This window comes from Danio rerio, chromosome 9, assembly GCF_049306965.1.
Source record: "Danio rerio strain Tuebingen ecotype United States chromosome 9, GRCz12tu, whole genome shotgun sequence".
Taxonomy (NCBI): domain Eukaryota; kingdom Metazoa; phylum Chordata; class Actinopteri; order Cypriniformes; family Danionidae; genus Danio; species Danio rerio.
This window is the reverse complement of record NC_133184.1, coordinates 45,281,020-45,425,198: the sequence shown is the minus strand read 5'-3', so window position 1 is coordinate 45,425,198 and position 144,179 is coordinate 45,281,020. Positions and strand designations below refer to the sequence as shown.

General features: G+C 36.1%; 2 protein-coding genes and 2 long non-coding RNA genes across 7 annotated transcripts; 1 reads left to right on the top strand and 3 right to left on the bottom strand.

Moving 5' to 3' along the window:
- The first annotated feature begins 43,845 nt into the window (after nucleotides 1-43,845).
- cwc22 (CWC22 spliceosome associated protein homolog) lies at nucleotides 43,846-135,886 on the top strand. 3 transcript variants are annotated; one of them, NM_001077569.2, is made up of 21 exons: nucleotides 43,846-43,939; nucleotides 48,904-49,003; nucleotides 56,882-57,045; nucleotides 57,872-57,924; nucleotides 58,009-58,107; nucleotides 60,481-60,735; nucleotides 65,080-65,208; nucleotides 67,515-67,683; nucleotides 67,763-67,816; nucleotides 69,462-69,597; nucleotides 70,027-70,233; nucleotides 72,847-72,909; nucleotides 75,876-75,977; nucleotides 79,841-79,925; nucleotides 93,629-93,689; nucleotides 126,250-126,327; nucleotides 128,115-128,267; nucleotides 128,434-128,561; nucleotides 128,655-128,756; nucleotides 128,845-129,053; nucleotides 135,033-135,886. In NM_001077569.2, exons 1-21 carry the CDS (start codon nucleotides 43,877-43,879, stop codon nucleotides 135,572-135,574), a joined length of 2,952 nt encoding a protein of 983 aa, NP_001071037.2. In that variant the 5' UTR covers nucleotides 43,846-43,876; the 3' UTR covers nucleotides 135,575-135,886. The 3 variants fall into 3 exon arrangements, with proteins under 3 accessions (NP_001071037.2, XP_073768182.1, XP_073768181.1); XM_073912081.1 differs by having other exon boundaries at nucleotides 43,848-43,939; nucleotides 56,882-57,136; nucleotides 57,665-57,924; XM_073912080.1 differs by having other exon boundaries at nucleotides 43,848-44,085.
- On the bottom strand, nucleotides 109,687-111,186 carry LOC141376190 (uncharacterized). Of its 2 annotated transcripts, XR_012385600.1 has the most exons (3): nucleotides 111,152-111,186; nucleotides 110,916-111,020; nucleotides 109,687-110,560 (listed from the first exon to the last, which is right to left on the bottom strand). It is a non-coding gene; the product is annotated as an uncharacterized lncRNA (long non-coding RNA). The 2 variants fall into 2 exon arrangements; XR_012385599.1 differs by having other exon boundaries at nucleotides 110,307-110,560; nucleotides 110,916-111,176.
- Nucleotides 116,175-119,840, bottom strand: LOC141376188 (uncharacterized). Its single transcript, XM_073913143.1, has 3 exons — nucleotides 119,806-119,840; nucleotides 119,570-119,674; nucleotides 116,175-119,214 (listed from the first exon to the last, which is right to left on the bottom strand). Exon 3 carries the CDS (start codon nucleotides 118,110-118,112, stop codon nucleotides 116,175-116,177), a length of 1,938 nt encoding a protein of 645 aa, XP_073769244.1. The 5' UTR covers nucleotides 118,113-119,214; nucleotides 119,570-119,674; nucleotides 119,806-119,840.
- LOC141376195 (uncharacterized) lies at nucleotides 122,895-135,685 on the bottom strand. The gene is made up of 3 exons (XR_012385606.1): nucleotides 134,964-135,685; nucleotides 130,994-131,075; nucleotides 122,895-123,752 (listed from the first exon to the last, which is right to left on the bottom strand). It is a non-coding gene; the product is annotated as an uncharacterized lncRNA (long non-coding RNA).
- Nucleotides 135,887-144,179: the final 8,293 nt, after the last annotated feature.

The window sequence follows — 144,179 nt, the reverse complement described above, 5'->3', positions numbered from 1 at the left end:
AGGCATGCATTTCCAACGATTCTGAGCTGGATAAAAGTCACAGAAACCAGAAAAATATCAGCAAAAGAAGTTATGTGTCAAGGCATTTAGGCCGTACTCACACTAGGTACAGTTGCCTCGAACCGGGCCAAAGCACGCTTGTCCCCCCTCCCGTCTCCCCCGACGGCCCGAGCTCACACCATATCGGGCCTCGGCACGCTTACGTCATCGCTGCTGCGCTGTTCAGAAGCGCTCTCTATGGCAAGCCTTTTTAGCATTTAAATCTTTGTTCTGACTCCATAAATATATTTAGAGATATCTCTAATTATATTTTGACTAGTCATAATTATAATTCGACTAGTCAGAATAACAATTAGAGATATCTGCAATTGCAATTGTACTAGTACAAAATCAGATTGGAGATATCTGCAAATATATTATGACTAGTCGTATTCCTCCATTGACTTCCATTGAAAAATATTTGCAGATATCTCTAACTGAGTTTTGACTAGTCACAATTGTAATTAGAGATATCTCTAACTGAGTTTTTACTAGACATAATACATTTGGAGATGTCTTTAATTCGTCATATTTAGAGATATTTACAAATATATTTGAAGATATCTCTAATTAATTTACTAATAGTCGAATTACAGTTGTAGATATCTTGAATTGGATTTTTGACGAGTCAAAACTCAGTTAGAGATATCTGCAAATATTTTTCAATGGAAGTCAATGGAGGAATACGACTAGTCATAATATATTTGCAGATATCTCCAATCTGATTTCGTACTTGTACAATTGTAATTGCAGATATCTCTAATTGTCATTCTGACTAGTCGAATTATAATTATGACTAGTCAAAATATAATTATATCTCTAAATATATTTATGGATAGTCAGAACAAGGTTTAAATGCTAAAACGGCTTGCCATACGCTCTCACTCAGTAGCACAGTGGAGATTTCTCTAGTTATATCGTTTCAGTCGTTTGTTACGCAGTGACATGCAGTCAAATATTTCGCCAAACAGTCCTTAGGGATGTGGTGACACGCAGTCAGATATTTCACTGAACATATCCGCCACTTTTGGCGCTCATAAACAATCATAAAGCTCTCGTGCTGCAGGAATAAGGAGGTCTGCTGAAGGCGCGCAGCTGTCATGCTGTGAGGAGTTTGCGTCTTTAATAAACTACGGCAGTTTGCGATCACTGAACAGTAAGAATGATTAATAAATCCATATGAAACAGCCCCTTAAAGTCACGTCTCGCTTTCGGTTTCGGGCTTTGGCGCGTTTTGCGCTCACACACAAGCGTACCGCGCCAAAGCCCAAGTGTACCGCGCTCAGGCACACCTCTTCCAACCGGGCCAGGGCCGGCCAAGTGAACCGTGCTTGAGCCCGATTCAGCGCACTCACACTTCTCAAACGATCCGGGAAACGGTCCTGGGCACGGTACGGATGGCATAGTGTGAGTAGGCCCTTAATAAAGGGTTTTATTACAATCATTAGTTACATATAAAGTTGTAAGACGAGTGACTTTATAAAATATCCTGCATGTTTCTTCCAAAGGATTATTGAACTTGTGTAAAGGCTGTTCTTTTGTAGAAAGTGGGCATAGAACAGCAGCTCATTTGCATTTACAGAAGCACACATGAAAACAGTGTGTTTTTACTTCTGTTCACAAAAATTCTGCATATTAATTATGGAGACAGATAAGACTCAAAAGTAATTCATGCAAAAGACAGGATTTACACATGCGTAGCCAAATTCATGTGCATAAAACCAAATTCACGTGCGTAAAATATTTATTTATATTCACAAAAAAATTTTACATGCTCAAAATAAAAATACATTTTCATAAAATACGTTTCACAAATGCAAAACACCATTTGCAAATGTATAGGAGTGTACAAAAAGTTTACCTTGCAGCCAATCAGAGGAGAGCTGTAGTCAAGGACACCCACTCTGCGCTCTATTTGCGCAGACTGTTCCTCTCCAGCATGGCGAACGGAGAAAGCAGCAGTCGCAGTCATACTTTTTTTCATTGATTTATTTATTTGACCATAGCCTCACTCTTTTTATATATTATTTTGTCGCAGCTCTGCTCTTCTTATTTATTGTCTCGCAGCCCCATGAGTAAACTTTAGCCTGCAGGGTAATGATGAGGCAACCCAACGTGCTGACCGCTGGACCACAACGGCACTGTTAAAACTTATATGGCCGTAATAATACTTAATCCTCATCATTACCCTGCAGGCTAAAGTTTACTCATGGGGCTGCGAGACAATAAATAAGAAGAGCGGAGCTGTGACAAAATAATGTATAAAAAGAGTGAGGCTATGGTCAAATAAATAAATCAATGAAAAAAAGTGCGACTGCGACTGCTGCTTTCTCCGTTCGCCATGCTGGAGAGGAACAGTCTGCGCAAATAGAGCGCAGAGTGGGTGTCCTTGACTACAGCTCTCCTCTGATTGGCTGCAAGGTACGAGTTACCCTGTCTCTGGCAGGAAAGTCTCAAAAATACACACACACGTATCCAGGGGGAGTCGTACGTGAAAGAGGATTTGCACATTCTCATTCAGGATGAACTCGCAAGTTTTAAACATTCAAAACTTTTTGTACACTCCTATACATTTGCAAATGGTGTTTTGCATTTGTGAAACGTATTTTATGAAAATGTATTTTTATTTTGAGCATGTGAAATTTTTTTGTGAATATAAATAAATATTTTACGCACGTGAATTTGGTTTTATGCACGTGAATTTGGCTACGCATGTGTAAATCGTGTCTTTTGCGTGAATTACTTTTGAGTCTTATCTGTCTCCATATTAATGCTCTGTGAGGTATTTTGAGCTCAAACTTCACAGACACATTCTGGAGATACCTGAGAGTTAAATTACATCTCGGTTTAAAGCATAATAGGACCTCTCAAAAAAGAAATAAAAGTCTGAATTTATCACTGAAGTGCTTTTACCAGTAGAGCAATGCATTATCAACACAAAGGTCATGGGTTTGATGCCCGGGGACATGCATACTGACATCCTGTATATCTCAATGTATGCAATGCATCAGCCATGAGAATTAATGTAATTGAATCAGTTTGTTTTCCATTTCCTGGTGCTTGGCTCTCCTGCTCGGTCTGCTCCAGAATGAATATTTCATAACTTGAGGAAATATCCTTCTACATGCCAAATCCCTTTGAAAGCCTCAATGGCACAAAAGTGATGTACTTTTTACACCCAGTAATGTATTTGGCTTGAGAAACAATAGCCGCATTATACGCTGTGCCCCTGGAAAGGGAAAGTGCGCTGGCTGTTGCATGCTTTTAGAGTTCGGTGTGGTACACAAACGCAATGTTTGCCTACAGCAGCATACAATATAGAGGAAAAAAACTGCCTTCACACTTGATCCACAGTGTTGGATAATAATCTAAAATACTGTGGGGTCAAACGGTCTGATTTTTAATGAGATCTCTAAGAAACATTACCCTTAAAAATGTTTACTGATTAACAATAGTGCATAATTCATCTCACTGGCCGTTGTTGCTAAAGGTCTGAATGCAGCAGTGTAATTGATAAACTGTTCAGCTGAATGGCGTGCTAAATTCCCCTTTGTGTTTTTGGCATGAACAGACATGCCGTGCAAAATATGAGCCAAGAGCTTTTCATTTGCACCCTTCTCACTGTCTCTGTCTCTCTCTTCCACACACACATGCAATAGTGACTCTGGGACTCACTGGTTCCTCTGGCATTCAGAAGTTGTCCTGCCCTCCTGTGGTGCTCGGTGCAGAGAACTTAATTTCCAGTCTCTCTGTTTACAGTTTGGACTTAGTATACAAATCTCTTTTTTTCTCTCCAACTTTGTAACTGTCTAACTGTATCTATCTATCTATCTATCTATCTATCTATCTATCTATCTATCTATCTATCTATCTATCTATCTATCTATCTATCTATCTATCTATCTATCTATCTATCTATCTATCTGTCTGTCTGTCTGTCTGTCTGTCTGTCTGTCTGTCTGTCTGTCTGTCTGTCTGTCTGTCTGTCTGTCTGTCTGTCTGTCTGTCTGTCTGTCTGTCTGTGCGTCCATCTATCCCTCCATCCTTCATATTTCTATCTTTATCCATCCATCTTTTTCTATTTATTTTTCCCATACATCTCTCTATCTTTGTCTGTCTGTCTGTCTATCTGTCTGTCTGTCTGTCTGTCTGTCTATCTATCTATCTATCTATCTATCTATCTATCTATCTATCTATCTATCTATCTATCTATCTATCTATCTATCTATCTATCTATCTATCTATCTATGTCTGTCTGTCTTTCTGTCCGTCCGTCCGCTTGTCCGTCCGCTTGTCCATCCTTCATATTTCTGTCTCTATCCATACATCCATTCATCTATTTTTTCCATCTATTTTTTCATCCATCTGTCTATCTATCTTACTGTCTGTCTGTCCGTCCGTCCATCTGTCCATCCTTCTATCCCTCCTTCCTTCATATTTCTGTCTCTATCCATCCATCTTTTTCTATCTATCTATCTATCTATCTATCTATCTATCTATCTATCTATCTATCTATCTATCTATCTATCTATCTATCTATCTATCTATCTATCTATCTATCTATCTATCTATCTATCTATCTCTTTGTCTGCCTTTCTGTCTGTCTGTCTGTCTCTGTCCGTCCGTCCACAGTTTATCTATCAATCAAGTCTATCCATCCATTCATCCATCCATTCATCCATCTATTTACAGTCTATCAATCAAGTCTGTCTATCCACCCGTCCGTCCGTCTGTCTTAAATGACATATATCATCATATTTTTCTATCATTCTATTTCTATTTATGCATCCATACACTTATCCCTCAATCCATCCATCAACCCATCCATCCATGGATCCATCTTTCTAATCTCATTCAACATTTTAAAATATTTCTTGACATTTTAATAAAATCCTTTGCTGAATAAAAGTTCTCATTTATTTCAAATCTTTAAGAGGCAAGTTATTTATTTTTCATAAAAAGACACATTCTTGTCTCATTCTTTTTTATTGAATCAAATATAGTGGTCTAATTCTTCTAAGTGCTGGTTGGTTTGGCTTTACTGAAGACTTCCTAGAGTTCCCGCGGGAGAAAATTAATGTGAAAAAAATTACTTCCAGAACTGAAGCTGCTAAAAACGTTCTTGCTATGAAACAATAAAATGCCAAACCGACTGCAATTATGTTGTCTACTTGTTTTAATGTTTTTCCTATTCAGTTTTTAAGAGGCACAATTGGTGGGCAGAGAGCAGTTTCTGCAGGCTGTTTAAAGCTGGTCTCATTTATTTCAAGCCAGGTGGTTGTCATTGTGCACATTCTGCTTTGAATGCATTATGACAGCCTACAGCGAGGTCTTTAATACTCTACACCTATTTTAAAGCTTACCTTAGGTCAAACAGATCAGACTGTCCTGCGGCGATGCACTGCACTGAAAGATAAATTGCAAAGCGCCGTCACTTAACTGTAAGGATTTACTTTGAACTGTGTTTATAGTGGGATTCTGTTGACTGGCTTGATTTATTCATGCATAAAACACCTGAGTAACAGTGCTAAAGCCATAAATCACTAATATACACATTATCATAGATTTACACTTTAATCTCTGTCTGTCGAAAGCTATCTATCTATCTATCTATCTATCTATCTATCTATCTATCTATCTATCTATCTATCTATCTATCTATCTATCTATCTATCTATCTATCTATCTATCTATCTATCTATCTATCTATCTATCTATCTATCTATCTATCTATCTATCCATCCATCCATTCAATTTATCCATCCATCCATCTGTCTGTCTGTCCATTCCCCCATCAATTCATGTATTCATCGGTCCAGCCATTCATCCAGTTCCTTTTTATCCATCCATCCATCCATGCAAATTCTATTTATCCATCCGTACGCCCATCCATCCATCAATCCATCCAAATTATCTGTCTAGTCTTCAAATTTCTATTTATACATCCATCCATCTATCTGTTGTTCATCCATCCATCCATCCAAATGATATTTATCCATCTGTCTATCCTTCCATGCATAAATCCAATTTTAATTGATCCATCTATCCGTCCGTTCGTTCAGCCTTCCATCCAATTTTTTATTTATTCATTCGTTCATCCATCCAATTTCTATTTATCCATCCATCTGTTCATTCATCCATCCAAACATCCATACATTTGTCCATTCATACAATTTCTATTTATCCATCCATCCATCTATCCATCAAATTTCTATTTGTCTGTCCTTCGGCCTGGCCTATTTATTAATCGGTCTATCCATCCATCTATCTATCCATCCATCCATTCATTCATCCGTCCAAACATCCATCCATTTTCTATTTATTCATCCATACGTTCTTCCATCCATACAATTTCTATTTATCAATCCATCCATCCAAAGACACATGCTATAGGTGAAGTGAGTATACTAAGATTGACTGTAGTGTATGTGTGTGTATGGATGTTTCCCAGGGATGGGTTGCAGCTGGAAGGGCATCCGCTGCGTAAAACATATGCAGGATAAGTTGGCGGTACATTATGCTGTGGCGACCCCAGATTAATAAAGGGACTAAGCCGAAAAGAAAATGAACATTTGTCCATTCATCCAATTTCTATTTGTCTGACCTATTTAATCATCATCCATCCATCCATCCGTACATCCATCCGTTCATCCATCCATCCATCCATCCATCCATCGTTTTATCTATCTATCTATCTATCTATCTATCTATCTATCTATCTATCTATCTATCTATCTATCTATCTATCTATCTGTCTGTCTGTCTGTCTGTCTGTCTGTCTGTCTGTCTGTCTGTCTGTCTGTCTGTCTGTCTGTCTGTCTGTCTGTCTGTCTGTCGTTTTATCTGCCTATGTATTGTTCTGTCTTTCATTCTATCATTTTTACTATCTATTTATTCTTCTATCTAATTAAGTCTATTGTTCTATCTATTGATATATCATTCTATCTGTCAGTCTGTCTGTCCGTCCGTCCGTCTATCTATCCATTCTATTATTTATTTCCATCCATCCATCCATAAAGACAGATAACACTGCCCTAGCAACCATTAAGATCACCTTAGAAACATAAAATTTTAACTATTCAAATACCACAAGGCTAATTCCCTACAAATGTTGAACTAATATTTGAACTTCCAGGCAACATTTCATCAATTTTATCTATCTACAATTCTATGCAAATAACATTCTGTCAGTGTTATTCTACTGTGACAGACCACTTGAATGATTCATTTCACAGTAAATGTGAAGCATCTCTTAACACATCCAAATTTGTTCCAGTGTAAAATATTCCATGGATATAAAATATAATACTATATAAATAGCTTTTTTTTGGCATCCATATCTCTCTTTCTCAGCACAATTATCAGATAAAAATATGAAAGTGAAACCTGATTAGCATAATTGGGAATGTATGGAGTGCTGAGCAAGCTCTATAGAGAATCTGCACTGTTCACTCAAGCTGAGCACGTTGTGTGATTATTCCAGGCTTTTTACTTGTGTTGGGACTATTAGTTTCTGCCCTGGACACTGACTGATGACATAATGTTTGCATTTAGCAGCTGTTCTGAGATCTGATGTTTGAAAGAAGTGTCGACTCTCATTAGGCCTCAGGCTTGTTTTCTTCATAAGGCTTGAATGATCGAGATTCATGCAATGTTAATGGCGTAGTGGTTCCAGGTAGTACCAATAATGTGCAGCGCTTGCATTTAACTGTAGCATGTGTCTTATAATAATTTGTTATATAGAAAGTTACAATATTGTCATTACTTACACATACATTTACCGGCCACTTTATTAGGGACACCTGTTTAATTTCTTGTTAACCTTTATTTCTAAACAGCCAATCACATGGCAGCAATTCAATGCATTTAGGCATGTAAACATGGGCAAGACAATCTGCTGCAGTTCAAACCGAGCATTGGATTGGGGAAGAAAGGTGATTTAAGAAGTGACTTTGAACTTGGCATGGCTGTTGGTGCCAGACAGGCTGGTCTAAGTATTTCAGAAACTGCTGATCTACTGGGACTCTCAATTTCTGCTTTGACATTCGGATGGTAGGGCCAGAAATTGGCATCAACCACATGAAATCAAGAATCCATCCTGCCTTGTATCAGTGGTTTAGACTGATGGTGGTGTAATGTTGTGGGGAATATTTTCATGGCACACTTTGGGCCTATTAGTACCAACTGAGCATTGTCTCAACGCCACAGCCTACCTGAGAATTGTTGCTGACCATGTCCATCCCTTTATGACCACAGTTTACCCATCTTCTGATTGCTACTTCCAGCAGGATAATGCACCATGTCATAAAGCGTGAATCATCTCAGACTAGTTTCTTGAACATGACAATGAGTTCACTGTACTCAAATGGCCTCTAAAGTCACCAGACCTCACATCCCTTATTCTAGCAAAATCCCCCTATGCAGTTTCTGTGCTGTTATTTGAACACAGCTACAGCCTCTCACTTGACAGCAGGGAAAAGCACAGCCAATCACAATGTTCATATGAGTTTTGGAGGCGGTACAACTCAAGTTGAGAATGATTTAACCCTTTCTGCATGGCCATTGTTGACAGCACAAATTTTTAAGTGAATTTAATTATTGGTCTGTTGTGGTAAAGAAGGAGCTGAGCCAAAAGGCAAAGCTCTTGATTTACCTGCCAATCTACGTTATTACTCTCACCTATGGTCATGAGCTTTGTGTCTTGATTGAAAGGACAAGATCTCGGATACAAGCGGATAAAATGAGTTTCCTTTGCAGGGTGGCAGGGCGGACCCTTATAGATAGGGTGAGGAACTCTGACACCCGGGCGGAGCTCGAAGTAGAGCCGCTGCTCCTCCACATGTAATGTAATGTAATGTGTATTTATATAGCACATTTATTGTGTATGGCCATACACCCAAAGCGCTTCACAATCATGAGGGGGGGTCTCTCCACACCACCACCAGTATGCAGCATCCACTTGGATGATGCGACGGCTGCCACAGGACAACGGCGCCAGTGCGCTCACCACACACCGGAATTGGTGGAGAGGAGAGACAGTGATAGAGCCAATTCAGTGGAAGGGGATGATTGGGAGGCCAAGATCGTAAGGGCCGATTGAGGGCCTTTGGCCAGGACACCGGGGTTACACCCCTGCTCTTTCACGAGAAGTGCCATGGGATTTTTAATGACCACAGAGAGTCAGGACCTCGGTTTAACGTCTCATCCGATAGACGGCGCCCACTGACAGTGTAGTGTCCCCTTCAATTTTACTGGGGCATTAGGACTCACACAGACCACAGGTTGAGCGCCCCCTGCTGGCCTCACTAACACCACTTCCAACAGCAACCTAGTGATCCCTAGTGGTCTCCCATTCAGGTACTGACCAGGCTCAGCCCTGCTTAGCTTCAGTGAGTAACCGGTCTTGGGCTGCAGGGTGACATGGCACATGAAGAGAAGTCAGCTGAGGTGGCTCGTGCATCTGTTTCTGATGCCTCCTAAACGCCTACCTAGGGAGGTGATTCAGGCATGTCCCACCGGGAGGAGACCTCGGGGAAGACCCGGGACACGCTGGAGGGAATCTGTCTCTCCGGCTGGCCTGGAACCCCTCTGGATCCCCCCGGAGGAGCTGAAGGAAGTGTCTGGGAAGAAGGAAGTCTGGGGTTCTCTCTTAAGACTGCTGCCCTTGTGACCTGGTCCTGGAAAAGCAGTTGAAAAATGAATGAATGAATAAATAAATTATTGGTAGGGACAATTTAGTAGTCGGTGGATATTATTTCAGTAGTTGTCCATCCTAAATCTACACGTCAGTCTTATGAATGCCCCTTAAATTAAAGTCTTACCCTAAAAAATATGCAAAAATGTTTCTGCTTACACCAATCTTCTATATTGTTGTACTCATATTCACAATTTCATCCAACTTACATCCTTGCTTAATTAAAACTGTATTGACAAAAGCATCCAATGCTCTCCAGGTCTCAACTGACACAAATCCTGTTGTTTCCGACTGTGGTTTTGCTAATAAATGAATGAAGCGTGAGTGAATGAGCAGTTTCAGTGTGAAAATAAGTGTCTTTTTCAAAGCTCCTCAGCCTTGCTCAGCGATTTTCCTTCAAGTCAGCTCATCGGCCACAATCATCTATCAGCCCGAGTCGTCATAAGTGGATTAAACATTCTGTTCCAAGTCATTAACGCTATTATTCAAAACTAATGAAATCTATAGGCAGATTACTGTAATGCTTCTGAATTTACTGACATGAAATAAACCCCTGTCACATCCGCTCAGAGCGGGAAAGCTAAAGCGGCAGCCCTGTCTGTCATCTTAATTATGCTGATGGATAGTAATGCACTTTGAGTGTGGATGGTGTGTCGGTTAAGACTAACAGCACCCCCTCCAATTACTCCATGCTTATTTATGAAGATGATATTGATGAGGATGCTTACTGTATGTAACGAGTAGACGACAAAGTTAAAATTACCTCTGTCACGGATAATTGCTCGCCGGACACTTTTAACAGATTGCAAATTGCCACTTGGGTTGCTACAAGCTGAAAATGGGGGCTTGAAAATGTCATTTTTAACCTTTAAACTTATAATCCATAACAGGAGATTTGTGACTGAGAGCATTTATACTTGTATCTACAATATTATATTATATTAACGAATAAGAACTTATGCTCAAAAGAACGCAACAATTGAGTCCTGATTGTTAACAATATCTAATTGTGTAGCCAGAGGTACGTATGGCTGCATTTCATCTTTAAAATGAAAGCAATGGGGTGGTGTGACGCCGTTCATTCACGCTTACCAGCTGATCGCTTACCTCTATATGGACGGCTTTCCTGCTGTTACCAGTTTGTAAGCTCACCATGTAGGTCGGCAGACTTGAAATGCAGTGAGGAGTTGACCACAATGACGGTGTTCGAGTCTGGTAAAGAATGGTTCCAGAAACCAATTAAGACAAAAACAGAAGCCAAAAAATAAAATAAACAAGTAAATAACAGGGTGACAATGTGGTAAAATCTGAAATTGTGGTAAAATCAGGTGAGGCCTTTTCTTTCTCTGGATTGCTTTTTAAAACTGTTGGTTGGGTTGAGATAGAGACTAAATTTTGAATCCTGCTCCCGCCAGGTTTTAGCCCGAACCCGACCACTCCCGCTTATATTCAGTTTTCTATCTGCCACGCCCGATCCCGCTAAAGAGCGGGGGGGGAGAAGAAGACCGAAAACCACCCAGCTATACTAAGTCCAGACAGCCTATAACAAGCTGTCTGTATAAACACACACACACACACACACAAACACATAGACAAAGCTCTATCGCTCATTCGCGCACACACACACACACACACACACACACACACACACACACACACACACACACACACAGCAACAAACAAGCTAAACACAGCATCACGCTGTCTCATTCACTCACATACAAAAGCGTGCTCGCTCACTCGGGAGTCGGGAGCTATATTGCTAGACGGCTCGCTCGCATCCAAAATTAAACCAGTTACCGACCGGACATTTAATCCTGCGCCACAGAAATCTGGTCAGGTCCCGCAGTTCCCGCGGGAATGCAGACCTCTTCCTTGAAGGAAGTGGGTGAGCAGGTAAATATGTGCTTTTAAAAACACTATTGGTTGAGTTTAGGGAAGGACGAGGGTGGGTCAGTCGATCAATCAGTCAGTCGACAGCGCCCTCTTTTAGATTTACACAAGAACAGCATGGTGCAAATGGCACTTTGAAAGAGAAATTTAAGATCTGAAAAAGCATACACTCTGGTGGATTCACGAAAACACGTAGCTCACCATGCTGGGACATACTTGGCGCTCTCTAAATGTATATAGGGGTACGTTTTTAGAATGAGCTTGGGTTGGTTTTCCCCCACAGTCCAAAGACATGCGCTATAGGTCAATTGAATAAACTAAATTGTCTGTAGTGTTTGAGTGTGTGTGAATGAGTTTGTATGGGTGTTTCCCAGTGCTGGGTTGCGGCTAGAAGGGAATGCGCTGCGTAAAACACATGCAGGATTAGTTGGCAATTCATTCTGCTGTGGCGACCCCTGAAATAGAGACTAAGCTGAAGGAAAATGAATGAGTGAACCATAAACTTTAAATGAATAGTTTTATATTTTTCTAGTTTTTAATTTGATTGTCATTTGCAATGTGTTGTTGTGTTGTCTTTTTTTTCCCACGATTGTACCTTTTTATTGTATTATTACTTTAAAAAGACATGATCAGGGAAATGCGAAACGGTGGCACTGTAGTTAGCACTGTCAACTCACAGCAAGAAGGTTGCTGGTTTGAGTCCCAGCTGGGTCAGTTGACATTACTGTGTAGAGTTTGTATGTTTTCCCCATGTTCATATGGGTTTCCTCTGGGTGCTCCGGTTTCCCCCACAGTCCAAAGACATGTGGTTAAGTTGATTTAATAAACTAAATAAGCTGTAGAGTAGGGTGATGTGGTGGCGCAGTAGGTAGTGCTGTCATCTGACAGCAAGAAGGTCGCTGGTTCGAGCCTCGGCTGAGTCAGTTGATGTTTCTGTGTGGAGTTTGCATGTTCTCCCCTCGTTCGCGTTCCTCCGGTTTTCCCCACAGTCCAAAGACATGCAGTACAGGTGAATTGGAAAAGCTAAATTGTCCGTAGTGTATGAGTGTGAATAGATGTTTTCCTGAGATGGGTTGCAGCTGGAAAGGCATCCGCTGTATAAAACATGTGCTGGATAAGTTGGTGGTTTGTTCTGCTGTGGCGATCCCAGATTAATAAAGAAGCTAAACCGAAGAGAAAAATGAATGAATGAATGAATGAATGAATGAATGAATGAATGAAATTAGCTGTAGTGTGTGTGTGTGTGTGTGTGTGTGTGTGTGTGTGTGTGTGTGTGTGTGTGTGTGTGTGTGTGTGTGTGTGTGTGTGTGTGTGAATGTAAGAATGTATGGGTGTTTCCCAGAACTGAGTTGCGGATGACGAATGAAGGATTTAGGAAAACAAACAAATACATAAAAAATAAAAGACATACAAATATATTTGTAAAATTCAACGTTTTTTTTTTTTTTTTAAGAAAAGAACGAAATATTCAAATATTTGTATTTTCTTATTACATTTTTTTCATAGTCATTTCTATTTTATTTTTTTTTTGTTCTATATTTTATTTAATGATGAAACCATTATGATTGTGATTTTAGTTTATGCTCTTTCTTTGTCGTCACATGTTATTTAACTTTTATAGATGATTTTTTTTTTACTGTATGCTTATTACTGTGGTGTTTACATATAGTAAACATTCAATTTAATCTATTAGTCTATTAATAGGATTCTTGCGCTAAATATGCCTTAGACAATAATTTTGGTATAAAATATTTTGTTATAATTTTTAGTGGATTTGTGTTTTTTATTTTAAAACATTCATTTTCTTCAGCTTAGTCCCTTTAATTATCAGGGGTCACCTCAGCAGAATGAACCGCCAACTTATCCAGCATATGTTTTACATAGCAGATGCCCTTCCAGCTGCAACCCAGTACTGGGAAACATCCAAACACATTCATTCACACAAATATACTAAGGCCAATTTAATTTATTCAATTCACCTATAGCGCATGTCTTTGGACTGTGGGGGAACTGGAGCACCTGGAAAAACCCACGCCAACATGGCGAGAATATGCAAACTCCATACAGAAATGCCAACTGACCCAACTGGGACTCGAACCAGTAACCTTCCTGCTGTGAGGTGACAGTACTAATCACTGAGCCTTCATTTTTATAAAATTTAGCAACATTGTAATATGCAGATTTTTGACAATCACTTAAATTAAGATGTGAATAATAATATTTTGTAGCTCAACAGTTGCTAAGACTGATTAGTATTTATGTTAAAGCAGGTATGAATGCAGGCTGTTCTGTACTGTAAGTTACTGTTGGTGGTAAGCAGAAATTCATCTCCTCAGTTTCTCTGAATATCAAAAGCATGTTTTACTAGCTTCTCAAACTATTTGTTGATTCATTTTGACTCACGCCAGCATATGTTTTGGTGGTGGAGGACCCTCGAGTGACCCTTCAGAAACAGATCTGTGTCTGCTTTTTCTCATAAGTCAGGGTTTGAAATGACGGGACCCCCATCAACCTGCTCTCTTAACCTCAGTTCTTCAGCCTGATGGTTCACTATGACCTCTGGGTCAGGAATACAGAGCATATTTATTCCTTTCAAACCCAGCTTTACACGATCATATACAAAATCCAAGTTCTTCAGGCATTCAGAAGGACACTCAAAGGGGTTTGTTGAATGAAGAGCAGAAAAGCAAAGTTCAGGGCCAAACCATTATAACATGTGATTTGGTTCCGTTTGATAAGATTAAACTCATTTACTTGTACGAGCCAGAATGGAGTGCTCTAATCGGGCCAATATCTTTTAATGTAAAATATCCACACACAAAAAAATGAGGGAGACAACAGCAGTTTTTAATTTGAACTAATTCACTAAAGGGAAAAAAAAGAGAAAAATATATTCTTATTTGTTCAGCCTTAAGTCATTCTAATAGTATACTGTATGCCTTTCTCAATTAGGACAATCAACAGCTTGCCGTGTGATAATACTAGAACTACACTGTAAAAATATCAGTAAATTAGAAGTTTTTCGTATTTTGTGATTCCTGTTTTAATTTTTTCCCCATTTATTTATGCTTTTGAATTGCATTATGAGACCTTGATCTTTCTTTCAACAACTTTTAACCTTGAAAATCTGAAGAAAAGTGACTTTTATTAACATTTTTAATAGTTTAAATGAGCAGTATCACAGGAGTAACAGTGCAATATGGCTGTATAATGGCACTGGTGGGAGGTGTGCCTTAGTGTCCCACTGCTACGAGTGTGATATTGCGTCTATACAACAGTTTGACGGCATAATCGTGTGTATGTTAAAAAAAAAAAAGAGATCACAGAGAGTCTCAAAACCCTTTTGCATTAGGAACTACTTTCTTCCACCTTTCATTCACATCTGCAGCTGATGTCAGAACAGCAGAGACCGTAGCTCATTCACCAATGTTACACTTAGAGCTAGTATTTGAATGATTCTCTAGCGTAATGTCTAAGGTGAAGACAAAAAAAGGTGATTTTGCGCTCATTTTAAGGTTACAAGACTGAACGCCATGAAATGACAAAGATTTCCCAGTGTTTCTCTGTTGCAATCAGGAGATCACAATAATTAACCCTAAAAAAACGCCAAACCAACACGATCACTACCAGATTACTGTTGTATTTAAGATGAAGAAAAAAGCTAAACGCATGCGGGCATTTCTTCTTTCTTTCTTAGTTTGCAGTAATGAAAACAGGAGATTCATTAGAAACAAACAGATGGCCACCAAAAAGTAACAAGTAACGTGGGGTTATACAAAGAGTGGCCAACACAAAATACCTACATTCCTGAAATGAGTCCTGTCTCACAATCAAAACAATTACTATGGTATAAATACAGCACTACTACATACAATAGAAAGAGATTGACTTAGAAAGTCACTTACTTGTTTAATAATAATTTAATCAGCTGTAGTTTGAAATTAGGTAGAGTTTTTCCTCCTCTAAGGCCTGTCAACAATCTTTGCTCTGCTCTATGACAGGCAGATGGATGCAGACATGCTGTATCTCTGAAATCATAAATATTTGAAATGGGCTCTATCCTTATAAATAAACTGCATAGTTGCAATCTAAACAACTACATTCTCACCTCAAGAGTCGTTTGGGTTTCCTCCGGGTTCCTCAATAACTCCAAAAACATGTGGTACAGGTGAATTGGGTAGGCTAAATTGTTTGCAGTGTATGTTTGTAAATGAGTGTGACCCAGTGATGGGATCCGCTGCGTAAAACATATGCTGTATAACTTGGTGGTTCATTCCACTGTGGCGACCCCTGATTAATAAAGAGACTAAGCCGAAAAGAAAATGAATGAATGAAGTTAACAATGAATGAACTCAGATAAACTTTACTATATACTCAAGAACAAAATACACTGGCTGCTAAATATTTGTACACCATTAGAATCGGCTAATCAACTAATTTGCCTTATTTAAATAATCTACGCTTTTTATTGTAGTAATTACTATTATTTTAACAATAATGTATATTTTAATTTCGTTTTTATGATATTTATTTCTCATTTGCTGTATATTTTAATAATTTAATGATGTTATTGTAACCTCCCCGGTCTTACGCCACTCAACCCACTCCGAGCTGGTATCGAACCTGCGACCTTCTGCATGGGAGTCGGTTGCTCTACCATGGCCTCTAGTGTCTGTCACTAGAGCACCTTTAGAGGTCAGAGGAGTGAGGTTTACCTGCACAGCACTTACTAGCTGGCCTCTGTTACACTCACCCCCCTAAACTTTACTCCCATCCGGGTCACGGCACCAATGTAACCCCGCCAGTCCTACACCACCCAACCCGATCCGAGCTGGTATCGAACTGGCGACCTTCCGCATGGGAGTCGGTTGCTCTACCAAGGAGGCTAAAGATCATGTCCTCTAGTGTCTGTCACTAGAGCACCTTTAGAGGTCAGAGGAGTGAGGTTTACCTGCACAGCACTTACTAGTCGGCCTCTGTTACACTCACCCCCCTAAACCTTACTTCCATCCGGGTCACGGCACCAATGTAACCCCGCCAGTCCTACGCCACCCAACCCGATCCGAGCTGGTATCGAACCGGCGATCTTCCGCATGGGAGTCGGTTGCTCTACCAAGGAGGCTAAAGATCATGGCCTCTAGTGTCTGTCACTAGAGCACCTTTAGAGGTCAGAGAAGTAAGGTTTACCTGCACAGCACTTACTAGCTGGCCTCCGTAACATTACTTTATACATATCTAAAATGCTTTGGCAATACTGTCATGCCAATAAAGTAATTTTAGAGAGAAAGAGAAAGAGAGCAACCTTTACCTTCCAGTGGGTGCACATGGCTTCTAAATAGCATAAAAACTAAAATGGCCATAGGAGAGTGTATGGGTGTTTCCCAGTACTCGGTTGCAGCTGGATGTACATCCGCTGTGTAAAACATGTGATGAATTGAAGTTGGCAGTTCCTTCCGCTGTGGCGACCCCTTATAAATAAAGAGACTAAGCAGAAGAAAAATGAATGAATGAACGTCAGTTTTGATTTCATGGTGACTTTAACCATGGTAATAAGTGGCTCATTACATTAGTTTGTCACATTTCCCTCTCTCTGAATCTCCCCGAGCACAGACTCTGAATTAAACATTAACATAATGGGCCGTTTTAATTATTTATGCTGAATTTCAAATTGTGTTTGGTGTCATAAGCAATATAGGTGTCAGGCGAGTGTCTGTTGTCGGATTAAAGCAGCGCTATCATCTAACCTGCTTTTGACAGGCAAGGCTGTGCTGCCGGAGCAGACATGAATAGACATTTATATCTGTGCAGAAAAGCTAAATGCATCTGAACACACAATGCGGATAAGAGAAGTCTCATGGGCTTAACCGCAAAGATGATACTCCCTCCAGAAAAAAAGCGTTGCAGGATGACACCACAAATTGTGTTAAATCATGTTTAATGAAAAGGTACCTCCGCAAGGCAGTCAAGTTAGATTACATAATTATAGGAAACTGGGACATCGGCACAGCAGCGCCAACACACACGGCATTACACCAGGAGACAAACACCTCAGGGGATGAAAGGCCTAGAAAACAAACAATGATTTATCATCCTCGCTCAATATTGCTTTTCTTCTCTTGCCTTCGCAGATTTTCATTAATAATCAACATGAAGTCAAAACTGACCCTATTTGCTGTCTTAATAAATGTCTCTGGTCTCTTTGTGGCTTCCAAAAAAAGTCTCACTATTCTTTCATCTACTGAAATTGCTTCAGTCTTTTCTTTTGTGGGGAACATCAAGAAAATCCGTCATTTGGCCTCCAATCGCTCCTCTATTCTTTAATGTAGACTCCACTTCTAAAATCACAATCATTTTTTGATGGGTATGCTCAAGTCCAACCCTACAATTTTTCTGATTACTTTTCTTTCAATCAAACTTGTCTATCTGGTTGCTGTATGAGAAAGATGTCTTAACTGTTAAGCATTTGGGTATAAGATTAATGGTTTTATTCAGCAAGGGTGCATTAAACTGATCAAAATTTATAATAAAGACTGCTGTGTTGTTTTTCCAAATACACTCACCGGCCACTTTATAAGGTACACCTGTCCAACTGTTCTTTAACGCAAATTTCTTTAATTTCTTTAATCTTTAACGCAAGTAATCTGTTTATCTGTGAAGTCTATTTTAGGTGAAAGCCAGTTATTCCAATAGAAATAAATATTATTAGGAAATTCAAAACAGGATGGAAAAGTTCATCACACAGATTTGTCTTGTGTTTAAGTTGGTCATGCTTGATTCTCAGTTTTGAATGTCTTCTATTGAACTTTTTTGTTTACACATGCTTTTAACTATGGACACCAAATGCCACTGAAACTATTCATTTGACAATAACTTTCACAGGTGTCAAATCCAGTTTATAAAGGGCCGCAGCTCTGCACAGTTAAGTTCTAACCTGAATTAAACACACCTGATCAAACTAATTAAGTCCTTCAGTTTTGTTTGAAACCTACAAAACAAAACCGTGCAGAGCTGTGGCCCTCCAGGAACTGGATTTGACACCTGTGACTTAATGGCTGATGGGCATTCAACTGTGCATGGAATAATGGTTGTATCATATTAAAAACAGAAAAGAGTTATGGTAATATTTCACAATATTACCAAGTTTTATTTCAAATACTGTACATACAGTGATGAGCATATGCGCCTTAAAATCATAAAATGTTATAAACATCCAAACTTTTGGACTTCTCACACAGTAAAACCTTTAACCTTTTAATAAAACTTTTTAAACATCACATTTTGGGTTTGATTCCTATAGGGAATACAGGTGTAAATAAAATAATTACCTAGAAATGCACTTGCCTTGCATAAAAAAGTAAGGAAAAAATTGTTAATCTTTGTTTTGACGTTAATAAGGCTTTAATGAGACCATTTCAACTGCAATCTGCCAGTTTTATGACATCCTGCTGCTAGACCTGCCATTTCTTAAACATACCAGAGTCCATTAGAGCCACTTTATGAACCGTTGAGATCTGTAAGTATTTTCCCATAAATAGAAATTCAAATAAATTAATGAACAACAACAGCAAAATCATCAAATCATTATTATACATGAACCAAACCAACAGCTATGGTGAATCACAACATTGCAAACTTCAGATAAAAACAACCCAGGCCCATTATTGATACGCACCCCTATATACATTTCTGGAGATTGCGAAAAACTTTCCAGGAGCTACGTTATTTTGCAGTTTTTGTTTTCGCGAGGCCACTGTGTATGCTTTTTGAAATCTCAAAATTCTTTCACAAGTGCTCTTCTCATGGAAATCCACCAGAGGCTGCTGTCGACTGACTGATTGACCTATTGATCCTGCCACCCACTCCCTTCCCTAAACCCAACCAATAGTGTTTTCAAAAGCACAGATTGACCCAATCACCACCTTCCCTAAACCCAACTTGTCTGATTTTTACGATGTTTTCAGATCTTACTATGTTCTCACCGTTATTTACTAACTTCATTTTTAGCCTTTTGTTTTACCTGCTTTCTGGAACTGTTCTTCACCGGACTCGAACCCCGTTGTCACGGTCAACTCTTCTCTGCGTCTCAAGTCCACAGATGTACATGGCGAGGTAACTGGACAAATCTATCTATCTATCTATCTATCTTGATAACGTCATGGTACTTCATGGAACATGGTGGGGCAATTTCCCACTAATATGAATAGAGTTTGAGTAGACTGCCCTTTAGCTAAAGATGCATGTTTTTTTTTTACTATAAATGCAGAATGAAGATTTTAATAATAAAAAAGTGCTCCTTTTAGACTGGCCTTTCCAATCTTCTTTGAAATGATCAACATAAAAGTGGCCAGATTCTCAAAAATCAGCCTCCCTGTGCTTACCTATCAGCTTAGACCCCATAATGAGCTGTAGACATGTCCGTCTACTCAAAACGGTATAATCCCCTTCGAAATGGGATAAATTAAGCTGTCATGGGTTTCTCATCCATTGCTTTCCACGTCAGGTTTTTCTAAGCTTGGCATAATCTACAATTGCCTGTTATAATGACTTTTTGTTCTTTGATAGTTGTGTGTTTCTGCTGCCTATTTGCTCCTTGCATGAAGACATTTCACATAAATAAAAATTGTTTACTGACCAGTCACCGTATCTTTATTATTTGCTTCAACAAGAGTAAATATTAATGAATTGTATTACCTTATTATAAGCAGATAAAAAACAAGTTCAGTTCAATTCATCTATATTTCTATAGCACTTTTACAATGTAGATTGTGTCAAAGTAGCTTAAGATTGAAGTTCTAGTAAATTAAAACTGTGCCAGTCCAGTTTTCATCAGACAATATATCCAATGCAATAAATAAATAAACAAACAAAATAATATAAGGATGCTATAGTCTTCTGTAACTCAGGAGACCACGATAGTTTTGATATTAGAAGCATGGATTTTAAAGATATCTTATCAATAGGGATTTAAATTTCTAAAGAACCTTTTAAAGGTAAACCCCTATTTAAAGCAATACTATAAATGTTTGTTTTTTGCTGATTTTCGCAGCCTGTTTGAACTTTAAAGTTCATATTATGCCATTAATTAATTTGTATAACCTACTTGCAGGCCTATTTTAATAAAATAGAAAAATATATAATAATATTAATCTTAATATTAATTAGTAAATTAATAATAATAACAAAATTAATAACAAAAACAATAAATATATATATATATATATATATATATATATATATATATATATATATATATATATATATATATATATATATATATAAAATTTTTAATTTAATTAATAATTTATTTATTTATTTATTTTTTTGCGAGGTAAAAAAAATAAAAGGGGGCCCTTGGATTTGCTATAGCCCCAGGGGCCAGTGTGTTCTTAATCCAGCCCTGCCCGCGGGATCAATGTGGAGATTCATCTGTCACTGGAGTCTCATGCTCGCCACCACAGCATCTGCTCAAGATTATGGAGACCTCGGCATCATCTCTTCACAGGTTTAATATTCAATGTTTCACATTTTTGTTTTTAACATGTTCCTCCTTTAAATGGTTTAATTTGTTGTACAGTCATTAGAATCAAGTATTGTGCAAAATGCCCCCTCTGAACTTTATTTTTGCCACTAACATACATTTTCTTTTTACTTTTTAGGGACGTCATAAGTATTTCACCGTTTGTATAAATATAAATCTGAAATCTATACCTGTCACCGAAAGACAGAGACAGATGGTAAGCAGAAGCAAATAGTTTATTTACAAGATAGCAGTTAAACTGAATAATGTTTTAAGATGGATGTAGTAATGACCAGATGCAGATACCAGAGGACTGGGAATACACGGGACCAGACACAGAGACCACCAGACAGGAGACTAGCAGAAAGGACACAGACACTGAAGGTCACAAGGATAGAGGTACAGTAAGTAACTTTTCGAGATTTTTGAGACATTCTGGGGGTGTAGTCCTTCGGGTGTAACGAGGTCGTACACTGAGTGCAGACTGGGGTAAGACTTTATGAAGCTGGGGTAATGGACATGATGACGTGCAAGAATGGGACTTATTATTAAGCAGGTGACGGTGATCAGGTTTTAAAATATTGTTGTATTCAATAATTTTTTTAAGTGCTGATATTTTCAACAGTAGTAATGGACTAAATGAGACAAATCCATGTATAGTTTATTAGATTAGATTTTTTCTCCTAAAAAATATTGGCTATTTACCTTAAATATTTACAAATGATTGTGAACTGGGACTGAATTGTAAAATCCCTGCCTCGACTCATTATTAGGCTTACTATAATTATAGTGATTACCAGCAATGTTACCATCAAGGGTCACTGAATAACACTCCCTGTCATTCACCCGCACTACAAATCCCATTGTGCTTTGCAGTCACACACTGGTGTCAAGTCCACTCTGATTATACACAGCTGAAGTTCATCATCACTCATAACATGGACTATATATATTGTCATGGTTTGTGTTCTTCTGTATGTTATGTGTCATGCCATTTGTGTTGTGGTGTGCGAGGGAGGATGTGTCTGTTTACCATTTGCTTTAGCAGTGTGCGTACAGATTAGCTGACTTAAGGCTGATTTATACTTATCAAGCGTATGCTACGGCGCAGCCAGTGTGTGGTCACATAGCCCTCGCTGTGGCCGTCGCGCACCTCTCAAAAAAATGTAACAACACATCGCAACGACACGTAGCGCAAGCTCTATGATTGGTCGGCTCGGTAGCACTGACGAGTGTGGGCGGGACCAAGAGCCACGCAAACCCATTGGAACGAGTGTTTACAAGTGTTGAGTCCGATGCAAGAAGTCCAGATGGAAACTTTCGTTTCTGAGTTTACCTAATAGTTAAAGTTGTTGCACATCCATTAGTACTCGTCTCAAACTGAGCAAGTTTCATAAATAACAAAGCGCCAGGAAAGAAACTCAACACAAAGGAACATAAAAACCTCACTGCCAGCTAGCGTTTCAGAAGTGTTATTGCAGAGCAACACAAACAGCATGCAGAAGCATAAATGCAAGACAACACACAAGGCATGCACCATGGGTCAAGCCGATCACTCGACACAGAAGTATAAGCCAGGCTTTAATCAGCATGCTCCAGGTAATTCCTATTTTGCTGGCTATATATTCAGTTGGTGGTTTACTTCTTGTTATCAGTCTGTTGTTGTTTCTCGTTTCTGTCTGTGTGTATTCCAAATTTTCTCTGAAGTCTGTTTGCCGATTACCTGCTTCTTGGCTGAGGAGTTCTTTGTCTTCTGCTTTCTGCCTTGTTTGAGCACTTAAAGACTTGTTTTACTATTGCAGTTCAAATAAATGTCACTTCACTCCCAATAAGATTCTCTCTGTTTTTGTTAGTGATGTATATACAATTCACACACACACATCCAGGGCTGAGTCTTGTATCCACTGTGAACTTATCAAAGCATTTCCCTTGTCTTGCTGTGTTTTTGACCCTTTTTTGTTTATACTTTATACATTTCTGGAGATGACAAATCATGTAGTCAGAGGTACGTATGGCTGCATTTCGTCTTTAAAACAAACGATATGGGGCGATATGATACCGTTCCTTTTTGCCTTTACCATCTGATAGCTTGCCTTCGTATGGACCCGCTGTTACTGGTTTGTCCAGTAGCTCACTATGTAAATTGGCAGACTTGAGACAGAAAGGAGTTGACCACAATGATTGGGTTCGAGTCTAGCAAAAAACGGTTCCAGAAATGTGGTTAAGTCTGAAAATGTGATAAAAAGTAGCCGAGGGATTTTCTTTTTTGGATTGCTTTTTAAAAATGTGGGTTGGGTTTAGGGAAGTGGGTGGGCGCTTTTGAAAACACTATTGGTTGGGTGAAAGGAGAAGGGTGCATCAGACAATTGGCCAGTCATTTATTCAGTCAGTCAGTCGACAGCGGCCACTGGTGGATTTATGAACAGAAAAGTCGCGAATGGCACTCGTAAGAGAAATTTGAGATCTCAAAAAAAGCATACACAGCAGCCTCTGGTGGATTTGCAAAAACAAAAACTGCAAAAAAGTACCTCCTAGGACATTTGGCACTCTCTTGAAATGTATATTAGGTTACGTTTTTAGAATGGGATGGGTAGTTTTATTGATTATTTGCTACCTGTCTCAACCCTTTCGCCTGGTTCATAATTTACTCTTGATTGTCCTTGTATATGTGACTGCTCCTGTAGTGAACCTTGCATGCTGGATACTCAATTAAATCTGCATTTGGATCCTACCCCTGTCTTCTTACAATAATCAGCTTACATTCACTATTTCACTTTATTGACCTGATTTAATTCTTTTGAACTTGGACTTTGTCTTCTCATGGACTTGAATCTGGTGTAAGATTTTGATCTGGACTCAGACTTGAATGACCCAGTTTTCAAAATACAGTGAAAAAAAGGGGGCTTCCTGATTGGAATTAAAATGTTCCACCCACAGTTTAACTTCCTACTGCTTAACTTCATCACATACTCCGTTCGTTTTGAAAAGAAGAGAATGACTGCAGTTGCCCACAGTGTAGAGGCAGATTCCTAAATAAGCATTGGTATTCAGATCAGACAGCAGCTGCATCCCCTCTGGTCCAATCGCCCACTATTCAATTTATACAAATACAAGGTTGCAGGGGTTATGAAAATTGTCAGATCTCCCGCTTTTCAAACACAGCTTTGTCAGATGTAAATGACAGACCAGCATTAGATGTCTGCCTCGCAGCATTACGCATCCATTGGCAGCTCCCTCTCTCTTTCTCTGTGATGTTTAATGGACTGGAGAACATCTCAACAGGTAGGTCAAAACAAAGCATTGGGAACAGGGTAGGGGGACCGGATTTCTCATAGTGGACTGTTAAACTACTAAGGTACTGTTGAACTACTTTTACTAAGATGCAATTTTTATATGTACAGTTGAAGTCAGAATTATTAGCGCCCCTGTTTATTTTTTTCCCTAATTTCTGTTTAATGGAGGGAAGATTGTTTTAGCACATTTCTAAGCATAAAAGTTTGAAAAACTTATTTCTAATAACTGATTTATTTATCTTTGCCATAATGACAGTACATAATATTTGACTAGATATTTTTCAAGACACTTCTATACAGCTTAAAGTCACATTTAAAGGCTTAACTAGGTTAATTAGGTTAAGCAGGTCAGGTTAGGTTAGGCAGGTTAGGGTAATTAAGCAAGTTATTCTATAACAATGATTTGTTCTGTAGACTAGTGGAAAAAAAATTGCTTAAAGGGGCTAATAATTTTGTTCCAAAAATGTTTTTTTTTAATTAAAAACTGCTTTGATTCTAGCCAAAATTAAACAAATAAAACTTTCCCCAGAAGAAAAAATATTATCAGACATACTGTGAAAATTTCCTTGCTCTGTTAAAAATTATTTGGGAAATATTTAAAAAAAGAAAAAAAGTCAAAAAGAGGCTAATTATTCTGACTTAAACTGTCTATTTTTATGTGTACATAAAATGGATCAAAGGAAACATATTACAGTTTTTTAGTCACTTTGGTGCATTTCTCACAACACTATTTACATTTGCACAACAGTTAATGCATTTCTTTAAAAAGTTAGTCATTTGTGCACATCAAAGTAGCAGTTTCTCATTCCTTCTAACAAATTGCAAATGCTTTTGAACATGCATCAATTGCTTTCATACAACTCTCTGCTGTTTATAACATTATCATCTGCTTATGTCATGTCAGTCAAAATTAACTAAACTTGTGAATGCTGAATAGTCATTCCGTATAAAACTAATAGTCCTCATTTCATTAGTCGGGTCATTACACACTAAAATGTTGAACTAATTGTCAAAATCTGTCAAGCAAATTTTATAGAAAAAAAAAATCCTGAAAATGTCTTGTAAATTGACCTGTGTATATTGTAGGTTCAGTTCCAGTATGTACTGCAATATTGTTTACAGTTGTGCACAGCTCTATGAAAAGGAGGTTTATGTTTGTTGTGAATAAGGGTGTGTTTATTCTTTTACACAATGCTGTGAATAAATTAGAATTACAAAGAGCAAATGCAGTAAAAATGTGAAATATTCAGTGTCTTGTACTCAGATACCTCACTAAATGCCATGATGTCTCACTTTACTGTAGTTTCCAAATGGGTGTGCAAATAGTGTATAGTGCTGTCTTGAGCATTTTCAGGAAGTGTCACCAAAATCTGACTTTTTTTGCATTGGAAAAATCTTACAGAGTAAACTGTCATAATGAAAACATGACTAAGCCATTTGACTATCTTGTTCATTAACAATGGTGTCAGGACTTTTCATCTTGATGACACTGACACTTTCATTGAAATCAATACTTGCTTTTGAGGAATGAACTATCCATTTTGATCAAGTGATGCGCTTTTGCAGGTTATCAACTAGGTTTTGCAATTTGTACTAATTGTTTCGATGCATTAACTGTTGTACAAATGTTAGTAGTGTGTTAGTAGGCCACTGAGAAAAACTGTTAGACAAATTGTTAAACAGTATAAATATGTATAATTTAGCAACCAAGCAATACACAATACACAAATTTTTCTTAATTTTTTTGTTGATTGTATCATTTATCTGTAAATGTATTGCATAATAAATACATGTAACAATTGCTGACTATTGTGACATTTACTGTATATTTTACAGTAAATATATATAATATGGAGCTAGAGTGGCGCAGTATTTAGTGCTGTCGCCTCACAGCAAGGAGGTCGCTGGGTCGCTGGTTCGAACCTCGGCTCAGTTGGCGTTTCTGTGTGGAGTTTGCATGTTCTCCCTGCGTTCGCGTGGGTTTCCTCCGGGTGCTCCGGTTTCCCCCACAGTCCAAAGACATGCGATACAGGTGAATTGGGTAGGCTAAATTGTCTGTAGTGTATAAGTGTGTGTGTGGATGTTTCCCAGAGATGGGTTGCTGGAAGGGTATCTGCTGCGTATAAACTTGCTGTATAAGTTGGCGGTTCATTCCGGTGTGGTGACCCCGGATTAATAAAGGGACTAAACCGACAAGAAAATTAATGAATGAATATTCAATATGGTAAATATATACACATCAAGATGTGCTGTAAATGTAAACAGTGTTTTTGCTGTACATTTGCTGTATTGTTTTTGCTGCTATTGATTTACGGTGAGTTACTGGCAAACTGAATTGTAATATGAACTGTATTTTACTGTAGGACAGTTTTGCAGTATGTTACTGTATTTTAAAGTTTCATTGTGACAATTACTGTATATTTTACATTAAAGGTATACAATATTTTAAATACATATACAGCAAAATAAATGGTGCTGTAAATGTAAATACAGTATTTTTACTGTAATTAATTTACAGAAAGTTACTGGTGAATTGCTGCCAGCAATTAATGTAGATTCTACAGGAAATTGTTAAAAGTGCAGTTTAAAATACATCATCATACTGAAATAAAATCTGCTGCAACTTCTGCACAGACTTTCATGTTAATTTGAGAAAAACTATTGGGGGAAATTTTAATTTACACACAAATTGACACCTAAGCAGCACTTAAGTGCGCTGTCTTTATTTATTTATTTTTGTAGCTTTCAAAAATGTTCTGCATGGAATTGTGGGATATCGAAGGCAGCAAAGGGCACATTGATGTCTTCGAAATTCAAAGAAGATACCTTCCAAGGCAGAAAATGAAGCACAATGTGGATTCAGATGTGCCTTGATGCCTTTCTGCCTTTGAATGCTGCCTCTGAAGGTAACATTTTAGAGCTTTTGGACGCAGCCATTACTGCCATTCATTAACGGCTGCTGACACAGTTGCTAGACAACACGATCAATTCTCTGTAGGCTAGACTGTCTCATTTCACAATACTCTGTTCAGTCTTTATGGACTTCAAAATCTGCATTCTGGAGGGATGTTGCCTTTGAGTTAGGATAGCCTTCATCTTCCTTGTGCTCTGAATCACTTGCACTGGAACCAGCCTGATACCAGGTGCCAAAGTCTTGCCTTCACTAACTCCAACAAAATATTTTTTACATTTGTCTATTCTTTTTCACAATAAGACAACATGTTAAAAATGGAACTGAAACACAGGGCTGTCACAGGAAAAACAAGGCCTCTGGTCACCTTAATGTGCCTAAATAAATAAAGTTCTGGTCCATACTGACAAATATTCTGGGGCCTCGTGTATGCACAAAAACTTTGCGTACGCCAGGTTTCACGCTCATGTTTGGATTTTCTGACGATGAAATGAACGTAAGAATATGCATTGGTCTGTGCCAACTTCATGTCTGGCGTACGTGTATTTCTTGTGTGTTTTTGTTTTATTTCTATTGGTGATTCCTAGAGGCAACTATGTTAAATTGCACACTACAAAGTATTGCAGGAGACTGTGGTTATCCATTAAAGACGTGGCTGTTAAACCCTCTCAACAACCCACAAACTGACTAAGAGCGCAGTGTAATAGAGCGGACAATTGGGCAGCTGAAATGCCGGTGGCACTGCCTTGATAAGAGCAGAGGGGTGCTGCTATACCGACCTAACAAAGTGTTCCTCTAATACATCTGTGTCTCCCACAGACACGGATACTACTCCAGACAGTATAGTGTCTCCCACAATTGAGGCAGCTCAATCCTCAAAGAGTGTTAGTTCAGTATCCCATGTTACCCCGCCTGTTCGGTCCACACTTTGACGGTGCGCCGCTGTTTTCATTTTAACCTGCACCTTTACATCAGACCATTTCTTTTTTAATTCACTAACAGAGTGATAATTAGACCCCACTGCGTTAACCGCCTCAGCTAAACTCTCCCTCTCTATTTTTTTCTTTTGTTATTAATTCAGAAGGATAAACTTGCAAATAACACCAGTTTTCTCCGGTCTACCTCCGAAAGGAGAACCTCCAATTTATATTCTATGAAGTTTCTCTTCTTACTTGCTTTTGCCATTGCTTTTTCGTTTGGTTTTGCCAAAATGGAGTCATTACCATATTTATTAGGGGGAGGAGGCAGGGCGGGGTTTTGCGCTTGTGCATGTTGCGCTTAATTTCACGTTAATTCAGTTGTACAAAGAGAATATGTGTGGGATTCTGTGCGTTTCATACATCTGATTTTTTTACTGAGTACACACATTTACAGCTTTGTTCATACGCAATGTTTAGTATTAATTCAGCGCAAGTCTTTAAACATGAGGCCCTTGGTTTTAAAAATGCCTAAGGACAGGAAGAGACATGCAAAGCAGCTATGCACTGTTCATTTTGCTTATTTAAAAAAGAATTTCCATGTTTATTTACTATAACATAGTTACAATGTAAATCATAGACTTTAATACAATTAATAATTCTGTATATAATTAAAAAGAAGTGGATGTCTAAACTAATAGGCAGACATAAAACAACATGCAAATGTGCATATTTTACTCATCAAAAAGAAGTAGCACAGAAGTACTTTAGTGAGCAGACAGCGAGTGTAAGTAAAGAGACAACGCAATCTCACAGCAATTCGTAATTTTTTGATTTAGTCGCTAATTCGTATGAATTCGTATGATCTAATTCATACAATTTGCTCATTAATCATTGACGGTTGGGGTTAGGGGTGAGGTCGGGTGCCACGCCTCCTTTTTAAAATCGTACATTTTCGTACGACTGAACTCGTATGAATTCGTATAAATTAGCCACTAAACTGACAAAAGGTAAAATACTTACGTTTCCTCGTAAGATCAGGCTGACTGAGACTGTGCTGTATCTGGCTCCCTCAATTCAGAACCAAAATGTACTTTTCATGAAAACACCAGGAGCATGTCGATCAGTTTCTCTGTTGACTCTGAGAACCCAAGAGATCTGTTCACCGAGATGAAAACCAACAATCAGATTGGATATCACACAATTTATTTACTCTGTGAGCTCATCTCCCCCACCCCCCCCCCCTCCCCCCCCCCCCCAAAAAAAAACACTTGGTGGCTTTGTTCCAAAACCTAGGCTACTGAGCTGCCTTTATATATTCTGGCTATAAAGACAGCTGGTGTTTAAGGAAACATCCTGACTTAAACAGATCTTTATAAATTACTGATTTTGAGTGTCCTACATAGGAAACAACAAATTTTATTAACATAGCAGAAGATCAGAACACATTTGATGTCAATGCATGTAAACAAAGACCAGGCACGTGCACACATAGGGCTCAGCCTGTGCAGTGCACATGCCCTTTTTAGTCTTGGATAGAAAGTGCCCTGTCAAAATGATCAAGTGTGCCCCCGCGACGCGGCACACCTTCGGTCACGCCCTTCAGTAGGCACGCGACAACACCGCTCTTGAGTATGCGCGCGACAACACAGCTGATCAGTACGCGCGCGACAACACTGCTCTTCAGTACGCGCGCATCCACTCTGCACCCCCCCCCCCCCCCCTACACCCCCCCTCTTCAAAAAATGTATCCTGCCAAAGACTATAGAATACATAAGTGTGTCACTCGTATAGATTTGAATGGGGAAAAGTGTAACGGTCAATATGTCGAATGAAGCTTCGTCTACTAGTAAAGGAGCCAATCATCAATCATTATTGACTGACAATTTTCTGGGGGAAGGGCTCAGACTAGATGTGTGTTTCTGCAGATTTTGTGTGATTCGAATGTTTAGCAATGAAACTAAAGAGATAGTTGTTTAATTTTATTGGTGATTTCTAATATGAACTTTAATTGTAGTTTGATATTTCCTTGTTCAAACAGAATGCCTGACTATACTGCCCAAGAGGCAGTTCAAAGATGGCTGTTGATTGAAATTACTTGCTATAAAGGGACTTTGATGTAACTTATCATGCTAGCAGAACAGTGTTTTGTAAAGTAACAAAGCCACTTCAACAAAATTCAACTAAATTTATTTTGTGGAAAACATAGTGATTAAATGTAGCACAGAGTAAAATTAAAACAAATGTTTCTGAAGGTTACAGCAGTCAGAAATAAGTAGGTCCTTGCTTTCTTCTTTAGTCTCCCTGCTCTGATGTAATCTTGTTCAATCTTCTTTGGTCTGTTGTAGGTTTCTTAGCCATAACTTTGTCACTTTGATTTTCTAATGATTTTCATTAAGGTTTAGGTCAGGACTCTGGGTTTCCATTTCATGATTAAAATTTTTAGGACTTCAAGAACTTCTTTACCTATGACAGGATTTACTATCCTGCATGAAAATCACTGTCTGATGGGATGAGGAACACAGAGAAGGACCTTCTGATAATCGTTTGTGTTCAACTATGCCATGTACAGTGTCTGTATAAGAACCTTGCTGTCTATAGAGGACGAGGTAGTGATAAATAAATTAATTTTCATTTTTGGGTAAACTAACCATTTAAAAGGGTTTCGTCAGACAGACAGATCACAAGCAGGTAACAGATTAACACAACATAACAGATAAATCTGAAAGTGTTCTTTAATTTTGATGAGTGTCCTTTTTTAAATATCTCCTTTAGGTTTTTCATACTGTGTGTTCTGTAATTCTAAAAATGATTAAAAGAATAGGTCAGCCAAAATTAAAATATATGTCATAAATGATTTTCCTACATGTTGTTCTAATCCCCTGAGACCTTTGTTTATCATCAAAACCCAAATTAAAATATATTTTTGAAATCCAAGAGCTCTCATCCTAACAAAGTTTTGGTTAAAACATTTCTGAAAACCTACCGCTATATACATTTCTGGAGAGCCAAATATGTCCCAGGAGGTACTTTTTTTGCAGTTTTTGTTTTTTCAAATCCACCAGAGGCTGATGTGTATGCTTTTTCAGATCTCAAATTTCTCTCGCGAGTGCCATTCGCGCAGTGCTTAATTTGTAATTTGCGAGGTCCCTGGACAGTTCAGGGTAACGGATCCGGTATGTTACCAGAGGAGGGAGCGGTGTCGCGGACAAAAGTGAAGTGAGCTGGAGGAGTTGCGGCAGAAAGTGAAGAGCGGGATGGAGCGGGGATGCGTGTGGGGAGCGGGATCGGTAAAATGAGGTGTCGGATCAGATGATTTTTGGCTTCTGTTTTTGTCTCACCCACTTTCTGGAACCTTTCTTCACCGGACTCTAACCCCATCGTGGTCAACTCCTCTCTGCGTCTCAAGTTCCCCGATGTACATGACGAGTCACTGGGCAAATGTAAGAGTGAGAAAGTCATCCATACGGAGGTAAGGAGTCAGCTGAGAAGAACGAAAAGGCATTCAAAGACAAAATGCAGCCATACATACTTGTGGCTAAATACGTAATTCATTATCTCCAGAATTGTGTTTATAGGGCTATGTTTTCAGAATGAGCATATGTTAAACGTTAAGTAGTAGTGAAGCCACTCTATTGATATTTTGGCTGTGTGCTTTGGGTCATTTCCTGCTGGAAGATGAAGCATCGCCCAAGTCTGAGGTCAAGAGAACTCTGAAGCAGGTTTTCATTCAGGATGTCTCTGTACATTGCTGCATTCATCTTTCTCTCTTTCTTGACTAGTCTTCCAGTTCCTGCTGCTGATTAACATTCTCACAGCATGATGCTGCCACCACCATGCTTCACTGTAATGATGGTATTAGCCTGGTAATAAGCGGTGCCTGGTTTTCTCCAAACATAACGCCTGGCATTCACTCCAAACAGTTCAATTTTAGTCTAATCAGACCAGAGAGTTTTGTTTCTAATGGTCTGGGAGTCCTTTAGATGCTTTTTGGTAAATTCCAGGGGGGCAGTGGCTTCCGTCTGGCCACTCTGCCATACGGGCCTGATTGGTAGATTGCTGCACAATTGGTTGTCCTTCTGTAAGGTTCTCCTCTCTCCACAGAAGAATGCTGAAGCTCAGACAGAGTGATCATCGGGTTTTTAATCACCTCCCTGACTAAGGCCCTTCTCCCTCGATCACTCAGCATAGATAGCCGGCCAGCTCTAGGAAAAGTCCTGGTGGTTCCAAACATCTTCCTCTTACTGATGATGGAGGTCACTGTGCTCAGTTGAACTTTCAAAGCAGCTAAATTTTTTCTGTAACCTAGTCCAGCCTTATGCTTTGGAACAATCCTCTTTCGGAGGTCTACAGACAATTCCTTTGTCTTCATGCTTGATTTGTGCTTTGTCATGCACTGTCAACCCTGCTACCTTATACAGACGGGTGTATGCCTTTTCAAATCATGTCCAATCCACTGAATTTACTACAGGTGAACTCCAATTAAGCTGCTGAAACATGTCAAGAATGATCAGTGGAAACAAAATGTACCTGAGCGTAATTTAGAGCTTCACGGCAAAGGCTGTGAATGCTTATGTACATGTGATTTTTCAGGTTTTTTATTTTTTAATAAATTTACAACAATTTTTTAAAATCTTTTTATCACATTGTCATTATGGTAAATTATTTATTTTGAGGAAATAAATTAATTCAATCCATTTAAAAAAAAAAAAGGCTGTAACAAAAAAATTGCATACAAACATACAAAGGAGAAAACTTCAGAAAAAAAGTAAAATATTTAACATGTACAAACATGCAACATCATGGAATTTTTTATTACTTGTTCCTTGCTGAATTCATCAACATGAACACATCTACCGTCTCTGTGTCTGATATTTATAGTTGCTTTCTGACAGTTCAGCTCTTCAGTTTTCTCTTTAATGCGAAATTCTCTTGTTATTCTTCCTGTCTCCTGTGGTGAAACCACGCGAGTCGCCTTTGATTTCACATTCAAACATATAAAACTCCAAGCTGTGATAACCTGCCCTCTAAACAATATTGTGTCTCATAACATCATGGCAGGACGGCAGTAATGGCTTGAACTCATGTCAGCTAAAACCTATTAGTCACACTTAATGGAACAGAAAGGAGATAAAACGGGAATCATTTATTCATATCCTCCGCGGACAACATGGAAAAAAAAGAATCCGACCTCTCTCTTTTTTTTTATTTGATTTGAATATATGATATTGTATTTAGAAAGCAGCCGACCGTTTCTATTTTTAATATCCATCTCATATCTGTGTTTGCAGTGCTGTGAAAGCATTCCTGCTCACGTCCTGTGGATATTTGTTCTGGGTCACATTCAGCTTTTGAGTCTACATGACTGTAAACTGAAGTCGCTGGTGGATTGGCATGAATATAGAATCTAAGATCTGTTAAGGCTGTGCTGTATCATTTCTGCCTTTATCTGTATAAGTTTGCCTATAATAGTTTGTGTATTTCTGTTTTATATTAACACACGGCATTGTCATCACACTACCAGTTTCGGGCTTATTGGAGTCTCTTCATATTAAGCTGCATTTATTTGATTAAAAACAGTGAAATTGTAGCGTTGTGAAATAATCATACAATTTAAAATAACTTTTGAAAGCTTTTTTTTCCCTGTGAGATAATCATTCTAGTCAATTATTCTCATTTGTGTAATATTTCTTATTGTTATTAACGGTGAAATCAGTTTTATCACTTCATATTCTTAAAATCTCTGTTCTTTTGAGCTTGATCTATACCGTGAATTTTGCAAATAAAATACAGTTATCAAGTGTAATTTCCATTCATTCATTTATTGTTTCATTTCATTGCAATTACATTTTAGCTCAATATATAATTACAAAGAAATAAATTTCCATTAATTTATTTCATTATTATTTAATTTTAGCCCAATATATAATTACACAAATTTAATTTCCATTCGTTAGTTTCATTATTTTATTTTAGCTCAATATATAATTATAAAAATGTAATTTCCATTAATTTCATTATAATTTTATTTCATTATTATTTCATTTTATTGTCATTTCATTTTAGCTCAATATTTAATGACAAAATTATTTTTCATTCATTCATTCATTAATCATTTATTCATTATTACTTCATTTTCTTATCATTTAACTTTTTCTCAATATATAATTACAAAGATAAAGTTTTCATGCATTAATTTCATTATTATTTAATTTCATAATCATTTAATTTCATTGTCATTTCATTTCAGCTCAATATTTTAATGTATCTGCATACATTAAATTCAATATTCACCCATTGACTTGCTCGCATAGTCGTTTTTTTTGCCTACTATGGAAGTCATTAAATGGGTGCCAGCAACCAAGATTCTTCAAATTATCTTCTTTTGTGTTTAATAAATTTCATAAATGTTTAAAAGTACATGAGGCAGAATAAATTATGAGTTGATTTTCATTTTCGCGTGAACTATTTATTTAAGTAGACACATTTAAATAAGCATTCCCTGCTTTGCCATTGTCTAAACGTGGACATCAAAAATGGGGCGGCTCGTCTTTGACCCAGTGGGAAAATTTAGTAAGATTCAATATCATTTTTTTTTTGTCAGGCACAGAGATCTGATCTCCATGCAGATACATTAAAGACACTCATTGTGCTGTTTGTTTATCTGAAGTTCAAATTTAGCAGCACTTAAGACACATTACATGCATTGCTACTTAAAACAGAAGCATTAATCTTGTTGTGTACAGCATATATGCCTGTGCTTCAGCTGCTCTCAAAACTCAAAAAGTCTTTTTAGTAGCACTCAAAAGTAAAGCTGCCTGTTTAGGGTCAATGACAGGACACTCGTTTAATTTATACAGAATCATTCAAAGCACTCATTTCAGTAATGAATAGGTTTAGGTTGAGTTTTTGATGTTTATGAAAAGGGGATGAGATTTTTTATGTTATTTTGAGTGTATAACCTTATATGTACATTGAATGGGGGATTTAATTTAATACTAATAGTCCATCAAATTTTAGCTGAACATGATGAGATCAGACCAATATGAAAACATTTTTTACTACATATATAAAAAATGGGGGGGGGGGGTGGTCAAGTTTTTTAGTAATGTTACCGTAAGGTGAAGTGACAATGGACAAAGGGAGTGAGGATCCAAATTAGGTTTTATTATGCAGAAAATGGTCAGGCAAACTGTCAACAGGAGCAAACTGATGTATAAGGGAAATCCAGAATCATAGGTGGATGGTCAAAGGCAGGCAGCAGACATGAATAAACAAACTAAACAAGGCTAAGTACATGACTAGGCAAGGGAAAAGGGAAACGCATCATAATGTTCACTGTAACATAACAAGACTTAGCATCTTCTCTGTTTGTGTGCTGACTTTATAGTCCATGTAATCAGTTCATGAGTAGCTTCAGTTTCTAACTGCAATCATGGGGATCTAGGCCAGGTGTGTGAGTGGTGCAAGACTGGACCTTGTAGTCCATGTAATTGCGGATTTGTAGTTCTATGCAATGTAAATGCTCTCCAGCAATCTATGATGGTTAGATCGATCGCTGGTGATCGTGACAGTTACATGTGTAATACATGCTTCATTCATTCATTCATTTTCTTTTCGGCTTAGTCATTTTATTAATCTGGGGTCGCCACAGCGGAACGAACCGCCAGCTTATGCAGCATATGTTTTACACAGCGGATGCCCTTCCAGCTGCAACCCATCTCTGGGAAACATACATACACACTCATTCACACTCGTACACCACGTACAATTTAGCCTACCCAATTCACCTGTATCTCATGTATTTGGACTGTGTGGGAAATCAAAGCACTCGGAGGAAACCCACGCCTATTCGGGGAGAACATGAAAACTCCGCACAGAAATGCCAACTGACCCAGCCGAGGCTCGAACCAGTGACCTTCTTGCTGTGAGGCAACAGCACTACCTACTGCGCCACTCCGTCGTCTAATACATGCTTCAGTTAATCAAATTTCTGTATTTATTTAAATTACAGTTGAAGTCAGAATTTTTTAGCCCCCCTTTGAATTCTTTTCCTTTTTTAAATATTTCCCAAATGTTTAACAGAGCAAGGAAATTTTCACAGAATGTCTGATAAATTTTTTTTCTTCTGTAGAAACTTTTTTTTGTTTTTATTTCTACTAGAAAAAGTAGTTTTTAATTTTTTAAAAACATTTTAAGGTCAAAATTATTTCCCCTTTTAAGCTATATATTTTTTCGATAGTCTACAGAACAAACCATCATTATACAATAACAATAACCTGCCTAGTTAACCTGATTATCCTAGTTAAGCCTTTAAATGTCACTTTAAGCTGCATAGAAGTGTCTTGAAAAATATCTAGTCAAACATTATTTACTGTCATCATGGAGGAGATAAAATAAATCAGTTATGAGAAATGAGTTATTAAAACTATTATGTTTAAAAATGTTTAGAAAAAATCTCTCCGTTAAACAGAAATGGGGGGGGGGGGTAAACAGGGGGGCTAATAATTCAGGAGGGCTAATAAATACAAACTAGTATGCATCTAATTTGACTAATTTTAGGCTGTATGTTGAAACAAACTATTTTATGAGAAATTGTACCTATAGTTTATGAGAAAACAATATTTTAAACATTTATTATGTCTATGCAGTTTCAATTCAATTCAGCTTTATTTGTATAGCGCTTTTACAATGTAGATTGTGTCAAAGCAGCTTCACATAAATGGTCATAGTAACTGGAACAGTGTGGTTCAGTAACTGGAACAGTGTGGTTCAGGTTTTAGTGTTTAAGTTCAGTTCAGTTCAGTTTAGCTCAGTTCAGTGTGATTTAATCATTACTGAGAGTTCAAACACTGAAGAGCAAATTCATCGATGCTTAGCTCTACCAATCCTGAACCATGCGAGGCAGTGGCGACAGCGGAGAGGGAAAAAAAACTTCACCTGATGGGAGTGAAGAAAAAAAACCTTGAGAGAACCAGACTCAGTTGGGCACGACCATTTTAATTTCTCCGCTGGCCAAAAGTCTTGTGCAGAACTTCATTCGCCGTGGTTTATGCTGGAAGATGGCCTCAATGAAGACTCGTCTGTCCCTGGAGCGTCGCTGGAATCAGACACATGTTCTCCACTCCCCACGACCATCAGCGCAGCAGCAGCTCAGGATATGGCCTGGTCCCGGATATGGAATCCTTGGGATCATCACGTCGCTGGTCTTGGATCCAATCAGTGACTCCGCCTAATCTGAGGACCTTGGGATGAGTATCCCCAGGTGAAAATAGAGAATAAAGAGAATAATTAGCGTAGCTGCTGTTCATAGTGTATATAAGCAAGATGCAGAAGCCTGTGTGGAACCCGCTAGGTGATGCATTGAGTGTATGCTTTACTAAACAGATAGGTCTTTAATCTAGTTTTGAACTGGGAGAGTGTGTCTGAGCCTCGGACATTACCAGGAAGGCTATTCCAGAGTGTAGGAGCCATGAAAGAGAAGGCTCGACCTCCTTTACTTGATTTTGCTATTCTAGGTACTACCAGAAGCCCTGAATTTTGAGATCTTAAGGAGCGAGTTGGTTCGTAGCGAGACAGAAGGTTGGTTAGATAAACAGGAGCTAGATTATTTAGAGCTTTATAGGTGAGAAGTAATATTTTAAATTCAATACGAAATTTAACAGGCAGCCAGTGTAAGGAGGATAAAATTGGGGTTATATGATCATATTTTCTAGACCTGGTCAGAACTCAGAGTTTCAGGCTGTTGAATGAATATTTTAACTGATTGCCGTGATTATGCATTCACAGTGGTATGAATTATGTGTACAGTTGAAGTCAGATTTAATGAACCCCTGAATTATTCGCCCCCTGTTTATTTATCCCCAATTTCTGTTTAACAGAGAGCAGATTTTTTTCAACGTTTATAATCATAATAGTTTTAATAACTCATTTCTAATAACCGATTTATTTTATCTTCGCCATGATGACAGGACATAATATTTTGCTAGATATTTATAAGACACTTCTATAAAGCTTAAAGTGACATTTAAAGGCTTAACTAGGTTAATCAGGTTAACTAGGCAGGTTAGGGTAATTAGACAAGTTATTGTATAACGATGGTTTGTTCTGTAGACTATCGGACAATATATAGCTTAAAGGGGCTAATAATTGCTTTTACTCTATAGCTGAAATAAAACAAATAAGACTCACAAGACGAAAAAAATATTATCAGACATACTGTGAAAAGTTCCTTGTTCTGTTAAACAATTTGGGAAATATATCTTTTTTAAAAATTCAAAAGGGGCTCATAATTCTGATTTCAATATGTTCTCTAATATTATACTTATTAATATTATTATTTAAAATACAGATCGGAGCAGACTATCTCTGTATCAAAGGGCTGACCTCCCACACCTCTTGTTTTGATGTCCTTAAGTGGGGATCAAGCCTTAATTAGGTGGTTCAATTATCCCTTTATATAATTAAATCTTTATCTTTGAGCGATATCAGGTAGGCTATAGGGTGTTTATTATTTCTTACAGCCGCCATTTTAATTTTAAAACAGGTCAATTAGTAGCTATTTTTCTAAGCAGCTTCATAGAAAATGAATTGTTTTTAATGTTACAATTATTCTGCATTCAGTTATTCATTGTGCCTTGAATACGATCGTTTTAGTGTTTTAATAATGTTGTGCCTGCCTTGAACGTGACTGAAATATGTGGCCAATGAACTGTTTTGAGTGCCAGTAGATGGCAGTGTTGTCTTTCAAATTGGAGATTCAAGCCATCTGAATGAAGATATAGGCCTAGAAGAGAACAATATTTATTACATTACGTAAGTACCAACATCTTTAATAAAAAAATATATACAAGATGTTTAAATAAAAAATATTGTTTCTTCAGACAGATTCATTATTAATTAAAAGCAATTCATAGTTGTCATTTAAAAAAAATGAAGAATAATTATTCTCAGTATAATCATTTAAATAATATGAATTTAAAGCAAATATTTCATCTTAAATGTTTAATAACAAATTACTATCAGTTACTGTGTCGTTTTAAATTACATTCTGAAGATATTGTTTGAGCTTGTTCTGTAAATTTTAAGCTCAAACGGATAGAAATTCTTTTGATTGATCATTGTCTGTGTGTATTGTCCAGAAATAATGATATTTCTGCTGTTTCATCTGTTATTATCTCATATTATATATAAACCCAAACTGAAGTTATTTTTAAATTCAAAGCAAAAGCTAGTTACTACTACTCATGGTGCGGATATTAAATTAGTGTCCCGGTACAAATTTCTTGGAATTTTATTTGATAATACACTGTATTTTAGGTCTCACATTCAGTAATTGGTGAAAAAAATTAAAAGGAAAAGGTTTTAGATTTTAGGCTTCAATTTTAGAATTGAATTATTATTGTTATTATTATTATATGCTAAAAAGAAGCTTGATGCAACATTTATGTCGATATTGGTCTATGGAGATGTTATCTATGCATGCTTCATCTCAGAGTCTACATGCCTTGGATACTGTTTACCATGGTGCAATAAGATTTATAACTAATTTCAAATCTCTTACTCATTGTGTGCTGTGTATGGGTTAGTCTGCTTTGTCCATTGTTTTACTTTATTTACTGTCTGTTCCTAAAGTGAGGTGGAGAAAAAGGACTTTTAAATACGCAGCACCTTTTGCATAATCTACAAAGCTGCAGTTTAAAGAATTGATTTCACTAAATGCTTTTAGAAAAAGAGTATAAATGATTTAGAAATTGAAACACAGGCTTGTAGATGTTTTGAGTAGTTTGTTTGTGTGATTCATGTTAACTGTCAATTGTTTTTGTTTGTTGTTTGTTAGACCCATACTGTCTCTTGGCCAGGACACTCATGTACACTGCAAAAAATGCTTTACTTACTTAGATTTTTTTATCTTGTTTCTAGTCCAAATATCTAAAAAATCTTAAATCAAGAAGAATTTCTAGACAAGTAAATCATATTGTCTTGTGTTTAGAAATAATATGCCAAAATGAAGAGAGTTTTTCCTTAAACAAGCTAAATAATCTGCCAATGAGGTAAGCAATATAATCTTATGTCAAAAGGAAAAACGAGATTATTTTGATTACCATTGGCAGATTAAAAAAAGCTTTTTTTTTTTTTTTTTTTTTTTACAGTGTAAAAGAGATTTTTAACCTCAATGTGTCTTTCCTGGTGAAATAAAGGTGACAATAAAATTATTGTTTATTACTTGATATTAGCTAAATTCACAGGTAACTTTGTATATGATGATAGCTTATAATTTATTGTAACTTTAACTTAATTTGACTGTAATGCAATAATGTGCATCTTTTCTAAAGCTGCTTTGAAACAATCATTATTGTAAAAAGCGTTATACAACAAATCAACTTGAATTGAATTGAACTATTAATTTTGTCTTAATTATTTAGTTCTCCATAACTGTTTACTAAATAACAAACTCTTTCATATGAAAGTGCTGTATAGTCAAATGCTCGGTTCCTGGAAGAGGACGAGATGTCTCGAGTAGCCTGAAGCCTGACACAGATATTTTATGTCTCTTGACATTCACGCTTTCGCAGACTAACTGCTCTGAGAGAGTCAGAGGTGGAAATAACAACAGCAACGGGGAGACACTTCAGGTCACTTCACAGCAACAGTGTCGCTTCACTTAAAGAAAATGTCATCTAAGCCCTAAAACAAACTGAAGGGAAATAAACGTCCTCCAGGAAAGAATTATAATTAAAAACTAAATCATGGCTAGACACTGCAAGAAGGAAAACAGCACTGTTTTGAGATTTAAGGCTTTGGCTTTTTAAGTTTAGTCTTATGTAAAGAAAACATAAAAATACACACACACACACACACACACACACACACACACACACACACACACACACATATATATATATATATATATATATATATATATATATATATATATATATATATATATATATATATATATATATATATATATATATATACAGTTGAAGTCAGAATTATTAGCCCCCCTTAATTATTACCCCCTGTTTATTTTTTTCCCCAATTTCTGTTTAACGAAGAGAAGATTTTTTTCAGCAAATTTTTAAGCATAATAGTTTAATAACTCAAATAATAATTTGAGTTAATTTGGGGGGGCTAATAATTCTGACTTCAACTGTGTGTGTGTGTGTGTGTGTGTGTGTGTGTGTGTGTGTGTGTGTGTGTGTGTGTGTGTGTGTGTGTGTGTGTGTGTGTATTCTTCTTCTGAGAAAGTCACATTTATTTCATTTTATTTCGGCTAGAATAAAAGCAGTTTTAAATAAAAAAAAAAAAATTATTTGGTCAAAATTATTAGCCCCTTAAACAGCAATATATATATATATATATATATATATATATAAATTAACTGTCTAACAAACCACTGTTAAACAATGACTTGCCCTAATTTAGTCACTAACTTGCTAAATTATTACCCCAATTTAGTTACTCTAATTAACCAAGTTTAGCCTTTAAATGTCACTTAAAGCTGAATCCTCTTGAAAAATATCTAGTCAAATATTATTTTATGTCATCATGGCAAAGATAAAGCAAATCAATTATTAAAAATTAGTTATTAAAACTATGTAGAAATAAGTTGAAAAAATCTCTCTTCTAAAGTGTTTTATATGACTTTCAGTTCTAAGTTTAAGTCTCAGTTTGTTTTGTTCTTTGTTTAGTTTTTTGTTAGTTTTGTACATTTTTTGTCAAAAAATCCAGATGAAATTAAACATGAAATTACACATTTTTAAAAACATTTGAACTCTCCTTCATCTTTTTTCCAAAGCATCCAAATTCAGTTATACAAATAAAAATATATAATTGCACAACTTAATGTTAATCTAAGTAATACAAATAAAGTTGAAATCAGAATAAATAGCCCCCATTTATTTTTTCCCCAAATCTCTGTTTATACGTATCTTAATATATATCTTCATACTCAGTTTGTTCATGTAGATCTGATTATAGGCAATACACTATACATTTTATTCAACATTAAAATAGTGAAAATCTGTTCTTGATGGTATCTGAATTATAATGTACTAAAAAGAGATTCACTAAATCCTCTCTGTAGAAACATTTTACTCTACACTCTCAGAAATAAAGGTACGTGAGCTGTCACTGGGGTGGTCCCTTTTCAAAAGGTACAAATATGTACCTAAAAGGTCCATACTAATACCTCAAGGGTACGTATTATTACCTTAAAAGTACAAAAGTGTTCCTCTTAATATTTTTAGGTACTAATATATACTCTTCAGGTACCAATATGGACCCTTTAAGTACAAATGTGTACCTTTTGAAAAGTTACCACCCCAATGACAGCTCGCGTACCTTTATTTCTGAGAGTGTGTTATGTCAAAAAAAAAAAAAAAAAAGAATTTTGCACTTAAATTCATCCAAAAAAAAAATGTTTTTGTTCTAGAAGTGTGTGCAAATTTGTGCATAATAAAAATGAGTTTTTTTTTTTAACCTTGGTTTTAAATTATAAAAGCAAACAAACCAATTATTAAATCATTTATCTTGTGAAAATTAAAATATTTTTATTTACATTTCATTAACAATAGTTTTATTTTATATTATTTCATTTTATTGCTGTATCCAATGCCCAAAATAATGGTTTGATATTTTCTGTTTTTGTTTCTATTTGTTAAGTATTAATATTTACTACTTATACTATTACTACAACTAATAATAATAATAATGATAATAATGGGGCGGCGCAGTGGCGCAGTAGGTAGTGCTGTCACGACACAGCAAGAAGGTCGCTAGGTTGTTGGTTCGATCCTCTGCTCAGTTGGCATTTCTGTGTGGAGTTTGCATGTTCTCCCTGCTTTTGGGTGCTCCGGTTTCCCCCACAGTCCAAAAACATGAGCTACAAACGTGTGTGTGTGTGTGTGTGTGTGTGTGTGTTTTTGTTTGCGTGTGTGTTTGCGTGTGTGTTTGCGTGTGTGTTTGCGTGTGTGTGTGTGTGTGTGTGTGTGTGTGTGTGTGTGTGTGTGTGTGTGTGTGTGTGTGTGAGAGTGTGGATGTTTCCCAGTGATGGGTTGCGGCTGGAAGGGCATCCACGACGTAAAAACTGAATAAGGATAAGTTGGCGGTTCATTCCTCTGTGGTGACCCCGAATTAATAAAGAGACTAAGCCGACAAGAAATGAATGAATAATAATAATGTTGAAAATTATTTAATTAATTTTATTGTACGGTTGTGAAAGTGCAAATCCTATATCAATGGTTAATTAAAACAATTCTGACATACAGTATAGCTGTGATTCCTGAAAATAATATTTGCATAAATATACAGTACACCTCTGATTCCTGGAAAAATATAGTAGTCTTTGTTTTTCCCATTAATCATTATATTTACATTTCTTACCTATGTTCTAAACAGAATCTTAAATTAGCTTCAAGCCATTAATGTAATGTAAAAATAATATCAAGGCATCTGTTTCCTGACGCATAGTTGTTTTTCCATCAGTGATGATAATCATCCAACATATGTTCAGTATTGCAGTTTGACTGCTAAAGAAAAACGCGTTTTTCCACACTTTTGGAACCTCGCGAGGCCCCGTAGCATCACTTCCGGAATACGGCGGGAAAGATGGCGGCTGAGTCAAACGAATCTCAGACGGCAATGAATATGGGGCCTACATCGAGAGATGAGGTAAGAACTTCGCTGTTAGTTCCAGATTATGAAGTCGATATGTTTGTTTGACCGCGCTGAGCAGTTTTAAAGCGGCTCGTGGATGTGTTCCGGTGGGATTTTACGGGTTGTGGGCCTGCACGCGTGGAGCAGATGGCGCTGCTTTGGTTTGTGTGAGATCATTTGTGTACATTATGAACATAAACACTCTGATTTAAACCCATGATAAACTATTATGTTTGTCATTTAGTCCACTGAGTGTCTGTAAAATTCAAGTTACATTTGAAAGACAAGTTACGATAGGGATTAGGCCGAAAACGATAACAATATAAACCAATTACCGTTCAACAAGTAACTTAATGTTAATCAAAATCTAGTTTAACGTTACATATTTATTGCGTAGGCCGACATTTCCATATTTTTATATCACGTTAGTGAAATCTATTTTAAAAGCAATGAGATAAAGAGAAATCTATAGACAACATCGTATCGTTTATGATAGGAAACATTTGTGCATATTGATTTAATACATACGTTAGTGAATTAAATATATTGAAAGTCCGTGTTAATAATATATGACCTTGGCTGAATTTTTCGTTTAAGATTAGCAAACGTAATGCCTAAACTCCAAATATTGGTACAAGTTTGTTATTAAACTGTTTCACTGCTTAGATTGTATTGTACGTTCATTAAATTGTTATAATTTTGCTGTGCCCTTTAAAACCTTATGCTAAGTTAGGAGAGTATGTTATGGTCTTTTTCCCCAAACATGGTTTTTATGTACCTGTGCTATTTTTGGGGCTTTAACTATTTTGAAAACAGTAACATTATGAAATACTATTGCAATTACAAAAACAGTTTTTGTACATAAATATATTTTTAACATGTACTGTTAATCTCTTTGAACATTTATTTATTTATTTGCGGCTGAACTATCATAGTATGACACATCGTTTGGGAAAAGAACGATGTAGTGATGAATGTTTACCAAAATCCGTAGTTTCTCTGTTGCAGATCCTTCATTTGAACCTTGTTAGGTATAATGTAAAACACCCATAAAGCCTGGTTTATACTTCTGCGTGAAGTGATCGTCGTGACCCACGGTGCATGCAACGCATGTAGCTGTGCATTTATACTTTTGCGCACTGTTTCTGTTGTTCTGCAATAACACTTCCGAAACGCTAGTTGGCACTCAGGTGTTAATGTTCCTTTGTGTCGAGGTTCTTCACTAGTGTTTTGTTTTTTCTGAACGCTTCCTAAATGTACAAGTGGCTCAAACTCACTCATTTTGAGGCAGGAACCGACGGACGTGCAACAACTTTAACCATGAGGTAAATACAAAACAAAACTTTCCATCCGGAGCTCCTTCACGAGTCTCTACACTTGTAAACAATAGCTCCGCTTGGTCCCATCCTGAATCTCCAGCGCTACCAAGCCGAGCAATCAGATCTTGTGCTACGCGTCACTGCGACATGTAATTACATTTTTTTGAGAGGTGCATGTCAGCGACGGCCATTGCGTAGGGCTATGCGTCAACGCGTAGGCTGCACCGTAGCATACGTGCGCTTGACACAGAAGTATAAATCAGCCTTTAATGATTCTCTAAACGGGGTTAACAACTTTCTTAGACACGAACAAGTAATTGTGGCCCTGTTCAGGCAGGTATTCAGGTTCATTTTTCATCAATCTGATGCAACTTTTATTATTTACAAGACCTAAAAATGCAATTAAAAGTTTCAAATCAGTTAAACTCAATTTATAAAAAGACTAGCCTATTTTATGCATTAAATAATGAAATGTATAACTAATTTGCTTTATTTCCGATTAGACCATGCACTTAAGTCTGTTTTACAGTTTTAATATGTGCATGCGCTTGTTTAAAATAGCATTCGTTTAACAAAAATTTTAGCACATCGAAAGTAATTAAATTACCTGTCTTTTGATTAAAACCTTTATGCAAAAGGATCAGAAATGCACCCAAAAAAGGCAATCATCCGACACTTGACATGCATAGCTCTCATGCCACATTTTCAGGATAAATTCGCATCTAAGTGCTGCTTTGAATATAATAAAATGATTTAAAAGCACATTAAAGACTTCACTCATAAAATAAAACATTCTGTGACATAATTTTGATGATTGTTTGACCCATTAGTTGCACAAAGTAATTGCTTTCACCAGCGTCAAACATTCACCAGCGTGTAGTTCCCTTAAACTGTGAAAAATACATATAAATACATTTAGATCATTTACTACAGTCATTACTATTGGAATGTAAAGAGACTTTCAATCAGCACAGCAAAAAATGTTTCTAAAGACAATCACCTACTGCACCTTTAAGAACAACGACAGCAGGAATAAGATGTTTTTCTTTAAGATGCAGCACATTGAAAAGCGTTTAGATGACACAATTTTAAAGACGTAACCATTCCTATTGTGGGTAGCTTTCTCTTTATTCCCAGTATCCCCGACACGGCTAGTGAAAGTCTTCAGGATCCTTAGAAACATTAAGGCTTGTGTATTATCTGTAGCTAAACTCTGCAGGACGGTGTGACCCTCCAGGAGCAGAATTGGACATCGCTGGTTTAAATCATGATCTGGCTGTTAGTTATTTGCTGTAATTTGCAATGATGCCACTCTTTTCATTGGCACTGAAAGAAACTCCAGTCCAGCTTTTTTAGGTTTATGTAGAAGTGCTGATATTGCTCTCGCTCCCCTTACTCATATATTATCCTTTTTTTGTTGTCGGCCATGCAGTGTGTTTCTGAATGATTTATTCCTTTAGTGCTCAGCATTCTTAGTGTGTGTGTGTCTAAGTCTGAAATACCAGCCTACCTGCTGAATGGCAGATCCATGTTTGAAAGAGTAGTTTGCCATAAGTTTGCAGAAATCACTCGAGTCTCCCACTGCGTACAGCCTGGGATTAGGCTCAGTAGGGACATATAGGATGGCGAGTGTGTGTATGTGTCTTATACAGAGGAAAGCAAGCTCATGGCTATTCTTTGAGAGTCCCGTATCCGTCTGTGGCAGATGCAGAAACGGCACAGAGAGATTCGCATTACTGACACCATAGAAAGCACGCATCTGTTTTCCACCCGTCCTGCTGAAATGGCAAATTGAATTTTGATTGAAACGGTGACGGTGGCAGCTGTGAGTGGCATATTCAGTGAAATCGAATTGTGGGAGTGATGCCGTACTGCTGCTCGGGGAGAATCCGACTGTAACTGCAGATGTTAATTCACTGATCGCTTGTCTGCTGTCTGATCACTTCCCCGTGCTGCTTGTATTTGACCTTTGAATTTTTGCACTGCAGAAAGCTGCATTACATTCTGAAGTATTTGGTAATATTGGGAATAGGGCTGCACGATATATCGTTTCAGCAATAATATTCAGGAGCCTCAGAAGACATTTAGAGTCACTTTTTTAAAGAGTTTAACCATAATAGAGTGAATGTTTATCATTTGCTTGTGTTTTTAAGGTCTGTGACTGAGCATTTTAAGAAAGTTACATTTATTTGGACACAAAAAATGATAATGTTTGGAGGTGTAACAAACATTCATTGTATTTAAATATTTATATGATTTATGTTGGAGAAAAAAATAATTTTTGTCTTGTTTGTATTACAAATATGTACATTTAGTGAAAATAAGATTAATTTACTCGCCCCATTGGTAGGTAATTTAGCTTGTTCTAAGGAAAAACTCTTCATTTTGACTTATTTCTTCTGAAGGTGAAAGCAAAACAGTATTTTTTTTTATATATTTGTACTAGAAGTGAGACAAAGTAAGAAATACGTTTTTAACATTGTGATGCTATTGAATTTCTGTACCTGAATACTGTTAGACTCCACAGAAAAAAATATAGCTATTCAAATCATCTTGTGCAACTGTATTCATGTCACAATATTATATTTTATCACGGAAATAAAATATCACAATATTAGATTTTTTCAATATCGTGCAGCTCTAATCGGAAATTTGTAACATAAAGCTACAAATTTAGCTTTATTAAATTTAATCATAGACTAGATCTAATGATATTAACATCTCAACAGATCTGGACATATTTTTTTTTATCTTTTTGTGTTCAAATACTTTGCTGAGAATGTAGTTTTATATTTAAAGTACTATTATGTTAATTAAATTGTATTATCAGTTGTTGTTGTAAATATTTCATTTAACTGTATAATGTTTGTTTATAAGTTACTTATTATGTATTTATATTTTTGTATTTATAAAATGTATTTTTTAAAATCTAATTAAACATTTCATTTTGATTTAGTTTTTGACTTCAGTTCTTCAAGCAGTATTTATTTCTATTTTATTTAGCATTTATTGCTGTTAATGAAAACAACTTTTAACCATTGTTTGAATTATGAGCAAAACAATATTTTACAAAAATTCTTATTTTTTTTTATTACAGTTAGAACTTCAGAAATGTCCCATTTAACAGTCAGTGGAATTTATTTTATGTAATAAAACTGTTTTAATTTAACTTAATGATGACATTGCTAGTTTTATAATTTGTTTCATTCTTCTTTACAATATTAGTACAATTTTCAAAATACAATTTTTAGTAATCTGTCATTTGAGCCATAATTATCTAGACATCTTTCATCAATAGAAGTGTAAATTGAGTTCAAAAAGGTTTTCCCAAAAGCTCAAACCACATTTACAGGTAATCACCAGAGACTTTTAGCTCAATATTCACTTCTGGAGTCACATTCATATGCATGTTAATACATGTAAAAATTGTATACTGCAATCATTTTTTCACTTATTTAAACACCTGAGTCAAATGTATGAGGTATAAACAGAGCTTTAGTTACACGCAGCTTTAGAGTTGTATTTAGAAATCCAGTCCCCCGCTCTTAGACTTCTTTTCTAGACATTGCTCTCAATGTACACACTCGTACACTTGGACACACTACATTTCATTACGGCACTAGTGTTTTTCTTACTCTGTGTCGTCTTGCTGTCTTCTAGCCTCCCAGCACAGAAGAAATGGAGCAGCGACAGAGAAAGGCCAGCACAAGTTCATCTGAGGATGGAGAGCATGAAGATAATGACCGCAGGAGGGTTGTTGGTAAGCTTGCCCTTTAACTTTGTTTGGTACCAACTAAATAGTCATTAATCAGTGTTTTTCTACCCTCTTGCTCTTTTTTTATGCACTGTAGTCATTTATATGCATTTTATTATTTTTGCAGACGTTATTTACAGTACAGTGGTCAACTACTGTTTTTTTTATTATGTTTTAAAAATACTTTTGCTTTGATACCATTGATAAAATTGTCCATTGCATAGCATTGCAAAAACACTTGTGAATCATGAATCAATTTCTCTCATGTATTGTTAAATAGATAGTTCATACATAAAAAAACAACAAATTTTTTATTCTGATTCATTTGTCTGTGGAAAACAAAAAAGAAGAGATTTTGAAGAATGTTTTAACTCTTTTGGTCTATACATTGAAAGCCTGTGATGTAATGTGCATTTTTTGGGTTTACTGTCCCTTTAACTCAAAATGCCACCTTCCCAATATTCTCTGAATGTTATGTTTAAAAATAATCCAAGGTAGAACAAACCGCACATCTGATGACCGGAAAACTGTTACCTCAGCACTATACCGGCACATAAGCCTGCTTGTTTCCTTACAGCTGAGACCTACTTCCAACATTTCCTAAGTCAGCACAAGGACAAACACAGTCAGTGGCAGAGCAATGCTTCACTGTACACGCACCTGTTGTGGATGAGCACGCAGTTTGTGTAGCTAGCACGTTTCGGTTGACGTGAAAAATGACCTCAAACAAAAGGCCTGTTTTTACCAACTAAGTGAACTTATTATTATTATTTTTTTTTTTTTGTGACACTCTGTAAAAATTAAAATGTATTGTGATGCTTTTTAAAGTTCTAGGCCTTTTAACTTTTGAAATTAGACTGACTTAAATTATTTTTAATATATATAATTATGTTTTAGGGGTTTTTAAGCATTTATAGGACAGTAGAGTTGAGACAGGAATGCAATGTGGAATAGAGAGAGGATGTAGCTGCCCGCCGGTTATTAAACAGTCTATGCTTTCCAAATACTGATGTCGATGCGTTTTATTTATTGAACACTATGAAAGCTAAAAAGATAAACAAACAAACCAAATGTTTCACACAAGCACAACATAATCAAAAGGACATCAAAATAAACAAAAAAATATACAAACAATGTTACCTTTACAGTGTTGGCCTGAAAACCAGCATTAAAATAATCAGGAGCATTTAACATGTGTTTGCATTGAGATCTCAACATGCTGTCTATACCAACTCTCGCAGGTAAAATAATCAATGAGGATCTTGTGACCTCTGACTCAATCCAATTGGAAACAAGGAAATTTATAAAATAAACACCAATATACAATCAAATAATAAAATATGAAAAACAATAAACATAAGCAAACTACTTATCGATTAGCGTCAGCTACAGAGGGGAAGGATCGTCAAATTACCTTGAGCTGGGAGTCAAACTCAGGTCACCGTTAGCACCTTTATATGCTCTATGTCAAAACACAAACCACTAGGCTATTGGTGCAGACTTAAATTCATTATTAAAAACTATCAAAAGCATTAATGTCAGTCCACACATGGTGCACTATAAACAGCCCTCTACAATGAGAAGTCAATCAGTTGTTTAAACCAGTGGTCCTCAACCACCAGGCCAGAGACCGGTACTGGTCTGTGGATCAATTGGTATTGGGCCACAAAAGAAGTCATTAATTATTTTCGTTTTATTTATTATCTTAGTCTGAGATCTTCTATTTTGAAAAATGACTGTATTCTCTCACTTTAATTTTGGTCACTTAAGAGCCCAAATTTAACCCACAAGCAGCAAAATGAGTAAGAAACAGATGTCTTTGGAAAGTTTCTTTGCGAAGTGGAAAAAGCCAAGTGAAGGACCTGCAAACTGCCAAGGAATGTATCCGCTACCCATTGGTCAACAAATCATGTGAATCCACTGTTTTTGTAAAAAGATCAGCTGCTGGAGATTACAAATGACAGCGGCCCCTAAAGGGCTTTCAGCAGTGAAAATTAAACCGCACTGAACTAAACTAAATGGAACTTCAACTCTGAAATCTGAATCTTACTAGAACTATGTTAAGCTGCTTTGACACAATCTATATTGTAAAAAGTGCTATATAAATCAACATGAATTGAATAGTCTTTTCTAGAGTTTGTGCAAGTTCGTTGTTTCCAATGGAGGTGCACGCCTTCCAGATGAACCCAGTTGAATGAATGCCACAAGTGCACCGCGAGTCACGTGGCAAGAACTGATCGATCAGCTTTATACTTTGCATGGAATGTACACATTTTGGTAGACTAATTATCTCAGACAAACACAGAATTACCAAAGCACTGCAGTGGTTTGTAATTTTCTCTATAAATAAAACTTGTATCAGAGTGACAGCGGTCAAGCATAGAATTGATAAAAAGGTTGAGGAACACTAGTTTATACAACTGATTATATTATACATCTATAGATATATTTATTACTAACAGGGTTTCCACGGGTCATGGAATTTCTGGAGTATCATAGAATTTATTTTTTTTGTCCAAGTCATGGAATGTGAGAGATTTTTGCCAATCATTGAATGTTTTACCAGCCGATTATCAAAATATATATTTTCTGTTTTTTCTTGTTTTTTTAAACACATTGTTTCAGGTGTTTTGCCTATTGTTATGGTTTGGCTATTTTTTTCGCTGCCATTTTTTATCCTTTTCGACTTGTCAACCAAAAATACCTAATTAATTCAGCCTAAAATGACAGATTTTGCAATGTCTTTATTTGCTGCATTTCTTGAAAACATACACACATTTGCATGTCTTTGTTCTTGATTACATTTTGCCATTGGTATTTAAGGTGAACACTGAGAAATACAAATAGAGAAAGTGTTTACCTCTTCACCATATAAAGCCTACCACATCATATTTAATGAATAACCAAAACTGTTAAAATCTCTTCAAAATAAGCACTAGAAAAATCATGGTAAAGCTTCGTATTTTTAGCGATTGATTGGCTTTGACAGGGCTTTGACTGAATTATCATTAGTGATAATGTCATATGACGGATTAAAAAGTCAGGTCACACAGCTGAGAAGCACGGTGCTGTCTGACAATTTGAGCTATTTTCACCGGATGAGCACTTTTTATGCATGAATATAATGTTATTTAATATAAAACAATGCAGATTGTCTGGAAGGAGTTTGAGCAGTGTGCTGGCACGCCAAAATCTGCCACAATAAAGAAATGGCAAGCTCCTATTAATGCTACACCATTTGCTTAATTTTGCATTAAATTCAGCTGTTGCAGAAATGCTTAATTCTGGAGGGACTGCTCAGCTCTGCTGTTGGCTTTTTTATATTCATTATAGGTCATAGAAATTCAGCTTTTTATTCAGTCAACATCAATGAAAAGTCATTTGGCGTAGATTGGGAACCTTGAAATACATTTTATTCTGCATGACTATATTTTTTATTGTTGGCAACTGGCTAATAAACTGTTAGATTTCACTGAGCATTGATTGAGTTGGAGGCTTAGGTTCTGATATATTTCCACTTGTCTACTCTTGAACATATTGACTGAGCATTTTCCTCTGTGTCCTGACAGCACAGTCAGTACACTGTTCCTCATATCAGTGGATGCGGAGTGTATCTGACACACCATAAACTCTGCAGCGCAAATGCTTGAATTACTGCCTCGTGGCTGATGTTGCTCTGTGTTTCTCTCAAACACACAGAGAAAGACGCTCATACAACAGAGAATAAATGCACTACATGTAAATCATCTTAATTGCTTGTTTCTGGGGTTGTTTAGCAGAAATGGCAGCAATTCAAAGGCCAGCGCTTATGCATTGCCACATGCATTTTTTACAACCTCTATATGCAACAATGCAAACGTACTCATTGACTAACATGAACAAATGCTGCAATAAATGTATTGTTCATTGTTCGTTCATGTTAGTAAATGCATTAACTAATACAACCTTATTGTAAAGAGTTACTGCATTTTCTGTCATTCATTACATTCAGGAATTGCCATGCCTCAAATTTGGGAAAAGGTTAAGTGGATTTCATTTGGTCTAACAAACATTTATGCATTTTAAGTGCTGTTCTCAACCTTTCGAAAAGTAGTGTAAGTTAATATTACTGCCAGTATTTGCTTCGCTTGGCTCCTAAATCAACCTCGCAGGACAATGTCATGTCTATAATCAGTGTTTTCCCAGAGTGCTTTCTGTATCTCAGGGCTCATCTACATCCATTCTCAGTGTGGCACTGCGGACGCGTGTAACCTCACCGCTCCCGCCTGTTTATCTGATCTATTGCTCCCTGCTCTCTGGAGCTCATCACCAACAGTCTCACTTCAGTAGCTCTCATAGCCTGCGTTATCATCCATAAAATGCTTTCAATCATCCCTTCTCCTGAGCGGTTGCAAATCCAAAATCTCCCCAAACCTAAACAGCAGCCTCCTGACACCTGCACAAGGATGCTCATCCACATGTGATTGTTGTCAGTTTTTTTTTTTTTTTGTTTTTTTTACAAAGTCCAGGAGACATACATGGAGCATGCTAGGAAGCTGTGTTTTTAAGTGGTCAATATGTAAATCAGCGCAGTGAGATGAAATTGAGGACTAGTTGTACGCTAGTGTGCTATTTTATCCAAAGGAATATTGAAGTGTCATTTTATGTCTCTTTGGAGTGTTTGTTTTGGGACTTAGTGCACTATAGACAACAATGTCCTGTCTAACAGCAGGGAAAGCAGTTTACTGGCAGTTTCAAAGAAATGCTATTGTTTTTTACATCAATATTTAGCTGCAGCGGTTGATAACAAAATATAATTAAATATATAATTATTATTTTTTATAATTGTGATTTATTTTTATTATTAATATTATTATATTTTGTTTTGCACTAAATTAGTATACCAGGTTGATTTCTGAAAGATTTGCAACTGAAGACTGGAATAATGATTTCTATGGTGAAATGTCATAAGAATAAATTGCATTATTGGTTAAACTGTGAAAAATTTCTTGCCCTAATACATAATTGTAATTTTTTTAATGAAGAAATGATATATATATTATATAATAATTATATAATTATTAACTAATATTAAATATTATTAAATACTTTTTATTTGTTTTTATTATTATTTTTTAAATATATACAATTTTTTTATTTGTTTTTTATTACATTTTTTATTCGTTATTTATTTATTTATTTATTTATTTTTGTGAAAACATTTCACAATATTGAATAACTGATTTACTCTTAATTAAATCAGTGAGTCTCAGACTGTCATTCTTAGAATTTGGTTTAAACATTGAATTTGAAAGTGTCACCACCACCAACTGGTATATTTTGCTTTCCAGAACCTATTTTCTACCATCATGTATTGCTTTTTAAGTCATGATTTTTGCCCCTGCCTGCATTTGTTGCTTTGAATTGTTCTGCAAAAGCAGGTTTATATAATGTCCTTGATTAACTTTTATAATGGAGGATTTTCATTTTTTTTATTTAATCTCTTCACGTTGCTTGAATCAGTGAATCTCAGACTGTCAATCATAGAGTTTGATTTAAACACTGAAAATGAAAGTGTCACCACCACCATCAACTGAAGTATTTTGCTTTCCAGACCCAGTTTTCCGCCATCATTTAGTGCATTTTAAGTCATGATTTTGGCGCCTGCCTGCATTTGTTGCTTCAAATGGTTCTACAATAGTAGGTTAACTGCTAAAGCTGGAGATTAAGAGTGAAGCTGCCGCAGAGATTGACTCCATATCTGCAAATGATAGCAGCTGCCTGGGAGCCACTTCACACAGTGACTGCAGCAATTATGCATTTCAAGATCATTTAACAATAATCCACCCCTTCATGCATTTTTAAAACTGCTGCGCTGTTGTGCATGTTGTGATAAGTCATTATCGTAAATGCCTCGGAAGAAAGAGCGAAAACTGCATTGCTAAAGGTTTCAGTGTTTTTGTTCTCTTTATTTCGTGGCTGTGTTTAAACTGACAAAAGGATCCGCAGGAAAACAGCAGGTGTGGAGTCATGGGACCAGGAGCAAGCTCGGCAGAATCATCTGCTCTTTATGATTTTTTCATGGGCTTTATACTCTTCGGCACTGATTCAATGCTTGGTTTTTGAGCTTTGGCTTCTGTTTGGTGTGAATGTCACTTCAGGTTTGAGAGAATCATGCACTGAATCATTCTCCCAGCAGCAATTCAACTTAAATAGAAATGTAAATCAGCATTTGTCTCCAAGCCTTGACAGTTTGATGGCATTTGTACAGTGCAACAGTAAGCGAATGCTTGAAACGTTGCCATCGGGCTTTGGGAAATCCCATTTTACTTTATTGCTGGTACTGACAGCCCTCTAAAAGTCTTTGTGGCCAGAAACAGGAATAGGGATGGGACTCTTTAAGGTTTTTTGATTCAATTCAGATTCAGGCTTTACGGTTTGATTGTAGAATGATTCTTAACTCACATTTTCACTATTTCTTCCGCTATACATTTACATCTTTATCATTTACATTGTAACCAAAAACAATTCTATGCTTTTCTATAATAACTAATGATGCTTTGATCAGGATTTTTGGAGCTGATACCAAATACAGATGCTTCTTCTTGGTGATCGGCCGATACAGAGTACCAATTCTGATGCATCAAGCTTTATATAACTTTAACATTGCTAAAGCACATTTTCCCGCTAAATATGATATTTAAGTACAGATCTTTTCTTCCCTTGGAGAATAAATAAAGGATGTTGCTTATAATCTCCTAAACACATCTCTTATAACCATTTAGTGTGGACATGTTTGGTCAGAAGCAGCTTTACAGAAAATAATAGATAAAACATACAAAAACTTGGTAGGAAAAATGACTATGCAATTTGGAAACATCGCAAATGATGGAAGAGTAATTCAACAAACTTCAATGAAGAAGTAGTGGAGTGCATATTTGATGCATAAGGAGCTAAAATGCATCTTTCTCTTATTGTAAACCCATAAATGAACACTTGTCATCGGTTTATGTGATCGGGCATTGTAGCAAGTACCGATCGAGTCATAAATAGTGATTATCGTCCGATTTATCGGAGCATCCCTAATAATAACTGAAATCTCTGCATGACAGTACTGGCACCATAAAAATTTATTTAGTTTAAATAATTATTCAGGATAACCAATCTCTAAATGTAAAAAAGCTAATAGCAAAGAGCAATTATGAAAATCAGATGTATTTTGTTAATGATTTATTTTCCAAATAAGAGAGCATCACATTTTTTATTTGTTTATAACAGAAAATGTTAAGGAAAAAAAATAGAGTTTTAGTAGCTCTCCTGTGAATATACAACTCTTTTTCAAATAATTCCCAAGTACCAACAGAACGAGCACATTTTTAAACAATATAGTTTTAATAACTAATTTTTTACTTAACTAATTTCTTTTTTTGACATGGTGACAGTATATAATATTTTATTATCTGTTTTGCCAGATCCTAGTATTCAGCTTAAAGCATAAAGCAAGCTATGAAGCATAGTGATGTTTCATTAGTTTGAAACACAGTGCAGCATGCTTTGTTCTTGATTCCAAACTTTTGAGAATCGATCCAGAATCGTTAAGAGAATCGTGATGCATCGATTATTTTTTATTTTTTTGTACTCCCGACTCTGTATTTTAAAGGTTACTGATTCAAAAAAAACATTTTACACATAACTTAAATTGCAAAATCTGTTTTTTTTAATCAATGTGTGAAATGGTTTTGTGACTGTAAACACACAAATCAAAGTTTACATTTTTGAAAATGCCGTGTAAACACCCAAAATGAGAGTAGTTGAAAACGATGACATTGTTCATGTATCCGCATAGTTTATTTTGAATTGTGGCAGCTGTTCAAAAACCTTTTCCTGATGTTTTATTTTTTTCAGGGTCTCCAGGCTCCAGAGATGGAAGTCCACGAGTGGGCAGCCCCGTGGCGAGGGCATCACCCAGAGCCAAACGTGATCAGAAATCCAGCGACTCTGACAGTGACAGCAGTGACAGTGATGACGGTGTAATGCGTAAGATTAGGAGCAGTGTCATGCATATCAGGGTGAGTCACAAACACAGCATTTTTCTAAATATAATGTAATGGAAATATCATTACTTTAGGCATTTTCATAATTAAAACTGATTGATTGCTTGTAATTTCTGTCAGTTGGGCTTATAATTTATTTTCTGTCAGTATACATTTATTTATTTATTTTCTAATTTGTGTTAATGTAATTTGTGTTTTTTTTTAGTCACTAATCTGACCTTTTTTCGGATCAGCCAAAAAGGGGAGGAAACAAATGTAATTTGCTTTCCATTTATTACAAAAACAGTACTGCAAGACACTTGGTTTTAACAAACAGAACTTCAAATTTAAGTTTTTATTAAAAATAAATTGAAGAAATAATCATCTGAATAAAAGTAATTAGTAAAATGTTCAGTACTGTGAAAAATTATATATTTTTTTACACACAAAAAAAAATACATAAATAAATGTGTACTGACAAAAAAAATGATTTATATGTTATATGGAATGTAAGTGAATGAATCATACAATAAATTCATGCAGAATATTGTGAAATATCATTACTTGTTTTCTGTCTCTTAATAAACCAACTGTATTGATTTATAGATTGTTTAATTTATTTGGCCATTGATGATCAATAATGAAAACGGTTTAGAATTCTGTACTTTAAATGCGTAGATCTCACAAAAATGTGTTTAAACTTGAATTTGATTCATGCCATTGCCAAGAAACTCTCACACAGGTCTTATGAAATGCTGTTTATTATCATGAATAAAACAAACACTGTTGACACACAGCTAGTCAACAAACCTAGTGCTTGAGTTATGGCTTTGTTTTTCTTATGCTCTTGTGTCCATTTCAGCGTACCTCTGATGAAGAGACCAAAAACAGAGAAAGAAGCTCCTCACCTGACCGGTAAATCTTATTAGCATCGACTTAGCAAAATCAATGCAGAAATAAGACTTTTTTTAACAAAAATGTCATCTGTCTCCACTACAGGCATGAAAAGAAGTCAAAATCAAGATCCCGCTCAAGATCCCGCTCCAGATCTCGCTCCAGATCTCGCTCTCCTCGTGAACGTTATAGAAGGGCTCGTAGGTAAGTGGAAATATGTGCAATTCAGATGTCCCAGACAGATTAGCTGCCATCATTTTTTTTGTATTTTTCTGGACTATCCATCTGATTCATTTAAAACAGAGGTTTCCAAACTTTTCATCCCCCTACCCTCAAAGTAACAATGGCAGTGAATCGTGACCCCCAAATTCCTGTAAAAATATAGGTGTGAAATATACATATACAAACATTGCGCACACAGCAGTAGGCCTATATAAATTCAAGCATATAGACAACAAAAAAAGTGCAACATTATAACAATCATCAAATTTTTATAGTCATCTATTATGCCTAATTCTATTATATTGCTATTTGTTTAATTTAATATTAACCTCAACTATTGAGACCACTGGGCACAATGTTTTCTGCACAAGTCTATTCTTGGTTTAATTTTAAAGACCACCAATCAGAGATCATTCAAATAGTTAAGTTGTGGCCTGTATTTATTTTTAATGTATTTGATTTCCATAAAGGTGTCAACGTTTAACCTGGTGCTATAAACAGGGTTTGTACGGGTGCTGGAAATCCTGGAAAATGCTTGATTTTTAATATAGTGTTTTCAGGTAAGAAAAGTGCTTGAATTTTGGACAAAGTGCTTGAACCTGCTTGAATTTAAAATTGCAGGGCTCAAAATTGTGTCCATTTTGATTGCATATGCACCTGAAATATTATCTATGCAAGGTCCAAATATATTTTGGAACATTTGTGTGAGTGTATAAAATTGTTGCAGTGCGACCAGTTTTCACTGCAAAATGTTCACAGCATGCGCGTATTTAGTAGACATTCATGCAGAGAAACGCCAAACGAAGCACTCAGGAATAGTTTTAAACAAACATGTCAACTTGTTACTACACCCAAAAAAAATCTGACTGTAAGCTCATTTTTTGAGATATCAACTTTTGATAGAAAGAGTTAATATATATATTAACCATTTTTTGGGTGAATTATCCCAATAAATCTATGCTCCAAAGTATTCAATAGTTTAAGTTGAAATGTCATATTGTGTTTTTAAAAATAGCACAATGGATTTAAATGTAAAAAAGTACATACAGCGTATATAAACATATTTTACCATGGTTATTAGGAAAAGCATACAAATGCACCTTGAAAGTGCTTGAAAAGTGCTGGAATTTGAAGTTAGAAAAAATTGTAAGAACCCTGTATAAAATCAATCTGCTGCAGCTGACACTATTGCTGTGTTGTTAAATTAAACACAACAATACTATGAAAAAAAATAACTGAAAGGCTGACGGTTTTTTATTCGCATGTTGTTGTTTTTATGTAACTATAAATTACTATTTTTATTTTCTGTGTGTTATGGATGAAATATCGAAATTCTAATAGTTTATTAAAATTAATTTGACATTTAGAAAACACCAAGCGGCCCCTGTCATTGTTCATCGACCCACCAGGGGGTCCTGATCCCCACTTTGGGAACCAATGATTTAGAAGCTAAATTTATGAGACAGAAGCTTCGCTAAACAGTTTTGGAGAATTTCAAAAGTTTTAAAGAAGGCTACCGAGTGAAATGACTTGCCTTAAAGGAACTTTGATATTACATACATGTATACTAGCAAGCGAAATGCGGTGCTTGAATTATTTTCTTTTTCAGTGTGAAAGGGAACTGAACTAGAACAGATATGCCCAAACTAGAGCCCGCAGGCCAAAGTTGGCCCTTTGATTTGGCCCACCATCCCATCTGAGAAGAGGAGAATGTTGGGGAGATTGCTTTTAACAGAGATCATCATTTTGAATTAAACGTAATCTTTTTTTTTTTTCAAATGTTCAGCTACAACAAAGCAAACTGAAATTAAATGTTTCAATTAAATGTTGTAAATGAATCAGATTTTTAAAACATGTAACTAAATACTGTTTAAATACTCGATGGATAGAGGACAATGCACAAAACATTGCAAACAAATCAGTGCAAAAGCTTGACTTGTGTATTCAGCATTAAACTCTATTGTGTAAATAAATGATTGTTTTTGCTGTAAAATGTTCATTATATGTATTATTTTATAAATTATACTACATTAGTTTAAATAAAGCAGTGTTTTCTATTTATTTATTTTTTTAATATTAGCAAAATAAATTAGGAAATTACTTGTAGCAACTTTAATGTAATACAGTTTGCTATATTTACCTTCGGCCCACAGCCCTCAATCAAATTTGTTTTTTTGTTTTTTTTATAAGTAAAAGTTTGGGCACTTCTGCACTAGAACTACCAAGGCAGTCCTTTTGACTGTTTTTAAAATTTTGTAATTTAATAACTATTAAAATAAACCCATATAACTATAGTTCCCTGACTTGCAAATTTCCATTCTGGCATTTTTTTGTTCTCTATTGTCCTTGCATCAGGTCCAGGGAGCGAGAGCGGGACCGTTATGGTGATCGGGAGCGTTACGAGCGGCGCTCCAGCAGAGAGAGGGATTGGGAACACAGGAGGAGGGGAAGGTCAGCCTCTCCAGACAAAAATGATAAACCTCCCACTGAGGAGCCTCCAGTGAAGAAGAGGAAGGAAACGCTGGACCCCATCCTAACCCGCACCGGTGGGGCCTATATCCCACCGGCCAAACTGCGGATGATGCAGGCTCAGATCACTGACAAGAGCAGGTTGGTTTCACTTTACTTACCAGTTCTACACACTCATGTTTATTAATATCTACTCACTGAAAAAAAATTACTCTTAAGATTTACTTAATAAAACCTTCATAACATTTTGCACTAGTAAATTTCACTGTCTTATATCAAGTACAATTAACTTTTATGTTACAACCTCTTTGATGTTATTCTAAGGTAAAAGGTAAAACATTTAAGCGCTGGCAATTTACTATGTGATAATGGAATTAAAAAGACAAACTACGGAAATGCCAACAAAATTATTTAATTTACAAATGTGAAAAATATACAAATGTCCAAATATATGAACAACATGAAATATTTACAATAATGAAAAAATTAATAAAGTGGCAAATTCAAAAAGAAAGTACCAAACAAACATATTAGGCCAACTCCGGAGGAAAGGGACGCTAGTGAAGCCAAACAAAAGAAAGAAATATAACAAAACAATTTAAGAGTAACTTTTACCTGGCTAGAAAGCATATTGAAACAAAAGCAACGAAAAGTCTTCAGCGCCGCACACTGTATTCTTCCCTATTCTCAGCTGTCGAATTAATAAAAAACAAAAGATAGCGTTCACCTCTTACCTGGTGTCTCTATCAATAAGTAACCTACGTGTTTGCTAGAGTAATTTGGACTTCCTATCCAACCTACTCTCTAAGAAAAGAGTGAATTTGATGAGTGGTAGCTTGATGTGAAGCTGGAAAGAGCTGGGCCAAAAAAAAAGTAACAAACAAATCAAACTAAATAAAAATTTACAAAAATCACAGACGTCTCAAAAGTGGGCAAATTGTTGCAAAATAATTTTACCCAAACAAAAGTTTAGCAAAGTCATCAAAAACTAAATTGTGTCAGCAAAAAAATACAAAAAAAGTGCCCTCCTCTCTGCTCTTCCTGGCGTCCCTTTTATATTGCTGCGCCATGTCACCTAATAATGACTGAGTGGTCTTCTGACCAATCAGCTGTCAGAGTAGGCGAACCTAATGAAAATGACAGGCATGGAGAGGGAGGGAGAGAGAAAGCAAGAACAGGAGGAAAAATACAAACAATATACACACAGACGTAACATGTCAATATTGTCAAATGTGCTTATTGTTTAACCTAACACTCCTAAATAAAATAAAAGTTAATTTATTATCTTTAACTTTGAGTCTATATTTACCTAAGTCAGTTTCTGTTTTTAGCAGAAGGAACATTGCTTTTGTCAAATTAAGTAAATCTTACTAGTTTCTTATTGCAATTACTTATTATAATGAGGTTACATTTGGTGTAGCATAATTTAATTAAGACTCCTAATTCAATCCCATGCTGGGAACTATACATTTATTACTACATACCCCTTGTTAAAATGTACTTAATTAGTAGGTTTGCAATAGTAAAACGTAAAAAAAAAGTAAAATTTATTTTAATATTTCCACTCGTTCGGTTTATAACATGAAGTAAATGTAAAATGTTTTACTTACAAATTCTTGTTATCCTTGAAATAATATTTCGATAAAAAAAAGTTATGACAGTAAAGTTGTTAGATTTTTCTATACCAAAAAGTTTTTTTTTTTTTTTTCAATGTAGGCTATATTTTGTATAATTATCATCAAACATTTGAAACTTATTATTAGGGATGGGTTAATGGACGATGCCATCGTGGCCGATAGACATCACGATGCTGAGGCAGCATCACAATCCTCCACCCTACCCCCATCGCAGCTGCAACCCGCTCACGAAAAATACACACTTATGCCCTGTTTACACTAACATGTCTTAGTTTTAAAATGGCATTAAAGAATGAAAACAATCCACGTCAACACTGGTATTTCACCTACCATTTCTGAAAAGATCTCCGTCCACACTATACCGCTGAAAACGCACTTCACGTGACCACACACAGGCTTGCGCTGCAGCATATGAGTACATCTAAGTTCCAGGCAGTCAGCTGGTGCTTTGAGCACAAAACCGCTGAGAGCAGGTCACGTCGGACAGTTTATCAAGGATGTACCGCTTGAATGCGTCTCACTATAGTTGTTAAAGGTGATATTTAATTAATCTAGTGTCTACCTAACGACTCTTTGGTCTTTTTAATCTATCAGGTAACGTGTCAAAGCGTCAGTACACTTCAATCTTTCGCTTTCACGCTTGTACTTAGTAATTTTAATGAAAACCCAGATACTGTTGGTTGGTTTCTGTTGGTTGTGCACCTTTTTTACCAACTAAGTTTGTCAACGCCATTATAATGACACAGATCACTCTGCCTATTCATGCCAGAGTTTCATGGAAAAAGTGATTGACAGGTGTTAATTTGTGTGTAACTTATCTTTATTTGTTTATGATTTGGTTATGGGTAAAACAAAGATGATGCGGGTCAGGTAGTTGAAACGGTAGGCTACAAAATAATTCATTTGTTATAAATGAATAAATTATTTATAAATAATTAATATATCGCCCAACCCTACCCGTTATTACAGTAAACTAAGTGTCATAAAATAATGAGTAATACCTCAAAGATTGATATTTTAGTATATTTGGTAAATTGCAGCTCCCTGTTGATCTTTCCCTGTTGAAAATGGTCCTTATGATGAATCAAATAAAACATGCAGTGATTTTATTCAAATAATACCTTTGTATCATAGTTTTGCCTAAATAATAAATACAAAAGATTTTTGTTTTGTTTTTAGTTTTCAAATGTTTGGGGTCATTAAGATATGTATTTTAATATAGTAATATATTCATTAGTAAAGATGAAATAAAATGTCACAATTATGATGTTTAAAATCAATATTAATAAATGATGTTCATCTTCCAAAAAGAAAAATGGTTTCCTCAAAATCGTTAATATAGTTTTTCCAACATTGATAAAATTAGATAACAATAAAAAACAGAAATATATTGAAATATAAATTAATAAAATAAAAAAAAGATATTTTATTTGATTTAATACAGGCTGTCCGCAGGCTCTTAAAAGTATTCAAATATGATAAATCAATGTAGGGAAAATTAAGGCCCTTAAAAGTATTAAAACATCTTCAATGCTATTTTACAAGGTTTTCAATTTTATATAGCTTGTGATTATGCAATGTATGGTTGTATGATAAAGTTTGCCTGAATTAAATCTGCAAATATCAGGAAGCTGTGTAGTTTGAGAAATCGATAAATTCCTGCTTGATTTGACATCATGCTGCTTTGTTTACTGCAGTAACCAAGGCACCACCATTATATCTGCAGCTTTATAGGTGCCAACCTGCTAAATTAGCTTGATTTAATATATTTTTATTCAGTATATGAATAATGTTTTAGTTTTGGATTAGTTTTTTATTTACATTAGAATGTAGTAAATATACTGTAAGCTGAAATCTCGCCAGTGTTTCTGTTGAAACCTAAAGTGGATATTAGGTCTTAATGTATGAAAAGAGTCCTAAAAAGGTCTTAAAATGTATTGAATTTCACTCTCTAATTCCCGTATACTCTGTAATAAACTCATTCTCGAGTAGCTTTTATAACTTTTTTTTAAAGACAAACAAACAAGTAAATCAAACCCCCAATTTGTTACTCTTTTTATGAGTTGGTATTTATAAAAAAATATATAGTCATGTAGTAAAAAATATTAAGAAGTCATACTTAATTTAAATGTAATTTTTTTTAGATAATATGACTATAATAAAGTCAAAGCAACACATGAATATTTGCTCTCAGAATGCTGAAAAATAAATATATTTTACAGCTTTATTGCCCCGCTCCAGTAATGAGTGATCATCAGGTAAGAGAGGGGGTCTTTGTGGATCCATCTTCAAGTCTATTGATTTTGAAGTCCTTTCAGACGCTGCGATAAGAATAGATTGTGATTTATTGATGGCGGGAAACGCATCCACATGAATTTAGTGAAGGGGTCGATTAGATTTCCTCATGTAGAAGAATGGAGGTCACCAGTCAGGATATAAAGAGGTGTCCCTTAGGGATGTGGGATATCTATAGCAGGAGTGCTTGAGGCCAGACACTGGAAGACAGGTGATGGAGATAATACATCACAGATCAGTCTCAAGAGCAGCTAAGGGCAGGAAATTAGATGAGGTGAAGGGGAAAAGCTGTTCTCCAAAAAACTCCTCAGCATCAGCAAATTAGATGCTACAGACTAGGGGAAAAAAGACAGCAATGACGTTTTTGTCCTGTTATAATTGTAGAGCAATCTGTGACCTTTAAAATACTCTATGACAGGGTGCTAAAGACAAGGATTAGATATTTAACATCTCTGCTGAGTTAACAATCTGAAATAGTTTCTTTTAAAAGAGGAAGCGTTAAAGGCTGAGTGTGGTTAAGTTTTAATTCATTGTTTTTGTTTTATTTTCCCAGTTTGGAGTATCAGAGGATGAGCTGGGAAGCCCTGAAGAAGTCCATCAATGGTCTGATCAACAAAGTGAACGTTTCTAACATCGCCAACATTATTCAGGAGCTGCTGCAGGAGAATATTGTGAGGGGCAGGTAAAGATTGGCCCTTTCTAAGATTTTCTGATCTTTGACTGTTCATAATGTGTTGTCAACATAAACTGTCACAGTCCCAGGGCAAATGTCTTTTTAATAAGGTCAATTGATATGTACTGTGTAAAATTCAGAAAATCTATCAGATGTTACAGAAAATTAAATATACCTCATTATTTTTATTTTTTATTTTTTTAATGCAAAAATGTAAACATCTCAATTTATTTAAGATTAAAAATAAACTTGAGTCTTCACATAAAAAATTCTGTCTGTAATTATGTACTCACCCTTTATTTCAAACATTTATATATTTCTTTCTTCTGGGGAACTTCAAATAAGATATTTTGAAAATGTTGGAAACCTGTAATCATTGACTTCAATATTAAGAAAAACAATTATTCAGTGGTTACAATTTTTCAGCTTTCTTCAGAATAACTTTAGTGTTCAACAGAATAACTCATAAAGGTTTGGAATGACTTAAGGGTAGGGCCAGACGGAATCTGCGGATGTTTTCTGCTATTTCTGCGGAGAATTTTGGTAAAAATCTGCTGATTTCTGCAGAATTATTTTGGGAGTATCCAGTGGAGTATCTTAACTAAAACCTTAATATATTAAATAAATAATAAATTACTGAATAAAAACTGAATAAATTCACATTTATACATTTACTCAAGTAAATAAACAGAATTAATAATGGGCTAAAAATCTGCAGAAATCTGTGGAATTCTGTGGAAAATATGCAGAATTCTGTGCGCTCAGATTCCGTGTGGGCCTACTTAAGGGTAAGTAAATAACGAGGAAACTTTCTTTATTGGGCACAATATCCGTTAAACATGTCATTGACAGATATTTGTGCATGTTAAGCCTGATTTATTTTATTTAAAAAAAAAAAAAAGAATTGATTACCTCAGACTCGTTTTTTTGACTGGTTGACAAATGAGATTGGTGCTTGTGTTCACATGCCTTGTGCTGCTAAAGTTACAGTAAAACATGACCTGGTGGCGTTCACCACAAAACGAGCACACAGGAATTGCTGATCAAATAGGATCCAATGTTTAATTTCATTTCACTTAATGGTTAATTCAATTTTATGGCTTGTAACTTTTTTTACACAAACTTTAGACCAGGAGTTTGTATGCTGTAGAGGAGGACATTAAACAGAAGTGGAAAAGCTTATACAATAAATGAGTGAGGGTGACTACGTCTGTGCAGCGCTACTTTGTGTACTGGAGTGTGTCTGCTTTTTGTTAAAGGATGTCTATTATGCAAATATCACTTTTATTAGGGGTTTAAGCACAGTTGTGTGGTAACAGTGTGTGAATATAGCCAATCTCTAATGGTAAAAATTAGTATATTATATTTTTATAATCACACTTTATAAAAACAGTCTGCAGAAACACTTTAATTGGCATTCTCCCTTTGTACATGCTATCAGAGGTCCAAAGCATCACTTGCAATCTCTCTTGTTAGAAAACACAGTCCTGAATGAGAAGCAACCGTCTGCCATTAGAGATTTCACACCATACCTGCCGAAGATAATGTTAGAGACTAAGAGACTGAGCCTGGTTTCTCAAGGTTTTTTTCCTTTACTTTCGTCAATTGAAGTTTAGTTCCTCGCCACTGGCTTGCTTGGTTTTGGGACTTTTGGGATTTGTGGAGCTGCGCATCGATGTATTTGATCTTCAATGTTTGGACTTTCAGCAGTGGAAATTAAACCACACTGAAATCAACTAAACTGAAATTCAACTATAAAAACTGGACTGACACAGTTACAATTTACTAGAACTTATATTTTAAGCTGCTTTGGCACAATCTACATTGTTAAAGCACTATAGAAGTAAAAAAGAAAAAAAGAAGAGACATTATAAATGTGAAGTTTTAGCATGAACAATTGAACAACAGTCTCTATAGTCAAACCTTGTTCTTTGACATTTTCATTTTTTTCACAGAGATAACTTTAGTTCTGTTTTGAATCTGCCAATTTATTTGTTGAAAAGAGCACAGTCACATTTGAGTTTAAAGTGACAGTGACTAAAAGGCAAAATTTGGATCAAAGTCTATTAGGGTCAGTTTCAAAAAAATGTAAAATAATGCTTTTTTTGTTATTTTAAGCATCTGATTTATATTTTGGCTATAAAAAGTGTCTCAATAGGTCTCATTTAAGTGAAAATTGCTTTAGTATGAATGCCAAAAAACACGCTGATGGTAAATGTGAGTGAAATTCCTACCGGTGTGCATGAGCCTTTTGGGTTTATAAACGGGTAATTTTTTTTGGTCATTTGTAATAATTTTGGTGTTGCTCTCTGTAGGGGTCTTCTAGCCAGGTCTATACTTCAGGCTCAGGCTGCGTCTCCCATCTTCACTCATGTATACTCTGCAGTGGTGGCCATCATCAACTCCAAGTTTCCTCAAATTGGAGAACTTATCCTCAAGAGGCTTATCCTTAATTTCCGGAAAGGTTACAGGAGGAATGATAAAGTAAGCCCTCAGGAAACACTGGGTACAGGTTTCTAAATGGAGCACTGGTTTAAATAATATCCTGACTTTTCTTTTTCAGCAACAATGTCTCACAGCGTCCAAGTTCGTAGGTCATCTCATCAACCAGAACGTGGTATGTCCCATTGGCTCTTTAAAGGGATAGTTCACTCAAAAATGAAATGTTTTGTTCGAAACCTGTTGAACTAAGAAAATATTTTGTGAAATGTTGTAAAACCAATTAGTTATTGTCTTTCATTGTATTTGATTTCTACAACTGAAGTCATTAGCCATGTTTTATCCAAAGATGCAAATTCAATTAATGCACAAAACTCAAATATTGCATAAAACATTTGTGAATAAAGCCCCATTTCCATCCAAGGAGTCCAAATGGCACCAAATATCTAAAGAAAAATAGAAGTTGCAACATTAGGAGAAGACCTTTTTTCAAATCTAATAATGTGCTCTTGCCACCTGCTCCGCAACCTTCAAGGTTTCTTTTTTCAGTTATGTATTTTTGTTTAAGGCTCTTCCATTTATTACACAAATAAGTCCACGGTTTGTCATATCCTTTTAGAATCACCTCGGCTCACACTTCTTGCAAGATTTGCACGTACCCTGATGTTTTCCGTCCAGGATGGTCATTTCTTGTTTCAAACCTGAGTTTCTATCTCTGTTGAACTTGAGGATATTTTGTAAAATGTTGTAAAACCAATTAGTTATCGACTTTAACTGTATTTGATTTCTACAATGGAAGTCATTACCACCGTTTTATCCAAAGATGCTAGGTAAATTTATGCGCAGAACTGAACTATTGCCAACAACATTTGCGAATAAAGCCTCGTTTCCATCCAACAAGTACAAATGGTGCCAAATATCTAAAGAAAGATTGAAGTTGCTGTGTTGGGAGAAGGCCTTTTTTCATATCTAATAAAATGTGCTCTTGCCACCTGCTCCGCTACCTTCAAGATTTCTTTTTCAGCCATGTAGTTTTGCTTGAGGCTCTTCCAATTATTACACAAAGTAGTCCACGGTTTGTCATATCCTTTTAGAATTATCTCTACTCACACTTCTTGGAAGGTTTGCACGTACCACTGATGTTTTCCATCAAGGAGGGTCATCACTTCTTTTTCATATAACATTTAAAAATGTTTGGACCTCATCATCCACTCAAACATACCTGTCACTTTCTGCCATTTTTGTTATCACATGATCTGTTCACTGTAAAACCCAACAGTCAACTTTATCAAATGAAATGAGTGTAGTTAACTCAAAATTCACTAAAAGTTAACTCATTTGAAAAGAGTTTTAAACTCACTGTTGAAGGTAATGAGTTAATTAAAAACCTCATTACTTCAACTTAAATGTAGTAAGTTCACAGTACTTGTATAGATTAGTTTTTTTTTTTTTTTTACTCAAATGGTTTGTAGTAATCGATTTCCTCAAACGGTTTGAACTACCTTAACCTATTGGGGTTTACAGTGTTGAAATTAAGTCACAGGATTTTTTTTCTTGCTGGAAGTTTATGCACGTCCATCCTGGGTTTTTTATGTGAAATTGCAAAATGTGCATAAAAATAGGTGGATAGGAAAGCAGCTTATGGCTCCTGGTCACTAACATTCCTCAAAATATATTTTGTTTAAGACAGAAAAAAAAGGATTTGGAACCACATGAGGTTGAGTAAAATATGAGTCAAGTTTCATTTTTGAGTGAACTGTCCATTTTAACAGATTTTTGTGTATAGACTACTGTATTTTTAAATGTATTTCACCTCCCTCAAGGCTCATGAAGTCCTCTGTCTGGAGATGCTGACCCTGCTGTTGGAAAGACCTACTGATGACAGTGTGGAGGTGGCCATCAGCTTCCTAAAAGAGTGTGGTCTCAAACTGACAGAGGTCTCTCCTAGAGGCATCAACGGTACACAACTCCCTGCTTTCTTTGATTTGATAATTATAGACAAGAAAGCAGAGTATTTCAATAGTCTTATTGTCATTTAGTCAGGGTTATTCACGTAAAATGTAAACAAATGATAATAAATAGCTAGAGTTTGGTTTTGTTAGTCATAAATTGATTTGTGGTTTGCTATTGGTCAATCCTATTAACAGGGTGATCACCAGTATACACTTTATCGGATAAGAAGGTTTTGTTTAAGAGGGAGAGGAGGTTATTATGATTAAAGATTACAAAGGCAAATTAATTTAAAAAAAGTGGTCCGATAAAGCATTTATATAATACTGCAATTCTCCATGAATAACTTTTTTTTGATTTCACAGGGACTTTAACATTATTAACATTATTATCAAATGGATGACTTTATCTGCATCTCTACATTGTCATTTTTTCCAGCCATCTTTGAACGTCTGAGGAACATCTTGCATGAGTCAGAGATAGATAAGCGTGTACAGTACATGATTGAGGTGATGTTTGCCATCAGGAAGGATGGGTTTAAGGACCATCCCATCATTCCAGAAGGACTTGACCTAGTGGAGGAAGAGGACCAGTTCACACACATGCTTCCTCTAGAGGATGAATACAACACAGAGGACATCTTAAGTAAGACTTTTCACATTCTTTCAAAGTGTGTAAAATAATTGTACTTTTTCTGTATAAGCAATGGGACTGGGAGTGAATGGATGATTTGAGATTTTAGTTCTTATTTATTGATCAGTTTGACAAATATATTAAACTAAAAAATACTATGAACTAAAAAAATCTACATTTTTTTCCAGCATCTTATTTGAGAATCCAACATCTGATTTGTAATTGTATTGTATTGAAATTTCAGTATTATTAATTTATCTGGTAACACTTTATATCACAGGTTTCAAAGCCAGTTCCTGGAGGTCCGAAGCTCTGCACATTTTAGTTCCAACTCTGCTTCAACACACTTACCTGTTACTTACCTTACAGTTCTGTAATGTGCGCGTTTGTCGAATATGCAAGATTATGAAATCGCTTTGAATACCTCTGCACTCACATTTGCATGGCACGACCACGTGTGCTCCATGTATATTATAAAGTCTTCCTCCTTTTTTGTCCTCGCTGCTAAAAGGCCTGGATTACGGATGTAGAAAAAGATCATACTTACTTTATAAGGGCTAATAAACTGTTAATATCTTAATAGTAAGCAGGTGCTGAGTCAGTAGAAAATAGCATGAGTTGTGACTTAAACTAAGGTGTTTACATTTATTTGCTACTTTTTCTACTTTTTAAAATGAGGTTTATAATTGCATACAATTGTCTGTTATTGCTCATTTAATTTAATTACAAAATGGATATTGTTAAATATCATAGCAACCTTATTTGAATATATTTAAATGTAATTTATTTCTGATATGAATGAATTTTTAGTGTCTTTGTTGTTACAGAAACCTTCAGAAATCATAGGCCCAATCCCAATTCTACCAATTAGGCCAGGGGTGACCAACCGTGTTCCTGGAGAGCCACCTTCCTGCAGATTTCAGTTGCTATCCATATCAAACACACCTGAACCAATTAATTAGGACCTGAACACCATGTGATAATTACAGGCAGGTGTGTTTAATATGGGTTGCAACTGAAATCTGCAGGAAGGTGGCTCTCCAGGAACAGGGTTGGCCACCCCTGCCTTAGGCCTTCCACTTACCCCTACCCGTCGTTTTGCGCATTCACGTGAAGGTGTAGGGGTGTCCCAATTCTCTTTAGCTTGAAGGCGTAGGGCTAAGAGGAAAGGCTAGATATCCATTGAAATGGAGATTTTTTTTTTTTTTTTCAGGACCATACTTGAAATCAAGGTGTACGAAAATTTCCCACAATAAACCATCTACAATGTCAGCATGGCTGCACACGCGAGTCACAAATGCACAAAATAGTATTTTGTATCATTTTACAACAAACTAGCACATGTTTTAATACATTCATAACCGCATTCGTGCTTTACTATCAGGCTTTAAAAAAACAGGCTAAATTAAAAACTACTATCTCTAATCCCTAATAATAACTCCTGTATAGTTGTCCCACAACATACTTACATATGACACTCGACAACCCTGTCAGAAAAGTCTAATGGCTTGGAATGAGCTTTTTACAGTCTCTAGTATAATGTTAATGTTGTTTTCAAGTGTTTACATGGATAAATATGGCTATGGTGTTAATGTACAGTACAGTTACCATCTTATTGTCACATTTTACATGTTATGATAACATGATATATGTCTTCAGTGATGATAAATGCCCAAAAAATAACGCAACTGAAATAACTACAGCAGTCGTGATCATCGATCTCATATGAAACAAGAGATTGCGATGACATGATGACGTGTGCAGGTGTTGTAGTGGTGTCCTATTTCTTAGGAGTCAGTTTTGAAAGGGTAGGTAACATTGGCATTAAGCCATAATATGTTGAATTTCGGTTCAAGATCATTGAATATAATCAATTTTATATAAATCAGCTATTACATAATATTGTTGTTTTTTTTGTAAATATAAAGTAAAAAAAAAAACATCAGTGGTTTGAAATGAAAATCTTTAACATCATAAATGCTGAATAAAACTTCTAAAACTCTTACTGACCCCAGATATTTAAACAGAACACGTTTGAGATGATAAACGTGTCAGTGATGATTAAACCCATGCTTTAAGCGTTTAATTTTCGGCATTTCGTTTAAAAAACATTGCCGCTTTCATCGCTGCAGGTGTTGAGTGAATCAGATTCACCAGCTCGCTCACCTAACCTGCCAGCCCTCAATTTCTCATGTTTAGCAGCTAATTACCTTGATATGATCATAATGGATGACTTCCTTCTCTCTTCAGCCACACACGAGGGAACACATGCTCTCAAACCAGAGGCTCATGTCCCTGCTCTCTGTCTGTAATTGAGGGTTTTGCTCTCTCACTTCTCATATTTAGCCACTGTTTGCACTGATGTTTACGGATAAGCTTCTTTTCTGAGGCTTCTGAGACAAAGTGCGCTAATTGAAAATCCATAGAAGCGGCCCTTCGGGGAACAGGAACAGCCATTATCACATTAAGCTCTTTTTATGCATTACGACTAATACACAGCAAGTTTTTTTTTTTTCTTTATGGGTAATTGCCTCTGATTACATCTCGTTGGCACTGACTTAATTGCTGTGAAACGTGTAATTGCAAGCGAACGTCTGCTTTACATCAACAATATTCCTTTTGCAGATGTTTTCAAGTTGGATCCAAACTTCCTGGAGAACGAGGAGAAGTACAAGACAATTAAACGGGGTGAGTTAATGGCTCATTTTCTTTTACGCGTTCTCTGTTCTTCTCATTACAGTCTATTAAAAGAGATGCCCTCTGATGCAGAGTCTCCGCTTGCGCATTTTAATTTTAATTGTGCAGTAATTGTACAATGGACTGGAGACAGCCATATGGTACGGGAAACTGAAATGGTGGCCCTTGATTGCGACAATTGGAGATGCTTGTTCTCTGATGTGGAAATGATGACTTTATTTACGGCTTGAGGAGCTAAGCTAATGGAATCGTTCAGTGGGGGAGAAGGTGGCAGAACATGATTGTGTGACATAAGATGCCAACAAGAGACCTGGGCAACGATGAAGAGTGTGATTATGTGATACCCTTGTCACTTTTTCCTCACGTCAAGTTGAACTGAATTCCAAGTAGAATGAAGTTTTAATCTATTGAGACTTGGTTCTGCATGTCCATAGAAAACTTTAGTGTGTTCTCCATGATATGCACTTAGAACTTAGTTCTCCATGAATATGCAGAACTAAGTGCATATAATAGAGAACACCATTCATGGATATGCAGTTCTGTTTTTGTAGGTGGACATAAATTCCAAATGCTCATTTAAAGGAATCGTTTGCATGCTCAAAACAAATTTGAGTGTTTGTTTTTTTTTTTCAATTGAACACAATATATATATATATATATATATATATATATATATATATATATATATATATATATATATATATATATATATATATACATAYAYATACATACATACATACATACATACATACATACATACATACATACATATATATATATATATATATATATATACATACATATACATACATACATACATACATACATACATACATACATATATATATATATATATATATATATATATATATATATATATATATATATATATATATATATATATATATATATATATATATATATATGTGTATTTATATTATATATATATATATATATATATTTATATTATTTATATATATATATATATATATACATACATATATATATATATATATATATATATATATATATATATATATATATATATATATATATATATATATATATATATATATATATATATATATATATATAATAATTTTTTTTTATTTTATTTTATTTTTTTTTTTATTAAGGATACAGGTTGATGGCACCCATTGACTTCCATAGTAATTTTTGTCCTACTATGGAGGTTAATGGGTACGACCGAGTTGCATTTTTTATAATATTATTTGTGTTCAATAAAAGAAAGAAACTCAAATTGGTTTAAAGCCACATGAGGACTCCAGATGAATATATTTGAAGCAAGAAGGAACCCAATTCTAACAATTATACACGACTAACTTTAAACATAAAACAGATTTAATAAACAGCTACATTACATAAGTTTATGAGACATCTCCTAATTGCCCCCCCCCCACCCCTTATTTTTTATTATTATTAATTTATTTATTTTAATAAATTTTTAAATATAACTTCAACACAATATTTATTGTTTTAAAATAAAACTGTGCAAATGTCCCTTTTTTCCCCTTTCTTTCTAATCTTTTAAGTATCCATTTGTATTCTTACTGACTATTTCTGATGTATCTCTGATTTTCTGTTATGTTCTAGTTAAAAAAAAAACACGTGGGAGAGTAAATAGTGATGTAATAGTCGTCTTTGGGTGAACTGTTCCATTAAGACTGTTAAAATGTGATGACTATTTAGTAACAGCCTTCACTATTACTGTGAAATCTATAATATCCTTTGTTTATATTCATATATATATTCATATATTAATTTGCCATTCAGTGACAGACGGACAGGCTCATCCAATCTATCGAACTCCATCTTTTAAAATTTAAAACTCAATCTAAATAAAACACTCTCCTCATAAAAGCCAGCTTATCTGTGCGATGCGACATTGAAAACAGATGATTCGGTTCGCGTCTTCTGATTGGTTCTCGGAACATAGCGGCTGCTGCTGTCAGAGGGAAGTGGCATTTAGAGGCTTTTGCCAACAAACTGTTATTTCTGAATGCACTGACGCCAGGATTTAGATGATTTGAAGCAAAAATGTTTGTTGAACATGTACTACGTGCGTAAAGCATTCGCTCAATGTCATTAGGTCATTTTTAACTGAATTGACCGTTAAGCTACTTTTCCATCTCTTCACATATACAGTTGAAGTCAGAATTATTAATCAGACTGTTTATTTTTTCCCACTATTTCTGTTTAGCAGAAAGAGGTTTTTTTCAACACGTTTCTATACATAATAGCTTTTAATAACTCATTTCTACTAACTGATTCATCTTTGCCCTGATGAGCTTAAAGTGACATGTCTGTATGAATAAATGTTGTTATTTCATTTGCTACACGTACCCAAGCATGTGCCAAACTTGTGGTGTTTTCAGTCATCACAATATATAAGGAAATGAGCACATTAACTAAAATTTTTACGGTTTTGAGAAAAAATACTGTCGTATTATGAAACGTACATTTTTTAACCATTTTTTGGGCTGCCTTTAGCTTTAACTTTGTTTAATGTAAAGAAATTGTAATCAAAATGAAAACCTTTCATAGAAATGGTATTGTATGTTTTTAATTGATTGAATTTATTTTGAGCTTTCAAATGGAATCAAGAAAAATTTCAATTGGGAAAAAGTCAAACTTTGGGATAAAATTAAATGATTAATTTGACCGCCATACATTTTGATTTAAATCTAGTTGTTATTAGTCCCCTGTTTAGTGCATCTAAAGCAGTTTGTATTGATTGAATTACTCAAGTAAAGTAAAATAAAAAAATGTTTAGGAAATTAAACTATTTGAACATCATTATAATTAACTCTGAATTGACTGAAATCACAAACTTTAATGTATAGTGCAAAAATCCTACAGCTTTGTTAAATAACTGAAAAATATCTTAACTTGAAGTTGGTGAAAGGGATTTAATCTGTTGTCTTTTCATGTCTCAGAAATTCTTGATGAAGGAAGCAGTGATTCTGGTGACGATGCGGGCGGCAGTGGAGATGATGAAGACGATGATGAGGAAGATGAAGAGGCGGCAGCTGGAGAAGGTATTTTACTTTACTGTATAGTCTGAGAAAACGCATAGTATATTAATATTCAGTGTTTCCATAAGATTTTATTTTAGAAGCAGTTTTCTTTTTCTTATGCGAGTGCTAGTGTTTGGGGACATTGCTCTGCATTAGTTCCAGTAGATAATCCTGCTCATATAGTCCCTTGGGTCCTCAAGCTAAAGAGAAACTGCATAAACCACTGCAGCAAGCAGGAGACTGCCTGTTCCAGACTGTAGCACATTGTGTTTCAGGCTTTAAGGCATCATGTCTTTTTTTTTTTTTGTCCCCCCTGAGATCCACTAAAATTTATTTTTTTAAATTCAAAACAGTCTTAATTTAGTTTGAGGCCAGACACATTCTCTGTAGACTTGGACTGTTTAAATGCACACACACACCACACCACACCACACCACACACACACCCTGTTGAACATTTGCATCATAGGAAACCTCAGTAAGCAAGTGGGTAATGGTTAGTTTCAGATGTCTCATTCACATCGCTGCTATAAACATGTCGCCCTGAACACCCAAAGCATGATGTTTATTAAACTGTTGCTCTTTTTTTTGAGTGAGATAATTGGCCATAGACTTGTTATTTGCTCATTTTAGTAGCACTTGTACAGATGCTTTAACGGTAACAAGTATAGATTTGAAATCATTTTGAGATGATTAATTCTTTCATTTATGGACGTTTGTTATAATATGATACTTTTTTCATTAGATACATTATTCATTACATTCATAGAAATTTACATTCGATGTCGACTACCCTGTTGTTGCCTATTGGAAGGAATGCGCCAATAAAGACGCCATTTTAGTACAGGGTAGTAGGGGTGTGTACCTACACTGGTCTCATGGTTCAGTTACGATTATCATGCCATCGATTCTGTTTAATTCGATATCTCGGTGGATCACGGTGCATTGACGATACTTTCCATACATAATTAGATTTTTTCCTCACAACACAAGATTTCTTTTTTTATTAAAATCTATAAACATATTAATATTTATATATAATTTGTAATACAATTGTTCTTTAAAACAGCAGTAAAATATATGAACTGTACCTTTAATTTTACTTGCTCAAAGAAAAAACTATTTCTCAATGTATCAAACAAAACTCCAATACATGCACAGAAGACAGCATAAGCATAGGAAATAAACTAATGTAAATATTATCCTGCTTCCCTTTTGAGCGCTGTCTTACACCCCTATTATTTGTCATTGTCTTCACCCACTCAACAGAAAGGGCTGCGCTTGGCTTTAGAAATGAAAGCGCCGTTTACCAATAAGTGACGCGAGAAGAACAGCCGTGGTTATAGTCTGTATGTGCATAATACGCGGTTATCACAGGTAATGCGAAATAGACACGCTCGTGTCTGGATCCACAAGTATCGCTTTACCAGCCGAGAGGAGAAGAAAAATTACCTCACAAACAGGCCAGCGCAGCAGGTGAAATGTCCAAAGTGTTTGAGAGATGGAGAGAGGCAGAGACGGATTTTTACAGCATCTCTCCCTAGTAGAGAAATAGCGGCTCGTGTGTTGTGCCTTCTTCAGTGTCAGCGAAAGACTTTCAAGCAAACTCACAAGCAGTTGAATTGTGCATAATTATCTACCTTTTAAGTAGTAGGAGCGTTTTATTTAGTCGCCCTCGCCTTCTTAGCCATAGTATTCTACTGCGACATCGCACATAGGAAATAAATGACGTCAGTTTATAATAACTGGTTATGATCTATTTCTGAACCGATATCCAATTGTCCCCATCTGCATCACGGTGCACCAAAGAAACAATTAATTTTGACACCCCTAAAGGGTAACGCTTCCTTGAAATGAATGAGGGACCAATGTGCAGTGGAGGACTGTGGCCATCTAGAGCCAGAGATGTACACAAATACACATATATACATATATCTATTATCGGGATTTTTCCTGGTGGTCAGTACGCAAATATATTTTTTTAATTATGAGAATTATAATTTTTCGTAATATTTCTATATGGATAAGTGACTGCACAGACATTCTGACAGAGTATGTGTTTGTGTGCATGGAAATGTAATTATCCCTTCCTACTTGTTAAATTTGATCAAATCCTTGTCCTGAAACACATCCCCTCTCCTGCTTTCACTTCTCATTCTAACAGAGGGAGCGATTTGTTTGTGAATGAACCCCTTCAATGAACGACTCATCACTTATGTAATTAGCTGACAATTATAGAAGTTTCTGGCACCAGAGCGTGTTCATATATATCTTTTTATTGTTTGCTGATTTATTCAACAAAACTAGCATTAACCTTGTATTTAGTGTGAACTTGCCTTTGCCTTACGATGAATGCAGTAAGAGACAAGATAATCAATAACATGACTTGTTGAGCACAAAAGTGCGTAACATACAAAAACGTAAAACCGAAATCTTACCTATGAAATGTTTAGCCTTTGTGCTTTGTTTTCTTTGTTTGCTTGTTACTACACCTATACATGGTGCTAAAGTCCAGCTTCTTCACATCTGGCATATATCTATGCATTACATTAAATGCATTTGGACAAAATATAATACTAAAATATACAAGAAAAAAATTATGCATATTAGCCTGATAATTTTTCAAAAAATAACACTAGCATATACAAGAAATACATTTTAGCAGGATTTTCTACCACTAGATTTTGTCCAGTTTTAAGCAAGAGGTTATTATTTTATAAAAAATATGACACAATTCCATTCATTAGCATTTATTCTTTTATGTATTTTAGTGTCGTGTAGGTCACAGTAAGTATGTTTAATTTTTATAGAAATATGGGTGACTTTTGTCCATATTTTATTTTCAATCGAAAAATTATACATGTTTTCTGCTATATTCATTCTTCCATGGCGGGGCGCCACACCAAAATTCAGTTTATTTGAGAGCGCACAAGAAAATGCGCTTGAGCAGCATATATTTAGCGGCGTACATGAAGTTTTGCGCACGAGCAGAGGATATCGGCGCGCAAGCAAAGACATTCACAAGCTTGTATTATATGAATGCGATCTAGACTTGTAATACTGCGCTCACAACATTTGTAAAATAACGGCACAGGTAGTTGGTAGATCTGTGTAAAATAAGTCCTGCCACCACAGCTGGAAAAAACCCTAGAGTACACAGTGATTATGTATTTTAAGATTATATATTTTACTTCACTTAATTTAAAATAACTTATGTCTATCAAAAAACACATTTCATTTACAAAAAAATCATAAGTCCAAGGCATTCGGTGGGAAAAAGTAAAAAAAAAAAAAAAAAACTTTTTTCGACTTGGGACCTTTTCAGAGTAGCTTGGACTTAAGATTTTTTTGTAAATCTATTTGAATCCCTTATCCAAAGAGTACAGACACATTCATTAGGAAACTGGTTTCTAGTGACAGTTATAATTTTTTAAACTTTAAAATATTATTGAAGAGAGACAGCTGTAGAGTCACACGTGGCTCCCGAGCCATAGGTTCCCTACCCCTGCTTTATGCAGTATTTTAATTCAACTTTCCCCCTAAAAGATTATAGATCAAACTTCAAATCTGTCTCTAGCGTTTTTAGATGTTCCTGAATTTGTTACTTGTTATATATCCCATTGATTATAATGTGAATGTTCAAGTGTTCCCTGTCATTGAGCGCAGATGGTGTAAAACTCTGCGTTCCTGTGATCAGTTGAGCTTAGCTGTGTTAATTGCTTCATCAAAAAAAGACAGTAAGCCTGTGAATTAAAACAACTCCACAAAGAACAAGTGCTATTGACCTCTGGAGACATATCTTATGACAAAAGCTTCAGTCAGCCTGTTTTATCTGACTATTTGGCTGTTCTTCTTCTTCTTAACTGTATTTTTGGTTCTATCTAGAACAAGAGAAAGTCACCATTTTCGACCAGACAGAGGTGAACCTGGTCGCGTTTCGTAGAACGATTTACCTCGCCATCCAGTCAAGGTGAGTGTGTGCATCTTCAATTAATTTCTGTGTCGTCTTCCATGAGCAGAAAGAAAAGGGCTCTAAAAGCCATCAGAAGTAGTCAGTGCAAAGGCTTGTTTTGGCTGGAATTGAAAAACAACCCACATTTGAGATCCCATGTGCAGAGATGAAGCTGCTTTTTTCTTCTTGTTTTGAGACCAAAGCTCCTGAGGCCTCAGTGAGCAGATTGAATTAATAACATTTCAGATTAGTTGTTTTTAATTGAATTTCGCCGGCACAGAGCAGCAGACGTGCCATCATGGATCACAATTCACTGTGGTGACTTCAAAATAAGTTATCCTTTGATATCAGCAGGGTTTGAAAACGGTCTAAACAATAATTCAGAGGGCCGATTGACGAGAGTAGGAGGAAGAGTGTTTTCCTTGGCTGTTTTTCAATGTATCTGCTTTTCACTAGGGTATAGAACTGGAGTTTTTTTTTTTGGTGATATTTATGAGGTCTTGATGTTGATTTGTGGTTTGTTGATTCATAACATCCATGTGGGTTTTTTATAGACCAAAACTTAAATTCTAACATCAGCTTTTGATTATTTTAGGCAAGGCAAGTTTACTTATAGCACATTTCTACAATGGTAATTCAAAGTGCTTTACATAAACCGGAATAAAAGACACAAGTATAACATAATAAAACAACAGAATAAAATGAATAAAAATAGAATAAAAACTCCTGGAATTTGTAATTTCCTTGACCCTTATGATCTTAGGGATCTGTTAGGTTTGTATTCAGTCAGCGTTAAGGTTGTCACGATCCTCCAAATCCTCGATTCGATTACATTTTTGATTCTAAAGTCACGATTCGATTCGATTTTCGATTATGAATAATTAATTAATTAATGACCAATTAATTATTTGTAGCCTACCATTTAAACTACCTGACCTGCGTGGTCTTTGTTTTACCCATAAACAAATCATACAGTAAATGAATAAAGGCAAGATACACACATAATTACCACTTGTCAATCACTTTTTCTGCGGGACTCATGAATAGGCAGTGATCTGTGTCATTATAATGGCGTCGGTAAAAAAGACGCACAACCAACAGGAACCAGCCAACAGTATCTGAGGTGTTCGCTAAAATGACTAAGTACAAGTGAGTGAAAGATTGAAGCAGTCCTCTGACTGCCTGGACCTGCTCTCTCGAGCGCATGGCTGTGAGTGCGTCTGTGTCTGTGTGGTCACGTGATGTGCATTTTCAGAGGTAGAGTGGAAGAAGGGCTGCTCAGAAATGCTGCACGCCACTGTGGATGTCAAATCGTTGTCGTTCTAAAATGCCATTTAAAAACAAAGACAGTGTAAACAGGGCCTGAGTGTGTCCTTTTCGCGAGCGGATTTGCAACGGGGGTGGGCGGAGGATCGCGATGCCGGTGTTGTCTATCGGACGAACCGTACGTAATACGTACATAGCAGAGCTTGCAAAACTGTGTTTTTTTTTTGTCGACAACACGAACGTTGTCAACATAACTAACTAGAAATCCAAAATACTTCCACACCGGCGACTTCATTGAAAGAGGAGAGCAAGCCAAGCTGATGTGACATGGGGGCGTGGCAGCATCGACGATTCTATTTTTTGATTCGATAATCAAAATTGAGCATAAATTTTTTTAATCGAAATCGTGACACCCCTAGTCAGCGTATGTGTAATGTATTGATATCCTAGGCCATTTAGTGATTTATAGACAAGTAGTAATACTTTAAAATCTATTCTGAATGTAACTGGGAGCCAGTCTAAAGACCTAAGGACAGGTGGGATGTGCTCCGATTTTCTGGTTCTGGTCAGAATCCTGGTGTTCTGGATGAGCTGCAACTGTCTGACTGACTTTTTGCAAATGCCAGTAAGGAGTGATAAAAAGGAGGTGATAAAAGCATAAAGTTTCTCTAAATCTTCACTGGAAACTAAGCATTTAATTTTTGCAATGTTTTTGAGATTATATTATGATGGTTTACTTGCTGTTTGACATGACTACTGAAACTCTTATCTGACTCCAGAATCACACCAAGATTCTTGACCTTATTTTTTGTTGTTTGACCCTAGAGCCAAGGTACGCATTCACTTTGAGAACCTCATTTGAGCATTTCTTTAGAATGTAATAAGTGTATTTAAGGATTTGAAGCAAGTTGTTTTATTTTCAGTTTTTTTATTTATTTATTTATTTTTTGATGTTTTACTTTGAATTGTTCTGTGGTGTGACAGATTCATTGATTGATTGATTGAATTGTGGTTGACAGGTCACATAACTACACATGTATTAATTATAATAGTAGTCACTTTAAAAAAAAAAATTTCCAACAATGTAAGGTGTATATGTACAGCAATGGAAGAAATTAAGAGACTGCTTGACAATTCTTTGGATTTATTAGGTATAGGTTTGAGTGAAATGTTAATGTAGTTTTTATTCTATAAAAAGATGAGGACATTTTCCAACTCAGGTTCTAAATTATCGTGGATTTCTTGTTTAAGGATGACGCCAGGGATTTTAAAATCTTCTTACAAAATGTTGCATCTTACTTTAAATAAGCTTGCAAAGGCTATTTAATGATTGTTACATATGCTTGTTTATATGGTGTGTTTTAGGTGTAGTGCTAGCTGTGTTTATGGTTCATAACTCACAGGCAGCCTCGCAGCTTTCCTTTTTCCTCTTCTATTGACCTGAAGCTTTAAAAGGCTTCTGTCGTGGAGTATGTTTGAAAGCACTAAAGCTTTCAGTGCCTCCAGGCTGTTGAGCACTCGCACACCAAAGATGCAGCAGAGGCTGTTTCTGTCAAGAAGTTTGTGTGGTCAAGAGAGTCTACTCAATGTTTTTTCAAAAAACAAAAATGCCACCATAATTCCAGATTATACTAATATAAAAATAAGATATAATAATAATAATAATAATTATTATTATTATTTTTATTATTAATAATAATAATAATATTATTATTAGGCTGCATGTCCACTGAAGTGTTGTTTTTTTTTCCTCAAGCTGAGCATTTGTTTTCTGGTTTTGTCAATGGTAGAGCCGTGTTTTTGAGTGCGTGCGTGCGTTGTAGTGAGGTGCTGAGTGGGTGTTTTATTTTACATTCTGCGCTGAGTGTGCAGCACTTTTTCAGCTGTTAAAAGATGCAGCGTCCATTAGTCAGAACGTTTACATGGACCCCAATAATCTGATTTTAATCCGATTAAGACAATGCTCTGATTAAGAGTCTACTATGTAAACAGCAATTTTTTATTAATTTAATAATCAAACTAACATGGACATGTCTTAAATCGGATGAAGACATGTGGAGTATGCTGATTTTAGTCGCATTGAAGTGCAGTAGAGATATGTACACACTGCAATCACACATTACTGTTGTCAAGGATTTTCGCTGAATTTTGCAACAGGCTATTTAATGCACACACGGCTGTTTGACACTATTCTATGCACCTACCGAGCCCGTGAAGGATCACAGACACGCTCAACATGAAATGCAGAGGGTTTTTTTCTACCGTTTGTCGTGCAGTATCAAATTTCATTAAACAACACTCTTCACTGGGGCCATCCAGTTTCCTAAATGAAAGTGAGAGTGCCAAACTGCAGTTGAAGTCAACAAATAAAAACGAAATACACAAAATTACATGAAGTTTCAGAGGAAACGTTAATCATCATGTGCTAAAACATGTAAAACAGTATCATGAAAGCAACATTCTTAAAGCAACTCATGTAAACACCTTAATACTATTATTGTCTTATTCAGATCAAGGCAAATAATTTGAATACTGACGTTCATGTAAATGCAGTCAATTTGAAACAAAAAAAATATCGTGAATATTTTAAAAGCATTATTAACTCTTTAACTGATCCACCAAGAAAAAAAAAAGATTGCATTTCTTAACTCCTAATGTCTCTAGTTAACACACTCAATGCATTTTTTTTTTTCAACGCATCCCATAATTTCTAAGATTTTAACCTCTAACAAATGGTTGATGTGTCCGTTTATGGTAAAAGTACTGAAATTATTATACCGATCAAGTCAGAATTATAGTAATTAATAATAAATTATGGGCTAATAATTTTGTCCCAAAAATGTTTGTTTTTATTATTAAAAACTGCTTTCATTTTAGCCGAAATAAAACAAATAAGACTTCCTCCAGAACAAAAAGTATTATTAGATATACTGGGAAAAGTTCTTTGGTCTGTTTAGTATAATTTGGGAAATATTTAAAAAAGAAAAAAAAATCATAGGGCGGCTAATAATTCTGACTTCAACTGTATATACTATGATAAATATGTAAATATGAAGTTTAAGGCCAATTAAAAAAAAAAATTATATATATATATATATATATATATATATATATATATATATATATATATATATATATATATATATATTTAAAATAAAACTTTTTGAACACTAAATCATCTTTATTTTTTAAATATGCAACAAAAATATTTTAGATTTTCATTTAAAATGCTTTTTTGTTTTTTTATTTATTTTTATTATTATTTTTTTTTTTACAATAAAACCTATAATAAGTTTAGTAATGCAACAGGATTATGTTTGTTAACAATACTATGTGTGTAAGCCATTATTTAAAACAGTCATTCTTAATATTACTTTAACAGTCATTGTTTAACACAGTCAAAACATGCTCAACTATTTGGTAGAGCGGGCAGTCAAAGGGTTAATAGCAGCAGTAGTATTACTCTTTAAACTCTTATGTTAAGTTTACTCTTAAATGCACATTTTTAAAACCAACAAATCTGTTTTTGGGTGTCATTTTATTGTTGTACGGTCCTTTGATCTTAAATCTCAAAATTTTAAAAAATTTATAAACTCATTTCACGAGGATCACATGCTTATGATTGTTCACAGCTGGTCCGGTATGATTCAATTATGATTCACCAATCAGGTTATTTTTGGAGACTTAGGAATCGTCTATGTTTATACCGCAGTCATCTTTGATTTGAAGAATCCCCCTTCTTCCCCTACTCCTCCTTTCCTAGATGGGTGAAACGGCAACCCAGTGATTAGCACTGTTGCCCCACAGCAAGAACGTCATTGGTTCTAGCCCTTACCATATCTTATCATCATTTCTGAATGGAGTACACATGTTCTCCCTGTGCTCGTGTGGGGGTCCCCCGGTTTCCTCCCACCATCCAAAAACACTTAACTTGGATTAATTATCTAAACTAAATCTGCACAATAGACATGCTCTTAGTCTTCATAGCAATCCCTAATTGCACACTAGCTTCAAACATCAGGGGAGTTCTCGAGATCTACCTGAGCTCAAACTACCCTTTTGCTCTGCAAACAGGAGGGAGCCCCTAGGCTCGAGGATCTTATGAGCTGAGGGCTCTCTCCTGGGACAGCATGCCAAACACCCTTTATAATCAATCATCACCTAAGTGTGAACTCTTGAATTGCATTAAATGACTCCAGATTTGCTGTGCTTGTTTTTAGAGCTGCACAACTTTGCATACACTTTTTAAAATTTATATCAATTTCATCGTAGAATAAAAATAATGAGGCTAATAATAATCATAACAATCATACATCTAAAGCACAACTGTACAATTATAACAATGGAATTAATAGTTTTTTTTGTTTAGAGCATCATTTAATTCATCACATTGTGATTAAAAGTACAGCCCTACTTTGCATGCAAATTAGCAGATAAATGCATGCACATTGTATGTGATCACAGCTCTACACAAATACATCAAACATGAAATTCAGCTTCTCTTTCCAGCTTCATTCATTCATTCAGCTGCAGTATGTGTGACAAGCCTTTAAATATTTCACCAGCTGCGAGTCAACTGGATTTCTTAAGGTCTTTAAACTTGCCTGCTGGCAGCTGGATTCACCTCTTAAAACAAACCCAGCATCTCACAGCTTTCTATTGCTGTACTGCAGCTCAGCTAGGGGTCGACCACTCTGTTAACTGCCCCGAGTGCAGAAAGAGGGCACAGGCTAAAAGAGAAAGGCTTTACAAAGCTTCTCGCTCATTCCTTCTACAAAGTGCCTTTGAGGTTGATTTGGCCCACAAATCCCCTGGCCAGAGGCAAGCCTCGTGTGCGTTTGTGTGTGTGGACAGGAAAAAGTATGACCCAGTAGGAAATTAGATTAGCCCAGCCATTTTTCTCCCGAAATCAAGTGCATTCATTTTGTGGCACAACCCTGTGGTTTCTGGTGTGGGGTTTTCTTTCTGTTTGTATAGAGAGGAAAGGAAGTGATATGAAGGCATTTTGCTATTCGTGTTCACTGCTACTGATTTAAAGTGATAGTTCACCCAAAAAAAAACACAAAAAAACTGTAATTTACTTATTCCAAACCAGCATATTAAGGTACATACACCTTGCAATAAACTGCTTGTACATTTTCTGTTCTTTTACAGACTTGTCTATATATTATTTCTTATATATTTCATTTCAAACTACTACTTTTTTTTCACAATATAATGTTTCATATCGTTCAGTATAGATAATTATTGAATATATTTTTACAATACATTTAGGAATATTAGGATTTATTTAACCACATTAGTTTAATTGCCCAACATTGCGAAGGCAAATAGTTTTAATAGTCAAAAACAAATCTTGTGTCTTATGTCTATAATAAAATAAGCAAGTGTTAAACAGACTCTTGCTACAAAGTGTGTGCAGTGGTAAAGTGTGAACACTGAACAATCAAAGCAAACTTTAGGGTTTATTGTATCATTATAATTCGCACTTAAACCAGTTAAACTGCGTGTCCGGTACCGGGAACAAAATTACATCATCGGGAGAATAACTATAGATTTAAGAGGTCTGTCTGCATCAATAACACCATATGACCTATTGGGTGAAAGCTTAGAATGTCTATTTTCAACTGATACACATCACTTTGATATTTGTTGTACTGTTACAAAGTTATTTACACTTAATTTACACTCGATGTATAATATCTGGCATCAAATCTGTATGAGTTTAGTTTACTTAAACGAATTAAGTCCAAACAACTGAATAGCTACTTAAACGGTTTTAGGAAACCAATTGCAGAAAATGGTTTAAGTTGACTGAACTCAAATGAATAAAGTTAGTCAACTTAAATGTTTTGCCGCAATCTGTTTCTTCAAAGCATTTGAGTAGCTATACAGTTGTTTGGAACACACATAGATTTAAACAAGAAGTAAAATCTAACATGTGTAAAGTAGAAATAGCATAAAAAGTAGGTATTTTAAGTAGGCCAATTTGGCATTGCACAATGTCTAATGTGAAACATTGCGATGGACGATGACATCGTCTACATAGGCAGCGGTGAATTATTTATGAGTAATTAATTAATTTAAATTAATTAATTATTTGTAGCCTACTATTTCTATTACCTGACTCACATGGTCTTTGTTTTACACATAACCAAATCATAAATAAATAAAGATAAGTTACACATAAATTACCACTCGTCAATCACTTTTTCCGAGGGTATCTGGCATGAAGAGGCAAAGTGATTTGTATCGTTATAATGCCGTAGACAACCTTGGTTGGTAAAAAAAAAAAAAAAAAGGTGCACAACCAACAATATCTGAGGTTTTTGCTAAAATTACTAAGTACAAGCGTGAAAGCGAAAGATTGAAGCAGTGTACTGAGGCTGTGACACTACCTGATAGATTTAAAAGACCAAAGAGCCGTTAGATAGAGACTAATTAAATATCACATTTAACACTATAGTGAGACACAATACAGCGGTACATACTTGATAAACTGTTCGATGTGCACTGCTCTCTGGAGTTTTGTGCTTATTGCACCTGCTGACTGCTGAAGCTCAGACGTGCACATATGCTACAGCATGGCAAAGTGTGTTTGTGGTAACGTGACGTGCATTCTCAGTGGTAAAGTATGGAAGGAGGGCTTTTCTGAAATGCTAGGTGAATCACCTGTGTGGACATGGCGTTTTCGCTCTAAAATGCCATTTTGAAACTAAGATGTATTGGTGTAAATGGAGCCTCAGTGTGTATTTTTCACAAGCTGGTTGCTGCTGCGACAGGGGCAATGCAGATGATCATGATGCCGGCTCAGCATCATGATGTACATCGACAATCGGTGGCGGACGATCACGTAGTCTATCAACCCAACCCTAATTTTTATTTAAATCATTTTAGAATTATTTTTCAGGGTTTTCACCTTTACTGGATGGAAAAGTAGAGAGTATTGACAGGAAAGCATGGGGAGCAGAGGGAGGGAAAGGATCGGCATAGAACTGCAAGGCAGGAATCGAACTCGGGTCAACATGAGCACTGGAGTGCATGTGTCGATGCACTAACCACTACACCTCTGGCGCCGACCCAACCCTAATTTTAAGACAATTTTTTTGTTTTGTTTTTTCAGTCAAGCATATTACGAAAAAAGGTCATTGTGTATTAAACAACCTGCAATGATGCAGACCAAATGTAATTAATCAAGCAGTGTCAACATGACCTTTTTCACAAATTTAAGGTGGTAAAAATGCCAGCTTAATAAAGTAGGTTCATGTGAAGGGCATAAAACAGCTAAAAAGGTTATTTTTCCTCAAATGAAAGTAATAAAAATGGTATATCCCAAATATTAATAGCACTTTCAAATGAAAACAAAAAAGAACATATAACTTAAAATACCCAAATTTGACAGTGGGAGCTCAGACCCTCCAGGATTTTGGAAGTCCAGTGGTTTAGAGATTATAAAATGTAACAAAAGAACACTTAAAAAAATTGTATGTATTTTCAGAGCAAAACACAAGTATTGAAGCAAAAAAATGGTTTAAGTCTTGAGTAAAGCAGCCATATTTTAGGCCGTAATGATTAAAAAAAATGTCCCTGCAAAATCCTTTAGGGACTGTAATAGAGTTGTACACAAATATCTCACACCCCTATTGGTAATCAGATCATGTTGGTAACTACTGACCTCCATTGTATTCCACTACAGGGATAACAAAAGGGTTGTTTCTCAAAATATCTTCTTTTGTGCTCCACAGCAGAAAGTCTACAATCTTAGAAGGACACAAGAATGACAGTGTTGACAGTTTGATTCAGTATGTGTGGTGTACGCTTCTGTACTGCTGAACTGTCCTGTCAGTCTGGTGATGTGTGGATCGGTATGGGCTTGAGTGGCATTAAAATGGAGTTGCTCTGAGCTCTGACTGTGCACCATGGGGCCTGTAGTGTCAAGTTGAGCCCTTTTTTTCTTTTTTTTTCTGGGCTGCTCGTGCCCTTTGAAGTAGTCTTGGCACATCTTTCTAACATTAAAGAAGTAGAGCAGAGTCAACTTTATTTAGAGCTGAAATAAAGTATTCATAGGGTTTTTTTCTGGTTTGGTCAGACTTAGCCACACGTCCCTACTGTAAACCGAAGCATTTAGCTGAGTTTGTTTTGGTCTGTGTGTTGGACAGATTAGTATCTGCGGGCATCACATGATGCTGTTTGTCAGCACTTTGTGAAACTAACTGATAGATGCAAAATTCTGTCTGAAATGTCTGAAGGAGATGCGAGGTTCATGACCATTGTTTGCTTTGTGCAAACAGAGTTTTGGAAACTGTTTGTTTAGTCAATCCCCATTTAATTAAAAATCAAGTTAAACATACATGGAGTAGCACATTTATATTGTGTTGCAAGCTCTTAATGCAATTGCAAGTTCTTATTTTATATTTTTATTTTAGAGGCCTGTGTCATGGGTAGGACAGAATCTGCAGATTTTTTTTTTGTTGTTGTTGCTTTTCTGTGCAGTTTTGTAAAAAAAAAAAAATTTTACCAGATTTATGCAGAATGATTATCGTAACTAAACTTAATGTATAATTAAGTTATACAAATATAAAACGTATATTTATTACTTTTATTTTATGTTTACAATGCAAATCCAATTAGATCAGGGATGTCTAAACTCTGTCACTGAGGGCCGGTGTCCTGCAAAGTTTAGCTCCAACCTTAATCAAACATACCTGGGCTAGCTATTCAAGCGCTTACTAGGCTTTCTAGAAACATTCTTGCAGGTGTGTTGAGGCAAATTGGAGTTGCAATCTGCAGGGCACTGGCCCTCCAGGGCTGAGTTTGGACACCCGTGAATTAGGCAAGGCAAGTTTATTTATATAGCACATTTCATACACAGTGGCAATTCAAAGTGCTTTATATAAACGGGAATAAAAGAGACAAATTTAAATTAAATAAAGACAAATAATCTTAAAACGGATGAAAACAGCGTAAAGACAGTTTTTCCAAATTCCAAAACAGCGGTGTATCATATTTTCTCACTTTACTTTAGGACTTTCCCATTCTGGTGATCAAGCCCCTCCTCTGTTGACTTTTTTTGTTACCTATTAATCTATTGGACGTCTCCAACAGATTTGACTTTTTACCTAGAATCGAAAAGTTAAGCTTTAAAGCCCTAAATTTGTGCCATCCAAATTCAACTTCCTTCTGGTCGTGAATCGCATGGCCCTTGATTTTAGCTCCCTCCTGGAAGTAAATTAGATCAACTTATTTGGTAAACAATGCAAGTCTCTCATAGTATATCTACTAAAAGACAGTAAATATAACTTTACAAACTGTAAAGTATATAAATCATATGAACAATGTTATTTAATAATATTACTGAAATGCATTTAAAAACTAAATAAATATAAATGTAAACACATTTACACAAGTAAATAAATAAAGGCAAAGATGGGCTAAAAATCTGCAGAAATCTTTGGATTTCTGTGTGCGCAGATTCTGTGTGAACCTAGTCATGGGTCACCTACACCAGGGCTGCTCAACCCTATTCATGAAGATTTTAGACAGTTTTCTGCAGTGTGACAACAGCTGCGATGATCGTAATTCCAAGAACCAATAGGAGTGCAGAATCTGATGAAGCGATCTATGCGACAATTCAAACGACAGCGAGAAATGTCATATGTCAATTTTTTTCTTCCTGGTTTTATTATTGAAACATGCCATGTGCAAAGTTGCAGCTACAGTTTTTTTACGTTTGCTGTGAGGAATCACTTCAGAACGGGTGATAGTGAAAGTGTCACGGGTTGATCACATCAAACTTCGGGGGCGTTTTCTTTTGTGTTGTGACATGCGAGCCATGTTCATGCAGTTTGACATGCTACAATCGTTCAGGATTATAGAAAATTGCACAATGTAAGCCGGCCTTAAAGGGCCATGAAACCCCCTCGTTTCAGCAGTGTGTTTTCACACCTCTACTTTGGAAAAAGTCAGAAAAGTGGGCGTGTCCAGCTCTGTTTAGGGGGGAGTGTCGGAGGAAGAAAAGAGGCACGGTGTGGGAGTGTCTATTTGGGCACGCGACTGTGTTTACATGGGCATCTGTAGTAGAATTATTTGCCAAATTATTAAATGGTGGACTTTAACTGTCTTCCATTCAGAGAATTCATTCATGTCCCTCGCGACAAACGAGATATTTGATTTGAGGAACTGCTGTAACCGTGTATTTTTCATGCAATGTTTGATACCGCACGGCGAATGAGAGGAAAAAAAACTCAGCATTTCCCGGAAACTTAAATGCACACGGCAGGTAGTGTCAGAAAGCCGCGTGTCTTATTCCTGACACAAAATGTGGTAAAAATCCTACACGAGGTTAAAGTTTGGTTGTGGTGCTAACATGTTTACACTCTGTGCAATAGTTTGTTCAATACAAACAATACTGTAGAGACAGGACAATCACCAGCAACTAGAGCCACGTCTTTGTTAAGAGGAGACTACAAGCGAATCCGGATTTCAGCGTTTGCAGATGAGAACAGCTCTCAGGTAAACAATAATCCTCCTTAGACACGTAAGTTATTGTTGTCGAGCGTCGCGTACACTGTTAATCCACACGTGACTCCAGATGAGCTCTCACAGAGAGAAAATGAAAACAAAACTTAACGGCAGCAAACTATAAAAGCAACACTTCACGCTTGTTTTGCCAACACAACGTGGCGTCTCTGTCGTGTAAACACGGTGACAGTAATGAATATTAATGAAGTTGCACAATAGAGCTCGCTGATTGGTTTGAACCAAGCCTTACTCATGCATTAATGCATCACACTGTAAGACGTAATAAGACACACTCTGGCACAGACGTCCAGTCTGCACGCTGGAATACAACGCTATTATGTCATGACCGTGACGCAGCTTCAAAAATTCGTTTCAAACCGGAAGTAAGAATTTGCTTGAAATAACGCAAAAACAACCAATTTACACTTAGTGAAATATAGGTGTCCTAATAGTGTTTTTAGCAGTGTGGGACACATATACGACTGTCAACAGCTCAAAAAATGTGTTTTGGTGTTTCGTGACCCTTTAAGAAGGATCAAGGTTGCAGCTAAACTCGGCTGGAAGGTAGATCTCCAGGAACGCGGTTGAGCACCCCTGATCTGCATTCTACATAATCAAACCTTTACTTTTATACATTTCATTTCTTTTTATATATTTAATTTATTCAGAGATGTGATGACTAACCAATACTTAAGCACCTTATTTCATTTTAATTCTTCACTGTAAAAATGCCACCTAATTTATTTGTGGTGGGACAGCATGAAGGAATTAAGTTTATTTTAAGTTTAATTTATGTGGATTGGACATAAAACAGTAAGTTATCCCTGCAAAAATCTCAAGAATTGTGTTGTTCCCTTCATTTTAAACAAAAGTCGTTTGAACAAGCAGCAAACCAAATCATCTTGTTGGGTATTAGAGACCGTTTTCTTTATTCATCATTGCTCTGTTTCATGAATATTCTGACTGATTCATGCATTAAGCTTTTTATGTCTTATGCATGTGTGTGTGTTTATTTTCTTTTTTGGACGTCATTTAAAAAGAAACATCTTCACGGTATTACATGTTAAATGTTTGTTATTATTATTTTATTTATAGCTATTACTTTGTATCTTTTTCTTAATTATTTTGACATCGTGTTGCTTTATCTCGATTCATTCTAAATGAAACGATGCATGATATTAAATTCATATCATCCATATGTGTGTATTTTATTTAAAACCTTTGTTACCTTTTATTTTGTTGACTTGTTTGAGTCGAGTCATCTTGACCAATTTATTATAAAGAAATTGCCATAAGGGTCATTTGTCTGTGAATTGCTTTTCTCTGCTGATCATAATAGAAAGATGTTTTTTATTTTATTTTTTATTTATTGTCTTTATATTAGTTGACAGTACCCAGTCTGTCATCTCTATACTCTATCATCACATTCAGTTAAGAATGCAAATGTATAGCTCCAGTATAATATAATGTCTCATTAGATCCAGCAGCTCTACAGGCAACACTGGCCAAAACATGTCCACATAAACAGAATCTTGCACTGACCTTAAATGAAGCTCTAGAGAGCCAAAACATTCCTAGGACAGGCATAGAGGTTGACCTACACAACAAAGAATCCTCATTTCTGTATAGATCAAACCTATTTTGTAATGTCTTTTGTGTTTAGGTCTGTATTTATTATTATTATTATTATTCTGCTCATGGTGTTACCAATGTTAACCTTCAATGGACCAGTTTCCTCTGGTGCGTTGATAGTTTTGCATAATTTTAATGTCGCCTGGTTCATTTAATGTTACATTTGATTTATTATGAGCTGCGGTAGCATGTAATGTATTAAAATCTCATGCATACCTTGGGATCTGTTTAAAGTCAGCATGTTAGATTTCTGTTAAGGCACGAGTTGCAGAAGGTGACGTTTTCATGTTTTCTTTTCACAGCTTGGACTTCGAAGAATGCGCCCACAAGTTGATAAAAATGGATTTCCCCGAGAGCCAGACGGTACGTAAATAAACGCTGCTGTTCCTCTCTAAAATCCTGCAGATCTGCGCTGCTTTCCGTGTCCCTGCACACAGCTGTTTATCGGAAGCTTTTAACTTCATCTAAATATTTGTTTTCGGCCTCAGAGGTAATTTGTGCCTTTGTGGTCACTTGGGAAGCATTTGTCATCTTAATATCCTTGTTTTGCAGTTTCACAGTGGGGAAAAATGGCTGTTTTGGCTAATGGTGACTGGGTGTTCCCTCCTGTTTTAACTGATCAAATGCCTTTCTCCAGAAATGACCCGTTTGTGATTGTCACCCTGCTGTTTCTCCAGGCAAACTGAAATTCAGTGCCAGCAGCTCATCAGTTTGATTGAAAGTCTTGAATTTGTCTACACCTGGGCTGCACTGCTTTTTAGGATAATAAGTTTTAGGCTAAGGTTGTGCATTATCTTTAATGATCTAGGTAAAACTATGTTGCAGGGAGTTTAGTGTAGTTTTTATATGGCTATTAAGAGTTTTTTTTAAGACTGTGAAGTTAATGTTACAATTCATTTTCTCTACAATAAGGATGTTTTAGCTTACATTGAATTTAAAACAAATTAGACCCATTACACTACCTGAAAAAAGTCTTGTTGTCTGTCCAAGTTTTAGAAACAACTGATATTAATTTGACTTCTAACTGATCATTAGTTATCAGAAGTGGCTTAAATGAAAGGCAAAGGCCACTAGATTATGCTTATTTTATGCTAATTTCCCAGAGTTCATCTAGTTTATTTGGATTTATCTTTAATGCCTCCTCCATTTTACCCCAGACATGCCTATTAATGTAACCCCAAATCATGATTGCTCTTTCATTAAACTTTGACATTGGCATCCAATAAAAAAAGCTTTGACTTTGGGTTCCAATAGGTCTTCTGCAGAGTTTGTGATGTTTGGGGTGCAGTTCAACAGATGATTCATCAGAAAAATCTACCTTCTGCCACTTGTACAAATGATCAACTAGAAGTCAAGTTACTATTTGTTGCTCTTACAATTGGAATCGACGACAAGACTTTTGTCAGGTAGTGTAGAGTTAGGATTATAATTAGATGAAGAATAGGTTTAACCCAAGAATAATTTGAATTGGACTGTTTGAATGATTTCACAAAAATCTATCTAATATATAAAAGTTACACAAATGGCATAATATAGCTATTAATAATTATTATTATTTTGTTTTATAAATTATGAGAATTTTCCAGAAAAAGTGGGTAAAAATTTTTTTTGTCACACTGTTCGAGGTCCTTGGGCAAAACAAAGCTAGGCTTACATCAAAATTGCATGTAAAGGATTTAGCTGTAGCTACAATTTATCAAAAGATGATAGTAATTTTTAAATAAATAGCCTGTGTTTGTTTCGTTTGATTATTGTTTGCTTGAATTGACTCATGTTTGGAATGAGATCATTTTTTCATCATTTATTAGAGTTGATTTGTTGGTGTTATAGACTATGCAGTGTTCAGCTAAGCTTTTGTTAAATAAGCAAGTGTGACTTTTTATATGTATAGATGATGATGATTTACATTGATAATGGCAGGCTGCAATGATTATATGCAACTGAGATGGCCTGGCGTAATCTCACCTTTTGTCATCGTAATGTGGAAACAGCTGCACTGTGCACTCAGGGGGTTTGGTAAAATGGCTGTTTATTTATATCACCATTGAGAAAGTTAACCACACTAAGTTATAGACTTTTCATTCAGACCCTAAATAATTATTGCAAATTCTGTAAAATTCCTGTTTTAACTTATGTTGAGCTATTGTTTTTTTTACAGTTCACTTTTCTTTATTAACACTGTTTACATATGCACCAATAATACTATTGTTTACTGTAATCATTTTAAAGACCGAAATAGATTTTCATGACTTAAGCAAACTTCCCATGTTTATCTGCAAGATATTTGTGGTTTGGAATTTTTAAGAAATGTGGTTATTTTTGGCTCCATTGTTTGCATATGCAACAGTAAAATTAACTACATGCAGACAGCCTTTTGATAAATCTGTAGAAAGTTCTGATTGATAGTTCCAGTAATTCATAGAAATGTATTTTCTAGAAACCTTAAAGTGATTGTGATTCCAATTCCCCTGAGTAAAGCTTAATTTTCTTAAATTTCAGACCAAATACATTATTTAATATCAAACATTATCAAATAACTGATAAGTACACTTGAAGTCAATATTTTTAGCCCTCCTGTGAATTTATATATATTTTTAAAATCTTTCCAGTAACAGTGTAAGGAATTTTTTTACAGTATTTCGTAGGCTGCTAGACGACCATCAACCATTTTCTCAGATGATTTGTATGTTCCATACAAGCCGAACCTGATTGGTCAGTTTGTGTCACGTGACTCATGATGTGCTCCTGCATTCATTCAACTGTGTGTGTCTGGAAGGCGCGAGCGCATTGTGTCGCTTCCGAGTGAAAGCCACACACCTCGATTGGAAATAACAAACTTGCGTAAACTCTAGAAAATATGTGATACCAACAGCCCCTAAAAGGCCGCCACCATTTGCGATTTCCTGTTGATCTTTTTGCAAAGGCAATTTGGATCCACCTGATTTGTTGACATGGTTTGCGCAGTACAGGTCTAAGCTTAACTGGTGCTTTAGGCAAACGACGGTCATGCTACCCTCACAGTAAGCCCAAGAGGGAGTGGGGTGTCACAGGGCGGTGCGTACGAAAAGGATCACCCAATTTGCCCATGACTAGATCCGCCACAGGGGTGGCTGATCCATTCCTTGGCAGTTTGCGGTTCCTTCAGTGGGCATTTTCCCCTTAGCAAAATTACTTTTCATAGATATCTGTTCCTAAATTCTTTTGCTGCTTGTGGGTTAAATTTGGGCGCTCAAGTGAATATGGTAATTTTTCAAAATAAAAGACTTTTCAAAATAAAAGATCCTTCAGACTCAGATGATTAATAAAACAGAAATAATTAATGATTTCTTTTGCCAACCCGGTACTATTTAGTGTTTGAGCATCACTAGTCTACAGAACAAACCACTGTTATACAACGACTTGCCTAATTACCATTACTAGCTTAATTATTCAAGCCTTTAAATGTCACTTTAAGCTGAGTACTAGTATCTTGAAAAAAAATAGTAAAATATTATTTATTGTCATCATGGCAGAGATAAAATAAATCAGTTATTAGAAATGAGAATTTAAAACTATTATGTTTAAACTTTGTTGAAAAAATTCTTCTTTTCGTCAAACTGAAATTGGGGAAAAATATACAGGAGGGCTAATAACTTTGACTTCAACTGTATAATAAGAGAGATGGATGTGTTTTCAAGCTACATCTTTAAGACTTACTCGAAGCACATTGGTTTTCTTGGCTCTCAGTCTGTTAATCAGTCCATTTGACCTTTTAAGAGCGATGAGGATGATGACCAGATTCAATCCCCCCGAGTCCACTCTGCCTTCTTAGTCCAAATATGGGTCTGTCTTGCCTGGCGCAGTACAGATAAGTCTGTAGGTTCTCCCTGGAGCGTATATGTAATGTCAACAAAATGCACGGTAGGGATCATTATGTTTTTTGAAAATGACTTCCGCTAAGACGAACCGTATCAAATAAGACGAGATAGTAGAAATGGCTGGAAATAGAAAAGAGCCTTCTTTTTATCCCCACTGCCACTTTTGCTGCTTTTGGCCATTTGAGAAAAGAGCCAGTGAGGTGCACAAGATGGAAACATTGTGTTTGCAGGCCTGAGGGAGATTGTGTAACAGCGGTAGCATCTTACAAATGTCTTCTTTATCGCATGGCTCCAGCCCTCGGCTCAGGCTCAGGAGTGGGTGCAGGTCGGCATACAAACATATGTCATGACATCATCATCACTATCACTTCCAAATATATTCATGATGTCCTTGCATAGCTCACCAATGAGTTTTTTCTTTCTCTTCCTTCTGTTCATGTCTTATTTTTGTTTGGCACCACATCAACAGTAGTGAATTACAGTTATTAATTATTTTATACTGTTAATAGTATTTGTTTATTTAGTTACCTTTGTTTCAAACATTTTTCACATGCTTATTTTAGGTATGCAACTAAATTAAAATTCTTGGCTGAAGCCGCAAACCGATTAAGAGGAAACCAAGGCAAAAAAAAGCAAAACACCAAAATAAATGGTCAATTATTAGTACTATTGCATTCAAGTCTATGACTGTGTACTAACCTTACTATAATTAGGGTATTGCACTTGCATACATTCGTATTAAAGTCTCCAAGAATAAAGCAATTGCAAATTATGAAAATATTTATTAAGCAACAATGGGTTATCGATCTGGAGATGGAGACTTGTTACAGTAAAATGTAGATATTTTATTTTGCCCAATAAATGCGTTGATGTTATTCACTGATTTTTATATTGTCGATCAAATGAACTTAAACAATTAAAAATGGATCAAATATTTGAGGCCGAAGTACAAAACCAAATTTAAAACTATTACAGTGTCAGTTTTGCTTAAGTTGCACACTTCTTTGATTATGTACAGTTGAAATCAGAATCAGCCCCCCTTTGGATTTTTCTCTTTTTTTAAATATTTCCCAAATAATGTGTAACAGAGCAAGGACATTTTCACAGTATGTCTGATAATATTTTTTCTTCTGAAGGAAGTCTTATGTATTTTATTTCGACTCGAACTAAAGCAGTTTTAAATGTTTTTAAACACCATTTTAAAGACAAAATTATTAGCCCCTTTAGGCAATTTTTTTTTCAATAGTCTACAGAACAAACCATCGTTATACAATAACTTGCCTAATTACCCTAACCTGCCCAGTTAACCTAATTAACCTAGTTAGATCTTTAAATGTCACTTCAAGCTGTATAGAAGTGTCTTGAAAAATATCTAGTAAAATATAATTAACTGTCATCATGGCAAAATAGTCTTAGGCCTATTGGTGTATGTGTGTGTACCCTTGGTTTGTATATGTACAACCACCTCAGAGATGTTGGGGGTCGTGAGTCACTGGTATTGTTATTTTTGCCATTAAAAAAATTTGAGAACCCCTTATCAATATAATTAGTAAAAAAAAAAAAAAAAAAAAAAAAAAAGAGTTGCAGGTTAAGGAAAACGCATGAGAGGAAGTTGCAGTGGGCCTTGGTGCAAATGAAAAGTAAAAATGAAAGGTGTATTTATATATAAAGATAAATAGGTAACTAGATTAAATAGACAGAAAAAGATTGATCTGTGCAACAGCCACTGATCTGCTGCGCACTGCTGCTTTATTTCCTCATAGTAATAATCTTTAAATCGCAGATAAAATGCAGAGGATCCTAATAGAATGAATACACCGCAGAAATGTTACTTCAGACAAGCACATGCAGGACATGGTTTCTGTTTGCGTCTTGACAACAAATTGTTTCAGCCATGTTGTTCCTGTAATAAAAATCTTTCCGAAAATGCCACTTAAGGGTCATTTTCGGCCAAACATTTTCAGTGGCCAAATATTTGGTGCTTATCTAGCTTAATTCCAGTTCTGGAAATGTTACTTTTTAAAATTTATATAATATAATTAGAATTTTATAAAACTGATTCAGAATTTTCATATGTTTGAATAAATTAATGCATACGTTTATTTACATTTACAACTGAATATTCTGTACATATGTTAATATTGCACGTACAGTGCTCAGCATAAATAAGTACACCCCATTTTGAAAATAATATTTGTATCCATTTCTCAGAGAATATAGGCAATGCATGTTTGTGTATTTAAATAAAACTGATTTATTAAAGGGATATATTTATTAAAATAATATTTTAGTCACCAAACATATTTAGAAATTGAAAGATAATACAATTAAATTCAAGCAAAATACTGCAAAAAAATACAACCCATAAAATTTCATATGATTTTTTTTTATTTTTTATTTTTTAAATTTGTATTTAATATTTTTCTATAGCATACACATTTCGGTGTACTAGTTTTTGGACAGTTATCGTAAATTATTATAAAGCTCCAGATTTGGCTTCAGTACTGACTAATCTAATGTAAAAGCACAAATATACTATTGTATAGATTCCTATTAAACATGAATTTTAAAGATAGATCTGTAAAGGGGTGTACTTGTATACACAGTAAACACAGTTCTCAGCATATATGTTTATATTATATTTATATTTAATAATTATATATAATTTAGTTTAATAATATATTTGGTATAAGCATGTCTATATAATTTTAATACATTTAAAACATTGCTGAAAATAGACTAAATACTTAATATACAGTAGTCATCATTTGAAGTGGATCAAAAAAAGTCAAAAAGTCAAGTCATAAATCTTGCCAAGAATAGGTATTCAGTAGTTTAAAGACAGCTCTAAACTCTTTTGATCCACTTCAAATGTTGACTACTCTATGTAAAGCTTTTCTTTTGTGTATGTGTATACATGCATTTATCTGCAATATTGTAAAATAATATAAGTAATTTTAATATGTTTCTGGTGTCTGAAAATATACACTCTTTTGTAGATTGGATTTGTGCAGTGTTAGTTAATTAAATAAAAAATAAATGTGTGCATAAATGATTACCTCATTGCAAGGAAGTGCTCATGTTTGCCAGTTTGTTGGCGGCGGGACGTACTCAGAGCCGTCTCTGAAGCCAGAACTGGCAGAACATGGCTCACATCCAGACCTACCACAGCCCTCTGCGTCATCTCTCGCACACCACACACACAAACACACACACCTGAGCTCTGCCTCAAAACCCCCAGAGTCTGTGCAACATGAGGAAACACGTCAACTGCTCTGGTTTCCTTAACATCACTGTTTGATAAATAAGTTATTATTGGAACTAGACATCTGAAACTGAGAATCTGAAAGTTTGCCTGGCTTCCGTTCAGCCATTTAAGCGTGCACTTTTATAGGCGTCTCGATAACATTAGCGTGTAGCGTAACATAAATCGTGGGATTCTGACCTGATTTGATATGTCAGCCTGATTTCATTTCAGTGGTTTGATTGATGTAATGTGGGGCATGTATCTTTAAAGGTCGTTCACGTTAATGAGATGCTGTCTCTCTCATTTTAACATCACATTCTCTGCTGTTTTTTTTTTTCACGCATATGGGTTCGCGTCCTTGGACCAACTGTGTTTTGTCCCTCCTGAATCGTCGTACCAGAATAAACCGTCCTTGAGTCTTTAGCAAATGCTGTTTCTGCCCAGTGATCTGGCTTTGCTCCTAAATGCAGGGTTCCCACAGTTATGGAAAAATTTGAAATATGAGGGATTGTAAAACAGGCCTGGAAGAGTCATGATGATTTATACAATCTTAAATAAGTCTAAATATGCGGTAACACTTTACTTGAAGGGGGTGTTCATGAGTGTGTCATGAAACATTTATAATCATGACATGGCATCATTTTATTCATTCTTATGACAACTGTTGAGTCATATTTGCCCATTTATGTCATTTTAAGTGCAAAGATGACAACTTGACATAAGCAAATACATCCCATCCGGTCTTTATCTTTGCCATGACAAATTGACATTGCCAAGACAACAGAACTTGTCATAAATCTGTCATGAGGCCATTATAATTGTCATGAACACACTCACCGGCCACTTTATTAGGAACACTTTGCTAGTACCGGGTTGGGTCCTATATTGCTTCAGAACTGTCTTAATCCTTCGTGATAGATTCAACAAGGTACTGGAAATATTCCTGAGATTTTAGTCCATATTGACATGAAAGCATCACACAGTTGCTGAAGATTTGTTATCGGGACATCCATGACGATAATCTCCCGTTCCACATATCAAAGGAGCTCTATTGGATTGAGATCTGGGGATCGTGGAGGCCTTTTGAGTACAGTGAAATCATTGTTATGTTCGAGAAACCAGTGTGAGATTATTCGTGCTTTATGACATGGCGCGTTATCCTGCTGGAAGTAGCCATCAGAAGATAGGTACACTGTGGTCATAAAGGGATGGACCTGGTCAGCAATAATGCTTGTTAATTTGTGTTAACAGCAGTTGGACATAAAAAGTGGCCGGTCAGTGTATTTTTCTAATCGCTTTTTTCAGTGGAACAAACATGTATTTGTCATTAAAATGTCTAATTAAAGTGTGATTACTCTGTCAAATTATTTTAAAAAGCGTTATTAATATTAAATGACATTTAAATGACAAATTCAGCTTGCACCACTGTAGTTGAAGTCAAAATAATGTTTATGACAGATTTTTGACAAGATTTCTTTTCTTGGTAATGTCAAATTGTCATGACAGACAAAAACAGGTTCTTATGTATTTGTTTATGCCAATTTGTCATAAAAAATGTCATCTTTGACAGTCGTTTATAAACGTTTCATGACAGTCTTATGAACACCCCTTCAAATAAAGTGTTACCAAATATTCTTTTTCCTCTTGATTTGTTTGTTTTATAGCTGATGAAATACAAGTGTATTCTTTGTATACAAGTGTAGAAGTATATGTGCATGTAAGTTTTAAAGTAAGCACTTTTTAAATATAGGTCTTGAAATATAAACAAAAATGGCCACTAACTGATGACAGTCGATCTCTGTTGTTTTCCCTCCTGCTTTGCCCCATCACACCCACTCTACTTTCTGCTCACAGCTTTCCGCACACTTTTAGGTTGCATAAAAATATTTTTAAAATTCAATCTGAGGTAGATTTGAACTAAGAGGAGTTTCATTACTCTTTAAGTCAGCTGAACTGGTCCAGAGTTCAACTGAATGATAAATTAGTGATTGTTTGAAATGAAATTATGTTGTAGATTTTTTTAATTAGCTCATTCATTCCTTCATTCTATTGGAAATTTAAAAGTGTGTTAAGGTTGTAAAGTAAGACACCCTCTTTGCACAACATTCACACTTTTAAGATTTCATTAATAGGAACTTTTCAAGGCAGATTCCTCTGGATGATGTCAGCTTTTCACGCGTTTTAAAGATGCTATAAAAAGGTGGAATGTTGCTTTGAACTTACAGCTGCTACTGATTGGCATGCGTCTTTGTTTGGGTGGAGTTTGTTTATAGTCTGCAAAGAGAAGTCCACCACATGTTTGGTTTTAGTTTCCACCCAAGACGTTGACAGCAGCATTACAGAGCTGAAGATCAACATGGAACTCATTTGGAAAGCCCGTCATTTCCAATCTTTCCCCCATGTGTTCATTAACTTTTTTTACAATTTGTTGGTTATATGCTTAGCCCAAAAATGAAATTGTCAATTATCCACTCTTCACTTGTTCAAAATCTACTCGAGTTTCTTTCGTTTTTTTATGTGTACAAAATATGTTATTTTAAAGTCAGTTGGTGCCATCAACCAGCATTTTTCCAAATATCTTCTATTGTGTTCAGCAGAAGAAACAAACCCTTAAAGGTATAAAACCAAATGAATGGGGAGGTATTTTTCATATTTGGGTGTACTATGCCTTTTAGTAGGGGTGTGATGAGATCTAAGGCTACGAGATTTGCAAGGTAAAAAGTTGTCTTGTGAGCTGTGATGTTATGATAGAGCGTGAGGGTGAATTTAGCACTGAAGATTAGAGGCAAGTTTGGATCACATCAAGTGCTTTGCACACACCTGGCAACCTGGGCTACCTTGCTGTTGCATGTCACTTGTTTGCTTTTAACTGATTTTTTTTCACCAGAGTTCAAAGGTTGCCACATCTCAGTATACAAAAGCTGCTACAGCTGCCACTACACAAATTCACCATGCGACGGAAAATCACTTTAGATATGCTTAAGGTTATCATTGTGAACATAAATCAAATTATGGAATTTTCCTATTTTAGTTGCATTATTGAAGTGCTGTACAGACATGTAAACTCCATAATCAAACTATTACCATTGTTTAGGACTTTTAGCCGCCTTTTGCGACAGGATAAACCATAAACACACGGCTGTTTGACATTATTCTCTGCACCTACTGAGTCAGTAAAGCACCATAGACACACATCTCCTCCAAGTGCGCACACACACACACACACACACACAGTGAGCTCCTGGAGACACACACACTCATCATCATTCATGCCGTTTGGAGAAAATGGAAGTTTTCTTTTAATTCGGCTAGCGGTATTAAATTGCATTGAAACGGCTCTCTCCTATCAGTCCATTCTCGCATCCAGTAGCTCAGAGTTTGTCCAGTCATTAAAGTTTAGCAAAATATTTAGTAGTGTTTGCATGTCCTTTGAATGTTATTTTACATCTATTTTATTGAATGATGCCCTATACAATTAAAATAGAAGTAAAATAACATTCATTACAAGTTTATTTAAAGCACCTAGATAATTTTGTGTTTAGTGATTTTTATTTTTCGTGATTTATTTATTTATTTTGATTTAGATTTTTTTTCCAGTTGAATAAAAAAAGTATTTTTCATTTATATTAAAACAAATATTTTGCTAATATTTAAAATGATATATAAACACATTTTTTTCATTTATATATTAGCAAATATTTTGCGGTTTTTGCATGCGCTTTAAAGCATATAATTTACATAGAAATAACATTAAAAGTTGATTTTAAAAAAAACACCTAAATAGTTTTGCATTTGTTTTTGTTTTTCAGTTCAATAAAAGTATACAAATTAGTTGACTAATAGTAGAAAAATCTTGTCTCGTTCTCGTAAACCCAATCTCATGTCTCATCTTGTGGAGTAAGCGTCTTGTCACATCCCTACCTTTTAGAATACACTACCTGACAAACGTCTTGTGGTCGATCTCACTTGTAAGAGCAACAAATAATAACTTGACTTCTAGTTGATCATTTGTAAAAGTAGCAGAAGGTCGAGTTCTGATAAATCATCTGTTGAACTGCATCTCAATAATCACAAAAAACTCCAGAAGACCTATTGGAACCTGCATGGACCCAAGATTCACACAAAAATCAGTCAAGTTTGGTGTTATGTTCAGTATAGGGGTGTGCGAGAGATCTGCAGACTGAATAGCAACATTAACAGCCTGAGGTATCAAATTCTTCAGCAGGATAGCACTCCTTCTCATACATCAGCCTTCACATCAAAGTTCCTGAAAGCAAAGAATGTGCTCTGGGATTGGCCAGCCCAGTCACCAAACATGAACATGATTGAGCATGTCTGTGGTAAGATGGAGGAGGAGGCTTTGAAGATGAGTGCAAAGACTCTAGGAGTCCACCAAGAGCACTTTCTTTGTCAGATTACTTTATTAATAAGTGATTTGAGTCATTGCAGAGTTGTATGGCTGCAATCCTCCAAGCTCATGGTAATCTTACACAAATACACAAAAATATTGTTACATTTATTAGGAAATCTTTGATAACTGTAGTCAATATTTTGCAAAGTGTTTAGTGGTGACAAATTGGCTGGTCCACCAATTATTTTAGACTTCAGTGTCTCAGGATCTATTAGAAATCTAATGTTACATACCATTGTGGGTAGCAAAGATCTTTAGTTTAAATTATGAAAAGTCAGTCTTTATGGTTTATTTTAATGCATTCTTGTAAAATGAAAGCATAGGTTACTTACCAGCAATCATCTTCAAACTTTTCTTTTAACGCCTAGCGAAATAAAAGCTCTCAAAAACATTGGTTTTGAAGAGCGGGAAGCCTCATTTTCATTCATGTCACATTAAGTATGCTGTCTAGTCTGACTGAGGTCCATGAAGCTGAGATGATTCACTCTTATTCAGCCTTCAGTTTAGAGAGACCATTTAATGGCGAGAAAAAAATGAAGGCCAAACCTTGTCATGTGAAAATATGAATGGTTTAGCTTGCTATATTAATGTTTACATAGAAGTCTCGAAAGGATTGAAAACATTACAGCCGGCTTCATCATTTCTGTGTCGACGCATCAAAGTTTCCCCTTCAAAAGCGGATTGTAAAATGTTTCATAATGCTCACTTTTTGACAAGGTTCAAGTGAAAATTAGCAAAGGCAACGACAATTGATGTGAAACAGCCGCTGTCTGGCAGGAGAGTTGATGGCGCAATTATTAGTCTTGTGAGCAATAAACACATCACAAGTGTGGAATGAATCATGGGACTTCACAGATGGCCTGTTCATTATTCAGCCACATTTCAGCCTCCGCCACATGGAGTATAAACGTATGGATCGAGTGCATCGGACTGAATCACGGCTGCATTCAGATAATTCAGCTGCAAGAGACACTAATCGAAGGATGATTCATTTCACAAAGAGCCTCTGCTGTCATTGTGTTTATCTTTGAGTGAGAATGCATTAAGAGTAGTGAGGGTTATGGATGACCGTTCATCTTTAATTTTGTTTATTTGGTGGCCTCTATTATTTGCAACTGGCTTTCCTGTGTCGTCAGTTTTCATTTAGTATGATTATTTTGGATTATATCTAGATGAAGTGATTTAGGTCTTTGTTTCCCAAAGCAACTTGTTTATCTGAAGATACATCCCATTGTGTTTGGCAGGACTTTACTGTGTGGTTGCTGGGAAATTGTAGCTGGTTGCTTATTAGCTTAAGCTTCTATGAGATTCTGTCTGTCAGTTTTATATTCAATCACCTACTTTCTTTTGAGAGTCTCAATATTGAGGGACAAGCTATCATTGGCAAGTATGTTTGATTATGTTTGATTTAGTTGATTTAATTTTTTTTCTTTTTTGTCTGCCATGTATATTGCAATATAAATATAATTTTACCAAATAACTTGAGTAGCTTTATTTTTAAAGAATTCATTAACTTTGATTGGTTGGGATAGTTTGGGTCTAAATCATGCATAAAGTGTATAGGGGTGTCACGATTTCGATTTTTAATCGAAATCGATTGAAATTTATGCTTAACTTCGATTATCGAATCAAAAAATAGAATCGTCGATGCTGCCACGCCCCCATGTCACGTTAGCTTGGCTTGCCAAGCGAGAAAAAACATGCTTGTTGAAGTGTTTGTTAAACTGCAGACGCAGGAGACCCGTCGACAGAGCTCAAACCCTCTCCTCTTTCAAAGAAGTTGCCGGTGTGGAAGTATTTTGGATTTCTAGTTAGTTATGTTGACAACGTTCGTGTTGTCAACAAAAAAAAAAAACACAGTTTGCAAGCTCTGCTATGTACGTATTACGGTTGGGATGATAGACGATGGCCGCATCGCGATCCTTCGCCCCGCACCCATTGCAAATCCGCTCGCGAAAAATACACACTCAGGCCCTGTTTACACTAATATGTCTTTGTTTTTAAATGGTATTTTAGAACGACAACGATCCACATCCACACTGGCATGTAGCATTTCTGAGCAGCCCTCCTTCCTCACTACCGCTGAAAACGCACATCACGTGACCACACACACTCATTCACACACAGATACAGACGCACACACATTGTCATGCGCTCGAGACAGCGGGTCAAGGCAGTCAGCGAGTCAGTAGACTGCTTCCATCTTTTACTTTCACACAAGTACTTAGTCATTTTAGCGAACACCTCAGATACTGTTGGCTGGTTTCTGTTGATTGTGCACCTTTTTTACAGACGCCATTATAACGACACAGATCACTGCCTATTCACGAGTCCCGCAGAAAAAAGTGATTGACAGGTTGAAATTATGTGTGTAACTTACCTTTCATTTACTGTTTGATTTGTTTATGGGTAAACCAAAGACCATGCAGGTCAGGTAGTTTAAACGGTAGGCTACTAAAATTTAATTTGTTATTAATTAATTAATTAATTATTTATAATCGAAAATCGAATCGTGACTTTAGAATCGAAAATGTAATCGAATCGAGGATTTGGAGGATCGTGACACCCTTAAAAGTGTAATAAAGAAATTAGTAAGGTAAATGCAACAGAGCAAAAATAACTGTATTTATTAATACTGGATAGTGTTTATTGTATAAACTATTCAATAAAGTTAAATGTGCTCTATGTAAGTTTTTGACTCTAAAGCATAAAAATAACATAATATATTTGCAGATATTTAAGAAACATGCTAAGTAAACATTCTTGTTTATCTGAAAAACAATGCTAAAGTCAGATATTCTGCTTTTTCCGTGCCAGAACGCTGTCTTTGTTTTGGTTCTATTAATCCTTCAATGCCAGTTTAGCCTATTATATTTCAGCACCCTGGATTGTCTTGGTGTAAAACCACATATTTCATTCAGTCAGAAAGGCTCTCAAAGCATGCACTCGTAACCAAAATGCTACCTCCAGTGGACAGTAGCCAATACCAAAATGAGATTCAGAGTTCCACATGAGGTGCTTCTTAATTAGCAAATACTATAAATATTGCGAGCGTAAACATTAGGTGAGCAGATTACATTGTAACCCCGTGTCCTAACAGCATGCTATGGGATGAAATTTGCAGTGATAAGCAATTTGTCTGTTTGCACTAGACGAAACATGACAGAAATTCAAATACAGCCATTCAGAAGCACAGAATATGCACTCCATGAAATGGTAAGGTTTATAATCTAATTAATACATATTAAACCTCTTTAGCATCAATAAATGTAAATGCTTAATCACTATGTCTTGGTTTTGAGTCTAAAATTAAATTTTAAACTGTTTATTTCAAGATCAGAGGAGAACTATCTGCTGCTGCTTTCAGTAGTATGGCAATAAATGTCATGTAAAATGGCATTTAAACTCAGGTTATTAGCATTTAACACTGAATAAAGCACATAAGGTGTTCATGAGTTCATCATTGTCAGTATTCTGTAATTCAACTGCAAAAAAATAAAAGCCATTTGTAATATATCAATTCGAGTTGTTGGTTAAAACAATAACTCCCTTTAATAGGGAAATTCTTCCTTCTATCATGTGTCGTTGCTTTTATATAGAACATTATTTTAATCAGCCTTTAGGCTCGATCATTAGTCTTACTCCTTTTGGTCCTCAATGTGGGAAAATGCGCTTGCATTTATTTTGATTCAGGAATGCAAACCTAGTTCAACCACCTAGTGGTTATACCTAGTGGGTGTCAAACTTGCCTTAAAAACGTGCAAATAGTAAAACTTTCACTCTATTATGGTTTAACTCTGCAGTGACTCCACAAATCTTTTATGTTTAAAATGTCTTTTGGTCAATTGAAAAACTTCAGGTGTGCACATTGTGATATCCATGCTGAAAAGATATATTGTGCAGCCTTACTTGTAATACTGTGTTACTGATGCTCTTATATTTGGCGATTTGAACACACCCATATATTTAATTAGTAATACCCAACTAGCAATACTTGAACATTTTAAGTAAGGTGTGTTTTTCAAGGGGTAGTTCACCCCCAAAATGATGATTCTATCATTTACTTATCTTCCACTTGTTCCAAACCTGTTTGACTTTTTTTTTCTTCTGTTGAACACAAAGAAGGTATACTGAAGAATATTGACTTTTTTTTTTAATCTATTTTTTTTACTGATTTTTTTTTTTTTCTTCTTACTATGGATGTGTGAAGGCCGATTCACCCTGCTTTGAATGAAGTTTTGGAATTTCTAATTTACTTGACCCTAATGATCTGAGGGATCTGTTAGGTTTGTAGTCAGTTAGCATATCTGTAATGTATTAAGGGTCCTAGGCCATTTAGTGAGTCATAGACAAGTAGTAATACTTTAAAATCTATTCTGAATGTTACTGGGAGCCGGTGTAAAGACCTGAGTACAGGTGTGATGTGCTCTGATTTTCTGGTTCTGGTCAGAATCGTGACAGCAGCATTCTGGATGAGCTGCAACTGTCTGACTGTCTTTTTGGCATGGCCAGTGAGGAGTCTGTTATAGAAATGCACCCTGCTGGTGATAAAAGCATGAATTAGTTTTACCAAGAGACTTACCAAAGGCTGTATTTATATAAGCAACAATACTGTAAGAAACACGCTTCTGCATGCTTTAAAACACTCTTAAAAGCAGTTTCAAATAGCAATGGAGTTGTTACTACTGAAAACTAATTGGAAATCCTGGTATTATACTATATATATGTAACCCTCGATACACAAATGTATTATAAGCTTTTAATCAATGGACCAGATGCTCAGAAGTCTAAATTCCTCCAAAGAGAGAGAAGATACAACAACAGTGAAGGACTCGGACACAGAGGTAAGAATAATAAAAGATTGTATTGTAAAATGTTCACTGAAATATATATAAAAATAAATAAAAATAAATAAAACAAATTCTAGATTTTTTCACACTTATCTAATGACCTCAATCTTATTTACACTATCTAATAACACTTCTCTTTCTTCACAGGCTATATCACTAATAAGGTAAGTTAATATTGTTGTTTTTTCTGTTTTTCTATTGTTAAGGCTAATATTATATTTTGGTTACTATTATAACAATAATATAATACTAATATACTAATAACAATACTATATTAAAGGTTTGTAAGTGAAAGTTAATAATACAATATTAAAATTGTATTATTATTTAACATATAATCAAGATTTCCCTTCTTAAACCAGTTAACCTCTCTCTATAAAGATTCAAAAATTGCAACGAATGAACACTCTAAAGGAACAATGTACAAATAAAATAAAAATGAAAATAAAACATTCACTTAAAACATTTCAAATGTTCCAAAAGTCCAGTAAAGGTGATAAACTTTCAAAAAGATTCTTTTGCAAAACAACTAGGTTGCAAATTCAGTTCCAGAGATCCAGGATGTTGCACTTGTGAGTGTGTTGTAAATTTACACTCCTACCATGACGCTGAATAGGTTTTACTTTGTATCTTTTCAACAGGTGTATCCAAAGAATCCACTTAATGGGAGGCTCGCCAGTCCAACTCCACAATTAGACACGCCGATGGAAGTTGAGACAATCCAATTCCAGAAGAGAGTTTAAACTTCAATTAATTCGAATCCAGAGCAGATCACATCCAGCAACTGACGTCAATAGAACATCTCACCGATGAAAAACCAGAAGAAGATGCACAAACGAACAAAACCAAACAAAAAAAAAAAACCTGGCCTTGAAAACACAAGGCCAAAGAAACCATTAGCATTTTACAGTGAATGCATTAACTCAGCTTAACACATTTCTAAATAAACAGCAACAGTAAATAACCATGTATATGCTTCTCTTTGCTGAATTTCTGTGTTTTTCCTATTTCTCTCTCCTATTTGACATTTTCTTTTTACAAATGACAGCATTTTACTTAAACTTTTCTCACTTAAACTTTACACAATCACTTGTATAATACTCTGTATAATAATTTGTTTTTACTAGACCAAACAAATGGTTAATTAATAAAACACATTTTTTGACACTAGTTTAAATCATGTTATAATGAAAACAATAATAAATAATAAAAACACGAACTCACCAAGGAAATCATTCAAAATCAAAACGAAACAAACAGGAAAACTCCAGGTGGCACTCATGTGCAGATTTCACTCTCAGAGACAAATCTTGTCTTTTTCTCTCAATCCTTCATTAAAAATATATGATTGAAATCATGTCAGCATCTTATTAATGGTCAATTTTCACAGTTAATACGCATTAAAACATTAAAAGATGTAAATCTAATAGTTTTCTGCTGTTATTAATATAACAACTTACATCTCTGCTTTCCCTTGCGAACACTGAATCACCATAGCAACGGTAAACACAAGCTAACAGACAAGCGAGATTTGTTATTGTTTGGAAAGCTGATCTGCTGCTATAGTGTAAGGCACGATGATGTCATTCTAAAGCACTATTCCCTTGAATGCTGTATAATACTCTATTATAAATTATTTATATAAGTAAATAATTTTAATGTATATTATTTAATCGAGTATTCTGCCAATGTTTTTTCCTCATATTTCTATTTGCTCTATTGCTGTATACTACCCACTAGTAACCTGGGTTACACATTCCCCCCCTGAATTCAGGCACGTCCTCGGGCATGTACGGGGTTGGGTTGTCACTGCAATTGGAAAAGGGTCTGGCACAACAAAGGGCTGATCTCTAGTGAGTATGGGTTCTTCTAACGATGTGGTAAAGGCAGAACTCAGACCTTGTAGTAAGGACTGAATGACTAGTGTCAAGGGATTTCCTAGTTTATGATACTCAAGCTTATTAGGAGGTCTACATTGCCTTTTTGAGCGTCTAGGGCCACTGGTATCTAGGTCTTCATCCACTATTGGCTGGTTACTTGAAACATTTCTGACATGAGGATTTTGATCATTAGAATGGGGTACATCAACTGGATCTAATTCAAGCGCCTTTCTATGGATCTGTACTTTAACACTATTTCCACTTCTTTCAGGTTCAATTTCTTTGGGGTCAATATCAGCAGGGTTCAGCACAGGTAAGAAATTCTCACTGACATCATCTCTTTGATTTTCAGTTAAGTCTTCTTCTAATCTGGAATCAGGTAAGGTTTCTTTTTCAGGGTTCACTACGACAGGGAGTGGTTCAATGGGCTCCATGCCAGGTAAGTTCCTTACAAGCACTGGACTTTGTGATGAAGGTAACACAGTCGTTGTAATGGATTCCAACTGGCGTCCTGCATTTCTAATATATAAAGAGTCATCCTCAGATTCTGACTGATCACTCATTTGATGTTCTTTGGGAGCATATTCTAGAGCAGAGCTAGACCTAGTTCTGGGCTTACGTTGAACATTTGGAGGACTCATTTCTTCAATTTCATTTTCAGACAAATATCCACAAGGTCGAAGTAAGTCTCTGTGTAAAGTTCGAACTGGACCGGTCTTTCCGTCAGGCTGGACAACATATACTGGGAGATCTCCAGCTTTACGGATAACTACATAGACATCTGGTTCCCATTTGTCTGCCAGTTTGTTCTTGCCTCTTAGCCTCAAATTTCGCACAAGGACTTTATCTCCCACGTCAAGAGTAGAAACAACCACATGTTTGTCAAATCTGCGCTTGTTACGTTGGGCTACTTTTGCAGAGTTTTTGATGGCAATTTCATAGCTCTCTCTTAAACCTTCTTTCAGATCTTTTACATACTGAGAGTGGGATTTGGTAGAACGATCCACAGGTAACCCAAAGGCTAGGTCGACTGGCAGCCTGGGCTGTCTACCAAACATAAGTTCATAGGGAGTGTATCCTGTTACATCATTTCGAGTGCAATTGTAGGCATGCACCAAAGGCTTGACAAACTCCTTCCAGCATGACTTCTTTTTGTTTTCAAGAGTACCCAACATTTGGAGAAGGGTCCTATTGAATCTCTCCACTGGATTTCCTCTTGGGTGGTACGGAGTAGTTCTCACTTTGTGTATACCTGCGACGAGACATAGCTCTTTGATGAGGCTTGACTCAAAATCTCGTCCTTGATCACTGTGCAGTCTTTCCGGAAATCCATAATGTACTAGAAAGTTTTCCCATAAACATCTAGCCACAGTCCGCGCCTTCTGGTTTCTGGTAGGCACAGCCACCGCATATTTGGTGAAGTGATCTGTAATAACTAATATATCTTTGGTGTTACTCTGATCTGGCTCTAAAGACAAGAAGTCCATACAGACCAACTCCAATGGTCTGGTAGTCTTGATGTTCATCATTTCAGCTGCTTTTTCAGGAAAGGCTTTTCTACGTACACATCTCTCACATGTCTTAATTTTCTCTTCCACAGATGATGACATTTTTGGCCAAAAGAATCTTGTCCTGACAAGGTCAAGTGTCCTCTCCATGCCCATGTGTCCCATATCATTATGGAGACTCTTCAACACTGTTCCACGTAAAGCTACAGGTAAGGCTAATTGATAGTGAGTGCTTTCCTGATCTTGCTTCTTCCTATAAAGCAATCCATCCCTTAATTCTAATCTGCTCCATTCCCTTATCCACAGAGTAACAGCAAGCGACTGGTCTTTTGAACTAGAAGGTTTTTCATTCCGCTGTAAACAATCAATAATGAATTTGAGATCAGGATCCATTCTCTGCTGTCTCTTTAACTCTTCGTTGGACAGGTAGGGAATGACTGGAAGACCATGCTCATTTTCTTGTTCAAACTCATTTGGTAATACATCTGCATGCAGGGCTAAGGACTCAACAAGGGCAATGGAAGGGTTGGAAAATTTGCATTTATCTGAGGAATTTCCAATCTGATGTCGATCACAGATGGCTTTTATGGCCTCTGGGAGGATAAGAGAATCTTCAACTCCAAATTCATCTAAATGATGAAGGGTAAACTGTTTAATTCTCTCTCTCTCTTTCTGAGATGCAGGGTCATCTAAAAGCTCACCATGTGGTCGTCTTGAAAGGCCATCTGCATCACAGTTTTGACTTCCAGCCCTATACTGGAGCTTGAAATTGTAAGTGGACAGACTTGACAACCAGCGATAACTGGTAGCATCAAGCTTTGCAGATGTCAGAATGTAAGTTAAAGGGTTGCTATCAGTTATGACCACAAATTCTGTTCCATACAAATAGTCACTGAATTTAGATGTGACTGCCCATTTAAGAGCTAGAAATTCTAGCTTGTGAGCTGGATACCGGCTTTCACTTCTTGTCAACCCTCTGCTTGCAAAAGCAATGACCCGCATTTGTCCCTCTTGTTTCTGGTATAAGGCTGCCCCAAGCCCAGTGGTACTGGCGTCAGTATGCAGAACATAAGGAAGCTTTGGGTCTGCAAATCCCAGAACAGGTGCAGAGGTGAGTTTCTCAATAATCATGTCAAAGGCCTGTTGACAGGGCTGATTCCATCTGTCTCCGAATTCCTTTTTGGGGTCCAGATATTGCTTATTCTTGTTCTCTTGTAGGTGACGTTTTTGAAGAGGTGGATACCCTACTGTGAGGTCATTAAGGGGTTTGATTATCTTGGAATAATCCTGAATGAACCTCCTGTAGTATCCAGAAAATCCCAGAAAAGATCTTAATTCTTTGAGATTTCTTGGTCTTGGCCAGGTTTTTAGGGCCTCGATTTTCACTGGATCAGTCTCCACTCCATTTTCTGATACAATATGACCAAGGTATCGAACAGAAGTCTGGAAAAACTTGCACTTTTCAGGCGATAGCTTCAGTCCATATTCTTTGAGCCTTTTCAAAACGTGCATCAGCCTTGATTCATGCTCTTCTAAACTTTCAGAGAAAATGATCAGATCATCGATGAAGACCAACACCTCTTTTCTATTCAAGTCACCCATGCATCTTTCCATCAGCCTTTGAAATGTACTTGGGGCATTGGTAATGCCTTGGGGCATTCTATTGAACTCCCAGAACCCCAAGGGACACACAAAGGCAGTTTTACTTTTGTCAGCTTCCTCCATCTCAATCTGATAATATCCTGATTTTAAGTCAAGGACAGAGAACCATTTTGAACCAGTTAGTGCTGAAAAGACCTCTTCCAGATTTGGCAGGGCATAGGCATCTTTAATGGTTTGTGAGTTTAGCTTTCTGAAGTCAATGCAAAGACGTACAGAATTGTCTTTCTTTCTTACAACTACTATGGGGGAGGCAAAGGGGGATTCTGACTCTCGGATAATTCCAGCTGCTAACAAGTCTTGCAAATGTTTTCGTACTGCATCAATGTCCTGAGGATGTATGGGTCGAGGTCTGTGTTTGAAAGGAGTCTCATCATTAAGCTTTATTCGGTGAGTGACTTTGTTTGTATGTCCATAATCTAAGTCATGCAAGGCGAAGACTTCAGGCATGGAATTTAATTGATCCGTTATTCGTTTCTTCCATTCAGGTGTCAATGGGGAATTTTCAAAGTCAAATTTGAGATTGGAACAAGCAGAAAGTTCTTTATTGACAGTGCTGGAATTTACTGGCCCACTCTTTATTACTTCTTGGACTGCCCGCAATTCAGCAATTATAGTTCTGGGATAGATGGTAATGTCGGTCTGAGTTTCATTCCGTAACACAACTGGTAACTGTTGATGCCTTTTGCTGGGTAAGGAATGCAAACAGCTGGCAACTAGCAAACCACCAGGTAAAGCGGGTGAAGTTGGTGACTCTAGAGCTACACATTTCCCTACATGAGGACAATTAACTAGAACATGTCCATCAAGAACCACTGTACATCCTGCAGGTACTACCTCTGGAACATGTCCCTTGAATTTGATACAGCCCACTACATCAGCACTTGCTTGTTTGTATCTTGCTTCTAACACTTTTTGCACTGCACGGTAACCATGGAAGTTAGATTGAGGAAAGGAAGCAGATTGTTGGACATAGTTGCTGTAAAGAGCATCTAATGAATTTGTGCCAATTAGAACTTGGGGAGTGTTCATCAAATCTGGGACTACCAGGGCTAAAGTGGGCACTTCTGTCTCTGTTCCAAGGAACTCTCTGGGAAACTTAAGAGTCAATTCCACATATCCAAGATAAGGCACTGTTTGACCATTTGCCCCTTCCACTTCCAGCAAGTTGTCCAATGATTTAAGTGGACAATTTGATAAATTCTCTTGATAAAATGACCAGGGAACAGTAGTTACTTGGGACCCTGTGTCCAGAAGGCAGGAAACTCTTTTATTACCAACAGTTATTTGGGCAGTACACTTCACTCCCACTAATCCTCTTGGTAAATTTCTCAAAGGGGGTGCGTCACACGCATTTTGGTTGAACAATTGTTTACGTTTCTCAGGGCAATTATTATTTCTCTTAGTCTCTGTATGCCCCTCTACAGAGACCGTCCTCAGTTTAAAGGATTCATGATTGCTACTTGTTGGGTATCCCACTGGGCTTGTCGCTCCCTTAACTTGCGTTTTTTCTCAGCAACTTTAGTAGGGTCAGGAGCATTACTACAGCTGCTGGCAAGATGACCATCTTCCGCACATCTAAAACAATACCCCGGACGAGGTCTACTTTCAGGTAGTTTACTAGCTCTGTAACAATCTGTTGCTCTAGGTTCAGGCAGCAAGTTTCTGGTGCGGTTTCTATACATATCAGGGGCAGTCAGTTGAACCTTTAAATCAGCAATCTGTCTCTTTAAGTCAGCAATTTCAGTTGCTTCTACATCACTTTTAATTTTTGGAGTGGCTGTAGTTTGCATGGCTGTAATCTGTGCCTGTAACTCAGTGACAACATTTCTCAGCTCACTCACTTCATCTGGTTTTGCATTTTTTTTCTTTTCTTTCTGGCTTGAATGGTTTTGCAGTGCAACAACTTGAGTTTGGAGTTCACACACTTGCTTTGCGAGAGATGTGTCAGTTTGATCATCCTGCGTTTCACATTGGTGGGCAGATATCTGTTGAGCTGACAGTCTGAATTTCGAGGGGGCAGGATAGTGTTTATTTAGCCCTAAATGTTTTCTCATTCTTTCTTCTTTAGAGGCATTTTTATCTTCTTCTGTACGGATGAGAACTACTAATTCTGCAAATGAAGGAGGAGTGGCTTTTCTCCTTTCTAATTGAAGGTTAGCAATGAGGGAACTGTCCCAACAGCCGCGACAAAACTGCTTTAGAAGATATCGGTTTCTCTCTTCTTCAAATATCCCACCTCGTCGAATAGCTGTGCTTAAGAGTACTTGTAATCTGTGCAGGTAAGTTGAAGGCTTCTCACCATTGTTTTGGAAGCTATTCATAAATCTGGCTAATAACTCATCTCCGTCTTCTACAGAGCCATATACAGACTCCAGCAATTCCAGATATACTGCAGGTAAACTGTTAGGGGAGACATGTTTAACAATATCTGCAGCAGGGGGAAGCAGACTGTCTATGATTTTTCTAGCTCGATTTAAGTCAGATATAGAAGGATCTGTCAGTAGGAGATCAACACTGGCACGCCAAGTGTCAAAATCTGGCTCATTAACAGGTCTAGGAATTTTTCCAGAGAAAGATCGGAGGCGAAAAGAGGTATGGTGCATTGGAGCTGTTTCATTTGTGCGGACAATGTGCTCAACTACTACCTTTTGCACGCTAGGAGGATCAATTATATCCATGGTAAGTGCTGGATGGGATGACACTGTTACTGTGGGTTTAGTACTTCTATGGTTAAGGCTTTCCTTGGACAGGTTTTTTGAATTTGTTGACTCAACTTCATGAAATGGTGAAATTCTAGATGAAGGAAAAGCTGTTTGTTCAGTAATCATACTTTGTGATATGACTGGGGACAGCAGTCTATTTGGTGAACTAACTGTGCTACGATCAAGTATTTGAGAACGTGCTGCATTTGGAAATTCAAGCTTTTTATCCAAAACAGGTAGTGACTCAGCATGAGAAGGACCAAATTTAATCTTCAGTAACTCTGTTTGGAGTACTTCCTCAATGGATTTCCCACTAAAACTAGCAATGTTTTGCAATTCCTCCAGATATCCATTAGTAGCACTATCACTAGCAATATGGGGGTAAACGCAGCTTAAAGCACGTACCATGAAAGTGGTACTTGGGTTTGACATACTAACTACAGTTAAAGGCAAAAGAGGCATCAATGTTTTCATCGCGGAGTTATGTGTAAACTCTATGATAGCATGTCGATGAAACTCACAGTCAGGGTCATCAATTAGAAGATGTCGGTTAATACTACCATATCTTAAAAGCCATGACTCTAAATCTGAGTCTGCCTCAGTCAGTGTCATTCCACCCACAATTACTGCTTTTGAGATATTTACATTCTCTTTTTCTATGATATCCATGACGTTAAAGTTCTCTCCGATTTGTAATATTTATAGTGAACTCGAATACTGTAATTATACACTGTTGTTGCAATCTCTCTCCTGGCTGGCTCTCGCCACTTTTTGGTATGTAACCCTCGATACACAAATGTATTATAAGCTTTTAATCAATGGACCAGATGCTCAGAAGTCTAAATTCCTCCAAAGAGAGAGAAGATACAACAACAGTGAAGGACTCGGACACAGAGGTAAGAATAATAAAAGATTGTATTGTAAAATGTTCACTGAAATATATATAAAAATAAATAAAAATAAATAAAACAAATTCTAGATTTTTTCACACTTATCTAATGACCTCAATCTTATTTACACTATCTAATAACACTTCTCTTTCTTCACAGGCTATATCACTAATAAGGTAAGTTAATATTGTTGTTTTTTCTGTTTTTCTATTGTTAAGGCTAATATTATATTTTGGTTACTATTATAACAATAATATAATACTAATATACTAATAACAATACTATATTAAAGGTTTGTAAGTGAAAGTTAATAATACAATATTAAAATTGTATTATTATTTAACATATAATCAAGATTTCCCTTCTTAAACCAGTTAACCTCTCTCTATAAAGATTCAAAAATTGCAACGAATGAACACTCTAAAGGAACAATGTACAAATAAAATAAAAATGAAAATAAAACATTCACTTAAAACATTTCAAATGTTCCAAAAGTCCAGTAAAGGTGATAAACTTTCAAAAAGATTCTTTTGCAAAACAACTAGGTTGCAAATTCAGTTCCAGAGATCCAGGATGTTGCACTTGTGAGTGTGTTGTAAATTTACACTCCTACCATGACGCTGAATAGGTTTTACTTTGTATCTTTTCAACAGGTGTATCCAAAGAATCCACTTAATGGGAGGCTCGCCAGTCCAACTCCACAATTAGACACGCCGATGGAAGTTGAGACAATCCAATTCCAGAAGAGAGTTTAAACTTCAATTAATTCGAATCCAGAGCAGATCACATCCAGCAACTGACGTCAATAGAACATCTCACCGATGAAAAACCAGAAGAAGATGCACAAACGAACAAAACCAAACAAAAAAAAAAAACCTGGCCTTGAAAACACAAGGCCAAAGAAACCATTAGCATTTTACAGTGAATGCATTAACTCAGCTTAACACATTTCTAAATAAACAGCAACAGTAAATAACCATGTATATGCTTCTCTTTGCTGAATTTCTGTGTTTTTCCTATTTCTCTCTCCTATTTGACATTTTCTTTTTACAAATGACAGCATTTTACTTAAACTTTTCTCACTTAAACTTTACACAATCACTTGTATAATACTCTGTATAATAATTTGTTTTTACTAGACCAAACAAATGGTTAATTAATGAAACACATTTTTTGACACTAGTTTAAATCATGTTATAATGAAAACAATAATAAATAATAAAAACACGAACTCACCAAGGAAATCATTCAAAATCAAAACGAAACAAACAGGAAAACTCCAGGTGGCACTCATGTGCAGATTTCACTCTCAGAGACAAATCTTGTCTTTTTCTCTCAATCCTTCATTAAAAATATATGATTGAAATCATGTCAGCATCTTATTAATGGTCAATTTTCACAGTTAATACGCATTAAAACATTAAAAGATGTAAATCTAATAGTTTTCTGCTGTTATTAATATAACAACTTACATCTCTGCTTTCCCTTGCGAACACTGAATCACCATAGCAACGGTAAACACAAGCTAACAGACAAGCGAGATTTGTTATTGTTTGGAAAGCTGATCTGCTGCTATAGTGTAAGGCACGATGATGTCATTCTAAAGCACTATTCCCTTGAATGCTGTATAATACTCTATTATAAATTATTTATATAAGTAAATAATTTTAATGTATATTATTTAATCGAGTATTCTGCCAATGTTTTTTCCTCATATTTCTATTTGCTCTATTGCTGTATACTACCCACTAGTAACCTGGGTTACATATATATTATATATATATTTTTGTTGAATTGGCATGTCGCTAGTGTGCCTGTGCTTTTAACTTCTAAATTAGATGGTGTGCAACACTTCCATTCTCGGAAGTGGGGTGATTGGAAATATGTTTCTCCAGTGCATTGCTCCTTACCTGAACTTTCACTCATTGGGTGTATTGATTGAATCCTCCAGCCTGTTTTTGACAGCAGATCTTCATCTTGACTTTCTCTAGTCAACCCACAGAGGTGGATGCGCAGTACTCATCCAATCAGAAAGAAAGAGGTCATCATGCTGAGCCCGGGTGCACTTAGGGAATGCGGTTTAGCATCTGACTGAGTTCATGTGTACTAGTGATTCAGACGAGTCTCAGTTGAGGTTTTAGCTTCTCATATTTTGAATACTGGGTTTTAGCAGTAGAACTAGAGGTTTCTTTTTTTCTGCTCTCAATATAAAAGTTTTATTGTGTTGTGGATATACTGGAGGTAAGTGGTTATTGATTGTCTGGGTGTGAGTCTGGGTTTCAGTCCTCGCGCTGTTTGTTCGATTTGACAGCCCTGCCAATTTCTCTTCAGAGGAAATGAAATAGGCTGGCGTAGTTTTGAAGTTTGTTCAAATGGTTCAAGCCCTTCATTTGTTTCGTTTTTGTTCTTCATCTTCTGTTGCTTTAATAAAAGCTAATGGCATTCCATCATTTCTTTTCCATCAGTCTTTGCAGAGCAGATGGCCGGTCATCTGTGGCAGCAGTCTTGCTGTGCACGATTGCAGATTTCACTTCACGGACAGTCTCCTGCGTGCTCTTCCTCTCATATCTCGACAGAAATTACTAGACTGTCCTTAGGGGAAAGCTTCTATCAACTCTGCGTCAATCATAGATCATCTATAATTCCGTAGTTGTAATATATTGAAGCAGTTAAAGTGAGGTGAGACGGTTGGAGTGCCACAAAGGGTCACTATGGGATTCGGGCTCTTCAAGTTGGAAGATTTACCTGAGATCTCCCTTGAGAGTCTTTCAGGCTTCATGGTTTCTCTACTTGCCTCTCAATGGATTGAAACAACAGGATGATTTTAATGAGTAAATCAGAGTGTAATACTGCAAAGTCTAAGCCTGGATTTGTACTACTGCTTTGTCTGCTGCACAGTAATGCTGTCTGTCTCATTAGGGCAGTTTGATTTTTAGGGATTTCCTCGGAACAGGTGTTAGCTCAGAGAGTCAGAGAACTGTAGTCAAATTTCTACTGGAAGTGTAAACTTTTCTGACAGTTGAGTTTAAAGTTTTAGAGATGCCAAGGCTTAGTGATTTAATAATAAAAATGTCATTGTTTACTCATTGTTTTATTTTAAAATCTACATTACTGTTCAATCTATTTCAGTCAGTACCGTTTTCCCCTCAACATTTTTGACCATTACATTAATCAAACTACTGTGTAAAAAAATGCTGGGTTCCACACTGTCCCAACACATAAAGTGATTAAGTTAACGTAATCATTTTTACAAATTTAAGTGGATTGAACATTTAACTGATTTATACTTCTGCATCAAGTGCTCGCATACGCTCCGGCGCAGCTTTCGCATGGGCGTATTGCCCTCGCTGTGGCTGACACCAAGGCTGACGTGCACCTCTCAAAAAATGTAACTACACATCACAATGACGCGTAGCGCAAGCTCTGTGATTGGTCGGCTTGGTACCGGTGAAGAGTGTGGACAGTGCTGAGAGCTGCATGCCCGATAGAGCAAGTGTTTACAAGTGTCAAGTCTCATGAAGGAGCTCCAGATGGAGACTTTGGTTTTGTGTATACCTTATGATTAAAGTTGTTCCTGCCTCTGAATGAGTGACTTTTAGCTACTTGTAGCATTCTGGAAAAAACTAAATACCAGCGAAGAAACTGGACACAGAGAAACATGGAAATGTACAGCTGGCATTTTAGAAGTGTTATTGCAGAGCAACATAAAGAGCATGCAGAAGTATAAATGCACGACTATGCGTAAGTCAGCCGCTGTGGGTCACGCTGATCACACTCGATGCAGAAGTGTAAACCAGCCTTAAAGCCTGATTTATACTTCTGCGTCAAGTGACCGGCGTAACCCATGGCGCAGGCAACGCGCGTGGCAGTGCATTTATACTTCTGCGCGCTGTCTCTGTTGGTCTGCATTAACACTTCCGAAACGCTAGTGGGCAGTGAGGTGTTAATGTTCCTCTGTGTCGAGTTTCTTCTCTGCTTTTTTGCTTTTCCTGAACACTTCCGGGATGTACAAGTGGCTCAAACTCGCTCATTTTGAGGCAGGAACCGGCGGACGTGCAACAACTTTAACTATGAGGTAAACACAAAACAAAACTTTCCATCCGTAGCTCCTTCACGGGACTCCACACTTGTAAACAATCGCTCGCGCCATTCGCGCGGCTCTCGGTCCCGCCCAGACTCGTCAGCGCTACCAAGCCGACCAATCACAGAGCTTACGCTACGCGTCGTTGCAACGTGTAGTTATATTTTTTGAGAGGTGCACGTCAGTGACGGCGATGGCCACGGCGAAGGACTATGCGTCAGCGCCGTAGCATACGCCGACGTTTGACGCAGAAGTATAAATCAGCCTTAAGTTGTCGCAAAAAAACCCCTACCAATTGTGTTTTCTCAAATCATTTTAAATAAGTTCTGTATTTTCCGCACCATAAGGCACACCGAATTACTAGACACAGTCTCAATTATAGGGTCTATTTCTCTACTTAACCCATACATAAGGCACACAGTATTATAAGGCATATGCTAAAACATACAGTCTATAATAAATGGTAATGGAAGCGAGTTTAGTTAATTAAGTTGAACTTTATTCTACTATTTAACAATACACTCACATTATTTTTTAATCAATCTTTTCCCACAAATCCATCAAAGTTCCCATCTTATGTGTCTGAATTGAACAGCTGAAAAATTTTACCATCAAAAATGCCGGATTCCCTCTTAATGTCCAAGTCAGCCTCATTGCCAGGAGGCTGTTCAGCAATGATGCTGGCTTTCGTGAAAGCTCGAACAACAGTTAAAGCAGATACCATAGATCAGGCATCCACAATTCATTCACATATGATGGCATATCTCACATGGCGCTGTCTCTCATCTTTATCCATTGCTCCCATGCCAATGTCTAGTTGTTGGAGTTCTTTTGCTAATCCTCCCGAAATGATGGCAAGCTCCAAATTCATTTGCTTGACTTGGTATTTACAGTAGCAGTTGTTGTTTTGATTTGTTTATTGCTACCAATGTATGTATTACATCCATGTGTTGGCAGAAAGTAGTCTGACAATCAACCAAGCGGAGCACTTACTAACGTTACACAACAACATTTGTACAAATTTTGGAACTCAGTGCACAAATAAGCCGCACTGGATTATTTGGCGCACAGCCAATTTTTGAGAAAATTTAAGAGTCTTAGGTGCACTTTATAGTGCAGAAAATACAGTAGTAAGAGAACTTAACTACTTTGTTTAAAAGATTTTTGATAAGTCTTTGAGCACAGCTTGTAGGGGATTTATATATAAAGTGAGAGGGAAAGAGAGACTGGTGCTGAAGGTCTGACCCTCCTTTCTGCTCCTGCCCCATCTGAAACGGTCCAGTGATCAGAACACCTTACTGTCACACTTGGAACATGTGGCTCCCTGCCTGCAGGCACCTGTTAAAGAGTCAGAAATGATCTCATCAGGGCTTTAACACTCAGCCGCACCTCAAGTGCTCAATACTTGATCATCCTGGGCACTGTTTTTGATATCCAGCTCTACTTTCTTTGCAGGTGATATAGGCCTCCTCAAGATTTCAGCTTCAATTTTAATTTGATGCCGATTGCAGGCTCACAGGGTTTAATTTAAACAGTGATATTCATAATCCTGAGCTCCTTGGTGAATAATATGAGGTAGATCATGAAATCAATGGGCTTATGGAGTGTTCTAGTGGTTGTCAGGATGAGATGTTACTGCTACAGTGAAGGTTGTGCAAATCTCTGGAGCTCAGATGAGCCGCAGGTGTGAAGTGGGAAAAGCCACATGGCTGTTCAGAGCGTGTAATCCCTCCTGTTTTCTGTGAGGGCTGTAATGGGCATCTGTAGGTGGGATCACAGCAAGGCCAGGCATGAGGAAGCGTTTGCTAAGGGATTTTAGCCCTTTGGCCTGAAGAGAATTACCTGACATCACCTTGACTGAATCTCTCCAACATAAGTTTTCTTTCTGACTCTAGTCAGAGCAGACTTTTTTGGCATTTCTGCCCTAGATATAGTTGGAAAAGCTGCCTTAATAAAAACATTCATAAGTGTGTCTTGGAAAGCATGTTTTGAAGGCAGAAGGCGCTCATAGCCAATATTATTTTGTGTTAACGGTTAACTGTTCATAATATATATATATATATATATATATATTTTTTTTTTTAAGATCTGCACTTTTTCAACTCGTTCAAAACAACTGCATTACCATTGCCTTTCTACATTTGACCTTTCATTTATTTGAATTTGCTATAAGCTTCTAAACACATCTACACATCTAGCCCAAATGTTGATCACACAACAAACAAGTCATAACTAGAATGCTAAAAAAACAATCATTAATTCTTTACCCTGATCTTTTGTCTATGATTAGCTCAGCTCACCTCTTCAGACTTTAAAGTTTGATTAGTTTGTTCATGTGACAGTCTGAGACAAAAGGGTCCATGATTAGTTTACCTTTTAAGTTTTTCGCTCATCATGTGATGGCATGTTAACTGATGACTCAACTGAGGACTTAAAATGAATTGATAGAATCCATTTTCTGGCTCTGACTGCTCATGATTAGCTTATGTCTTTCACGTGATGAACGAAAGACTTAATCCAGAGGACTCGAGAGATGAACGAATAAAATCTTTTTCCAGCTCTTACTACATATGATTGGCTTCTTTCTTTCATGTGATAAACAAATGACTTAAACTCGATAAAAGACTTGGAAAAAGGAACTAGTCTTCTACCCCACCTAGAATGTTCATGCGCGAATGAACAAATCATTCACGAGTTCAAAAACGACCCATCACTAGTCTGCATGTTCTCCTCTGACTTGTGACTTGTATTTTGCCTGACCTGTTTACTGCTCCAAAATATTATAAATGTGTAAATTTTAAAATATATTGTGTTCAAAAAGGAAAAAGGTCTAGTTTTTTTTACCCAGATATTTAAAAAGAACATATTTTACAACAGTAATAACAATACCTTGAAACCGTGCTATTCTTATCCATGATTATCATACCATTAGAATCTTATACTGGCCCATACCTAACTCTATCTAAAATAGCACAGTCATTCTTTATATGATAGCAAAGAGAATGCAAATATTGCTGACACAAATGGTAAAATGTCCCTGGCTACAAGTGAGAAGGCATCTCAAAATGTGTGGATGCTCAGTTTTATTTCTCTGTTTTTTTTGTCCTGTGCTTGCTTTCATGTTGGCAGCTGTTAGCCTGAACATAATGTTATAATTGTTGGATCATATGTCATTTGTTGCATTCACTTTTCATGAATTTTGTTGGTTATTTTGTTAAATACATGTCTTTTTTTTTTTTTTTTTGCCTTTTTGTACAGTGAGAGAGGGAGAGAGAGCATGACTCAACTCAAACTAATAAAAATTCACAATTGTTTCAAAATTTAATTTTTTAGTTTTATAAAATTGGCACCCAAAAATTGTATTATTCAGAAATTGGTTTCAAAGTAAAAGTATCAATATCGCATCAAATATTTGAATAATACTCTTCCCTAATTCTAATTCTTTTAAAGCCCTGAGATAGCTTTGAATGATCCTTTTATTATATAGGTTTTTCTTTTTCACTAAACTACACAGAGATTTATCTATATGCTCAGTTCGTTCTAGATTCAGGTCCACCTTTTTTAATATCCAGAGCGCTTAAGTAAAGAGCCTTGAGATTTCACCACAACTGTTTTTAGATCCTCACGTCTAATGCGTTCAGATTGAATTTGCTCAATTGATCATGCGCCTGTCTGTTGTGCTCTCTCTCTTTCTCTCTGAACCCTCGACTCCTTGGTGAAGATACAAGGTTATGAAATCAATAGGTATTAGTGGAAAGGTGCCGGGAATGAATGAGCAGTTTTACACTTGCACTTTAAAGGTTTTTTTCTCATATGTGTCTGTTTATTTCCACAGAAAGAGCTGTGCAACATGATCCTGGACTGTTGTGCTCAGCAAAGAACATATGAGAAGTTCTTTGGTCTTCTAGCTGGGGTGAGCCTTATCTTTCTGTAAATGTTATGCTGTGTATTAAATTTCATAAAATGACCAAAACAAGATGCTTTTATTGTAGTTATTTATTGACTAGATTAACATTTTTACAGATTTTATTGTGCTTTTTTGTTAAAATAGTAACTGTTTTGTCTAAACTATTATTATTTTGATAATTAGTTTGTATTTAAATTTAAATGGGATATGTTATGCAAAAATCACTTTAAAATAGGCTTTTGTGGCTATAGTCTGTGAATATAAACAACTCCTATAGATAAAAATGTATTTATTGTATTGTTTATAATCACACTTTGTAGTCATATTGTATGTGTCATCAGAGGGGGAAAGACCCGCTCAATAGTGATGATCCCTTCCTCGTTAGCATAGGACAGTAGTCTTGTTTTTTTAATTTGCCACTATGCTGACACATAGGCATTTGTAGCTCTGCCTTTTTTGAAAAGAGCAGTCTTATTTGAATTTAAAGCGACAGTCACCATGGCACAATAGTATTAAAACAAAATAGGGGCAGTTTCAAAGAGTTACAAAACATTATTTGTGATGTATTTTGAGCTGAAACTTAACATACACACTCTAGGGATGTCAGAGACTTATTTTACATCTTGTAAAAAGGGTTATAATAAGTCCCCTTTTTTTGTCAAATAATTTTTATTTGTCATTGGATAGACGTACAACAATCACAAATTCCAGGATTCCTTTTCTAATATGCATAAACTTACAAAAAAATAAGAAAAAATAAATAACAAAAACAAACACCCCAGCCTGTAAGTATACAATACAGTGATAATCAAAACAACTGTTTTTTTTGTTTGTTTGTTTGTTTTTTAACAAATTGCTTTGGGGGAAAGAATTCCCCATGAAGTGATAGTAGGGTCCCAGATTTTAATAAATTGTCACCTTTTAAAAGAAATCTGGTTCATTACAAGTGCAGAGTAGATATTAATTCTTCAAGCCAACGTGTAGCAGTTGGAGGATTAACATTTTCCAAGACAATAATAGCAGCTTTTTGTCTGTTATCAAACAATATGTAAGAAATTTCTGTTGTGCACTGCTCAATGAGTTTGTATTATCAGAATGTCCTAATATAATATCCACTGGGTCAGAATCTAGGTGTAGATCAAGGACATCTGAAAGCACTTTAAAAACCTCATTCCAGAATCCCTGTATTTTATGACAGAATACAAAACTATCAGCTAAATTGGCTTCTTCTGATTGGCACTTATTACAAGTAGGAGACATATTGTGGAAAATCATAAGTAATTTATGTTTGGAGTAGTGTAGTCTATGTATGACCTTGAACTGGATGAAGCATAATCTAGTGTTGATTGATTGTTTATCTATATCCACTAAGCTATTCTGCCAAATTTTTTCCGAAATTTGAATTCCCTCTCTCGTTCCCATTCTTCTCTGATCAACTTTTCAGTGGGGGCAGTAGCTGCAAATAACCTTTCATAAATTAGAGATAACTGACGTTTGTATCCCCTGAACTATGTGAGACAATCATAAGCAGGTCATAATAGAGTCCCCTTTAAAATTAACATGTTAGTTAGCTTGCTAAGGTTAGTGCAATTGTTGTTGTTATTAGATTTATAAAATAATTATTTAATATTTATTGATTTAATTATTAAAAAAAAAAAGAATTCCAATTAGACTATATTTTGCTCCTTTTACAGTCACGAATATTTAAACAGATATACTCCTCATCTGCAATATTTGTGCACAATTGCAACAGTTGTTTTTTTCCCTGTCTGATATTTTCATTTTTTATGCAGAGGTTTTGCCTGCTGAAGAAAGAGTACATGGAGAGCTTTGAGGCAATTTTCCAGGAGCAGTATGAAACAATCCACCGGCTGGAAACCAACAAACTGCGTAACGTTGCTCGAATCTTTGCTCATCTCCTCTACACAGACTCAGTTCCATGGAGTGTAAGTTACTTTTATTGCTGGCTTCTTTACACTCATTGCTTTCACATTTAGACGTGACCTATAAATGAATTCAACCTGCAAGGTGCAATTAAGATTATACAACACATCAATACGGACTGCAGTATTGATTTCCTAAAGTGGGGAATAAAAGGAAAATTTCTTCCAGGTCCTTGAATGCGTTAGAATGAGCGAAGACACAACAACATCCTCCAGTCGAATCTTTGTGAAGATTTTGTTCCAGGAACTTTGTGCTTACATGGGTTTGCCAAAACTAAATGAGAGATTGAAGGACACGTAAGTATTTTCTTAATTTAGTACGCTTTGATTGAACAACAGTAATCAGTAATAAAGTTTATAACAAAGACATTTCATTTGTTTAATCCTCAGGACTCTCCAGCCATTTTTTGAAGGCCTGTTTCCACGCGATAACCCGAGGAACACAAGATTCGCCATTAATTTCTTCACATCTATCGGCCTTGGAGGACTAACGTAAGTGTCTGTGATTACTCTCTATTTGGGTCTGCTTTGTTTATTATGAACAAAATCTCATCTGAGTTTTTATTTTTATTTTCTTCAGGGATGAGCTGAGGGAACATCTGAAAAACGCTCCTAAGATGATCATGACCCAGAATCAGGAAGTTGAGTCGTCAGATTCTTCCTCATCCTCCTCATCCTCTTCAGACTCCTCTTCATCTTCAGGTTCCTCATCTGAAAGTGACAGCAGTGAAAGCGACTCTGATTCGTCCAGTGACTCAGACTCTTCTTCCAGCAGTGGCAGCTCTTCAGGTCTGATCTTTTTAGGTTTAATTAGTGTTTTTGGAATCATTAAGGAAAGTGAATCTTTATGTGGAGTCAGAATCATGACAGATTTATTTGGTTTAAGTAGAAACTATATTTGTTAATTCAATGCTAATTTATGTAGTCTTTATCACTGTATAAAGAGTGTGATTTCTTCTTCAGTCTGTGATATGAAACCACATCTGCTCACAAAAAACTAGTTATTTTAAACACTCAACTGATGATGTGAAGTGGAGCTGAAGATCTCTTCCTTGAACCCAACAGGACCCGACGGGTTTGGGTGGGTTCGGGCTTAATTTCTATCATTTTAGACTGGGCTGGGCTTGTGCAGTAAATGAACAGTCATGTGATGCATTTGGATTAGCGCGAGAAAGTAATCAAATCATTTGTTACAACATTAAAATCCATCCCTGCAAAGGTGAAACAAATGACGGAGAAGTCAAAAAGAGGGAATTTTAACTGCGGTCAGGCCCAGCCGTCAGTTCAGAAAGAACGATCATTCTAGCCGCCAACATATTTTGGCGGTCGCTCATACACTGCGTATTACGGTAGAGTGCTAACAACAATGTACAGCAAGCTGACAGGGAAGATGACGCGGTCACTCGCTACATTGAAACCGCTGTCATGGAAAATAAAAAAGGATGTTCATGGCTGGTGAAAGATCAAACAATCCTACCCAAAACATGCTAAATTAGCCAGAACAGTATGCATCAGGACTGTGCTAAAGCCATTCAATAATATTCCTCCACAAAAATATGTAGCCTAATCTTGGTGAGTAAAAGATTTTTAAATTATACCTAAATATTAATTAAACCTTTAAAAAAATCATAATGTAGTCAGAGTATATAGGCTGTGTTGGCATTATTTTTTTATTATTCAGCTTCACCATCGCCTTAATGCCAGATTGTAAAGAGAAGTGGCGAAACAAATCACAGAGCCTTTATCTTAATTTCGTTATTGCCAAATACCCGTCATCATTTATAATTTATTTTAATTTAAAATGTTAGGAAAGACTAATTTTTATTGGTGTGTTGGCCAATTTAAAGGCTTAGTGTGCACTTAGGTCTGTTTAGAGTGCTGAGATGTTACGATGTTACAGAGGACTTTTTTCTTTGTTAAAACACATAAACGACTCATTCGTGGAAAAAAGGCAAAAGAGCTGTGTTCATGTGCACATTTGAATAATATCAGGCTATTAACGGGTTCAGGTTTTTAAAAGGTGTCAATCAAAATCTAGTTGTCGGGCTCGGGCCGAATTCTGTCAGGCTCGGGCACTATCTGGCCTAACTTTTATGGCCCGATTACAGCTCTAATATGAAGTGAATTTTGAGTCTCGCATTCTACTGTATCATATTTATTCATTATACAAATCAATTTTGGTCTCACTATACAATCCTGACCACACTAGCTTCAGATTGTAGAGTCAGATTCCAGATTGTAGGTTTAATTGTTGTTATTGCTGAAAGACTAATTCTGTTTTTGGAAACATGGTTATATCGAATATATAGTGTTTGTCTTTAAAATATAAAATACCACTACAATATAAATCATATTGCAATAGAATTATTATACTGTAAAACTCAAGAGTATTTAATTAAAAAAATGTGTGTGTAGCTGCTATTTTTAGTGCAGCATTCCATTACAATCCCTGTATGGATGTGTTAATTTTCAAATTAATATCGAAAGAATATTTTTATTAAATATAAATATAATAAATTAAAATCATATTATAATAAACTTATACTGTAAAATGTGAAAGTATTTAATAAAAAATAATTTATTACATTTATTAATAAATGTTTTAAAGAGCCCCTATAATGCGTTATAAAAGATCATATTTTGGTTTTGGGGGTCTCTAACAACAGTCTAAATATGCATGCAGAGTCAAAAAATACTTTCATTGTCTAATAATATGCATTTATTTTTACCTTATCCCAACGACTCCCAAATGATTCCTTCAGCGATTCACTTGTCCCCAAAATTGTTCTGTTGTGATTGGTCCACTGCTTTCTGCATGAGATGGAGAGATATGCCCAGCATGGTTTAGTAGTCAGAGAACAGAATATACAGTTGAAGTCACAATTATACGCCCCCCTTAGAATTTTTTTTCTTTTTTTAAATATTTCCGAAATGATGTTTAACAGAGCAAGGAAATTTTCACAGTATGTCTGATAATATTATTTCTTCTGCAGAAAGTCTTATTTGTTTTATTTCGGCTAGAATTTAAATTTTTTTAAACACCATTTTAAGGTCAAAATTTTAATTACACCACGTTGTGTAGAAAGGAGAAACACAGGATCTGGTAGAAGAAAAAACTGATCCATACAAATTATGTAACAGTTACTGACAAAGTCCCATACTTGAGTAGTCTTTGCTGATTTTTACCTTAATAACAAACGGCCAGCAATCCCGGGCCCCAGGGTAGGTTATTGTATCAGTCATCAGAAAAATGACAGGAACAAACACAGCACACGGTTGGCTATACTGTGGTGTTGTTGAGAAAATGAACAGTAACCCTTTATTCCCCCCAGCTGCATGTCTGGCCATCTCTCAGTGATAGTAATCTTCATGTCATGATCAATCCCATGATCCCGCTAGTGTCTGAAAGGAAGGTTGTGTTCCAGCAGTTCATATTCGGCATTGTTTTGTGTCGATCTCGATACGAACAGGCGAAAGATCCAGATGAACGATGAATTATTTAAACGACTCTCAAATTCTTTATAATTTCACAATATATATTTTTAAACAAGGTGCATTTTCAGATTTAAACCTCAGCGGGATGTTTTCATTTACTTAGAGCTTATGTTAATTTTCAAAATATATTGTACATAGTGATTTGTCTCAAATAAAAGTATTTAAAAATGTTTTAATCACATTGCAATAAAATTATTACACTCTAAAATCTAAAAGTATATATTTTTTATGCACCATGCAATTACAATACTAGCATGCACATTTTATAATTCATTTACAAATGTCAAACCATCTTTTACTTTTTCTGTAAACTAAATATTTCTGTCACGTATGGCAGGAAACTTATAAAATAGCAGCTTTTGGATTAGGGCTTAATTGCACTGCTGATTTTATATTTAAATATCATGCAGCCCTACTTACAATTCCCTTCAGAATTGTTGTCATATCCACGACTAAATGTCCCATTTTTATGGTTTAGATTGGATTAAAAGCCTGGAATTATGAACAGTACAGTGTGTTTGCTAAGTAGACAAAACTCATGTATTGAACAAGAGCAGAGACTTTTCAGTCGTCCAATTTAAAAGCTATGATTTGTGAAAGAAAGTGTAGTCATTGACACAGTGCCTAATTATTCATGCTGTTGATGTCTGGACTTCAGTTGAGTTCCGTTTGTGTTTGTCTTTCTTCCTTAATTATTCTGCCTGTTACGAAGTGTTTTCTCCTCCCTTCCTTATCCTGATGAGGGGTCAATAAACAGTCTAAATGTCAGGACAGAGTGTCCACTTTCTAGATCCCGTCACACAAATTCACAGAAATCTTGGAAAAATCATGAAATGGTAGAAACAACATGTAAAACGTGGCATAGTGGTAGAAATATCTTCATCCCAGTCAGGAATCGCCTATGATTAGTTTCATTTCAATTGCGGCATGATGACAAACACTGTCATAAACACTTGCTGTCCCAATCTGCCTGCAAATAGACACTTTTTGCGGCTTTAGCGCTGTGTATAAGCTGATTATAATTAGATTTGAGAACAGGCAGATTCTGACAGGAGTCTGTGAGCCACAGCCATTCAAGTGCAATAATGTGTTCTCAAGGCTGTTAATGAAGTTACATTTTTAGAAGAGATGTGATGTCAGGCCTCTCTCGTCTCTTCTGCTACCGTTTAATGAACGTTAATTGATGTTTATTGCTGCTTTTCGAGAAAGACACACTTCCAGTACTCCAGCGTTTCCTTAAAAAGTGTTCTTTGCAAACCCATTTAACAGATTTTTTTTTTCTGGCTGTAAATGAGGTAGTGGTTTGATCTCATTTGGATAATTGAAAATACAGTAGGCCATATTTTAGGATACAGGTTCACCAAATCACACATATTGCTCATTAATAGTAAAGATTTTAGGTGTTAAATAAAGCATTATGATATCATCAGTTGGTAGTTTTCAGTCAAGTGACCTATGCGGAGAACTAGAGAACAATGGGCCTTAATGGCAGCTACAGTGAGATCACTGTAGAAATGCAGCACAATCCTGTCATATTTCCATCTGTTTCAAGCTACAAATATTTGAATGCAATATCAACAGAACAAAACATAGTTATGATTACAAACTGAAAATTGTGGCCATTTGAAATCCATATACTGCACCTGCAGCGACACTACACCCTGTCACAGTGACAATTTAGCAATGTTTACATCTTCAGGTATGTCGCGCGCAACTCACCCCCACCGCTCTTTAGGTACGTCTCGTGTGCACACGCTCCTACTCAGATACGTCGCTCACTCAACCCCTGACACCCCTCAATGGGCCTGACACAGACACACACACAGACAGACACACACAACACGCTGGAGCGAGTTCCTTCAGATTCAACATGCATGATCGCATTCATCAAATTTGCTTAAACTAAGCGTTCTAAAGTATGGCTGTATTTCACAAGGATTCTGACACAACAACTCAAAGCATACGCTTTCATTGCGTTTAATGAGGAAGCACGTTAAACTTAATGAAACATTGGAGGGCTCATGCTGAAATTCAGAGTAATGCGCTGTCTTTGACAGCTCGCAACGTCACCAGAGACTTTGAGTACATTTACATAAGACACTAATACTCCGATTTAAATAATACTCTTATTAAAAGTCTACCGTGTAAGCAGCAGTTTAATTACCTTAAAGGACCACCGAGTCACGAAATGCGGAAATTTCATCAAATTCAAATTCCATTAAAACAGAAGTCAAAAGTTAAAAATGACACACCTGAAATTGCATGAAACTCTGGAGAGCCTGGTGATGCGACATTAATTGTTTTAAGCCTGGTTTATACTTCTGCGTCATGACCGGCGTAACCTACGGCGCTTTAACTATGAGGTAAACACAAAACAAAACTTTCCATCTGGAACTCTTTCACAGGACCCCACACTTGTAAATAATCGCTCTATCGAGGTCGCACCATTCGCAGACTCGTCAGTGATACCAAGCCGACCAATCACAGAGCTTGGTAGCGCTGATGAGTCTGGGCGGGACTGAGAGCCGCGCGAATGGTGCGACCTCGATAGAGCGATTGTTTACAAGTGTGGAGTCCTATGAAGGAGCTCCGGATGGAAAGTTTTGTTTTGTGTTTACCTCATAGTTAAAGTTGTTGCACGTCCACCGGTTTCTGCCTCAAAATGAGCGAGTTTTAGCCACTTGTACATCCAGGAAGTGTTCAGGAAAAGCAAAACAGCAGCGAAGAAACTCGACACAGAGGATTATTTACACCTCACTGCCAACTAGTGTTTCGGAAGTGTTAATGCAGACCAACAGAGACAGCGCGCAGAAGTATAAATGCACAGCTACAAGCGTTGCATGCGCCGTGGGTACGCCGGTCACTTGACGCAGAAGTATAAACCAGGCATTATACTGAAACTTGCCTTCAAAAAGCGCTTCCTTGGTCTTATCCATATTTCTTTGCATGTTGAACACACTTTCATCACAACAGGAAGTGAGAAAAAAAAACTGCAACTGTGTAAAAAATTTTTAACGCATTAAAATTTTCTAATTAATCACATGCGTTAACGCACAAATTTTGACAGCACTAATATATATATACATATATATATATATATATATATATATATATATATATATATATATATATATATATATCTATATATATATATATCTATATACACACACACACACACACACACACATACACACATACACATACCGTATATGTATTATGTTCCAGAACGAACATCTTTTCCAGACTTGTCACAATTCTTTTCTCCCTTCTCAGACTCTGACTCCAGGCGCAAGAAGGCCTCAGGTAAGAAAAAGGACAAGAGCAAGAAATCCAGCAAGGCAGCAAACCAGCGATCTCCCTTAGAGGAACGACCCACCAAGAGACACGAGAACCGCCGTCAGGACGCCAGCAAAGAGGACCGACGTGGATCTGATAAACACAACAGAGATCCTCAGCGGCGCGGACAACAGGACGAGTCACCTCCTGCTCGACCGAGAGGAGAACCAGAGCGCATAAGAGGACAGAAAGAACCTCACAGACACGCTCAGGACCACCAGGACAGACCGACAGATTCAGGCAGGCACAAGGACGACGGCAAAAACTCCCGAGCGAACAAGGACAAAGATAGACGGCGGAGCAGGGAGAAGGAGCCTCTGCGGCGGAGCAGGGACAGGTCAAAGTCACGAGAGAGGAGCCGCAAAGAGATGGACTCCAGGGACTCGTACGGAAACGGCTTAGAGAGGGCAGACAAAGAGAACCGCCATTCTGACAGATACAAAGAGTCCAGGAGGAAAGACGACAGGAGACACAGATAGAAGGTGGAGTTGTTCAGTCCTCATAATTCTGTCCTGATTTTAAGCTTCACTGTGGGTTTCACCTCTGTGCTTTTTGCTTAGCCTCTGTGTCGTTCTACAGTAAAGCCTCCTAATGGTTTTTTTGAGCAGACCTTTGGAATAACTCATGCATACACACTCTGATGGTGGTGTGAAACGTGTTCCCGAGACGAATTTAGCGGTTAAACTTGGACGTTTTGTATTGTATGTATGCTCTTTGGCCGATTGTATTTTTGCAGTTGCTTTCAAAGTAATTGGGAGAACAGAAAGATTAAAGATGACGTTTGATAGAAATTGGAAACGTTTCCCTGTGCTTTTTGAAGGTTGATGACATTTAACTCTGATGCAGAAAATATAGGTAATGAGTAGGGGTGGGAAATTATGCTGCTGCCGAACTTCAGTTTGATTACGATTATCATGTCATCGATTTGGTTTAATTTGATATCATAGTGCACTGATGATGCACTGCATTCTTAAATTTATTTTTTACTTCATGTATACAAGAAGCAGTCAGAACAATTCACAGAACATTCCTTTTACCTGCTCAAGTACCTTGCCATAGTATAATCCGAAAACCATCAGTACATCATAATCTAATATCCAGAAAATGGATATTGGGTTATAATTATGGATAAGGGAGAAGATCCATAATCCGATACCGAATCATCCTCGTCTGCATCACAATGAACATCGATTTAAGTTTGAAAAGGTATTAAAATCGATTTATTTAGTGATGGATATTTTCTGATGTTTTATTTTTCATCTAAGGATTCATTTATTTAATCAGAAATACAGTATGACTGTAATAAAATGCTCGTACTGTATACTTTAAAATACTTTACAAACTATTTTAATTTAAAATGTTGTTTTTTCCTGTGATGCCAAGCTGAATTGTCAGCATCATTACTCCAGTCCAGTCCCTTGTCAGGGTGTCCTGGAGGCATTTAAAAGCCTTAAAAGTCATTACATTTTGTTTTCAAGATTGAGGCAATAATAAACATTGCATTAAAAATGATCAGTTTTAAGAATAACACTGTGTTACCAATTTATTTTGAATTTAGCTTCAATTTATTACTTATACCCACAAACCTTAAACTTAACTGTGATAACACTGAACCAATTTGGTCATTTGTTTCTGGGAAGTTAAAAATTGGGTTGACGCAGCCTCTTTAGATAAGCCGTCATGAAGCAGATCTTGCTTAATTTAGTCAGAGATTTGATTATACCCTAATAACAGGTTTCCCCACTCCATTGATATTTTGGCTGTGTGCTTTGGGTCACTGACCTGCTGGAAGATGAACCGTTGCCCCAGTCTGAAGTCAAGAGCACTCTGAAGCAGGTTTTCATTCAGGATGGCTCTGTACATTGCAGCATTTATCTTTCCCTCTATCCTGACTAGTCTTCCAGTTCCTGCTGCAGAACAACATCTTCACAGCATAATGCTGCCACCACTATGCTTCACTGTAGGGATGGTATTAGCCTGGTGATGAGCGGTGCCTAGTTTTTTCGAAATGTAACGCCAGGCATTCACTCCAAACAGTCAAATTTTAGTCTCATCATACCAGAGAATTTAGTTTTTTAATGGTCTGGGAGTCCTTTAGATGCCTTTTGGCAAATTCCAGGTGGGAAGCGGCTTCCGTCTGGCCACTCTGACATACAGGCCTGTTTGGTGGATTGCTGCACAGATGGTTGTCCTTCTGTAAGGTTCTCCTCTCTCCACAGAAGAACGCTGAAGTTCAGACAGAGTGATCATCGGGTTATTGATCACCTCCCTGACTGAAGCCCTTCTCCCCCGATCACTCAGCATAGATGGGCGTGCAGCTCTAGGAAGAGTCTTGGTGATTCCAAAACTCTTCCACTTAGGGATGATGGAGGCCACTGTGCTCAATGGAACTTTCAGAGCAGCAGAAAATTTTCTGTAACCTTCTCTAGCCTTGTGCCTCGAGACAATCCTGTCTCGGAGGTCTACAGACAATTCCTTTGTCTTTATGCTTGGTTTGTGCTTTGACATGTACTGTCAACCCTGGGACCTTATACAGACAGGTGTATGTATTATATATGTCTATATATATTCACCTTTTCAAATCATGTCCAATCAGCTGAATTTACCACAGGTGAACTCAAATGAAGCTGCTGAAAAATCTCAAGAATGATCAGTGGAAACAGAATGTACCTGAGCTCAATTTAGAGCTTCACGGCAAAGGCTGTGAATACTTCTGTACATGGGATTTTTCAGGTTTTTATTTTTGATAAATTTGAAACAGTATTTTTTTTTTTATTATTGAAATGAAATCACTAAATGCACATCCACAATTGTTTTACATTTGCTTTTGATCACTGTGACCACACACTCTATATAAACTATACACAATAAAAAAGTGCAACAAATAATATTTTTCTAAATAAAAATTTTCTAAAAACTGACGTTTTTAGTATTTAAAAATTGTAAATATCTTCAAATAAATGTACATTTTATGTTTATTTGAAAATGTAAGTCTCCTACGCCATTTCTAATGCAGTTCAGAGTAATAGTTTAATTGTGTCAAAAATGTAAAAAAACAAAAAGGGTACATGAGTGGTGCCCATAAATAGTCAAGGTTGTCTATGGCATTACGAATAGTTAAACGGTCATTAAAAGGCGTTAAATCAGAGACCTTCAGACACCCTGCAAATGATCTTTCGGAAATCACTCTAATCTGATGATTCGTCAGTAAAGACATTTTTTCTTGCCAGTGTTAAGACCTTTTGATCATTTTTTTTTCTTTTGATTAGTAACATTTAAAAATTTTAGATTCTCTAAACCAGGGGTGTCCAAACTCAGTCCTGGTGGGCCAGTGTCCTGCTGAGTTTTGCTCCAACTTGCTTCAACACACCTGCCAGGAAGTTTCTAGTATATCTAGTAAGGCCCCGTTTACACTAGTGCGTTTTAGTTTGAAAACGCGTAAGTTTTGCTACGGTTACGCCATCCATCCACACTACGCCGGAGTTCTCGAGCGCCGAAAACGGAGCGTTTCGAAAACGCTGGAGAGGCCGTTTTCATTCTGAAACGCTGCTGCTCCATCTCAGTGTGGATGGGGAAAGACGGAGACATCTGAAAACGGAGGCGGGACTGCAAACGTTCGCCTATCTGATTGGGGCTTTTCCTCAATATTAAGTAGCCCACACACAGTTCAGTCTCGCATCCTCTTCTTGTAAGTTAAGACTTCGCAAGTTTGATCAAGGCTGCAGTCTCCCCCTTCTCAGTTTGATATGGAAAACATACCGAGGACACGGGTAAATCTTCAAAGGGAACAGTGTACTTTATAACTTCATTCACATCACCCTGGCTACGTTGTTTCACTTTCTCAACAATAAAATGTAAACATGATTTAAGGAACTGCCTATTTTCTTTTTAATATTAGCAACTAAACAGACAGCAGAAATGTTGAGGCGTCGTGCTGCATGAGCGTCATCTTCACTGTGTGGATATTTATAACTAAACGGAGCCTATAACTACTGCCTCCTTTCAATTTCAGTGAAAATACGAAACGCACCCTCTCTTTTGCTGAATATCAGTTTTAATAATCGACAATTATAAAAGTATAACATGCAATAAGTTTATACATTGTAGGAAATAAAGGCAAGCGATCAGTCAATATACCTGGATTAATCATAACTTATCTTTGCGCTTAACCAAAACATGTTACCCGTGAACAAGTAACTTAATAGATTCCAATGACCAAAGTCAGGGAATTGGCCTATGTCGTTAGATAAAGACAACAACATGAATGAAATATCACGTTTAGCAAATATAGTGAGATTAGATCCAGCGGGAGATGCGTGATGAGCAGTCCGACAAGCAGAGCTCTCATCTGGGTAGAAATGCTGGAGCGCTTGCCCGAGAGTGTGTGTGTGGTCACGTGATGTGCGTTTTTAGCGTTTTGGTGTGGACGGAGAGCTGTTCAGAAACGCTGGGTAAAACGCGAGTGTGGACGCGGATCGTTTTCATTCTACAACGCCGTTTTAAAACTAAAACGCACTAGTGTAAACGGGGCCTAAGTGCTTGATTAACTGTTCAGGTGTGTTTGATTAGGGTTGGAGCTAAACTCTCCAGGACTGAGTTTGGACACCCCTGCCCTGTTTGTTTGTTTTTTTGTTTGTTTTTTGTGGTTGATTCTTTTTTTCATTTAATCAGTTTGCCGCTGCTTTCAAATGGTAAATATATTTATATTTGTTATATCTTACTGTCTGTTCTAATTGAAGAATCCATTTCAAATGTCAAACCAAAAAAATAAATCAAGAAAGCATGTTTTTCCACTACATCACCCAGTTCAGATTTTCATTTTAATATCACAAATCAAAACTCAGCTTCTCTCCCTCTCAGTTTTCCATCTAGTATGTAGCTCATGTCAGTGTTGGAGCTTAATGAAGTCACATTTTTCTGTGGTACACAATCTGTTGGGTGTTGAGTCTGGTGTAATGCACCACATGCCATTTCTGTCACATCTCATTTCAGACGCACTGAAGTTTCATCGCAGTGTTTCAAGCTGCATTCCCAGCACTGAACATCAAGACGCTTTGCTTACACTGATTTCTGCCGTGCCGCCCAATAGGATTCACATCTGCTGTGACCTTCAGGGTAACTAAGCCTAGACTGCATAAGCAAATCCTGATATAGAAACAACCCTTTTCTTTGAAGCTGATGGTAATGAGATGCAGGACAAGCCTACTGGGATTGTAAAGCAGTGATACGTGTAGGATTTAAAGGTCATCAATTTAGAGCTGGAATGGAAAATATATATATATTTCAGTATGTTGATGTACTTACAATTGAAACTGAATGCTGAGTAGGGGTGGGGCTTACTTTTTGAGTGGGGTGTGGTTAAGAATATTGTGGCAGAAGCTGTCGAACTGACATCATCAGAGAAGGACCATTACACCAAAAGCAGAAGCAAATCTAGAGATGCACCGATCCCAATACTTGGCATCGACACGGCATATTTTTGCTGGATCGGGTATCGGCCAGCGGCTACCGATCCAAATCTGATCTTGTGCTTACGCTATATTCTGTGTAATTTATAAGCCAACAAAAGCCATAAAGGTAGCCTATTACAGTATAAGGCACTAGAAGTTGTCATGTAGGCTTACTATATCCCAAATGTTTTGTAGCCATTCTATAGTTAAATGTGAAGAACAGATAAATATTGTCGTGGTTAAATTCATGTTCAGCACGCTTTGCCTGTAAATCATTCTCCATTCATTCACAATTCAAGCTGCGTGATGCGTTCATGACAACTCGAAAAACTCTCTCCAAGACTATTTGTTCCTAATATTTTAAATAATCAGTGGAGAGATGTTTATTTTTGCATTAAAAGGGTTCATTTTGAGTTCATTTAGAGTTCATTGCTGTTTCTAAATCACGTTGCGCTGTGTCTATTAGATCAGCAGGTTGCATTTGCTACATTGGAGTAGAGAGGGTTATTACCTGCTCTCAGGGCCGGCCCAAGCCTTCTGGGGGCCCTAAGCAGGATTTTATTTGGGGCCCCCTTGGTGCAAACAGTATGACAAATTATCCTCAATCCTTGATTATTCATACACTATAAATTTAAAACACACATTATCGATTTATTCGCTGTAGCTGTGTTGCTTACATTATAAAATATATGTTGTAAGACAATTCTAAATATTATTTTGCAGAAACAACTTTCTATTGATCCCACTTTTTATATGACTACCTGCCACAAATCTAAATAAATAGACACAAAACATTAATATGTGCTGACAGGAACAAAAACAACTGGAAGTAGCCAATAGCATACTTATTTTTAATATTATTCAGTTACAGGACACTGCCAAACAGTCAAACATAGAGACAATAATGATAAATTTGGATATAAATGTTAACACTGAAAAAAAGTTGTATCGTATTTTGTAGTTCAGAAAAACTTAAAAAATCTATTTAAATTAAAATCAATTGAAATCAGAAAACATTTTTTAGACATATTCGCTTATCTAGCATATAACTTGAAAACGAACTCGGGAGATAGAAAAACGAACTCGGGAGATCGTGAGAACAGAAAACGTGTTCAGTGAGAAATAGGATGCTGCATTCTTCCTGATGGCCACTTGACTTTCATGCGTCTTTAACCGAAAATTATTTTGGCATTACAGCATTCATACAATGATTTGTTTTTCCCCTTTACACAACATATACAGGTACTCTGCATAAAAACATAATAAATATCCTCTGCACAATACAATTAACTAATTTTAAGATAAACTTCAGCAAATAAACACGTTTAATGTGTTTATTCCATTATCAATATTTTCATGGTAATGTAATCGTCTCATTAAAGGAAACTCCTTAGATTAATAAGTTCTATCTCTGAACTTAAATAAATCTGTATGAAATGCTGTCGCAATGACCTCTGGGACTTCTAGAGTGAGTTCAGTGCTTGATTCAGCTTCAGTGCGTCCTCGATATCAAGAACACATCCGGGAAGTTTCACGCATCCTCCATTCTTCAGTTTTGGAACCGAACTTTGGCAGCCGCTGATGACGTTACACGAGGACGCATAAACGCTGATGAACGCATATTGAGAAACAGCCTACTGTATGTTCCGGTGTCCACCTAACGCTGTCTGAGCTGCGATCCCAGTCCCATAATGCTATTTGAAAGTTTATATAAACGAAAATACACCCATAACAGGCGTAGTACAGAAAAATTCCTACTGTACGGAATAATTTTATGGTTATTGAACAGTTTTTTTTTTGTTTTGTTTTTTACATTGCAAGTCTAAAATTTCATTCCTCATAGTCTTAAAAACTCTTAAATTTGACTTGTTGAAACCTGTAGAAACTCTGGATATATTGTGCAGCCCTATCAATTTATCTACTTGCAGTATAATACTTTTAAATATACTTTAAATATAATATGCATCCAATATTTTGGGTATTAACATTATTTTTTATTATGGTAATGAGCACTTTATATTTATAAAAATTGGGTCAAATAAAGTATTAGTGATGCAATATCTTGCTAATCTTTGAAGCCAAGTTTAATTTCTCAGCTCTTTTGATTTAAGAGAGAAATACGACCCAGGCATATTCTCAACATCTCTTGCAAGATTTTGAGCCTTTTATAAAAAGGGAATCAGATAATACTCAAGTGGCCCAATGACATTAATAACCAATGAGTTTGTTTCTTTGCTTAAATCTCTTGTTTATCATCAGATGAGGAAGCCTCTTGACAGTTTCAGAGAAACAAAACCTCATTCTCTCTACAAGAGAAGTGGAAGAAAGCTCTGGAGAGAAAAGCTTGCCCGTTTCATTATCAGTGAAGCAAGACATAGACCTGTTATTTCCAACTCCTTCGACACCACACTGTCAGAGTCACTTCTGGAAAAACTCCTTCTTCGTCACCAGCATCTCTGCAGGAATTTTGCACTTTGGTATCACAAGTATGTTTCTGGAAGCCTGAGTCCTTCAATTCACAGCTAACCGCCAATGTGACTCGCAAATCACAATGTTATTGTTTTTTTCTCCTCATTTATGCATTTGGCAGAAGCTGTTATCCAAAACATTGCATTTAATGTACTTAAAGTTGCTAATGTCCTAACAAAAATGATCTGATGTTTCATGAATGATTTCCTGAATGTAATTAAGCATGTCAAATGTTCTGTTTTGAGAGGATTTGAGAGACCTCAAAAATGCATTTTTTTAAATTAATTTTTTAAAATTTTAATATTATTTTAAATTTATTTTATCTTTAATTTTCGTTTCAATTTTAATTAAATGTAATTTATTTTTACTTCATTTTTAAAATAAATTTAGAATTTAAATTAAATTTAATGTATTAGTTTTAATGTAACTTTTATTTTATTCTTTAATATAATAAAATTTTTATTTTTTTTTAAATTTTACATTATTTTAATTTAATTTCAATTTAATTAATTTATTTTTAATTAAACTTTCATTTCATATTTATTTTGATTTATTTTTGTAATAATTTTTTATTAAATTAATTTATTTGTTTAATTTTGTTTTAATTTAATTTCAATTTTAGTTGAATTTTTATTTCATTTAATTTTTCTTTTCTTTTTTCTTTTTATTTAATTTATTTCATTTAAATTTTCACTTAATTTTGATTTTATTTTATTTTAATATTAATTTTTGATTTAATTTAAATTTATTTTCATTTTGTTTTAATCAATTTTTATTTTTATTTTAATTTATTTCACAGCTGATCCCGCCTATATCTGATCCCGCTAAAATATAGACCAAGGCTTCAGTTCTCAGGGAGAAGTGTTTGCCAAATGCATGTAAAAAAAAAAAAAAAAAAAAAAAGTATTGTTAAAAACAATTAAAGCTATACAGAGTAAAAATGTCTGGCAGCACTTATAATAAAAATGCAAACACATTGGCATGTAAGCTAAAACAGCAAGTGTGAGCAGGCCTAAAATCAGATTTTTATTAAAAACATCATTATAGATGTTATTTGCAGATCACAGGCTATAAGAAATGAGTGGATATAGTGGAGTGCATTGAGAGGTGTGGGAATAGCAGCTTTCATTAGACCTGGATCACTCCTGAGACACATGGGACAGAC

Excerpts from the sequence above, each read along its gene's own strand:
- cwc22 (NM_001077569.2), top strand. The coding sequence starts at position 43,877 with ATGGCGGCTGAGTCAAACGAATCTCAGACGGCAATGAATATGGGGCCT. Across the intron at positions 58,108-60,480 it reads CGTTATAGAAGGGCTCGTAG|GTCCAGGGAGCGAGAGCGGG; the intron begins GTAAGTGGAAAT and ends TCCTTGCATCAG. Across the intron at positions 128,757-128,844 it reads ATCGGCCTTGGAGGACTAAC|GGATGAGCTGAGGGAACATC; the intron begins GTAAGTGTCTGT and ends TATTTTCTTCAG.
- LOC141376188 (XM_073913143.1), bottom strand. The coding sequence starts at position 118,112 with ATGGATATCATAGAAAAAGAGAATGTAAATATCTCAAAAGCAGTAATT.